This window comes from Rhodamnia argentea, chromosome 5 (genome assembly GCF_020921035.1).
Source record: "Rhodamnia argentea isolate NSW1041297 chromosome 5, ASM2092103v1, whole genome shotgun sequence".
Lineage (NCBI taxonomy): Eukaryota > Viridiplantae > Streptophyta > Magnoliopsida > Myrtales > Myrtaceae > Rhodamnia > Rhodamnia argentea.
Window position 1 is genome coordinate 13,912,713 of NC_063154.1, and position 144,179 is coordinate 14,056,891.

The window sequence follows — 144,179 nt, forward strand, 5'->3', positions numbered from 1 at the left end:
TCCCTCTACCGGTCGCGGGAGAAAAATGAAAGGAAAAAAAAAAAAAATACTTTTTAAAAAAACTAAAAAATATTTTTTAAAAAATTTAAAAACAATTAAAAAAAGAAAAAAAATTCACTAGATTTTTATTGCATGAAAGTATTTTAGTAATATCAATTTTATTTTAGTTACTAATTTTTTATTATTTAATTTGCTTTTTTTATTCGATGTGAAGTTTTTATCTAGTAATATATACATGTGAAGAATTTAAAATATGTTAAAAGAGTTATATAGGTTTTCTTAGAATATTAGTGTGATTTGGTAATATGGATGAAAACGAGTCGAGTCGGGTATTTGTCGGTTGCGAGTCTGATCGGGTATGAGTTATTGAATATGGGTAAAATGAGTTAGACATGTTAATATAGGTAGGACCATATTCAACCCTATTCAAATCCGATTCAACACACCCATTTGACACCTCATTCATACCCGGATACTTGAGGTTAGTGATGTGATCACAATAGCAACTCCAGTGATGCTCTCTACACTTAGTCATCTTTTTCACAAGATAAATTAAGAATTGCCACTTTATGCAGCAACAGGATTAGATCTTCCACACAAGACTTCATCATGATTATAAGTAGGATAAAAGCTTATAGAATTCACAAACATGGTTTTAAGGATCTGTAGGAGGCGGACTTGCTCTTGCGTACCGGTCTCTTTGTGAATAACATGCCATGCGACCCCGTGAAGAAGTCTCATTGTTTAGCTCCATATCCATTATGCTACTGGGGCTGGCCCGATCCAAGCCGGACCGGCCCATGACCCGGCTTAAACCCTTCAACGAACCGATTCCCTCCTCCGTTCTCCGTCCTTTAAACCCCTCGTCTTTCTTTGGCTCTCCGCAGTTTCTTCGGCTAGAGTGACGCCAACAATGGCCGAAGAAGCGAAGTCGGGAGCTAAACACTCGCAAGGCAAGAAGAAGAGGAGACTCAAGCTCGCGGAAGAGAGTTCGTCGAGACCTGGCAAGTCGCGCCGCGTTGATTCCACGGATGAAGTCGAAGGACCGGCACAAGTCGAAGAAGCCATTCCGATGGTGCAGAAGGATCGTCCCTGGCGGAACCTGCAGTTGATTCTCTTGTTGCAGAACAAGGACGTCGACGTTGGAAAGTTAGTCTCTCTCTCTCTCTCTCTGAAGCGAGAGTTATGATTTCGTTTTGTCACGTGGGAGTCAGTATGCATACCGCGGAGTGAAATCCATTGAAAGTTCTTATCCCGGCCGAAGCAATTGGAGGCCGAACTATGCGAGTTGGTTTCCATGTCCAACCCATGCTGAGGTTGCTATTAGTATGATGAAGAAGAGCGGAGACAATGTGCTTACTATGAACTTAGTCGCAGTGATGTTTATTTATTACTGGGTCTCTAATGATCGGAATCTTCGTTATAGATGAAATTGAGGATTTCCGAGATTTTGTTTTGTGCTTCGAACTTAATCTGGAAATCAATCTACTGCCTTTGGAATATTGAAGATTTAGGAACAGACGTTGAGAGGGAAAACAGTAAGAAAGGAATAGCTCTCTTGGCACGAGTCTAGTAAACAAATTTGGAAGTTGTAAAAATTGTTGAATTGTTGCAAAACTCTAGGAATTATATCTTGATAACAAATATTAAATGCAGGAAGGTGGAGATTGCTCTAGATTATGTCAGAACGAGAAGCAAAGAAGAGTGTACTGGCCCTGAACAAGATTGTGATACGGTGAAACTGTCCCGTGTGATAGTCTTTCTTAGTGATTGGATCCAGTCATTATTGATTTCATCAGGAAAGAAAGTCAAAGTTCATGGAGAGCAGCATGACGTAGTTAAGGCATGTTTGGACGTGAGATGCTGGGAGATTTTCAAGTTCTGTCTGGATAAGTCATCTAGATTGCAAATTCCTCTAAATTTTTCCCGAAAGCTTTTGCAACCTATCCAGTTTATCGCAAGGCATGTGCTATTCAGGCTCAATGATTCACCCATGCATGCAGAAGAGTCCTTCCTTACTGATGAGTTTGAGTTGTTTAATCTTATGGTTGATTGCGTTTCTTTGTTATATGCTTCCGACAATGTCGCGTCAAATGAAAGCTTGGAGCAATGGATTTCAGCTGTTCATACGGTGATTGAGCTCGTCAACAGAATTTTTACAGGGAACCTTGACAGCAGGAAAGCAGGTGTTTTGGTTCTGCAGTTCTCCTGCTTTGTACTTGGTCCATTTGCTAAATTTTTGAGGATTCACCCAACTCGGAAAAGTGGTTTTAGTGAATTTGTACATGAACTTCTTGAGCCACTGTTGCAATTGTTTGGTCATCTTCGTGGTAACAGAAATAATCCTGGTCTCACTAGCAACCTTTTAAGGTCAGTTGATCAGGTTTTGTCGAATGGGGTGTTCCATCCAATTCATGTTGAGGGCTTCTTGACTTTGCATAGCTCTGACAAGTATCTCATTTCCAATGAAGGTAAGTCAAAAGACTCAAAGATCATCATCATGAGTTACCATAGACATTTATTTGAGGAACTGGAGAGAATAATGACTGCAAAGAAGGTGTTGGCGTTGAAAGGTGTGAGTAACCTGTTTCATTTGCTTGTTAAGCAAGTAAGAAAACTCAGGGGAGCTTCCGTGCCATTAAAAGTGAGTAGTGCACCATCAGTTGGTGATGGTTCAAAACAACCAGAAAATGGTTTATTTGATCACAGATCTAAAATGCTATCCATGGCTAGTGATATAAATTCTGAGAGAGATTATAGCTTGGTTAATCTGAGTCTAGAAGCACGCAAATCGCTGTTTGATTTTTTTGTGCAGATTATGGAGCCACTATTGATTAAGCTTAATAGCTATCTTCATGACAAAATGGAAGTTGAAGACTTGCTGAATGTTCAATACATACTCGGTTCTGTAAATTGGCTACTTCGGAGCATTATCGATGAAAAGGTCTATGTTAAGACCGAGGACATCTCTGGAGGAGCTTTTTTGGGTTTTCTTAAGGAAGTTTACCATACAATGATCTCACTATCTGCTAACTTCAACGTATTTTGGCAGTCCAAGAACCATGCAGATATCGGAATGCATGAGGGACTATTTTCTTCTGTGGTCAAGGAGCTGGTTACTGCTATAGGTTGTCTTCTAGATATAGAATACGAGGTTATTGGGGAAGACCTAGAAAGTTTGTGGCATTTGTTGCTAGTACACTTGGCTACGGGGCTTTCTGTAAATGATTTATCTGACGGAAGCTCATTAATAAGCAAGATACTCGACCTAGGATGCCAGCTTGTCAGTCTCTTCGGTGAACTTCGCCAGGTTTGTTAATCATAACTATCAAAGGCTCGAAACATCTGTTTAATGTATGCATCGATCTTGTTCATATGAAGCTGTGCTCAACTGTTCGGAAAAGTGCTTGTTTTATGTCTGATTGTTGTTTGGATCTTTTCAATCATTGGCTTCTTATTCTTTATGTGATATCCATTGCGTGATGCAGGTGAGCAATGTCATTTTTTCTCTTAGCAAAGCTGCGAGACTCTTAGCAAATTGGGAGGTTAATGGTGAGATCAATCCTAAAATGGTTGTTGGTACTCATGCCTCATATGAGGCTTATGTTAAATCAGTGGGTACGTTACTTTGCTCGCAAGAATTTAAGGTGGCTGTTCATAAAGCTATTTCATCCATACCAGAGGGGCAAGCAAGTGGATGCATTCAGCAGTTGGCAGAAGATGTATCAGAATCTCTGATATGGATGAAACTTTGTTGCTCCAAGAATGTTGGAGAAGGATTTGGCTGCGGGAATTTACGAAGATGTGCTATAATTAGCTTCAACCTGCACTGTGAATTGTTGGGCAAAGGTTTGTCTGAGATATACAGTTGTTTACTAGATTCCATCACTGTGACAACCAGCAACAGTGTGGCAGTTGGATCTTCTATAAATAACTTGATGGCAGTAATACGTCCTAGCTTGAGTAGTTTGGTTGAACCACAGTCGGGAAGCTTAAGTGAGTTCCTTTTGTCATTATCAGGAAGTATTTTTGATAAGAAAATGATTAATAAAATTATGTCAATGAAGTTTGGCTTGTCCAGCCATTGGGCTTTTGTGTTCTTCTTTCGATTGTACTTGTCATGTCGAAGCCTATATAGACAAGCAATGAGCCTTATGCCCCCTAATTCATCAATAAAGATGTCAGATTTTATGGGCGATTCATTTACAGCATGCTCCGGAAAAGATTGGATTGAGAGAGATGATTTGCCAGATGATGGCTATTTCTCATGGGTTGTCAAACCTTCAGCTTCTGTTCTGACTGTTATTAAATCTGTATCAGATATTTATCTTCAAAATAGCGTTGCAGATTGCTGTTGTCTGGTTTACATATTGTATGCCGTTGCACTTCAGAGACTGGTTGATCTGAACAGTCAGATAAAATCTGCCAGGTATCTACTACAGAGCAAGAAGGAATTGCTGCGTAACGTTTCCCTTGATGGTGCTGACCATTCAGCTCTGAGTGAAAAATGTCAAAAGTGGGAAGAGAATGTTGTAAACTTGAGACAAGAAGCACAAGGCCTTACTGATTTCATAATGAGATACCTGACTTCTCTGGTGAATGATCCTGTACTTTCCAGTTATTCTGAGGCAAGCACTAATACATGTGCCCAGTCTCCGCATGTAAGTAATCAGTGGGATTTTGGTATAGGCTCTATAGATGAAAAAACCTTGCTCACTGCAATTTGGTGGATCATATGCCAGAGCACAGATATCTGGTGTATTCATGCTTCTAAAAAGAATGTGAAGATGTTCCTCTACTTTTTGATCCAATCTTCTCTTCCTGCTATAACTGGAAGTCCTTTCAAGTGCAAAACTCCCAGTGAGATGGTCCACAAGTCAGTGCACCAAATCTCATATGAAGTTCTACACGACTCTACTTTTCATGAGCATAGAGTAAGAAATTGCCCATGATCTTCCTATGACAAATTTACTCATTTTATGTTCGATTGCAAAAGCATGTCGAATAGAGGATTTTTTTGTTGTGTTTTTATGTATCTTTGTCTGCTGAGATGTCCTTTTGCCCACTATTTACACTCCTTTATTTATCCTTATTTTGTGTTGGTATCAATGATTGTCTAGGGATTTTAATTGTCTTTTGCATTAGTTTGTTCACAGGCACTTGGCATCAAGGCTTTGTCGTGTGATGGAGAAGTTAGCAGGGTCTCTATTTTGCAGTGATTCATCTGGCAAAGTTGATCTCCGCTCATCACCTAATTGGTCTCATTGTCTAATGGAACTTCAGAAGTCATTGTCAGTTGTTTCAGGTAGCAACCACACCTATTATTTGAAGCGGACTGCTTCCTCGTCCAATGAAGAGCCTATTGATGATTGCACTGAAATAAGAACATCTCGAAGCATGAATTTTGCTGCTTGCATGGATTTGCTTAATCTTTTTAGTCGGATGCCAAAAGACTACTTAAGTTCAAGATCATTCAAGGACTATGCAACTCACATTATTAATGTTGAAAGGTAAATTTGGTTTCTGTCAATCTATCATTGTTCAGCACAACTTCTGGCAGAGATTCATTGTTGGTTTAAAAATTTTTAACAATGATGATGGATGTCAAGGGTTCTGAAACTTTTAAGGCAGTCCCTCCCACACTGTCAGTCTGTGAGAACTCTAATGGAAAACTGAAGAGTGCCTGGAGAAGATTTTGGATGATTGATATCTTGCTCTGTCTCTTTCTCTTTCTGTTGGTCTTTAGATTTTTATCTTAGCTTTGTTTCGCGTATATTAGTTGCTCAATACAATACTCAAATGTTGAGTCGTTTGTTATTCTGTCTTGTTTTCAAATGGAATTCATACAAGTTCTGATCGAGATCTTTTGGTAATCACAAGTTTTGAGAGTAGAAGCCCTGAAACATATACATGTGTTGGCTTAACCTATGTATGTATATCAGTTGTGGAATAATGAATGGCATTGGTGGGCAGTAAAAAGAAACAAAAATATAAAAAGAAAAGAATTGGCATTCACAACACATCAGAGACAATTGCAGCTATAGTCCTCTTAGTTTCACTTGTCACCTGTTTTCTCTCCCGCCAAAATGCCTCTCTTGACCTGAGTCAGACATAAATTTGATGGAAGAAACCATTGAAGATGCATCAGGGGAAATTCATAGTTTAGGCCCATAAGGCTATGTTTCTTGTTGAAAAGTGTTCGCGATGCAACATGTTTTGTAGTACAGTGGTATCTTGAAACAATTCATAAGCTTTGAGATTTAAGTTAGGCAAAATCTGGACTGAGCTTACTTGATAATTTCCCCTTTAAAAAGTTTCAGTCTTACTTTTTCTTGCTCTAAGTTAATTTTCTGAACATATCAAAAGCTTGTTTTTTTGTTATTTAGTATGCCTTTCAGCTTTTCTTTGAGGATTAACTAGCATTTTTCTTTCCCAGACTTGCAGCTAGCAGCTTACTGGACTTTCAAGGTGCCTCATTCTCATCTAAGCATGATAAATACTTCAAGTTGTTCTTATATTGTCGGAAGGCTTTAAAACATTTAGTTGAAGCATCTTTCACCAATAATATAGAAACAACTGAACATCCGCTGTGTGCCCTTATATCTGAAGGATTATTTTCTCTTGTATGGCTTTTCAAATCAGTAGTTGTTGTGAGTGGGCTTCAAGATGAATGGGGAGAGTATAATTCTTGCAAAGTGAATCTGTCTTTAATGGACCACACATCATATATATTCCTAATGTTCAGCAAGTATTACTTTTGTCGAACACTTTCCCCAATTGTAAAGTCAAAGCGGCACTGTAAACGGCGAGAAAGTTCTGGCATTGGCCTGGGGGAGACAAATTTAGTCAAACCAGGTTCATTCTGGGATTCTTCTAAACATTCTGAAGCTTGGAAAAGCATCTGCCTTGTTGCGCAGAGTATGAAAGAAGAGATGCAACGCTTATTTTGCTCTCTAGAAGACTCTTTTCATGATAGAAAAGCAGATGTTGGTCAGAACTCCTCAGATGTGGCTAAATTATCTATCATTATATCTTGCCTGAGTGGTTTCTTTTGGGGCTTAGCATCAGCTGTTGACCACACTGATGCAAAAGATCGGGTTCACAAAGTTATATCGTCTCATTGGAAGCATGAACCCCTTTGCAAGCTTAGCCTCTTTATTGACATATTTGCAGATGTAGTTAGTATCTTTCTGCGGATTATGTTTGGTCAGAATGATCAGCAGCTGGGATATATAGGTCATGAGCAAAGTAGTAAAATATCAAACTACAGCCGGGATATATTGGCAAGGGATGGTTTGTCACATAGTGACTCTCAATCTGTTCCTAATATATCGAGCAGCAGTGAACATGAGGAGGTTGTGACAGCCTTCTTAGAGTCATTTGGCTTTACTGATCAGTCAGTGGGTACTGATGTTGGCCCTCAGTTGTCACATGTGGAAGGTGATGATTGTGTTGCGAGCACTTCAAATGAAGTCAATTTGTTTGACCTGCAATATTTAAATAAGCCTTTCTTACAGCAGTTACTAAAGGATGATAGTCCTGATGGGGCATTTCTGCTCAGGCACTTATTTTTTGGTTATTCAGCTATTTTAAAGCTGAATTTGAAAGACCGGACTCTTCTCTCGACAACTTTGTTGCAAACTTTTATGTCAATGGCGCAGTTCCTGATCTTGGAGTTGGTTAATGGTTTTGAGCTGTCACAGCCATCATCATTTGTTTGCTTAGATGGTGTTCTGAAGTATCTGGAAGAATTAGGGAGTCATTTTCCCTACACTAATCCCACATTATCCAGAAATGTGTATGCCAGACTGATAGAATTGCAGTTGGTGGCTCTAGGCAAATGCATTGTGTTACAAGGGAAAAGTTATACTTTAATGACTCATGAGACTCAGTCAAGCGCCGATACAATTCCTGGTCATGCGAAACTAAATGGACCAAAAGCTTTTCCTCTGGAGTGTTGCCTGGATAACATCAAAGCAAGGTTGAGAACGTCATTTACCATTTATATTAAGAAGCCTGCAGAGTTGCATCTCTTATCTGCTATCCAAGCAATAGAGAGAGCATTAGTTGGAGTGCAAGAATGCTGCATGGCTAAGTATGGCTTTACTTTTGGAAGGGTAGGAGGAACTGTCCCAGCCGTTGTTGCAGCTGGCATTGACTTGTTGGATATGCTCCTAGAAAATGTTTCAGGTAATAATGTGTACATATGTTAAAGGTGTAGTTGAGGGGAAGAAGTTAAGTATTCTCAGGCATTTAAAATACGTTGTCATTGAGTAACAAGTATAGGAATAAACTCTCCTGAATTGTTGCTTAACTAATATTCACTTTCTGTCGATAGACCAAGTATTAGACTTTAATAACTTGATAACTCTCTTTGCCTTTGTTGATGAAAGGAAGAATTTGATGCTTCATGGTTGTTTTACAAAATACTGTATAAAATGGAAATAAAATCTATGAACAATTATTGTGTCCCTATCTCTTTTCCTGTTCTAACAATTTATGATCTAGAAACACAAGATTGCATGAAACAATGCTCTGATAATGGATACTTTGCTTTGCATGTCCAAAAGGGTCATTTAAAGAAACAGAAGAATAAGCCATGCCTTCCTGTAGTTATACGTCTGTATTAGGTGGCTATAGTGTATCTTTACTTTCAGATAATGTATGACTCAACCCTTGAATTCCTTTTGTAGGTCGCAAACGTTTGAGTGTGGTCAGGAGACACATTCAGAGCTTTATGGCTGCTTTGTTCAATATAATTCTGCATGTGCAAAGCCCACTAATTTTCTACGAGAGTTCACCTGGCAAAGGCTTCAGTGATCCTGACCCAGGATCAGTCACTCTTATGTGCATTGAGGTACTGATTAGGGTTTCAGGAAGACATGCTCTCTTTCAAATGGATCCTTGGCATGTTGCCCAGATGTTAGGCATTCCTGCAGCGCTATTCCAGGTTTTCTGTCAGTCTCAACTGAAAGATCCGATTTCTTCCGGCTCTTTATTTTCTTTGGAAAATCTTGACGTTGATCGGCCGTTTTCAGTGAAGCTATACGCTGCCTGTTGTCGATTGCTGTGTACTGTTCTTAAGCATCACAGAAGGTATGCTATGCTTTACAAATTCTTCAATCATGTTCCAAAAAGGTTGGTCAAGAAACTTATTAGTTAATTTAGGTGGCAAAACAGTCAGTTTTTTACTTATATATGCTACCGGTTGTCGATTGCTGTGTACTGTTCTTAAGCATCACAAAAGGTATGCTATGCTTCACAAATTCCTCAGTCATGTTCTCAGTAAGAAGTTGGTCAAGAAACTTGTTAGTTAGTTTATGTGGCGAAATAGTCAGTGTTTACCACTGGGAAAAATATAAGGGGGAATTGGGGGCATGCCCCCTAGAGGTGTCTTGTGGAATGGGCTGAGAAACAAGCACTAGAGAAAGGCTTTCGAATTAACAGTATTCGGTTATTTTAGTACTTTTTCGACAGCAGTGTACCTCACTTCTGTATCTTTCTCTCACAATCACACGCATGTGCTTACGCACGGACAAAAGCACGCACACAGAGAGATCATATGCTCGCATTGCAATCAAGTTTTTGGAGATATTGTCATCATCTTTCATCGCCCTTGCTTTCTTCCACCATCTAAGCGTTTCTTTGCTGAAAACATACTCTATGGTTGTGTTTTTCTAGTGAATGCGAAAGATACGTTGCTTTGCTTCAAGATTCTGCTTCTGTTCTTCTCAATTGTTTGGAGACTGTAAACATGGACCACCAGGTCAGGCGAGGCTATCTTTCATGGGATGTACAAGAAGGAGTCAAATGTGCATGTTCCCTCCGACGGATATATGAAGAGGTGACTTTGTAGTAAAACTGTTAGCTTTGTGTGGTATTGATATGCCACAATTCCTTGGTTTTAATGTTCATGGAATGCATATTTTTGGGGGCAAGTTGCTCTAGGTCTTTATAATGCTGGCAATGAGCATATGGGGATGCAGGCCAACTTGGCTGAGAGTTCTTTACTAGATTTTGTGAGGCTGGAGTGTTGTTTAATCATGGCAAATGTCATCATCAAAGTCTTTGTTACATTATTCTCGCTTTTTTCTTTTTGGCACAATCACTTATAATCTCATTGACATATTCACACCACTCTTTTGAGTCCCTCTAGCTACATGCTTATTGATTTCCTATAAAAAATAAGAAGATTAATTTTTCTTTAGTTGGAGAAACTTTTTTTCCCTGCTGTGTGTTCAATTGCTCCTAATGTCATTGATGAGTTCCTCATCATTTTACCTTTATATACGATTTCTTCAAGCAGAGTGGTTCATTCTAACCAATTGCCATGACCTCATATACCTTAGCACTGGGGAGAGATTTATAATGTTTGCGTCAAATCTTTATGCATTAGCGTTGAAGGAGCTAGTTTCTTGAAAATGGGTATTTGACCTACAAAATTCTGGGAAATTCACAAAACTGTGTGACTTGGGGATCTAAATTTGGTCTAATCATAGGAGGGTGAGAGGTAGTTGGAGAATTATGCTTTTCCTAGCAATAAGCTAATAACCCAGTGCAAGAAGTGCAAGACTGCATTCATCAATTGACCAATCATTGGATTGCTTTGTTTTGCATTTGTCTGTATCCGAGCCTCAAAACAGAAGGGGAGTTTGTGCTTGGCAGTAGATATTGAAATCTCAGTTTACAACTCTTTATGTCTTCTGTTTTTTTTTTCTTTCCTTATGTTTTAGTGTTTTCATCATCCTACAGTTGAGGCAGCAGAAAGATGTATATGGGCGTCATTGTTTTAAGTTCTTGTCTAGCTACGTATATACATATTCGGAATGCGGTCCCCTTAAGGCTAAATTCAGAAGGTACCTTCCTTTGGTGTTTCTCTTTACGTTTGATTAAGCAAGCCTAGTTACTATTGGGATGTGTTTTGATACTTATAGAATGTTTGTACTTTTTTACTCTGTCTCAGAGAAATAGATGAAGCTTTGAGACCCGGAGTGTATGCTTTAATTGATGCTTGCTCAGCAGATGATCTTCAATATCTTCACACAGTATTTGGAGGTATGCTGTCATAAGCTGATCTTGCCGTAGACTATTTCAATGGACAGCATTTCCTTTTTCGAGTTTCTTATGTTGCGATTTCCTATGCAGAGGGTCCTTGCAGAAACACTTTGGCATCTCTGCAGCATGACTACAAAGTTTACTTTCGATACGAAGGAAAAGTCTGATGTGAGCGTATTTCCTTTGTATTGGTCCATCGGTATAAATGGTCTTTCTCGGTTCTTCTACAGTGAAGACATTTTGGTGGGTATTGTTGCTGCTGCCTTCGGTGGGGGCTCAAATTCTACCAAATATGATCCTGGTAGGACAATGAAGAAGTGCTGTGAGGGCAGGAATGATCATAGTGATTTCCTTTGCTTGAAGACGAATGCCGTCAACATACAGGAGCTATTGAATGGGAAAGGTGACCTTTTCGAATGCTTATTTGAAGTTACTGAGAAACTTTAAAGGGAGGACGATCTGACACTCGGGGATGAACTAGGTTTATGGGGAGCTTGGATTATAGGCAAGTAGGTGATTCATGTACATTATTTTCACATAGAGTTTTAGGCTTATAGTGGAGTTAGATTAGTCCATAGCTGTACCATCCGATTTTGAGTCGCGTAAATGGCCCCTCACTAAGATTGTAACATTTGTAATTTTGTTAAGATTGTAACATTTGGAATTTTGTTACTGTAATTTTTGCTGGTCTGCGTTGTATTTATCGAAGTACAAGTTGTACACTGGTACAGAAGCAATGATAACGAGTATGATTTACTCTGCTTTATTCACGCTTTTCATCTTTTTTTTTTTTTTGGGTCCGACATAAATTCTGGTCTCGCGTGGGTTAACCCGCCGGCCTCGTATCTTCATATATTTCTCAAACAGGCGAGCAAGGAGGATCCTCTTATCTTATATGCCGTTTTGTATGGTATTTTCCCCATAGTAATTGTTGAGAAAAGTCCTAAATCTATTGCACTTTTATCAATTCAGTCGTAAATCTTTTAATTGTGTCAATTCTGTTTTAAATATTTTCATCTTGGCCAATTTTTGCCCGAAATTGCTCATGTACACTAGCTGTTTTACGTGGCACGATCGGCGCTAAAGTGAACAATTCTAAATAATATTGTAATATTTGTTGAAATATTTTTTTTATCAATGTTTTTTATTTTTTATTTGTACTTTTATTTATTTTTCCTACGTCGCTGGCCAACATTAAGGAACAAAAAAAAAAAAAAATTCAAATAATATTTAAAAAATAAAAAAAAATATCAAATCGGTCTTGGTCGTGTCACGCAAGGCAGGTGGCATCCAAATCGGCGATTTCTAACCAAAATTGAGTGATAGACTGACAAAACGTGAAAATGTTTAAGATTTAGATTGCCATAATTAAAAAATTTAAGACTAAATTTGTGAAAGTGCAATAGATTTGAGATTTTCTGGATAATTTTCCGGTAATTGTTTCCATTTTGCAGAGCCTCGTGAGCTGGTTCGGAGAGTTGCGACTCATCTTTACATGTGGCCGATTCATGCTTTGGGCCTCCCGTTTAAGTTATCTTCCACGGAGACTCTAAACCATTTAGAAGAAGGCCTTTCAGTGTCACAGCCCAACAAAGTCTGAGAGAGACACCATGTATATATATATGCTAGTTTTGCCCTGTCATTTTGACCTTTATAGACTGTCTGCCCTGCGAATTCTCGTCAAAATGGTTCACTATCCCTGCTACAAATGCAGACCTCCACCTCCAGTTCAAGGACCTCTGCCATACCCAGTTCTGCTGTTCCTGGCATTAGTCCTTCTCTTCATCGCCTTATCAAAATTGTTATCGTTCGACTCGCTCTTCGAAGCTCCTGAGATCCAGATCAATTGGCCACTCTTGATTGTTCCTGTGGCCATCTTAGCCTTGGTCCACTGGATCTCTGGCATGGAGAAACGTCGGCCGTGTTACCGTTGCTGGAAGACCCACCAATGCTATTGCCGTTAATGGCGCCGCCTCTGCTGGTCAGTGTTCGCCTCGATTCCCGAAAGCGTCTGCGTTCTGGTGCTTGCTTGTGCATGAATTACTTCTTATAGATGTGTAATTTATGTCTGTCAATAAGCTAAGAGCTGGAGAAAGCGGCTACGAGGTTCTTGTTTTGTCGTAGTCGCAAACAGTGAAAAGAAATGATCACAATCAATACTGATCTGTTGAATTGCTAAGGTAACTTGTGTATGCTCTTTCAACTGAATTCTGAATAGCAGTGTCCCTTTGGAGCGGATTCCTGCCACGGCGTTTGTTCCGCCTTCAGACGTCTCATTTTCCAGAGTGCCGAGAAACTTGAAAGATGAGTCGAATACTTATTCCATTTTTCATTAAGAGAAAAGCAAGATCAATTTCCCAATCAAGCCCGAAAAATCTCGACAGTCATTCCGGGAACTGAATCATCTTTATCTCAAGCTGTCATGAGAACTATCAAGCCATGGTGATTTTCTTCCTCTGTGTTCATGTGCTGCAGATTGTTTTTCCCTAAGTTTGCCACATGTTGATGTTCTTCCTTCAACTAAGGTAAAAACTGAACTGTAATGACGAGTAAGTTAAGTTCCATCGTAACGTAAGGTAAAGCTTTATTGGGTTGGATCAATCTGTCACAACAAGCAATTATATCTGTCAGTATCAAACCCTAATGGAAGGAATCGCATTGGGTTGGGACCATTCTCATCAAGGGGACGTCCTCCTTCACATGTTGACACGTGCCCTTTCTCTCATGAAAATAGCATTTTCCTTTGCTGTTTGCCTTCCTGGTGGATGTGAAGTATTCACTCAGAGCCACTGTTGCAGTGCCAACTGCCAAACTCTTGAATCCCATGTTTTTTCATTAGGTAATCACTCAATAGAGACGACGAGTATGCTTCACATCCACTCCTGACCCTTCAAAATCGTTTAAGAAGAGCTTTTAATCGAACTACGAATGCGACTGAACCAGTTCGAGTTTTTATCTATCATTAAACGGAATTATCAGAGGAAAAACTTCAATTTTCATGACGACCCAATAGGGTCGCAACGAGAATTTGGCCTTCGAAATCACAAAACGATGAGACGAACATCGATATACCCGCATGTTACTGGATGAACCCATAGATGAACCAGAAGTTTATAAATAATGTAATCAATGTGCGTGAAATATGGTTTTGTTGACCCTTCTTCTATTTGGGCAGGCTTAGCTGACTGTGCGTGACTTTGGCCTTTTGCCATTCCAAGTCTTTGCAGCATGCTGCAGAAAGCGAAAACCACCATAATGATGTAACGCGGTGGCTAACCAAAGAAAAAGTGTGATATTTCAAGATGAGGATGTGAACTGCTACCTAACACTAACCAATGAAGACAATCCACCATGTGCCCACTGAAAGGGATGTGGAATTCGATCATGTGATCGCTGAAAAACTAGCAAATTGTCTTTATCACCCTCTTTTCCAAGATTAAACGTATATCCGCCACCAAATGTGCAAGATTGTCGACAAGAACATATAGCACCAAATCGATGCCTCATATCATCGTTAAGCTCTCCTTTCGGCAAAGAGCCCGTTACGTGATTCATGGGTCTTATTTGAAAGTTCAGCCCAAGAACGTAAATTGATAAGTAAAGAAAGGCTACATGAATATTGGGTATATTGAAGCACTGTACACAAGCGACGTGAAATATCCTAACAACCGCTCTTATGTGTAACCCGATTTAGGAAGGTACATGGAATTGACGACGAGGGAGCCTTACAAGTGAAGTGAATCAGAGACGAACCCGGTTCTGATACTATTTAGGATCGTATACTCCGAAAAACTTAATATAATAGGTGGATGGAGATTACACGAATAGTACGTGTAGTGATACCCCATGTACAAGCGATGCCCGATACTTCAGTAGATTTAGAGGTCTCATTTTCAAATAAATTAAGATATTGGCTTAAGAAAATGGTAATTCCTATTTTTCCTATTTTTGTTTTTGTGAAATTAAATGCGATATGGAGGTGGGCTTATTAATTAGGAGATAATGTCTAATAAAAGAGCATTAAAAGCCCAATATACTATAGGGAGAAAATCAATTACAAAAATGTCTCTGTGACACAGAGTTGGACATATTCATTATAGTTGGAACGAAAACCCGCGTCTGATCTAATATCATGAAAATTAATTAGTTGGTAATTCGATTTTAGCCTTTCTGAAAAGGCTTTATTGATTACACAATAATATCGTAGCGATAGCATCGGGATAGTCCTACCCCGACTCTCCTAGACTATGTATTATGTGGGCACCTAAGCGCGTTGTGCACGGCCCATCCCATTAATGTGGTGGGTCGTGCCAGTCCATCCGTGTTGCGCACCACGCTTATCCTCGTGCTCTTGCCGTGCCAAAGCACATGTCCATGTTGCACTTTGGTTGTACCTCTATAAATGCACCTTGTGAGTCTGTCGTAAAGCTAAATCCCCCTTTTAAACGTCAATTATGTATTAAACTATGTGTAGCTTCTATTATCGTGCTGAGAACATAAAAGAGTAACCATGGACCCATCAAAAAGAAAAAATATTTAAACGGACTGCTACCGATATTTCACATCTATGTATTGATGTCAAACTTAGGAAGACATTTTTCAGAAGTTGATCAAGTTTGTAGAATTTCAGATATAAACCAAGCAAAAGATGCTGGGTGGTTTTTTTTTTCCTCTCTCTTTCAGAAAGAAAAAAGTTGTATTTGTTAAGACGGTCCTTTAAAACATTCCATACAATTAGAGTTCATAAATAGGTGAACAAATAGACTGCCAATGGAATCCTTATTGATGCACATCGGCCGAAAGATTGATGACTTTATTTGCCTGAGTTACCAATTTGCCTTCTTTGTGCCAAGGTGTTGTCGAGTACAGGAGCACGTTTGTTTTCTTAAGTTCCTCTTTTTAGTTTGACTTTTGGTGGCAATTATCGTCTACGTTTTGACTTAGTCAAATGACTAATTCGATTTTTTGGAAAAGGATATTATTCTAATGGAATATTACAGAAAAAAATAAACACTATTCATGATTTGAAGTAGTCGCATTAATACATAACGGTATTTATGTGTATATATCAAGGTCCTTTTATTTTGCTGAAATTTTGATTTTGCAAGTAATGTTTTGAGAGAAAAAAATCATTTTCTAAGAAAAAAATGATTTAATTTGGATTTCGAAAATTGAGCTAGAAACCGTTTTTTCATAATTTTTCATGAAAAAAAGGTTCAATTTTTTTTTTGTGTGGATATTAATGGGTTCGAGTATCAAAAGTCCTAAGTCCATTTCAATTTGGTATAAAGATGCTTTTATTTGTCTCATAAACTGGGCTTATGCAATTGCGAGGATCAAGGATAGAGATCCATATTAATATCATGCTTCGATTTTCGAGCTCGCAACATCCCTACCAAATCGCCACAGGTGATGAAGAATAGCATCCCAAATACACTATCGACCTACGAATCTACAGCGCATGCGAAATGTGCAACACTCCAAACAACAAGATTAGTAGGGATAGAAAGAAGGCATAAACACAACAGTTAATTAGACAAAAGACATTTCATTCGTATAAAGGAATAGATGATCCTTAACCTTACGGAGCTACCAACTACATATACAACCCCATGCTTCGGGGCAGCTCTTTAGGACTCACAAAAAAATATAAGAGTCGGGTAAGGTTAAACTCTCATCTACTCTCAAAAGACTACTCCACCACGGTCTTCCTCAACGACCACGCTCCACCCAAAAAGTCCATCTCGACCTACGACCACTAGTCATGGCCATTGTCATAAGAGGATGATGGGACAATCTACGATGGCTCGGAGGGCACGACCTCCATGTTGGACTTGGGATCCACTATCTCCTCGTTGGAAGTATCAAGGTCCATTAGGTCCTAGGCGGGAGCATAAACGGCCGAATTAGGTGGCCCTTCAAACCCATGGAGCGGGCCAAAGAGACTATCCTCGTCACGAAAATACCAAGCCTTGAAAAGATGTGCCACCGGGTGTGGCATCCCCTCATCTATCCAAATTGTCGTGACGTGATGCTCTCAAACATGCTCCGTGCCTACGACCGGATAAGATGTGATATTAATCGTCTGGTCGGACGGGACCCCGAATCTAATAGGCCTCTCCATCACTTGAGACCTACAAGGTTAAACAACGGGGTGAGAGTAATTTTAGTGAGTCAACACCTTAGTCCGGCTAGGGCGTTGATTCGCTCGAGTATTCTCGCCAAGCAACCACAAGGCATCAAGTATATAATTCAACTACATGCAACTTACCGGTCTTCAGCTATGCATAATGTAATGCTTGACTCAAATCAATAGTCACCATCGACAAACAACTAGCAAGGCATTACATCAATTTGCATGCACATGACACTACACAAAGTTCATTAATTAACAGAAACGGCCATATAACCCGGCATACTAGACAGTTGGTGCTCTCCTGACGGGACCAGATATAGCCCCATTACTTCGGTGACGGCGACTATTATGTCGGTGTAATTCTGATCGACACGGCACGACATAGCAGGCATTCCAAAAAGGAGTGTTGGTCCATCACAAACTGCGACAGGCATCCGAACAATCCAATGACACGGATTGATGTGCATTTGACAAGTCGTGTACTTCCGGTCGACACGGCAAGATCATGTCGGGAACAATCATTACGTGGCCACTCAAGCGCATCCCACAACAACCAGTCAAATTTTCATCTTTTCACTTAGCCGGATACTCATGCGGACATGATTAAAGACTCGACCCTAGGCTATTTTCATGCTAAAATATGTAGTTTGATTCCACACGAGTGGCATGAATGCATCAAAAATCCATTAGACTTTGCATCTAACAACGGGGATTGACACCCACAAATTTCATCCATAGCATTCAACACGCAAAACCAAGCATCCAGACAAATGAACAATCGGGATAACCAGCCAAATGTATTCCAATAATCTAACGATAAAAGCCGATCCAGATTTATAAAATCAACTATCGAAAATCCAATCCAATCAACAATCAATCGTCCACTCGGCTCTGCCCTATCGCTCGCTCTCGATTAAACAACGGTAGTCCATCGCCTGATCAAACAGTCCAATCTAATCACCAAATAGCCACGAACGACCCGACTAAGCGGACTAACCTAATTAATCGTGGCCATCTAACTTAAATCCAGTCTCTATCTAAACCAACCACGATTAAGCTACCTAAACACCATATTAGGCTAATTACACTAACTAATTACCACTAAGCGCAATTAGCGCCCTAATTGGGGTTTAGGGGTTTAACTTACAATTAATTTAGCTCGGACAATTAAATGATGACGGCGAAGGTAGTGGCGATCCTCGGCGGGCCTTCGGTGGAGCTCTCGGCCACTTTAGATCTTGGGGGCCTTCGGCTTGGCTTTGGGATCGGCTGGATAACGGTGGTCCTTAGCTGGGCGGCACGGCGACAGTGGAGGTTCACCGGTGATGGGGGTTGGTCGGGTGGTGAAAAGGGTCAATGGTGGCACGGCGGGCAAAGGTGGCGGCAAGAAGTGGAATCGCGGTTGTGCTGAGGATGAGGAGGTCGCGGTACTCATGTCCCGCGAGGCCAACGACAACGACGGTGATTGGAGGTGGACGGGCAGCGAGCGGGCAGCGGCAACGCAAGACGGAGCTGCAGTGGAGGCTAGTCGGCATTGGGCTACTTCAACCGAATGGAGGGGGTTTGTCGCAAGAATCAAAAGGAGAGGAGGGAGGTCGGGCGGGCGGGTGAGTGAGAGAGAAAGAGAAGAGGGAAAGAGAAGAGAGGGGGAGAAGAGAGAGAGAAGAATGTCACATGGGAGGAGAAGAGAGAGAATGAGTGATGTGAAGGTGCTGGGTAGGTGGGGGAAGTGACAAGTAGTGTCTTTTCCCCCATTAAAGCTTTTGTCATCTAGTGATTTAATATTGCAAGCAATTTGGACATTAGGTAATTTAGGATTGGTTGGACATTTAGCTCAATCGACGGAGGGTAATTTTGGTATGCACCTTTAACTCCTTTAACTCCGATTGAGCCATTCGGTAAGGAGCTTTGGAAATCGGCTCCATACCGGGGACTAGTTCAATCATGAATTCAATTTTCCTTTTCGGAGGTAGCCCTGGCAACTCCTTCGGAAAAAATATCGGGAAATTCCTTAACAATCGAGATGTCTTCTAGTTTAGGTTCTTCTTGTGACGTATCTTCTACGGTTGCCAAATACCCTTGGCATCCATCCCTAAGAAATTTCGCCGCTTCTACTGTCGAAATTATAAGTATCGAACATACACCACCATTTCCAACAAACTCATATCCAGATGATCCCGAAGGATTGAGGTAAATTATCCTTTGATAACAATCCACATTGGCCCGTTGTTGACGGAGCCAATTCATTCCTATTATGATATCAAAGTCATGGATATCCAAAACTACCAGGTTTATCCTTTCCTCATATCCACCTATGTCAATTCTACATGCCTCACACAACAACGTGGATATCATTTCCTTTTTAAGAGGTGTCGATACACTTAACGGCACCTCTAATGGCTTAACTTTTATTCCAAACAGATTCACAAAATGCCTAGCTATAAAAGAATGAGTAGCTCTGGTATCGAACAATGCATAAGCTAGGCAACCATTAGTAAGAACCATACCTATGACGACGGTCTTAAAATTTTCTGCTTCCTCTTTGTGACCGCATAAACTTGTCCTTGTGTTGGCGGTCGTTGCGCATTCCCTTGTTGACCGATCTACCGAGTTTGTTGTCTATTCCGTAGTTGGGTTGTTGTTGTGAATAATCCCTCATCCGATGGCCTTGTTGTCCACATCGAAAACATGCCCCAGTCATCATTCAACAATGAGCATTACCCCGCCATCTCCCACAATGTTGACATACTTCCGTTTGATTACCACCTAGCACTCTCCTTTTTTTATTTGGGACAAATGGTCTTTTACCCTTAAACCTTTTATCATGATTCATCGTCTGGGGAGGAGTACACTCCTGAATTGACTTAGATGATGAATGCTCCATAGCATACCGTTCTATTATCTAAGCCCTTGCATATAGCTCTTTGTAATCCCGAAGGTTTAACGGTACTAATTGATCTCGGATGATAGGTTGCAACCCTTTTAGGGACCGTTTGGTCTTGACTAGTGGTTCCTCTACCGGTTTGGGTGCGTAACTAGACAACTCAACAAATTTCACCTCGTATTGGTCTATCGTCTTATTATCCTATTGCAACCGCATAAACTCTATCATCCTCCTATTACGTACACTTTTCAAGAAATTATTTCTCATAAAAGGCCTTAACAAAGGCACCCCATGTTACTTCAGCACCCATGGGAAACATTGTTCCTTTTGTAGCCTTCCACCAATAATTAGCGTTACCCCGTAGGTGATATTCAGCCAAGGCTACACGATCATGCTCTGAGCATTCTAAGAATGCGAATATTTTCTCAAGCTCATCTATCCACCGTTGAGCTTTCTTTGGATTTCCTATACCAGCAAATTTGGGAGGCTTTAACTTTAAGAACTGTTCTATCAAATCCCGTATACGATGTCCTCCATTTCCTATTCCATTTCCAGACGTCGAAGCATTTATTGAGGCATTAGCAGCTTGCTGCTGCATCAAATCACCTATTATTGCTAAAGCTCACAGAATCCCATTCGGTTGGGTATCCCGAGTCGGTCTTGCATGACTACTCATATTATTCTACTCAAGTAAACTATAATCAATGAATTCACTATCAATACTATCCAAGACAACAGAAACACTAAACAATTGACCATAACAATGCAATCATCAACCAAATGCATATAATGATATATGTCTTATTGATATATGTCTTATTCATCTAACTTGTTTTCCCATCGCGCCTTATCACTCCAGGTGTTATAAACCTCGCTACGATACCAAATAGATCGTGAAGTCCCCAACCCGACCCTTTTGCCCATGATAGGAGACGTAAGCTCTCGTAGGGCTCTCGGCCTCGTGAATCCCTCCAAGAGCACTACGTTATATCGTCATTTATTAACCGAGGCCAGCTAAGGATCGTAGAATCAAGACATTGCGGGGGAGGATATGTGGTGTCCTAGGTACACCGTCCTCATAAACGTCCCCAATTTTTATTTTTAATCTAGTCAACGGGTTGCACACGGAAGCGATCGACTTAAATCTCTCAATAGGTTAGAAACCAATAAAGACATCCATTTCCTAAGAGCGTGCTTCGTTCTATTTATACTATTTATATACAAACTATTTTGCTTCTCAACACATAAGCATCGTTGGCTAAGGTGACTACTTCGGTGACAATGGAATGCCCCAAAAAGTTGTATACGGGCCTCCAAAAAATCCTCCAAGCAAATCGGTCGCCTAAGGTCGCTCGCTATCCATCTTCTACTACCCCTTGTCCCAACACAAGAGCTCCATCTTCATGTTGCCGCTCAATCCACACGAGGCCATTGGCCACCCACAAAAAACCTGTGGACTATTGGAGTCGGAAAAAGGTCCTATGTGGTCACCATCGAAGATAAGGTACCATGCAACATACTTGTGAGAAACATAGTTAGGCAAACCTTCCTTCACCCATACGGTAGTCAAGTATCGCCTATAAGTTATCTCAAGTTCCACATCAACTACATCTACCCTTGAAACCTCAAATGACAAAACCATACCAAATTGAAGTGATGGAGAATTAGCCATTACCTACAAGTCTGAAAAATAAAAAGTGAGATTCAATAATATCGGTAAGCATATATCTAAGCCAAACATAGGAGGTGAGCTAATAAAATAGTTCATAATGCAAGCAACTATAAGCATGTGTGAACCGTTTCCTGTTCCTTATCGTATTCGCATAGCATCTCCATTTTTCATATAGTATTGTGCACATTTTAAAGACCATCGCATCCTTGCGGATGAGGCATGTAACATATCATATCGCGTGGATCTACTTTTCATAACATATTGTGCAAGGCCCTCTCATCCTCGCGGATGAGGCATATAAACATATCGTATCATGTAAACTCACTACCCAAGGTAGCAAGTTCAAGGAGAGCATGCATCATATAACTTTTCGTGCAAGCATTAGAATAGCATCAGCTTAACACTCTAGCTAAAGATTATATATCACTTACTACGATAGATGAAAACATGAAAACAAGAAAGACGAGGCCGGTTGTACTTGAGTGGCGCGGCGGATCCGGGGAGGTTTCGGCGATCCTAGGCGACGGCGGGCTCGTGGCGGCTCCAAGGACCTATGGTGGTCCTACGATGGTGGTGATTTATGGTGGTGTTGGTGGTGGCGCAAGGGGCGGCCAGGAGAGAGAGAGAGAGAGAGAGAGAGAGAGAGAGAGAGAGAGAGAGAGAGAGAGAGAGAGAGGGCCAAATGAGAGGGGGAGGAAAAAGGGTGAGAATGAAGTAGGCTTGGGTCTATTTATAGCTTTCTCTTGACTTGCTCCTCAAGCCAACTTTGTCTTTTTGTGCTTTCCACGTGGCATTACCTAATTCTTTCTTGCTCTTTAACCAAATTTTGTCTTGTTCTATCTCAATTATTGGCCTCTCTCATTCTTTTCAAGAGCTAATGTTATTTTGCGACATTGACATTCTAGAGTCTTCTATTAGGACACTTGTCTTACTCCTAGCTTAGTTGATTTTATATTTTAATTAATCCAATAGTTATTATTTCATATGCCTTGCTCTTCAAGTTTCCACTAGCTACCCTATAGCGCTATAGTCTTAGACTTGATTATGTGGCATCCTAGACCTACATGCCTAAGAGGATTATTTTTCCTCCTTTATTTAATTTTTTTTGCCACATGTCTCTATTCATTAAATTTCTCATATGATTACCCTATATTAGACTAGGTACTAGACTTGCTTACTAAGCTTATTTATAGAATAATCTTTATGTTACATGTCTATTAGATAACTTGCTCCCCAAGTTCATGCCTCCCTAGGGTATTTTTCATTCTTTATTTTTTTTTTCTCATTTGTGTCCAATAATTAATAAGATATTAACTTCTTTTGTCTTTTCTAAATAAATCCTTGGCATAGAATATTCTATAGATGCCATTAGAAATTGCCACATGGCCAGCCTATATTAGACTATGATCCTTGGTTACCTTTTCTTGTTTCCCAAGTCAAAATTATACATTTTTATTTTATTTGTCCAATAATTGATGGGAGAGAAGATTCTAGATGCCACGTGTCTTTTCCTCAACTTGTCCAACTAGCTAGCCTAGGAATCCTATAATTCTTAGGCCTTAATGATGACAAGCTTTTATTTTTCCTTTTCTCTTGTAGAAGAAAAAAAGAAAAAAAATAAGATTTGTTCAAAGGAAAAAAATCAGATAAAGATACAAAAAAATATAATGATCATATTTGTAGAAGAAATAAAAATAAGAAAATTTAGATTTTTTAAAATTATAAAATATAAAAAAAATGTCCACAATGATTAGATAGGGAAGTATGAGTCGAGTCGGGTATAGGTTGGGCATGGGTGGAGTCGGGTATGGGTTGATAAATTTGCACTATGCATAAATGGGTCTTAAACTGGTTAATGAGTTAATTTGGATCGGACCATTTATGACCCGACTTAAATCCAACCCGACTCCCCTATTTGACAGATCTACTCCATTAATCACCTTTATATGCGAGTGACTTATAGTTTGTCAAAGCTTGGTACTCTTTTCACCAACACATTAAAAGGGGATACGCAATTGTTATGTTTAGAAAGTCCATATTTAGAATTTAAAAGTTTTGTTTCGTTGAGAATTCAAAATCTTTTCAATTTAATTTGAACTTTTTGTCCACACTAGTTGGCGAAATTTGTGAAAATTAATGTGAAAAAACATCCATCAACGTTAAATAAGTAGACATAACACCTTGAAAAGTCGCTTCCCGACGAGAAAATGGAGAATTAACAGGGTGGACCTCTTTTCCAACATAGTCAGACAAAACAAACTTGAAAAGTTTCGAAAGCTCAGGGGTTGAACTGAAATACTTCAAAGTTCAGGGACCAATGGGAAAAATGGCGGTTGGCGTCGTTGAAAAGAGGCGGTGACAGTTGAGCAAAATGCAAGTCCATCCTCAAACTCCGCAAACGGAGATCAACTTTCTGTTGCTCTCAGTCATTAGTCACTTCGTCTTCTCCAGGTCTTCTCTGTCCGTCCCACATTTTTGCTGCAAGCTCTTTGTTCTATTTGATCGCAGAAAGTGGTTTGCACACTAGAATCATGGCAGCCCCGGATCCAAACGCTCGGTCGACGGAAGGCAGAACATATCCTGAGAAGCAAGTTGACAGAGTGAGGCACCCGTTTTATTGTGTTTCGAATTGATTTCTCACACTGCATCGCATCAAGATCGCCGAGTTTCTTCAAATCACAAGGGTCTCTAATCGTGATGCTTGTTCTTTTTCCGTAGGCCCACCATTTGATACAGAAGTGCATTGATCAGTACATGGACCGCGACGAAACAGCCCGCAAGTTAGAAGTTCAATTCAGGATCAACCCCCACCTAACACGTATCGGTGAGAGATCATCCTCACCTTTTTTAGTCTAATCAATGAGTAATGCTAAGAACTAGTCCGTTTGAGTATTCTGAATGATTCGGTCCTGCTTACCTAGCGGTTCTTGTATGGGCTATATTTTGATACAAAGCTTCTGAACTTGTCCTTCGATTTCCAGTTTGGGACAGATTGGAAGAAGACAATCAGGAGTTTTTCCAGAATTACTACACAAGGCTAGCGTTGAAACGACTGATCGTCAAGATCAATGAATTGCTCGACCAACCGCCTCGAGCCATGGATTTTCCTCTGGTGCCTGGTAAGGCTCTCATAGTATAAACTTTGTCGGCTCAAACGCATAGCTTGTATCTTTCATAGCATATGGTATCATGTATACTCTGGTCAACTTCCCGAACAGGAGAAAAATGCAAAAGACAGTTGCGCTCTCAAGATTAGACGGGTCTTTGTCACCCTTTGAACACTTGGTTATACGAGGTTACAATTGTTCTTTGCCGTCCTTTCATGGTGCAGCGGAGCAACAAATGTCAATGGAATTGGCAGAGGCAGCTCCACAGGTTGATTCTCCAGTGAGCATAACGAACAATGAGAATGAGTAAGAAACTCAATTTTTGCGATGTTTGTGTATTTCTTCTCTCCGAGACAATTTTTTGGTACATCTTCTACAATTAATTTTAGCTTTTGTCTCTGCTGCATCGAACAGTCGGGTGATTAGCTTAAAATTCGTCTCAATCTGAAAGCCTTTTACCTAATTTATAGGATTCTTAACTCAAATTACCTGCTTGTGCACATTATTCAACTTTGCAAATTCTGTCATCTGCGCATGAATTGTTCGGGAGTGCAAGTGGCTATGTCAGCTTATGGCATGAAGTGTGGCATAAACATTCTTTTGATAGGAAACGTATGTTTAGATGATCATAAATGCTACCACTGTTAAAACACATTGGCAGAAACAACATGATGGTCACGGTGCACATTCTTGCCAAAGACTTTGATCTTCAAGTTTGGATGCTGATTCGTGCTCACGCTTGTGGTTGTCCCTTATCAGTGTCACTGTCCGGCGGGTTGTAGGGAAACTCATGCAGAGAGGGGACGCAATGTAAGACACCATCTCATGTCTCATCGTTCACAAGGCCAAAAACAACGGCGATTTCTTCACTATGCTGGAGCAAATATTGTTCCTTTCGTGCCTCCACGTCATGAAGAACAAATTCAGTAGTTGGAACATAATCCAGTTTCTTTATTTGACTAGCCAGTTGGTCCAGTTAGTGATAAATCTCCTGTGCCTTTTGGTGTGAAGTGCTGCCCACATAGACCTTGTGAACTATAATTTTCACTTGAATCCAGCAACAACTGGCTTCTTTTCTAAGATTTTTCAGTCTCATTTTCTTTCTGATGGCTGGCTGCATCTTCCCATAGACCTGCTAAGGCATACATATTTGCTAGAAAAATCTAAGCAGCCGAATCGTCCGGTTCCTGCCAAAAAATCACTGCTCTAGCATGTTTTTGCAAGTGCAGCATTACCATGAACTTGGCAAGCTCCAAGAAATGTATGCCAGATCAGTGTATCAGCCGTAATACACGTTGAATTTGTAAACTGGTAAGGGATCCAGGTTTGCCCAATAAGTCCATGCATGCATGGCGTTCGATTCTGGGTTAAATCTTTCTGGCACAGGCACACTCACCAGCATATCCAAAAACGAATCAACAGCTTTCTTTAGACAACCTAACTGAGTACATCCTGCCACCATCAAGTCAACTACATTCCTTTCGTGCATTTTCTCAAACACCTTACGAGCTGAAACCAAATCAGCACCACCCTTTGCAAACAGGTCAATCAATCCACGCCCAAAAGCACACATAAGAATCAGATAGCCACTTTTAATGATAAACCAGAGAACTGCATCCCCAATTGATGCATTCTCCGGATCTGAAGAAGCCCAAATAAACAAAGGGAAAAAATAATCCGTAGGAAAAACCATCTTCGAGCACATGAACGCAAGTATCAACCGCTTCAAACTCCATGTGATTATTAGCATAGCAAGAGTTTGTGGACCTCCATGAAACCAAGTCACTTTTCATGACCCTTTGCATTAGTAGAGACAGTTGAGCGAGCTGAGAATCACGGAGTCGGGCTTCATTTTGCACATTTCGTAATTCATTGCTATGCTGAAATTGGTATCCACCAGAATTTGTCGGAGCAAATATTGCTCCTCCAAACTAGTGATTGAGAAAGATAGATACAGAAAGAGAAAGAGGACATGCATGTCAGCGGCGAGTTTTTTCTCTTTCTTATCTTTCTTCTTTTGTTAGTGATTCAATATTAGCTTGGTATATTAATTTTGGTGTCATTGAGTATATGAGTCAAGTATATATATTTTTGATAGATTTATAGGAGAATAACAGTGTAAGTGCTAAAAATTGTATATGACGAGCACTTTAGTGTATTTTTCCCAGATTATTTAGGTGCCACATTGGAAAAAAAAATCACTTAAGTGCTCCAGGCAAGTGATGTAGTGGCCTATAAATGTTCGTATATGTATAATAACGTTGATGGACAAACCTAAAACCAAACGCAATGAGTAGTCTAAATATAGAGGAATGATCCGAGCCCCAACAAAATGACGTTGTGTCCTTAAGACAAATTTGTCCCCTCGGTCGGTACCCGAGGGTCTTGGACAATTGCCTCTCGGGATAGAACGGATCGTCTTTCCTCTAAAACGGTACTTCTTCAGAGTAAACCTTCGAACGCACTTGGTAAAATAATCGCACAAATGATGAATAATGAAATAAAAATGACAGTAGTCTCTAATGCGACGGTCAATGCTTTATTTATAAACAATGATGCGAAGAGTCACGAAAGAAGAGGTTAGGAACGAAGAGTCACTAATCCGAACAGTTCTCTTTCAAATGAACGAAGAGTTACAAAAGTGACGAAACCGTATGGTTTCGTCTATGAAGGATTACGAACCGAAACACCTCCTTTCGAACAACCATGTTCGTTCAAACAAAATAAATAAAAAAATTAATGGAACATGCAAGCCCGGCCCGAACCGAACCGAGTCGGCCGGCGGCCTGTTCGGGTCGACCTAGCTTAGCGTAGGTTCTCTTCCTTTCACAAAAGTGGGGTGCCCCTTGGAGCCCAAACCCATTTGTGAGTTTCCAATATTTAAACTCATCTCTCCACTTCTATTTTTCTTACGCAGAACTCTCCATCCTTCACTCTCATTCACTTCTTATGGAACTTAGAGTTCAAAGTTCCAACAAGTGACTCGAGCCAAAATTAATACGTGACATTTACAATTAAATTTCTATATGACATGGTATTTTTTAAAGAAAAATTCTGTCCACGTGCACTTCTAAACAAAAAAAAGAGAGCTAAAAACTAATCTTTTTGAAATACAAATTTCATTTAAAAACAAGTTTAGAAATTACGGAAAAAAAGAGTTATCGGTGGAAACCACCGGGCGGTGAGCTGCCCTACCATCGCCGACAATGGTTAGCTGCCCTTGTGGACGCAGGTGAAGGCCTGGAGATCATCGCAATCTTTTTTTAGCCTATTTTTAAACTTCTCTTAAATACAATTTGTATTAAAAAATGAAATTTGAACAAAAATGATGTTGTCTTAGCCATGTCACTATCGTGGAGGAGGGAGAAAATATTTAAAAAATGAGTATTTTTCGTTAGTCCAAATTGACAAAGTTAAAGGAAGGAATTGATTGCATCAATTTGACAAGTTTTAGAACTTGAATGCACTTTTTGTAAATTTTAGTACTCAATTGGATTTTCGTAACAAGTTTTAGCACCACTAGTGTGCATTTCCTTTTTTTTAGAATTTTTGGCTTTTTTTATTTTTTTAATATAATTAAGTTTGGATTTTTTTATTTTTTATTAAGTTTCTTCAACATTTAGCTTTTTTTTTTTAATTGTTGATTGGACTTCTAGTGAGCCACTCGACTTTGGACATCAATAAAAAATGTCACATCGAATTTTTGACTAAGCAAATTTGCAAAAAGATGCCAAAAATGTCAAAATTTGTGTATATCACTCACTTTACTGTCAAAACTTTTTTTTGGATCGCTCAAGTGCCAACTTTTTTAAAAAAACTATCACTTAAGTGCCAACTCCAATATGCTTGGTTGAAAATTTGACGTGATATTTTTTTATTAATATCTGAAGCCGACATGGCAAAAAACTAAAAGTTCAAAAGACAAATATCCAAAAATAAAAATGTAAAATTAATTATATTAATTAGAAAAAATTTAAGGATAAGCTAAAATTAAGCTAAAATTTTAAAAATATATTTTTTAATTTTTTCAAAAAAAAGAAAAGAGAAAGGGCCTACAATCGATGAGGGCTTGCATAACCTTTGCCACCGCCGCCCCATCATCGCCGATAATGGCCACCGAGATTAGGGGATGGCTAGTGAGGGTCATCAGCCTAGTCTGGGGACCCTCACTGTGTGCAAGCACCCCCCTCCACACCCCCCCTTCGTCCCTCAAATTTTTAGATTTTTTTTAAAATTTTTAAAATTTTTTTAAAATTTTTAGCTTATTTTTAGTTTAGAAGTCCATGTGGACTAAAATTTTAAAAAAATTGCCACATCTGATTGAAAGATTAGTTATAAATGCCACGTAATTAGTTTGATCATAATTTCTCCGATTTAGCACTTAAGTGATCGTTTTATCTCCGGTTTGGCACTCAAGTGAGTCGGCAAAAAGTATTGGTATTAAAGTGATCGCCATACAGAAATTTTGACACATATAGTGCCTTTTTGCCCAATAAAATTATGATAATTAACCATCAATATAACCGACACAAATCATTCTTTTACATTGTTGATGCTCTTAAGGTTATTAAAATTGCAAGGGAATTTGTAATATTAAAAACTTGAAGCTATTTCTAGGTGCATAAAATGCATATCCCCTCACCTATGAGCTTGGAATGAAACAAAGGAATGTTTGTTTCATAAAAAATAGACCTGGAAGGAAATGGTTTTCTAGGGCCCAAACATGCCCCCTTTTCATTTTATTCGACCTACCTTCACAGAGCTTTCACCACTCTTTTCAATTAAACCTGGATTTTTTATCCACATTGGTTGGTGTAAGTTGTGAAATTTAATTTGAAAAGAAATCCATCAATGTTAAAGAAAGTAAACAGTAAAAGGACACCTTAAGTGCCAATATTTACGTACGACGCTCACTTTGATGTCAAATTTTTTTTTATCACCTAAGTGACAATTTTTTTTAAAAACGATTATTTAAGTGCTAACTTCGGTGAGATCGCTGGCATTGGCACTAACATGATTGTTTTTTCAAATTTTCTCCGATTTGACACTAAAGTGATCTTCTTCTTTTTTTTTATTCACTTAAGTGCCAAATTGTTTTTAAAAACGATTATCTAAGTGTCAAAGCGGTGTGAAAGATTTTATGGGACCACAACCAACTGTTCTAAAAGTTTAAGCTTGTAGAAGAAGACGTGGTTTAATATTTATATATTTTAGCACTCCCCCTCACATTTAGTCTGGTTTTTTTGCCTAGTATTAAACATGGAAATATTCATTAGGGAGGCAAATAGGGGCTTGGAAAGGTTTGAACTCGGACCTCCTGCTCTAATACCATGAAAGATTTTATGGGACTACAGCCAATTACTCTAAAAGTTTAAACTTATAGAAGAAAGCACGATTTAATAAATATATTCCAATACGGTGAGATCGCCGGAATTTCTCGCCGTTGGCACTAAAGTAATCGTTCTTTTTTTTTTTCCGATTTGGCAATTAAGTGATCAAAAAAAAAATATTGGCATCAAAATTAGCGTTGTACACAAATATTGACACTTGGGGTGGCGTTATGCTGAAAGTAAACATAACAAATGAAAAGTGTCAAGTAAAGGTTCCCATCCCCACTAGAAAATGGAGAATAAACACGGAGGGCCTCTTGTCCACATTGGCCAACATTATCGATCATTAGAAGCTTTTCCGAATCTGCCATGAACATCCGTATCCATCGATCATTAATTACTAACAAACACCACCATAAGCATTGATCTAATCTTGTTCATCAAATTTATGGACTTCAGCCATATAAATATGAAATTTTGTGAGATTATTATTGGATCGGCTATTCAAAAAGTTCAAGCTGTTCGTTGATAACATTGCTTAATATTAAATAATTCTTTCAACAAATACATTTGTCAATATAAAACATTCCACCATTCTTATTCCTCTTATTCCTAATGTAGGAGTTGTCACCTATCTAATCTGTTTCCCGATATAAGACTGCCGGGCAGAACTGTTGCTGGGGTAGAACTGAAAAGTTTTGAAAGCTCAGGGTTGAACTGAAATACTTCAAATTTCGGGGAGCAATGGGCAAAAACGGTTGGCGTCGTTAAAAGGAGGCGGTGACAGTTGAGCAAAATGCAAGTCCATCTTCGAACTCCGCGAACGAAAATAAACTTTCGGTTACTCTCAGTCACTAGTCACTTCGCCTTCTCCAGGTCTTCTCTCTCCGTCCCACATTTTTGCTGCAAAAGTTCTTTGTTCTATTCGATTTCAGAAAGTGGTTTTCACAGTAGAATCATGGCGGCCCCAGATCAAAACGCTCGGTCGACGGAAGACAACGATGTTCACAAAGAGATTGACAGGGTGAGGCACAAGTTTTCTTATATTTCGAATCAATCTCTGACATCGCATTGCATTAAGATCGCCGAGTTTCTTCGAATCAAAAGGGTCTCTAATTGCATTGCTCTGATCTTTTTCCAAAGGCCAAAGATATGATAGAGCGGTGCCTTCAGCTGTACAGGAACCGTAATGAAACAGCCCATACGTTGGAAGTTCAGTTCGGAATCGACCCTCGTCTCACCCGTCTCAGTAAGAGATCATCTTTTTTGGTCTGATGAGTAATGCTGAGAACTAGTCCGATTTTAGTATCCCATATGATTCGGTCCTGTTTACCGGCCGCCGTTTCTTGTATGGGTTATATTCTGATACGGAGCTTCTAAACTTGTCCTTCGAATTCCAGCTTGGGACAAATTGGCAGAAGATAATCCTGAGTTTTTCCAAAATTACTACACAAGGCTAGTGTTGATAAAACAGATCAACAGGTTCAACGAATTGCTTGAGCAACAGCATCGAGCCATGAATATTCCTCTGGTGCCTGGTAAGGCTGTCATAGTATAGAATTCCTTCGGTTCAAATGCATAGCTTCTGTTCTTCATAGCATATGGTATCATAAAAGCAAAAGCTAGTTGTACTCGCAAGATGACTGTAGAAACCGGGTTCTTGTCGAGTGCTCTTCTAAGCGCGCCCATTTGTTTATGATTGTTTGGTTCTTGAAGACGTTTAGTGCAGACCTTGAAGTCCAGCCTATGAATTTTGAACATTTCGTATTGCGAGGTTTAATTGTTCTTGCCCTCCTTTCATGTTGCAGCAGAGCAACAAATGTCAACGGAATTGGCAGAGACAGCTCCACAGGCTGACTCTCCAGTGAGCATAACGAACAATGAGAATGAGTAAGAAATTCAAATCTTGCCATGTCTCTTGATCTCGTCTCTTCCGAGACAAATTTTTTGGTGCATTGTCTACGAATTCTTTGAATCTTTTCTCCAACTGCATCAAACAGTCTGTTGATTAGCTTAACTATTCATCTCAATATGAAAGCTTCTTTTACCTACTATATACGATTCATAACTCAAATTACCTGCTTGTGCAAATTATTTAACTTTGAAAGTTAAATACATGCGTCATTCGGGGCTGCAAGTGACTTTATCGGATTATGGCCTGAGGCATGGCATAATTTCATTTGCCTCAGTCAAATCTGTTATGTTTAGATGAATCGTAAATGCTTCAACTGATAAAACACGTCGGCAGAAACAACATGACAGTCACGGTGTGCATTCTAGTTAACACTTTGATCTTCAAGTTGTGATGCTAACTAGTGCTCGCGCTTGTGGCTGAAAAATGAGCAGAGCTCAATCTGATTTGAATCCTGTCAGCTCTGTTGGATCAGAAGTGGTGGTGGGGTTTGATCTGAATCTCGTGCCCGGCGATAGTCCTGCTCAGTCTCCATTGGAAGGAGAAGGAATGAAAACAAATGCTGCCTTGGACTCTGCACTTATGCAGATTTCACCAGTCCCAAACCTTATCACCGATGGCAGCCACACTGCAAACTTCAGGGGACCTGCTCAACCATCGTCTTCAATGGCTGGAAGCTCGAGCCACTTGGATTCAAACCCTGAAGGTATTCGTCAGATGTGACAAAAGCTAGTAATACAAAATTAATCTATGTATCAATCTGTACATCTCCTAGTACGTACAGACAGTTTGCCATTTACAGATTTGAGACATTCCCAAGTTAGCTTTCGGAAGAGATTTCATTCCATTTTGCATTCTATGTATTCGTAGTCCTGATGGACGGTATTTTGGCAGCTTCCGATCAGAAGGACCTTGCTAATTTGGCATCAGGTCAAGACTCTCCTGCTGCAGATCTCTGAGTGAAGCAGTATCACGCCGAGGGGACGATAGTGAGGACTATCACGCTTGGTTTGGAAGAATGTAAGACACCATCGTGTGTCCCATCATTGGTTCAACAACCATATTCTCATCACATTTAGGGATTGAGCTTTTGTAATTGCACATTACATGTTAAGTAGATAGGAGGATGATTGAATTTCTTAAGATGATACTTGTTGTCCTTTAGATCGAAGTGAAAGATCTGCAAATTTGATTCTTCTATGTCCTTAGATGCGGTTGTCAAACAAATATATGATGTTTAGGCTTTTCTGCTGTCAATCGGATATCTAGTATCCTGAAAACGGCATGATGCTCCAGGACAATCCCAAAGGCGAAAAGCGTAAAAGTGTTTTGGATTCCGTGACTCATATTGCTGAAATTCTGCGAGATCCATTTGAGGTCTTCAACTTGGTATTTTGACAGAAATCCATGAACCTTTCAGGACATGATATTTACATCGTTGGGCTTGCAAATAGCCCAACTAAATGAGATAATTTAAGGAGGATCGTCGCCGGTTGTCATTTCGTGTACTTGATACATACTGAAGGAGCTTCCAAGGCCAAAAACAACTGTGATTTTTTCGCTATGCTGGAGAAAATATTATTCCTTTTTTGCCTCCTCCACACCATGAAGAAGAACAAATTCAGTAGTCGGAACATAATCCAGTTTCTTTATTCCACTAGCCAATCGGTCCAGTTCATGATAGATCTTGTGAGCTACATTTCCCATAGCATATGCTAGCAAAATATAAGCAGCAGAACCGTCCGGTTCCAGCCAAAAAAATCATGAACTTGGCAGGCTCCAAGAAATGTATGCCAGATCAGAGTGTTGGCCCGGAAACACAAAGAAATTATAATGTGTATCAGGTGAGGAGGTCATCATTAATTTATGGGCGATGGAAACATATTATTCTCTTGCAATCTATGGTAAATAAATAATTACATGCAATTTAGATAGATAGATTTCTTCTTCCTTATTAAGTAGTCAAGAATGTAATGAAATGCTTTAGTCAAGTAACTGAGTAAAAACCAACATATATTCTTAACCGGCATGTGGATATCAACAATAAGTATAGTTAACATGTGAATATGATCAGAAGGTGATAACAAGTGAATATCATCAATACTCGAGAATACGTGGTAAGAGTCAGTTACGAAAATAATACTTTCACGTCCAATTTTGTCATTTTAACATACAATATGCTACCACACCTCATGAAAGAAACCAAAGACATCTTAACATATAAGAACTCATCCACACAAGTTGGATTATCACCACGTTTCAACACCCCACTATGGCTTACTCACTCTTACCTTCAAACTCAACTAAAGCTAAAATTAACAAACACCAACCAACCAAGTCAAGAGTACCATCTAACCAAAAATGAAAAAAAAAGTCAAGAGTACTAAGTAGATTAACCCAACTTAGCCTTTAGGCTTTTCACTTATCTCGAACAAAACTTGAAAAACCAAAAGCTTTAACCAACTTCAAAGATAAACAAGCAAGAACAAATTTAACAACCTCACCCCCGTAACAAAACTTCTTTAAGAAAAGAGAATAGAATCCACCAAATCACCTTGTAACTCTTGGATGATAGAACCTTGGCTTTGCTATTCAAGGATTGCAAAGTGAGAATAGGAGATGGAAGTTTCTTTGAAGTTTGAAGATGTGAAAAAAAGTTATGGCAGGTGTAAGGTTGCATGCAAATTAGAGGTAATATGTGGCATATTTACAAAGCTCCATCCAATACATGGCCAAGTGAAATGAATTCAAGACATAAGAGTGGATGACTCATATTAGAGGTGGTCATGATTTAGTCTTAGTTGTAAAGAATATGTAAGCGCTTCGAGTTATAAAAGACATGGGGCTTACATGTAAAATAGTTGAAGGGTATAATTTTGAGAGACAAAAACTCACCTCCTTCCTCCAAGTAGTGAATAAACAATCATTAGCATTAATTAACTTCGTTTAAAATCGATAATATAATGTGTGAAACCTATCAATTAAAGGAAGCCCAAAGGCTCATCCCAAAGTAATTTTCTTGTCAAGTCACCAAGGTATTTCAAAAAAATTAATATGTGAATAAGAAAATCGGTGTCCACTCTAAATACTGACAAGTCCAAAAAATACTTGAAACCCACTAAAATTGTGAACAATATCAAAGGCTAAGAAAATCTTAGTTTAGTAAATTTAAACTTGAAAATGGCCAAATAAGTAATTCGGAACATCTTAGCCATTTTCTACAATTATTGTGACGTTAAATTAATTAACGTCATCCTACACCATCACTATAGACATCAACATCTATCAATACAATTCTAGTGCATCGGACTTCAAGGCGACATCTGTCGTGGAAAATTGTCCTACACTTTTTTGCATTTCACAAAATTAACAAGTAAAATGCAATCCAAAATTCCAAAATAAATAATGCTTTAACTTTATATCCCAAGTGTCTTTATCGAACATAAAAAATGCAGCATGCCACATATTCGCTCTCCACTTTCATCTAGTAGTTGCTATGAATAAATTGTGTTCTTACAAAAATAATGCTTGAACAATCCTTGGGTAGCAACTTCACCTTGGCCTCCGATGCCATGCTTGACCACCTTGGCCACAAAAGAGTCTGATAGCTTCCTCATTCTTCAGATTGCACGTATCCTATGATTATAGCTGTCGAAGACCTCATGTTATGATCTTGCATCCGATCAAACAGATTTCTCGAATCATGTAGGAGCCTATTGAGAAAACCTTCTTTAAAAAATTTTGATGTTGACAAAACTATCATTATTCTTACTAAATTTGGCAATTACTTTCAGTATTTTATCTTAGTTGATGCACATGAATGAAGAAGCTTATATTGATCTTAATTGGTGTTAAGACTCAAGACAAGATTATCGAATATTTGCTTCTGAAGGAGTTGAATTATTTTATCTAGGTTTTGTGTAGTATCACTTATTTAGATTCAATTAAACCTTTGAATAAGAATTATTTGTGTTGACACTTGATTTTTAATCAGTTTATTTTTAGAAAATTATTAGAAAATCCATAAAAAGTGAAAAAAAAAAATACAAAATCAACTTTCAGAACCTTGGCCAAGCCTAAGGAACCATTTTGAACAATTTTTTTTTATATATTTTTTGCATCTTTTGATATTTTTTGAAAATAGAAAAATACTTGAAAAATTGGGAAAAATAGCATTTGAGGCCGCAAAAATTCACAAAAATAGTTTATGTTGTTCTTTTAATTCCCTTTTCATTTGGCATCTTAAAGTTTGCAAAATTTAATTTGGAACTATATGTCTCTTCATTGACCATAGTCCTGAATTGGCCTAGAAATTACATTTTAAATCATTTTAGCCAAACTTTTCTACTTTTTAGAGTAATGACATTTGTCTTTTAATACCTTGCATTTCATTTTGGCCCAAAAGTTTAAATAATTGCACAATTTGGACTAAAAGGACTTAAATGCACAAATATTTTTCAGTTTAGTCCATGGGTTTCACCTAAATTGGAATTAAAGAAAATTTAGTGATCAACATACTAAAGCAGGACCACTAACCCTAGTTTTCAACCTCCAGAATCAATTGATGTGGGTGGCTTGAATCGATTTGGCCATTTATGGTTTGAATTAATCAATTTTCATTCTTGGGTCAAATCGAGAATTTGGGGCTTTTGCATAATTCATAGCATATTTTCCACAAAAATCATATTTTCTAATGAAATCCACACCCCTAAGTTCAATTTTGTGGTTTAATTTGATAAATTCTAAAGTTGAGAGGGTCAATTTAAGGATTTTTGGTCTATCGAGTCCGCCACCTCAACCCAAATCTGAATCGGCAGCCCGAGCGAGCACCTCCTCCTTCCCCTGCCATTCCCCCGCCATTTCAAACATTTGCAACTCAAATTTTGATCACAAAATTGAGGATCACTTCATTAACAATTGGAGGGGAAATGGGAGGTGTTTTATTCACCACTCTCTTCTGCTTTGATTAGGACCACCCTTGCCGCCTGGGGCCACTGGAGCAGGGCTGGGCAACTCGGTCGATGTTGTGGAGGTACAAAAGTCACCCAAGCACTAACCGATCAAGTTGGGCGTCAATTTATGCACGCCAGAGGCTCTAATGGAGTTGGACAGAATCCTCAACCTTCCCGGCACCGTTTGGACACAAACCCATGTGCGAACCGAGTTGACGATACCCCCTATCCACGCGCAAACTTGTTTGAATTGGATAAGTATCAATTCACGTGTTTTTTGGATAGGAGGAGGTTCATTCTGCTCGTAGATGACAACAAAATAGAGAGAGAAAGTGAGAGAGAAACTCTCTGTACCACCATTGACAAAGCTCCAGGCCAAAGCTTCTCATATTCAGCCCCGACAATCCAAAGCAAATCGAGACCCTAGACCACTTCTGGAAGCTTGCTCAAACTCCGAGGAAGCGATCATTACCAATTTGGCAGCTGAACTCTCCCTAAAACAATAAGTCTCGCTCTCGAGCTTCTCACTGTGCTCACATGGCGGAGCTCATCTCTGACCATGATTTGTGAAATTAGTTGAGGCATTTACTCCTCAAGCTCGTCTAAGCATGATCGCATCTCATTTTTGCATTGATGTCGTATGAAAACCCCGAGCCGAGACTTCCTCCATAACTAGAATTATCACAACTTGGCCAGCAAAATCTGGCAAACTAGAGCTCGATCAAAGCTTCGAGTAATTCTTCTAAACTCATTGTGATGCTATCCTGTGAATGAATCGCATAGATATACTCTAGTTTGCTAGAATAGAATTGCCATAGTCGTATTGGTTCGAGTTTGATTACTCGTGCTCTAGTCAATGAATAGGTCTAGATTTTGGATATGTTGTTTTCGAGAGTGAGACGAGTTGATTGTGCCCAGTTTCAGTCAATTTAGTCCAGGTTTAGCTATCGATCGGTGCCGGGAATCTCTCGGCCATCCGTTCGTCGTCTTTGCGAAGAATATGATGTCCAATCAACCAAGATTGACTCGGTCAATGGCTGAGGTGGCGCCGACATGGCGCCACGTAGCTTGACACGTGGCGATCATGTCAACCAGGTACAATATCTAAAAATAATTTTCGTTAATAAAAATAAAACCTAGATTAGACAATTGGTATTAGCCCACATGTCGCGATCTAAAAATTTTTCAAAAATAAAAATCATTTTTCATTTTATAAAACCATTCTCATAATTAAAAATATATATTGGATTGAACGGTCGAAAATTAGTCTTGCCGTGTGATCGTGGTTGTAGGATCTAGTATGCGGATCAAACGGTCGAGAGTTAGTCTTCTTGTTTGATCTCGACCATTGATTCTAGTAATCGGATCTTACGAAGAAGATGATAGTCTCCATTTAATCTGGGCCATAGGTTTTAGTAATCGGATCCATGGATGGTGGTTCAGCCATGTGGGCAAACTTGAACTGTAGGATTAGTAAATAGAAAAAAAAAATCCTCATAAATTCTAAAAAAAAATCAGAAAAATTAGAAAAGAAATAAAAAAAAAATCCAAAAACGGCACCGTTTAGGCCAACATGGGATCAATAGGATCTAGGTCGGATATCCCGTATTCGTGGGTCGGATCAACCCGGTCCAAAAAATATTAAAAATTTCATAAAAAATAAAAAAAATCAATAAAAATTCATAAAAAAAATTAGAAAAATAGAACAAATTCAGAAAAATTCATAAAAATCACGAAAAATGGAAAATAGCCACGTTCAACTGGCTTGACCCAATTTTTTCGATTTTCTATTCCCGGGCCTTCCCAAATGACCGTTTTACCCATCCGGACACTTCGTCCGAAATTTTTCTAGAACACCTCCGAAATTAAATAGACCATTTTAAGCCTTCGGGGCTCTACTAGGCATAATATGTGGCCAATTGATTGATGATTTGACGCATTTTATCTGCATGTTATTGATTTCTTGATATGCGCACTTTCTATTATTGAATCTGATTGATAGCATAGATGATTCTTATTTGTATGACACCCTTTACATCATTAGAACCTACCTTACCTTTCGATGCATTAGCATGTAAATCTTAGGTTAGAAATTCACTAAACTTAGGTACCAAAAAGGCGTCGATGACAATCTCAACGTAACTAAGTCCCCGAATCCATTTCTTTGATTTTTATAGGGTCGAACAAACTCTTCCGACCGCTCGATAGGGTTTCCAATCATATCTTCAAAAAAATGATTGGTCGCAACTCCGTTGACATGCACAATACGCACATGTCACTCACAACCATGGGTTCGATCTCGCACTGCGAAAGGGATTGACCCTTGTTTTCATAAAAATGACCTCGCTATCGTGACTTGAGTAATGGGCCTTGGGAGGGGCCTACATCCGAAATACATCCATCATGAGTTGAACTACGACGACCCATTAACCCCTTTGAAAACCCTAAAAATTTCGACAGAGTCGCAACAATATGCGAGCATCAAGAAGGACTTTAATGAGTTTAAATTTAGTGTTCAAACTCTAGAGATCGCCTCTGGTTCTAAAGGCTATGCAAGACCAGCGATTTATCAAATCCAGATTTTATAAAAAGATCCATGTATGAAGAATTTCAATATGGCTAAGAATTTCTCTTATGGAAGTTTGTAATCTTCAATTTATGAGATAATTCTACGACAGATAGTATAATATCTTCGATTGGAAATTACCCTCTAAGAGACAACACAGCTTCCATATTTGAAGGATCGCACTTATGGAAACCAAAGATTGAGTTGTATGGGCGACTGAATTGAGGAGTTCATATTCAACACCAACGGTCATCAAGTCTCCCAAAATACTATATCATTCAATCAAGATTGATGTCAGAGCAATCCTTGGAAGACCTATCCAACGACTAGTTTGGAGGTAAAGGAGTATAAAAGGAGATCCATAGTATCGCTATGGGTGGCAGATCGGAATCATCAACTTCAAAGCGCTAAAGTGCACAGAATCTATATACTTTCCTCGTGATCTATATACTAAAATCCTTGAGAGGTTATGTAAGAGTGCGAAAGTGCTATCACTTGTAACCTTCATTGATTCATCTAGTGAAATCCAGCATATCGACCGTCAGCGTGAGAGAGTGTACGTAGGCTAGATCTAAGCCAAACCATCATAATCAACTTGTGCAAATTTCTCTATCTCTAAACTCCTCTTACTATGATTGATAAAATTTTGCATACTCGTGTTCGAATCACATATTGCATATCTTCGGATTGTGAGTTTGTGATTAATTTGACTTGATTCTTTTAATTTCGTGATTTCAAGACAAATTCGTTTAAAATCACCTATCCACCCTCTCTAAGTGATATTACAAGATACAATGATCGGTATCAAAGCCTGGTGCTCCTTATTACGAGGTGTTTTATTTCTCATTTAACGATTTGTCATTTCTAGCAACAATTCTTCAGGACAAATAATGCATAGCTCACAAGAAGCTTCCTTATTTCGATGGAAAGGATTACAATGTTTGGTGCAATAAGATGAAGTGGTTTTTCAAGGCATCAGATAATTTGATGTGGGATGTTGTGATTAAAGGAGTAAGTTCAACCATAACTCCAATTTCAACTTCTGGAAATAAGAATAATACTCATACATCTACCCCGTCGGATACTAAACGCTCAAAAAGAGAAGGACTTGAGTATAAAATCTTATAGTAGAAGTTTTTCCGAATCTGCCACGAACTTCCATATCCATCAATAATTAATGAATAACAAAACACCACCATAAGCATTGATCTAATCTTGTTCATCAAATTTATAGACTTCAAACATATAAGTGTGAGATTTTGAGACATCATTATCGGCTATTCTAAAATTTTAAGCTATTTGCTGAAGACGTTGCTTAATGTTAAATAATTCTATCAATAAATACATTTGTCAATAAAAAACGTTTTATCTTTTCTTGTTCCTCTTATTCCTAATGTAGGAGTTGTCACCTATCTAATCTGTTTCCCGATATAAAACTGCCGGGCAGAACTGTTGCTGGGGTAGAACTGAGAAGTTTTGAAAGCTAAGGGTTGAACTGAAATACTTCAAAGTTCGGGGAGCAATGGGAAAAAACGGTTGACGTCGTTAAAAAGAGGCGGTGACAGTTGAGCAAAATGCAAGTGCCATCTTCAAACTCCGCAAACGAAAATCAACTTTCGGTTACTCTCAGTCATTAGTCACTTCGTCTTCTTCGGGTCTTCTCTCTGTGTCCCATATTTTTGCTGCAAGTTCTTTTTGTTCTATTCCATTGCAGAAAGTGGTTTTCACAGTAGAATCATGGCGGCTCCGGAACCAAACGCTGGGAATATTGACGATGAGATTGACAAGGTGAGGCACCAGTTTTCTTATATTTCAAATCAATCTCTCACACTGCATTCATTAAGATTGCCGAGTTTCTTCGAATCAAAAGGGTCTCTAATCGCATTGCATGATCTTTTTCCGTAGGTCAAAATTTTGATAGGGAGGTGCATTCAGCTGTACATGAACCGTCACGAAACAGCCCATTCTTTAGAAGTTCATTTCGGGATCGACCCCCATTTCACACGTCTTAGTAAGAGATCATCTTTTTTGGTCTGATGAGTAATGCTGAGAACTAGTCCGGTTTGAGTATTCCGAATGATTCGGTCCCATTTACCCGCCGCCATCTCTTGTATGCATTATATTTTGATACGGAGCTTCTGAACTTGTCCTTCGAATTCCAGCTTGGGACAAATTGCAAGAAGGTAATCCGGAGTTTTTCCAAAATTACTACACAAGGCTAGTGTTGATAAAACAGATCAAAAGGTTCAACAAATTGCTCGAGCAACAGCATCGAGCCATGAATATTCCTCTGGTACCTGGTAAGGTTCTCATAGTATAGAACTTCTTCGGTTGAAATGAATAGCTTCTGTCCTTCATAGCATATGGTATCATGTATACACTCAAGCAAAAGCTAGTTGTACCCGCAAGATGATTGTAGAAACTGGGGTCTTGTTTATGATTGTTTTGTTCTTGACGACGTTTAGTGCAGACCTTGAAGTCCAGCCTATGAATTTTGAACACTTCGTTATGCGAGGTTTTAATTGTTCTTGCCCTCCTTTCATGGTGCAGTGGGGCAACAAATGTCAATGGGATTGGCACAGAGAGCTCCACAGGCTGACTCACCAGGGAGCATAACGAACAATGAGAATGAGTAAGAAACTCAAATCTTGCCATGTTTCTGGATCTCTTTTCTTCCGAGACAATTTTTTTGTGGTGCATCATCTACGATTTCTTTGAAGTTTTTCTCCAACTGCATCCAACAATCTGGTGATTAGCTGAACTATTCATCTCAATCTCAAAGCTTTTTTTACCTACTTGATAGGATTCATAACTCAAATTACCTGCTTGTGCAAATTGTTTACCTTTGCAAGTTAAATACATGCGTCTTTCGGGCTGCAAGTGACTTTGTTGGCATATGGCCCGAGGCATGGGTTAATTTCATTTGCCTCGGTCAAATCTTTTATGTTTAGATGAAACGTAACTGCTTTTGCCGATAAAACACGTCGGTAGAAACAGCATGACAGTCAAGGTGTGCATTCTAGTTGAGACGCTAACTAGTGCTCCTGCTTGTGGCTGAAAATGGAGCAGAGCTCAATCTGGTCCGAATCCTGTCGGCTCTATCGGATCAGAAGATGTGGTGGGGTCTGATCCAAATCTGGTGCCCAGCATTAATCTTGCTCAGTCTCCATTGGAAGGACAAGGAATGAAGACAAATGCTACGTTGGACGCTGCACTTACGCAGATTTCGCAAGTCCAGAACCTTATCACTGGTGGCAACCATGCTGCAAACTTCAGGGGACATGCTCAACCATCGTCTTCAGTGGCTGGAAGCTCCAGCCACTTGGATTCAAAACCTGAAGGTATTCATATGATGTGACAAAAGCTAGTAATACGAAATTAATCTATGTATCAATCAGTACATCTCCTAGTACGTACAGACAGTCTGCCATTGACAGATTTAAGACATTCCCAAGTTAGCTTTCGGAAGAGATTTCATTCCATCTTGCATTCTATGTATTCCTAGTCCTGATGAACGATTTTTTGGCAGCTTCCGATCAGAAGGACCTTGCTAATTTGGCATCAGGTCAAGGCTCTCCGTCCGAGGATCTCTGAGGGAAGTGGTATCATGCCGAGGGGACTATAGCGAGGACTATGATGCTTGTTTGGAAGAATGTAAGACACCATTCTTGTGTCTCATCATTGGTTGAATAAAAATATTCCTCATCACATTTAGGGATTGAGCTCTTGTAGTTGTACATCACATGTGACGCTCTGCTATGATGTGCAAATTTGGGACATGTTAAGTAGAGAGGAGGATGATTGAATTTCTTAAGCTGATACACTTCTTGTCCTTTAGATCAAAGTGAAAGATTTGCGAATTTGATTGTCTATGTCCGTTGATGCGGCAGTTAAACAAATTTATGATGTTTGGACTCGTAAGTAATATAGCTTCATGGGAATAGTGTGTTTGGACTCGCGGAGATGAAGATATCCGCAAGATAAATGAACTTAACCTAAGGCTAAAAGCGTGATTGTTTTGCGAGATCCATCTGAGGCGTTCAACTTGGTATTTTCACAGTAGGAGTACCAAATACATAAACTTTTCAGGGCAAAGGTGTGAAGAGAGTTTCATGCACGCAACTAAATGAGATAATTTTTTAGAACATCGTTGCCGGTTATCATTTCGTAAGCATGTTCTGTAGGGAGACGGAGACAGTTTCAATAGTTTGGGAGCTATCGGTGCCGAATTTTAATTTGCTTCAAAAAAGGAAAACACTTGAATATTGGACACTCCCAAAATTCACTGGCGGTGCTTCTTGGAAAACACATTGTTCAACATGGACATGCAAACCCTCGCTCTCGTGGATTATTTATTTTGATTTGACTTGATTATAATTAGGGATTTGACTTGATTTACTTATATCAATTTGCGATTATATTCTTTAGGTAAAACCCACGTTGTACTATAAATAGGGTACTCATGCAATGTAATTTTAAAAAGAAAGTAATGCAAAAGAGCCTATTCCCTAAATTTCTCTCTTCACCTGCATTTTCTTTCATCGTATCGGAGCGAGATTCTTTTGGCCTAGTTTTCATAGACAATTCCTAAAATTGCCTCTGTTGTTCTTTTTTCTAAATTGTTGTTGCGGTCCCTTTTACGCAAAACAAAGTCAACAAGTCAGTAGGAATTCATGGAGCAAAATCAAAACACAGGTACGCGCGAACGGAGAAATCAAGCGCATGAAGAAGTAATTTGCCCACCTGAGTTTGGGATCCAGTCAGCAAGCCAGGGTTATCTATCTTCAATCCAACTTGATGGATCAACCCAGCCTTATGTCCAAGTCACTAATCCAGCCCAATGGCCAACATTCTAGTGGATTCCTTGGCCTAGTCGGTGGGCGGGTGGATCTAGCCAACCGTGGGCTTCGATCCATGCTTCCAGAGAAGAAGCAAATCCAAGTTATTTTGACAGATCCGGGCCAACACCCTTCCGGCCTCAAATTGCTCCACCGGGTCAGGGAGTAAATCCTTACCCGGTTTATGGACTCAGCAAACCTTGCTTTGCTCCGTGGGCCATACCGGGAAATGGGAGCCGTCTTGAATCTGGTGATGCCTTCTACACGTCACCAACCGATGGCCCCGAGCTTCGATTTATCGCCTTGCCACTTGCCGGAGTAGAAAACTATTTGGCCTAGGCACACGACTTTCGGCGAACGCTCATTACCAAGGACAAGGATGGGTTCGTACATGGAATAGTCCCCGTCCTAACCAATAAGCGGCTGTAGCATCACCACCACAAGTGTACTCAGCTCGGCCTTGCCTAGATTTGGAATTGTCTTAGTCCTAAAGTGGCGGCGGGTCTCCCTCCGACTAACAACCCAAAATCATTGTGGGAAACGATCAAAGAAATATATGGGAAGCTTAACCGCATCAAAAATTTTTCCCTAACACAGGCATTGTCTGAATTTAAGCAAGGGGACCTCTCGGTCGTTGCCTGTTTCAACCGGTTATTTGCCTTGTGGCACGAACTTGACGTGACCACAGTAAAGCTCGAAGGACTGGATTATACACTTCAATAGTACAGAAAAATCAAGGAAGAAGAGAAGGTAACTCGTTTCTTACGTACCTTGAATGACAACTTTATAAGGTTCTGATCACGGATCCTCGCCATGGATCTCCTTCAATCCCTTGGCTGGACCTACGAGCTCGATGTTCAAGAAGAGAGCCAGCGACTAGCGGGGTTAGGACACACCAAAACGACTGATAACATGGCATTTACCACTCTAGCGGGACCATCGCAACAAGCACCCGCCGCTCTCGAGCCGCCATGTCTAGAACTACCGCCGCTCAACTCTCCATTTCGATCCGCTCGAGTTAATGGGTCGAATCGGGCTTCAATATTTCTTTGGACGAGCTGGGTGACTCGACTTCAGCTCCTGTTTACAAGGTTGGAGGGTCAAATCCAATGGACAAGTTCAACATGGATAGCTCCAATATAGGTGCACCGAAGGCGGGAGGCTCAATTCAAGCGGGATTAATTCGTTTGTCCCATCCAAGGGTAATCATAAGGGAAAATCAAAATTATATTGTGAGTATAGCAAACTCCCTCATCATACCATGGACACATTGTCGCGACCTAAAAAAATTAATATTTCAGGTTAATGGATTATCGGGCTAATTTAATGACTAACCCGATACGGACCCTCCCAAGCCCTACCAACTCGCAACTTTGGTTAATTCGGATGATTTTGAATTCGGAGTCGCCACTAACCATTTTGAGTAGGTTGATTAGAAACCTAAATAAAAATAGCGGGAGGACTATTCTTATTTCTACGAACCAGAGATCGTGGATTCGGGGACTTGATTACATTAACTAATTAAAGCTAATGCCCTTTCGGTACCTTAAATTCCATGAAAATCCTAGGTTTGGCAACTTGATTGAGTTCACTTTAAAGTTCAAAATGATGGAATTAATTTTTTTTGGTGTGTTCGCTTATTTAAATGAATGCAATGAATGTATGCCTGCAATGACAATGAATTCTACCTAAATGGCAATACGATACGCTCATGCAAAAATGCAAGACAAACAATGATATGCAAAGTTTAAATGACTAATTAGTGCATGCAAAATGACGTAAGATAATCTATCCTAATGGCGTGCAAAAATCATGAAACTAGCTATCCTATGATGCCGACTACATTTGACGCGAAAACTATATTTAGCCTAAGTGACATGCAACTTTAGATTAAATGATTTAAACATATGAATTAATTTTAACCGACCTAGAATGCATGGATGATTTATGCTAATTTCCGAAAATATGGATGAAGGACTAAATGGTATACGAAAATATGATGCGATCAAAAGATAAAGCAATATCTCAAACGAGCAGATTTTTATTTTTGGAAACACAACTTAAAGATATGCAAGTGATATTTCGAAAATATGGAATGCAATATATGATACTTGAAAATATATGAAGTGAATTTGGCTAGATAAATGAAATAATGCAGAATAGATATGCATGGAACGTGAGATATGTGAAAAAATAACATGAAGATATGCATGGGATTTTTTTGCAATTTTTTCGTAAATAAGATGAGATATCCATGAAATCACACAAGATGACAATGAACTGATTTTTGTTCCTTTTCTTTGAATTTTCGACTAGATTAAGAATATTCTGATTTGATTCTCTTTACCTAAATTTTCAAGATAAACTTAATGAGATAAATTTTTTTAGGAAACCTTATCTTCCTAAAGATTTAATCAGACATGGTTTATAAGAAACCATATCTCACTAATTTTTAGGATTTTTTTTTTAAAGTTTATCGGGAAATTTAAATCAAACAAGATCCCAATCAATTGCAGAATATCAATCCAATCAGATAATTCAAGATAGCAATCCGGATAAGTCGAAACGAATCAAACCCCATCCTCTTGCATTTTTTCGAAAAAAGATATTCCTAAATCTAAATTCGGCGTTTTGAAGATAGCAAATCGGATCTAAACGGCGATAGATCAGATTAACTAAATTCCCATCTTTACTAAGTTGGAGGGTCGTATCCGAACGGCGACGGACAAGTTTATCCAACTGAACATAGATGTTGCCTATTAGGGAATAAAATTCCCTAATTTAGATTTAGGATTTTTTATTCTGAAAACATGTCCAGTGAGTCCAATTAAACCCGCTTTTCAAAATTTATGATAAAAATTAGGGTTTTGGTATGCAAAACTTGCTCCTTGAATTTTGCCGTAAAAATTTTCAGTGTTCACGTCGAAGAACGGAAAACAAACAGCGACTAATTCATGTAAAACAGTGACAACAATAGTCCAAAGTCTCACCTTTAGGTTCGCGAAAAATTCTGCATGTGTTAGTAGCACGAATAACACGAAAACAGCTTGGTTTGGATTAAAAAAAAACATGCGAACAGTGCAGAAACACAGAGACACAGCAGTAAAATAGCATGTTTATCGACGTCGATTCAACCCAAAAAAAGTGTAGCGAAGTTACCTTGTTTTGCTTTCAAAAAACCTTCGCGAACGAGCAACTTTGATGAAAGCCTTGCTCCTCGGTATAGTAGCCTTTTATGAAATCTGGACCGCGAGATGCGCGCCTTCGTTTTCACACTTGCGCCGAAGGTGAAGCCTTCGGTGGCTAACGAGACAAGGATGGGGCTACCGAAAACACGTTGGAGAGTTAAGAACTCTCTAAAAAGAAAATCTTCTTCGTATGAGCTGGCCTTGTATGGATGGTCCTTCAATGGGCACCCAACATCAAAGACACGAAGGTCCAGGAGGCGTGAACATGAGGGAGGACACGGGTTGGTCTTCAAAAGGTTGATTTGTCCCTCCAAGGTCTCACCTCACTAATCCTCCGTAGAACGTTGTCGGCGATGGTGATGCATGGATATGAACAAGAAACTCCACGGGGACTATCTCGTCGATAGAGAAACAGCAAGGTTGAAGGAAACGGAACCACGATCTCTCTCTCGTGTGTTCTCTCCGTGCGTTCTCCAATTCCCCTCTCTCAATGTGCCGTATGTGTATAATGAATGTCTCTCCCCCGTTCACCTAGGTTTAGGGTTCTATTTATAGAGAGCTCAAGTATTCTAAACCTAGTGGAGATAGGATTGAACGTTGACCGTTAGATTGGGAGTTCTAGTAGGACTTTGATTGAGTTTTTTAACCATTGGATTAAAAAATCTGCACTTTGAGGAGTCTCACTTGGTTTGCATTCCTTCAAATTTTCGGCCAAATGAATAAGGGGGGCGAAATGGGCTACTTTTCAATGTTTTATGGGCTCATTTTGTAATTCCGGACTCACTTGGACCTTAACTAATAAAATAGGTAATTAATTAAGGCCTTTTTGCAATTTTAAGAGCTCAAACGGGCTGTTTTGAGTCCAAAATTATAAAAAAAAATTCTGCACCCTCTCTACTGGCTTTCGAGTCGATTTTAACTTGGTCGTCCGTTGGAATCATGCTCAATTGACTCATCTCTGGCCCTAGCCGACATGACGTACACTTGACCGATGAAAATTAAATATGCAATGCATGAAAATTTATTTTTTGTGAGAATTATGAATAACTCTCATTTTATGCTTATACGAATGATTTGGTCGTTCGTTGGAATCATGCTCAATTAACTCATCTCCGGCCCTAGCCGACATGACGTACACTTGACCGATGAAAATTAAATATGCAATGCATGAAAATTTATTTTTTGTGAGAATTATGAATAACTCTCATTTTATGCTTATACGAATGATTTTTCTAAAAATCAAAATTTAGGTGTCAACACACATGCTAAAAGTTGCATGGGAAACCCGGAGACAAAGGCAAAAGAGTCAATCGCCCTTCAGGTGACTCGGGGCCATCATCCGACACGGGATCAATACTAACAAATTCTAAAAACATTGAAGCAATTAAACTCGTTCGACAAAAATGTTGGACTCTTAGGTACTTCATATTGCCTTAATACTATTTCTCATGACGCATGGATTATTGATTCGGTTGTCGGTGATCACATTATTTGTAGTGAGAGTTTCTTATTTCAATGTCTATATTAATCTTAATTCCCCAATATCCGTGCGGCTTCCGTATGGAACACCGTACCTATCACGAAAGTAGGAAAGTTACACTTAGCCCTACCATCACACTCCATAATGTCCTTTATCCTTAGTTTCAATTCAATCTCATATCGGTTTCCAAGGCTTGTGAACAAAATTATTGTCGTATTCTTTTCAATACGGATACTTGCTTATTTCAGGCCCTTTCGACCGGCAAATTGATGGGCTTGGGTAAACTCTTTGAATGGCTCTATTTTTGGACCAAATTTCCGGAAGATCTTGATTTATCTTGTTTTTCATTCCATAACGCATCATTATGCAATGCGTGTACCGATGATAATGTTATTTTATCACATCGACGATTGGGTCAATCTTCCATTTTTTCCTATCGCTCTTGTGATATTTGTCCTTTTGCCAAACAAACATGAGCTCCTTTTCCTTGTAGTTCATCTCGAGCTTCGGATATTCTTTCTCTCATTCATGTAGATATAAGGGGTCCTTATCATACCCCTCATCGTGATGGCTCTAGATATTTCCTCACCATCGTGGGCGATCATTCTCGTGCCACGTGGGTATTCCTTATGCAAACCAAAGGTCAAGCTCTCTTTCATTTAAAAGCCTTTATTACATTGTCTCAAAATTAGTTTGGCAAATCTATTCATTGCATTCGAACAGACAATGAAAAAGTATTCTTTAATAAAGAATGTCAATCCTTTCATATTTCTCATGACATATTACATGAAAGTACATGCACTTATACACCTCAACAACTTGGGATTGTTGAACGAAAACAGCGTCACCTTCGTAAAGTCGCACGAGTTCTTGTATTCCAAGCTGCCATCCCTAAAACTTTTTGGGGAGATTGTGTGATCATTGTTGCATACTAGATCAATCGCATGCCCATGAGAATTCTCGGCGGACGAACCCCTTTTGAGCTCTTATTCGGTAAGAAGCCTCAAATTGATCACTTAAGAGTATTTAGATCCTTATGTTATGCTCCCATATTGGGACCTCATGATAAAATGGGTCCTCGAGCCCGGCACTATACATTTATGGGGTATCTCACCCTTGAGAATGCAGATCAAGTCTTTGAACCCTTGACTAGGGAATTCTTTATCAGCAGGTATGTCATTTTTTGTGAAGATGTTTTCCCCTTCAAGGATGCCTCTTCGGCCTCGAATTCTCTTCCTGAAAATGACTCTCGACGGTTCTTACATGAGGATGACTTACCTTCTCCATCATATGTGTTGATTCCAACCTCTTCTCATCCGATTCCTCTCGATACTCTAAGGAACATACATCCTGAATCCCATGCGGCAGCTGAGACGGTTCCTATTGTTGCCGACTTACCATAATCTCCGGAACAAGACTCATTTTCTCCTGTGACTCCTCCAGTAGCTCCTCGATGTTCTAGGCATGTCTCTCGACCACTTGCTTGGATTAGATATTCTATAAATGGTTCAATTTAATCATCAGGCACACTGTATCCCGTCTCTTCTTACATCTCTTTTGGTCTATTGTTTCCCCAACACATGCATGAGTCATGTTTATGAATAGACAGAACCTGCATGCTATGATGAAGCTGCTTAGGATCTTAGATGGCAGAAGGCCATGGAAGCAAAAATCCAGGTTTTGACTGATAATCATACTTGGGACATTGTTCCCTTGCTAGCACATCGGCGACCCATTGGATGCAAATGGGTCTACAAAATTAAATACAGGGCTGATGGAACAATTCAACATTATGAGGCTCGGTTAATGGCCAAAGAATTCAAAGAACGTAATGGTTAGACTACCACGAGACCTTCTCTCCGGTTGCCAAGGAGGTAACTATTCGAGCATTCTTATCCGTGGCTACTTTCCGCAATTGTGATATTCACCAAATGGACGTAAAAAACGCTTTACTTCACGAAGATGTCTATGTTCTCAACCATAGGATTTATATACAAGTTTATGTCTTATTTTGTATTTTAATTTCCATTCAAAAAGGGAAAGAAATATTTTTGACATATCACCTTTTCTACAAGTGTATGCTATATTTTTTTCTCAATCAACAATATTTTTCTCAATTAATGATGACTTATTAAAATGTTCTATATTTCTCAAACAAAGTGTTTTATTTGCCAATTGTGATTCTTTGAAATGGACTAAATTAAACTAGTCCAGTGCATCAAATTATGCTTGAACTATCAAGCTTGAGTGTCCTGGCAATATTTGAGGATGCGTTCTAGAGAGGTACTTGTCTGTGTTTGTTTCGTTTATTTTTTGTATGGGAGATTATTTTTTTGCATTTTTGCAAGTCGGTTCATAATAGATAAGAATAATAAAAAGAAAGTTATAATTGTGGGAATTATATATATTTCAAAAAATCGATAAATAGTACATTAGTTTACTTATAGGCTTTAATGGAGAGCTATTTAAGGCCATAAGATAAACATAATATCAAATATAATAAATCGAGGATATGAACTATCGGGAGATATATGCATAATCGTGAAAGATATGGAAAATCAAGCAAAAGCCAGGATGGTGGGTGTGATGGCTCCAAGCTTCAGTTGACGAGTTTGGTAGTGGTGTTGCTCTAGTGCACAAGGGTTGTCTCAATTATCTAGATAACATATAAAAATTATCATAGGGAAATTCGTAATCATCTCTAACATTCAGCTCGATTTTGAAATCAAATAGTGCCACGAAAACTTGTTTATCCATGCAACCAAACGACTATCTAAAGAAAAGAGGTGGACCACTAATCAAGGTTATAAGATAAATATAATACTACATATAATCAATCGAATAAATATCCTAATATCACTAACAATACTCTTGCATGTCTTTTGTATTTCATGTAATGTTGTCTTCTTCCTCTTCTTCCAGCTTTCAAGAGTCAACAAACTGACAAGGGAGCCTCACTTTTGTTGAGGCTAACAATACAACCTAAAGGGGGATGAACAGGTTGTTTGAGAACTTTGAAAAACATATGCAGAGTAAAGCAAGTTCAATTTCAAGCACCGGGCCAAACATTTGTAGAGACATTACGGAGATCGGATTAGCGGATGTTTGAAATATCGTAAGAACATTGTATGCCGAAGTGTGTAGAGAATACGAGAAAAATATTATGTTATATTAAAAAGATGTGGTGAACAGATATTTGTCAAAACAATATTTGAACATGTGCAAGATTGAGTAAAAGATCAAGTAAAATGCAAGCACATAAAATATATAGTGGTTCGACTTTATCCCCAAGTCTACGTCCATTCTCAAGACTAACAACCATAACTTGGGCTGGAATCCATAAAAAAATCCTCAAGACAGGTTACAAACATCAAGTATCGCCTTTTCAATAAATCACACTATTAGGACTCACATTCTGCTGTCACTATTATACACTTGATCTTGCACACGATCACAATATAGAAAGATTGCCAGAGAAATTTTTTTGGGAGAACAAATAAACGGCGAGAGAAAAGTAGCTCATAGCAAGTATGCATTTTATATTGTGCTCTCTCTAACATTTTGGCCTAGATGGTCTTCCACTATATAGGCAACTTCATTCTTCCTGTTGGAGGGGTTTGAGAAGTGCAACTAGTCATTAGAGATTCGTTAGAACTACTGCAGCCACTGTTTCTGATACTATTATGAGATAAGCGATAGTTATATTTTGCCAAAATATTTCTTCTCCTTCATTTTATTTATGTCAATTATGCATGGAAGGCCATGTTAGTAATTTATAGGGATAGACCACAATAAATCTCTTTCTTTATTGGATAGCATGTACATGATTGATAATAGATATTCCTCTAGTGATCACTTCTAAGTAGCCTCAACATAATGTCCAAATAATGGCATCAAAGTTTCTTATAATTGACATAAATTATAAAATGCAAATCTTTCTCATCCTATGATAAGATGACTTTCTGAATATGATTTAATTTCTATTTGTCTAGGATTGAGTAGTGCCACCAAAAATTTTAAACTATTATCTAAATTTCAAAATCTTTGGAAAAATTTTGTTTGAGTTTACGTGTCAACATTTATATTTTATGAAAGTTTTGCACATTCCGAGTAAAAAATTCAAAGTACATCTGTTATAAATTCAAATTAACTGAAAATTAAAAGTATATTCAGGTATGCCCTTAATTTGAGAGTTTGAATGGTGGATGTTTGGCTCGAAATCATTTTTCACCGGTCATCATTTGAAAGATATGTTTTGGATGCTAAAAATTGTCATTTGAACGGTATGTTAAATAATTGACTCGTTGTTTGAATCATCATTCAATCTCATCAATCATCAAAAAGCTCATTTAATCGTTAATCAAGTCATGAACATTATAGGTAATTATTGTGAAAATGCATCATTTATGATCATTATACCGTGTTATAAAATTTTTTACATGTAACAGTAAAATTGAGAAAATGATGCCAGAAATGTCAAAATTTATGTACATCGCTCACTTTATTGTCAAAACTTTTTTTTGGATCACTTAACTGCCAATTTTTTTTTAAACGATTACTTAAGTGTTAACTCCAATTTGCTTGAACGAAAATTTGACGTGACCTTTTTAATTAATATCTAAAGCCAATGTGGCAGAAAGCTAAAAGTTCAAAAGAAAAATATTAAAAAATAAAAATATAAAATTAATTATATTAAATAGATAAAACAATTTAAAGATAAGCTAAAATTAAGCTAAAAATTTACAAAAATATATATATATATATATATATAGAAAGGGCTTACAATCGATGAGGGCTTGCACAAATCCCGCCACCGCCGCCCTGTCATTGCCGATAATGGCCCCCGAGGATGGGGAATGGTTGGCAGGGGTCACCGGCGCCGTCCGAGGGCCCTCGATAAGCCCCCCTCCTCTCTCTCTCTCTCTCTCTCTCTCTCTCTCTCTCTCTCTCTCTCTCTCTCTCTCTGTAAATGTTTAGCTTATTTTTAATTTTTTTATTTCTTTTAATTTTTTAGCTTATTTTTTTGTTTGGAAGTCCACATTGACTGAAAGTTCACGTTTCCCATGTTAGATTAAAAATTTAGTTATAAATGTCACACCATCGGTTTAGCCATGAATTTCTCCAATTTGGCACTTAAGTAATTGTCTTATCTCCGATTTGACACTTGAGTGAGTCGGCAAAATCTTTTGGCAAAGATGTCCTTTTTCCCAATAAAATTATGATAACTGACCATAAATATAACAAACACAAATCATTCTTCTACGTTGTTGATGCTCTTAAGGTTATTAAAATTGCTAGGCTATTTATAATATATGAAACTTGGAGCTATTTCTAGGTGCATAAAATGCATATTCCTTGACCCTCTCAATTAATATTTATTTATTTTTATCAAACTTGGGGTTGGAACGAAACAAAGGAATGCTTATTTCATCAAAAATAGACCGGGAATGAAATGATTTTCTAGGGACCAAACATGCCCATAACTTGTTCATCAAATTTATAGACTTCAAGTATATAAGTGAGATTTTGTCAGACCATTATCGGCTATTCTAAAAATTTAAGCTGTTAGCTGAAAATGTTACTTAATATTAAATAATTGTGTCAATAAATACATTTGGCAATATAAAACATTTTATCTTTTCTTATTCCTCTTATTCCTAATGTAGGAGTTGTCACCTATCTAATCTGTTTCCCGATATAACTGCCGGGCTGAAACGAAAAGTTTCGAAGTGCCAGGCCAGAACTGAAAAGTTTTGAAAGCTCAGGGTTGAACTGAAATACTTCAAAGTTCGGGGAGCAATGGGCAAAAACGGTTGGCGTCGTTAAAAAGAGGCGGTGACAGTTGAGCAAAATGCAAGTCCATCTTCGAACTCCGCAAACGAGAATCAACTTTCGGTTACTCTCAGTCATTAGTCACTTCGTCTTCTCCAGGCCTTCTCTCTCCGTCCCACATTTTTGGAGCAATTTCTTTGTTCTATTGGATTGCAGAAAGTGGTTTTCACAGTAGAATCATGGCGGCCCCGGATCAAAACGCTCGGTCGACGGAAGACGACGATGTTCACAAAGAGATTGACAGGGTGAGGCACAAGTTCTCTTATATTTCGAATCAATCTCTCACACTGCATTGCATTAAGATTGCCGAGTTTCTTCGAATTAAAAGGGTCTCTAATTACATTGCTTTGATCTTTTTCCGAAGGCCAAAGATATGATAGAGCGGTGCCTTCAGCTGTACATGAACCGTAACGAAACAGCCCATACGTTGGAAGTTCAGTTTGGAATCGACCCTCGTCTCACCCGTCTCAGTAAGAGATCAACTTTTTTGGTCTGATGAGTAATGCTGAGAACTAGTCCAATTTTAGTATCCCGAATGATTCAGTCCCGTTTACCCGCCACCGTTTCTTGTATGGGTTATATTCTGATACGGAGCTTCTAAACTTGTCCTTCGAATTCCAGCTTGGGACAAATTGGCAGAAGATAATCCTGAGTTTTTCCAAAATTACTACACAAGGCTAGTGTTGATAAAACAGATCAACAGGTTCAATGAATTGCTCGAGCAACAGCATCGAGCCATGAATATTCCTCTGGTGCCTGGTAAGGCTGTCATCGTATAGAATTCCTTCGGTTCAAATGCATAGCTTCTGTTCTTCATAGCATATGGTATCATAAAAGCAAAAGCTAGTTGTACTCGCAAGATGACTGTAGAAACTGGGTTCTTGTCGAGTTCTCTTCTAAGCGCGCCCATTTGTTTATGATTGTTTGGTTCTTGAAGACGTTTAGTGCAGACCTTGAAGTCCAGCCTATGAATTTTGAACACTTCGTTATGCGAGGTTTAATTGTTCTTGCCCTCCTTTCATGGTGCAGCAGAGCAACAAATGTCAACGGAATTGGCAGAGACAGCTAAACAGGCTGACTCTCCAGTGAGCATAACGAACAATGAGAATGAGTAAGAAATTTAAATCTTGCCATGTTTCTTGATCTCGTCTCTTCCGAGACAAATTTTTTTGTGCATCGTCTACTATTTCTTTGAATCTTTTCTCCAACTGCATCGAACAATCTGTTGATTAGCTTAACTATTCATCTCAATATGAAAGCTTCTTTTACCTACTTGATAGGATTCATAACTCAAATTACCTGCTTGTGCAAATTATTTAACTTTGCAAGTTAAATACATGCGTCGTTCGGGCTGCAAGTGACTTTATCGGATTATGGCCGGAGGCATGGCATAATTTCATTTGCCTCAGTCAAATCTTTTATGTTTAGATGAATCGTAAATGCTTTCCCCGATAAAACCCATCGGCAGAAACAACATGACAGTCAAGCTGTGCATTCTAGTTAACACTTTGATCTTCAAGTTGTGATGCTAACTAGTGCTCGCGCTTGTGGCTGAAAAATGAGCAGAGCTCAATCTGATTCGAATCCTGTCAGCTCTGTTGGATCAGAAGTGGTGGTGGGGTTTGATCTGAATCTCATGCCCAGCGATAGTCCTGCTCAGTCTCCATTGGAAGGACAAGGAATGAAAACAAATGCTGCCTTGGACTCTGCACTTATGCAGATTTCGCAAGTCCCAAACCTTATCACCGGTGGCAGCCACACTGCAAACTTCAGGGGACCTGCTCAACCATCGTCTTCAATGGCTGGAAGCTCGAGCCACTTGGATTCAAACCCTGAAGGTATTCATTAGATGTGACAAAAGCTAGTAATACAAAATTAATCTATGTATCAATTAGTACATCTCCTAGTACGTTCAGACACAGTTTGCCATTTACAGATTTGAGACATTCCCAAGTTAGCTTTCGGAAGAGATTTCATTCCATTTTGCATTCTATGTATTCGTAGTCCTGATGGACGACTTTTTGGCAGCTTCCGATCATAAGGACCTTGCTAATTTGGCATCAGGTCAAGGCTCTCCGGCTGCGGATGTCTGAGTGAAGTGGTATCATGCCGAGAGGACGATAGTGAGGACTATCATGCTTGGTTTGGAAGAATGTAAGACACCATCGAGTGTCCCATCATTGGTTGAACAACCATATTCTCATCACATTTAGGGATTGAGCTTTTGTAATTGCACATTACATGTTAAGTAGATAGGAGGATGATTGAATTTCTTAAGATGATACTTGTTGTCCTTTAGATCGAAGTGAAAGATTTGCAAATTTGATTCTTCTATGTCCGTCAATGCGGTTGTCAAACAAATTTATGATGTTTAGGCTTTTCTGCTGTCAATCGGATATCTAGTATCCTGAAAACGGCATGATGCTTCGGGACAATCCCAAAGGCGAAAAGCGTAGAAGTGTGTTAGATTGCGTGACTCATATTGCTGAAATTCTGCGAGATCCATTTGAGGTTTTCAACTTGATATTTTGACAGAATCCATGAACCTTTCAGGACATGATATTTACATCATTGGGTTTGCAAATAGCCCAACTAAATGAGATAATCTAAGAAGGATCGTCGCCGGTTGTCATTTCCTAAGCATGTTCTGTCCATGAAAGTTTGGAGATACACTTGATACAGACTGAAGGTGCTTCCAAGGCCAAAAACAACTGCGATTTTTTTCGCTATGCTGGAGAAAATATTATTCCTTTTGTGCCTCCTCCACACCATGAAGAAGAACAAATTCAGTAGTCGGAACATAATCCAGTTTCTTTATTCCACTAGCCAATCGGTCCAGTTCATGATAGATCTTGTGAGCTACATTTCCCATAGTATATGCTAGCAAAATATAAGCAGCAGAACCGTCCGGTTCCAGCCAAAAAAAATCATGAACTTGGCAAGCTCCAAGAAATGTACGCCAGATCAGAGTGTTGTCCCCGAAACACAATGAAATTATAATGTGTATCAGGTGAGGAGGTCACCATTAACTTATAATATGTATCAGGTGAGCAGGTTATCATTAATTTATGGGCGACGGAAACATATTATTCTCATCGCAATGAAATAATACTTTCACGTCCAATTTTGTCATTTTAACATACAATATGCTACCACACCTCATGAAAGAAACCAAAGACATCTTAACATGTAAGAACTCATCCACACAAGTTGGATTATCACCACGTTTCATCACCCCACCATGGCTTGCAAAACAAACCAAGTCAAGAGTACCATCTAACCAAAAAAAAAAAAAAGTCAAGAGTACTAAGTAGATTAACCCAACTTACCTTTAGGATTTTCACTTATCTCGAACAAAACTTGAAAAACCGAAAGCTTTAACCAACTTCAAAGATAAACAAGCAAGAACAAATTTAACAACCTCACCCCCGTAACAAAACTTCTTTAAGAAAAGAGAATAGAATCCACCAAATCACCTTGTAACTCTTGGATGATAGAACCTTGGCTTTGCGATTCAATGATTGCAAAGTGAGAATAGGAGATGGAAGTTTCTTTGAAGTTTGAAGATGTGAAAAAAAGTTATGGCAGGCGTAAGGTTGCATGCAAATTAGAGGTAATATGTGGCATATTTACAAAGCTCCATCTAATACATGGCCAAGTGAAATGAATTCAAGACATAAGAGTGGATGACTCGTGTTAGAGGTGGTCATGATTTAGTCTTAGGTGTAAAGAATATATAAGTGCTTAAAGTTATAAAAGACATGTGGCTTACATGGAAAATAGTTGAAGGGGATAATTTTGAGAGACAAAAACTCATCTCCCTCCTCCAAGTAGTGAATAAACAATCATTAGCATTAATTAACTTCGTTTAAAATCGATAATATAATGTGTGAAACCTATCAATTAAAGGAAGCCCAAAGGCTCATCCCAAAGTAATTTTCTTGTCAAGTCACCAAGATATTTCAAAAAAATTAATATGTGAATAAGAAAATCGGTGTCCACTCTAAATACTGACAAGTCCAAAAAATACTTGAAACCCACTAAAATTGTGAACAATATCAAAGGCTAAGAAAATCTCAATTTAGTAAATTTAAACTTGAAAATGGCCAAATAAGTAATTCGGAACATCTTAGCCATTTTCCACAATTATTGTGACGTTAAATTAATTAACGTCATCCTACACCATCACTATAGACATCAACATCTATCAATACAATTCTAGTGCATCGGACTTCAGGCGATTACTGTCGTGGAAAATTGTCCTACACTTTTTTGCATTTCACAAAATTAACAAGTAAAATGCAATCCAAAATTCCAAAATAAATAATGCTTTAACTTTATATCCCAAGTGTCTTTATCGAACATAAAAAATGCAGCATGCCACATATTCGCTCTCCACTTTCATCTAGTAGTTGCTATGAATAAATTGTGTTCTTACAAAAATAATGCTTGAACAATCCTTGGGTAGCAACTTCACCTTGGCCTCCGATGCCATGCTTGACCACCTTGGCCACAAAAGAGTCTGATAGCTTCCTCATTCTTCAGATTGCACGTATCCTATGATTATAGCTGTCGAAGACCTCATGTTATGATCTTGCATCCGATCAAACAGATTTCTCGAATCATGTAGGAGCCTATTGAGAAAACCTTCTTTAAGAAATTTTGATGTTGACGAAACTATCATTATTCTTACTAAATTTGGCAATTACTTTCAGTATTTTATCTTAGTTGATACACATGAATGAAGAAGCTTATATTGATCTTAATTGGTGTTAAGACTCAAGACAAGATTATCGAATATTTGCTTCTGAAGGAGTTGAATTATTTTATCTAGGTTTTGTGGAGTATCACTTATTTAGATTCAATTAAACCTTTGAATAAGAATTATTTGTGTTGACACTTGATTTTTAATCAGTTTATTTTTAGAAAATTATTAGAAAATCCATAAAAAGTGAAAAACAAATACAAAATCAACTTTCGGAACCTTGGCCAAGCCTAAGGAACCATTTTGAACAATTTTTTTTTATATTTTTTGCATCTTTGATATTTTTCGAAAATAGAAAAATACTTGAAAAATCGGGAAAAATAGCATTTGAGGCCGCAAAAATTCACAAAAATAGTTTATGTTGTTCTTTTAATTCCCTTTTCATTTGGCATCTTAAAGTTTGCAAAATTTAATTTGGAACTATATGTCTCTTCATTGACCATAGTCCTGAATTGGCCTAGAAATTACATTTTAAATCATTTTAGCCAAACTTTTCTACTTTTTAGAGTCATGACATTTGTCTTTTAATACCTTGCATTTCATTTTGGCCCAAAAGTTTAAATAATTGCACGATTTGGACTAAAAGGACTTAAATGCACAAATATTTTTCAGTTTAGTCCATGGGTTTCACCTAAATTGGAATTAAAGAAAATTTAGTGATCAACATACTAAAGCAGGACCACTAACCCTAGTTTTCAACCTCCAGAATCGATTGATGTGGGTGGCTTGAATCGATTTGGCCATTTATGGTTTGAATTAATCAATTTTCATTCTTGGGTCAAATCGAGAATTTGGGGCTTTTGCATAATTCATAGCATATTTTCCACAAAAATCATATTTTCTAATGAAATCCACACCCCTAAGTTCAATTTTGTGGTTTAATTTGATAAATTCTATAGTTGAGAGGGTCAATTTAAGGATTTTTGGTCTATCGAGTCTGCCACCTCAACCCAAATCTGAACCAGTAGCCCGGGCGAGCACCTCCTCCTTCCCCTGCCATTCCCCTGCCATTTCAAACATTTGCAATTCAAATTTTGATCACAAAATTGAGGATCACTTCATTAACAATCGGAGGGGTAATGGGAGGGGTTTTATTCACCACTCTCTTCCGCTTTGATTGGGATCACCCTTGCCGCTTGGGGCCACTAGAGTAGGGCTAGGCAGCTCGGTCGGTGTTGTGGAGGTACAAAAGTCACCCAAGCACTAACTGATCAAGTTGGGCGTCAATTTATGCACGCCGCAGGCTCTAATGGAGTTGGACAGAATCCTCAACCTTCCCGGCACCGTTTGGACACAAACTCATGTGCGAACCGAGTCGACGATACCCCCTATCCGCGCGCAAACTTGTTTGAATTGGATAAGTATCAATTCACCCGTTTTTTGGATAGGAGGACGTTCATTCCGCTCGTAGATGACAACAAAATAGAGAGAGAAAGTGAGAGAGAAACTCTCTGTACCACCATTGACAAAGCTCCAGGCCAAAGCTTCTCATATTCAGCCCCGACAATCCAAAGCAAATCAAGACCCTAGACCACTTCCGGAAGCTTGCTCAAACTCCGAGGAAGCGATCACCACCAGTTTGGCAGCTGAACTCTCCCTAAAACAATAAGTCTCGCTCTCGAGCTTCTCAATGTGCTCACATGGCGGAGCTCATCTCTGACCATGATTTGTGAAATTAGTTGAGGCGTTTACTCCTCAAGCTCATCTAAGCATGATCGCATCTCATTTTTGCATTGATGTCGTATGAAAACCCCGAGCCGAGACTTCCTCCATAACTAGAATTATCACAACTTGGCCAGCAAAATCTGGCAAACTAGAGCTCGATCAAAGCTTCGGGTAATTCTTCTAAACTCATTGTGATGCTATCCTGTGAATGAATCGCATAGATATGCTCTAGTTTGCTAGAATAGAATTGCCATAGTCGTATTGGTTCGAGCTTGACTACTCGTGCTCTAGTCAATGAATAGGTCTAGATTTTGGATATGTTGTTTTCGAGAGTGAGACGAGTTGATTGTGCCCAGTTTCAATCAATTTAGTCCAGGTTTAGCTATCGATCGGTGCCGGGAATCTCTCGGCCATCCGTTCGTCGTCTTTGCGAAGAATATGATGTCCAGTCAACCAAGGTTGACTCAATCAATGGCTGAGGTGGCGCCGACATGGCGCTACGTAGCTTGACATGTGGCAGTCATGTCAACCAAGTACAATATCTGAAAATAATTTTCGTTAATAAAAATAAAACCTAGATTAGACGATTGGTATTAGCCCACATGTCGCGATCTGAAAATTTTTCAAAAATAAAAATCATTTTTCATTTTATAAAACCATTCTCATAATTAAAAATATATATTGGATTGAACGGTCGAAAATTAGTCTTGCCGTGTGATCGTGGTCGTAGAATCCAGTATGCGGATCAAACGGTCGAGAGTTAGTCTTCTTGTTTGATCTCGACCATTGGTTCTAGTAATCGGATCTTACGAAGAAGATGATAGTCTCCATTCAATCTGGGCCATAGGTTTTAGTAATCGGATCCATGGATGGTGGTTTAGCCACCTGGGCAAACTTGAACCGTAGGATTAGTAAATAGAAAAAAAAATCCTCATAAATTCTAAAAAAAAATCAGAAAAATTAGAAAAGAAATAAAAAAATCCAAAAACGGCACCGTTTAGGCCAACATGGGATCAATAGGATCTAGGTCAGATATCCCGTATTCGTGGGTTGGATCAACCCGGTCCAAAAAATATTAAAAAAATCATAAAAAAATAAAAAAAAATCAATAAAAATTCATAAAAAAATTAGAAAAATAAAACAAATTCAGAAAAATTCCTAAAAATCACGAAAAATGGAAAATAGGCACGTTCAACTGGCTTGACCCAATTTTTTCAATTTTGTATTCCCGGGCCTTCCCAAATGACCGTTTTACCCATCTGGACACTTCGTCCGAAATTTTTCTAGAACACCTTTGAAATTAAATAGACCATTCTAAGCCTTCAGGGCTCTACTAGGCATAATATGTGGCCAATTAATTGATGATTTGACTCGTTTTATCTGCATGTTATTGATTTCTTGATATACGCACTTTCTATTATTGAATCTGATTGATAGCATAGATGATTCTTATTTGTATGACACCCTTTATATCATTAGAACCTACCTTACCTTTCGATGCATCAGCATGGAAATCTTAGGTTAGAAATTCACTAAACTTAGGTATCAAAAAGGCGTCGATGACAATCTCAACGTAACTAAGTCCCCGAATCCATTTCTTAGATTTTTACAGGGTCGAACAAACTCTCCCGACCGCTCGATAAGGTTTCCAATCATATCTTCAAAAAAATGATTTGTAGCAACTCCGTTGGCATGCACAATACGCACATGTCACTCACAACCATGGGTCCGATCTCGCATTGCGAAAGGGATCAACCCTTGTTTTCATAAAAATGACCTCGCTATCGTGACTTGAGTAATGGGCCTTGGGAGGGGCCTACATCCGAAATACATCCATCATGAGTTGAACTACGACGACCCATTAACCCCTTTGAAAACCCTAAAAATTTCGACAGAGTCGCAACAATATGCTAGCATCAAGAAGGACTTTAATGAGTTTAAATTTAGTGTTCAAACTCTAGAGACGCCTCTCGGTCCTAAAGGCTATGCAAGACCAGCGATTTATCAAATCCAGATTTTATAAAAAGATCCATGTATGACGAATTTCAATATGGCTAAGAATTTCTCTTATGGAAGTTTGTAATCTTCAATTTATGAGATAATTCTACAACGGATAGTATAATATCTTCGATTGGAAATTACCCTCTAAGAGACAACACAGCTTCCATATTTGAAGGACTGCACTTATGGAAACCAAATATTGAGTTGTATGGGCGATCGAATTGAGGAATTCATATTCAACACCAACGATCATCAAGTCTCCCAAAATACTATATCATTCAATCAAGATTGATGTAAGAGCAATCCTTGGAAGACCTATCCAACGACTAGTTTGGAGGTAAAGAAGTATAAAAGGAGATCCATAGTATCGCTACGGGTGGCGGATCAGAATCATCAACTTCAAAGCGCTAGAGTGTACAGAATCTATATACTTTCCTCGTGATCTATATACTAAAATCCTTCAGAGGTTATGTAAGAGTGCGAAAGTGCTATCACTTGTAACCTTCATTGATTCATCTAGTGAAATCCAGCATATCGATTGTCAGCGTGAGAGAGTGTATGTAGGCTAGATCTAAGCCGAACCATCATAATCAACTTGTGCAAATTTCTCTATCTCTAAACTCCTCTGACTATGATTGATAAAATTTTGCATACTCGTGTTCCAATCACATATTGCATATCTTCGGATTGTGAGTTTGTGATTAATTTGACTTGATTCTTTTAATTTCGTGATTTCAAGACAAATTTGTTTAAAATCACCTATCCACCCTCTCTAAGTGATATTACAAGATACAATGATCGGTATCAAAGCCTGGTGCTCCTTATTACGAGGTGTTTTATTTCTCATTTAACGATTTGTCATTTCTAGCAACAATTCTTCAGGACAAATAATGCATAGCTCACAAGAAGCTTCCTTATTTCGATGGAAAGGATTACAATGTTTGGTGCAATAAGATGAAGTGGTTTTTCAAGGCATCGGATAATCTGATGTGGGATGTCGTGACTAAAGGAGTAAGTTCAACCATTACTCCAATTTCAACTTCTGGAAATAAGAATAATACTCCTACATCTACCCTCTACCCCGTCAGATACTGAACGCTCAAAAAGAGAAGGACTTGAGTATAAAATCTTATAGTAGAAGTTTTTCCGAATCTGCCACGAACTTCCATATCCATCAATAATTAATTAATAACAAAACACCACCATAAGCATTGATCTAATCTTGTTCATCAAATTTATAGACTTCTAACATATAAGTGTGAGATTTTGAGACATCATTATCGGCTATTCTAAAAGTTTAAGCTATTTGCTGAAGACGTTGCTTAATGTTAAATAATTCTATCAATAAATACATTTGTCAATAAAAAACGTTTTATCTTTTCTTGTTCCTCTTATTCCTAATGTAGGAGTTGTCACCTATCTAATCTGTTTCCCGATATAAAACTGCCGGGCAGAACTGTTGCTGGGGTAGAACTGAGAAGTTTTGAAAGCTAAGGGTTGAACTGAAATACTTCAAAGTTCGGGGAGCAATGGGAAAAAACGGTTGACGTCGTTAAAAAGAGGCGGTGACAGTTGAGCAAAATGCAAGTCCCATCTTCAAACTCCGCAAACGAAAATCAACTTTCGGTTACTCTCAGTCATTAGTCACTTCGTCTTCTTCGGGTCTTCTCTCTGTGTCCCATATTTTTGCTGCAAGTTCTTTTTGTTCTATTCCATTGCAGAAAGTGGTTTTCACAGTAGAATCATGGCGGCTCCGGAACCAAACGCTGGGAATATTGACGATGAGATTGACAAGGTGAGGCACCAGTTTTCTTATATTTCAAATCAATCTCTCACACTGCATTCATTAAGATTGCCGAGTTTCTTCGAATCAAAAGGGTCTCTAATCGCATCGCATTGCATGATCTTTTTCCGTAGGTCAAAAATTTGATAGGGAGGTGCATTCAGCTGTACATGAACCGTCACGAAACAGCCCATTCTTTAGAAGTTCACTTCGGGATCGACCCCCATTTCACACGTCTTAGTAAGAGATCATCTTTTTTGGTCTGATGAGTAATGCTGAGAACTAGCCCGGTTTGAGTATTCCGAATGATTCGGTCCCATTTACCCGCCGCCATCTCTTATATGCGTTATATTTTGATACGGAGCTTCTGAACTTGTCCTTCGAATTCCAGCTTGGGACAAATTGCAAGAAGGTAATCCGGAGTTTTTCCAAAATTACTACACAAGGCTAGTGTTGATAAAACAGATCAAGAGGTTCAACAAATTGCTCGAGCAACAGCATCGAGCCATGAATATTCCTCTGGTACCTGGTAAGGCTCTCATAGTATAGAACTTCTTCGGTTGAAATGAATAGCTTCTGTCCTTCATAGCATATGGTATCATGTATGCACTCAAGCAAAAGCTAGTTGTACCCGCAAGATGACTGTAGAAACTGGGGTCTTGTTTATGATTGTTTTGTTCTTGACGACGTTTAGTGCAGACATTGAAGTCCAGCCTATGAATTTTGAACACTTCGTTATGCGAGGTTTTAATTGTTCTTGCCCTCCTTTCATGGTGCAGTGGAGCAACAAATGTCAATGGGATTGGCAGAGAGAGCTCCACAGGCTGACTCTCCAGGGAGCATAACGAACAATGAGAATGAGTAAGAAACTCAAATCTTGCCACGTTTCTGGATCTCTTTTCTTCCGAGACAATTTTTTTGTGGTGCATCATCTACGATTTCTTTGAATTTTTTCTCCAACTGCATCTGACAATCTGGTGATTAGCTTAACTATTCATCTCAATCTGAAAGCTTTTTTTACCTACTTGATAGGATTCATAACTCAAATTACCTGCTTGTGCAAATTATTTAACTTTGCAAGTTAAATACATGCGTCTTTCGGGCTGCAAGTGACTTTGTTAGCTTATGGCCTGAGGCATGGGTTAATTTCATTTGCCTCCGTCAAATCTTTTATGTTTAGATGAAACGTAACTGCTTTTGCCGATAAAACACGTCGGTAGAAACAGCATGACAGTCAAGGTGTGCATTCTAGTTGTGAGGCTAACTAGTGCTCCCGCTTGTGGCTGAAAAATGAGCAGAGCTCAATCTGGTCCGAATCCTGTTGGCCCTATCGGATCAGAAGAGGTGGTGGGGACTGATCCAAATCTCGTGCCTGGCGGTAGTCTTGCTCAGTCTCCATTGGAAGGACAAGGAATGAAAACAAATGCTACGTTGGATGCTGCACTTACGCAGATTTCGCATGTCCCGAGCCTTATCACTGGTGGCAACCACGCTGCAAACTTCAGGGGACATGCTCAACCATCATCTTCAGTGGCTGGAAGCTCGAGCCACTTGGGTTCAAAACCTGAAGGTATTCATATGATGTGACAAAAGCTAGTAATACGAAATTAATCTATGTATCAATCAGTACCTCTCCTAGCACGTACAGACGCAGTTTGCCATTTACAGATTTGAGACATTCCCAAGTTAGCTTTCGGAAGAGATTTCATTCCATCTTGCGTTCTTTGTATTCCTAGTCCCGATGAACGATCTTTTGGCAGCTTCTGATCAGAAGGACCTTGCTAATTTGGCATCAGGTCAAGGCTCTCCGTCTGCGGATCTCTGAGGGAAGTGGTATCATGCCGAAGGGCACTATAGCGAGGACTATGATGCTTGTTTGGAAGAATGTAAGACACCATCTTGTGTCTCATCATTGGTTAAGCAAAAATATTCTCATCACATTTAGGGATTGAGCTCTTGTAGTTGTACATCACATTTGACGCTCTGCTATGATGTGCAAACTTGGGACCTGTTAAGTAGAGAGGAGGATGATTGAATCTCTTAAGCTGATACACTTCTTGTCCTTTAGATCAAAGTGAAAGATTTGCCAATTTGATTGTCTATGTCCGTAGATGCGGTAGTTGAACAAATTTATGATGCTTGGACTCGTAAGTAATATAGCTTCATGGGAATAGTGTGTTTGGACTCGCCGAGATGAAGATATCCGCAAGATAAATGAACTTAACCTAAGGCTAAAAGCGTGATTGTTTTGCGGGATCCATCTGAGGTGTTCAACTTGGTATTTTCACAGTAGGAGTACCAAATACATAAACTTTTCAGGGCAAAGGTCTGAACAGAGTTTCGTGCACACAACTAAATGAGATAATTTTTTAGAACGTCGTTGCCGGTTATCATTTCGTGAGCATGTTCTCCAGGGAGACGGAGACAGTTTCAATAGTTTGGGAGCTATCGGTGCCGAATTTTAATTTGCTTCAAAAAAGGAAAACACTTGAATATTGGACACTACCAAAATTCACTGGCGGTGCTTCTTGAAAAACACATTGTTCAACATGGATATGCAAACCCTCGCTCTCGCAGATTATTTATTTTGATTTGACTTGATTATAATTAGGGATTTGACTTGATTTACTTATATCAATTTGCGATTATATTCTTTAGATAAAACCCACGTTGTACTATAAATAGGGTACTCATACAATATAATTTTAAAAAGAAAGTAATGCAAAAGAGCCTATTCCCTAAATTTCTCTCTTCACCTGCATTTTCTTTCATCGTATCAGACCGAGGTTCTTCTAGCCTAGTTTCCATAGACAATTCCTAAAATTGCCTATGTTGTTCTTTTTTCTAAATTGTTGTTGCGGTCCCTTTTACGCAAAACAAAGTCAACAAGTCAGTAGGAATTCATGGAGCAAAATCAAAACACAGGTACGCGCGAACAGAGAAATCAAGCGCATGAAGAAGTAATTTGCCCACCTGAGTTTGGGATCCAGTCAGCAAGCCAGGGTTATCTATCTTCAATCCAACTTGATGGATCAACCCAGCCTTATGTCCAAGTCACTAATCTAGCCCAATGGCCGACATTCTAGTGGATTCCTTGGCCTAGTCGGTGGGCGGGTGGATCTAGCCAACCGTGGGCTTCGATCCATGCTTCCAGAGAAGAAGCAAATCCAAGTTATTTTGATAGATCCGGGCCAACACCCTTCCGGCCTCAAATTGCTCCACCGGGTCGGGGAGTAAATCCTTACCCGGTTTATGGACTCGGCAAACCTTGCTTTGCTCCGTGGGCCATACCGGGAAATGGGAGCCGTCTTGAATCTGGTGATGCCTTCTACACGTCACCAACCGATGGCCCCGAGCTTCGATTTATCGCCTTGCCACTTGCCGGAGTAGAAAACTATTTGGCCTAGGCGCACGACTTTCGGCGAACGCTCATTACGAAGGACAAGGATGGGTTCGTACATGGAATAGTCCCCGTCCTAACCAATAAGCGGCTGTAGCATCACCACCACAAGTGTAGTCAGCTCGGCCTTGCCTAGATTTGGAATTGTCTTAGTCCTAAAGTGGCGGCGGGTCTCCCTCCGACTAACAACCCAAAATCATTGTGGGAAACGATCAATGAAATATATGGGAAGCTTGACCGCATCAAAATTTTCGCCCTAACACAGGCATTGTCCGAATTTAAGCAAGGGGACCTCTCGGCCGTTGCCTGCTTCGACCGGTTATTTGCCTTGTGGCACGAACTTGACGTGACCACGGTAAAGCTCGAAGGACTGGATTATACACTTCAATAGTACAGAAAAATCAAGGAAGAAGAGAAGGTAACTCGTTTCTTACGTACCTTGAATGACAACTTTATAAGGTTCTGATCACGGATCCTCGCCATGGATCTCCTTCAATCCCTTGGCTGGATCTACCAGCTCGATGTTCAAGAAGAGAGCCAGCGACTAGCAGGGTTAGGACACACCAAAACGACCGATAGCATGGCATTTGCCACTCCAGCGGGACCATCGCAACAAGCACCCGCCGCTCTCGAGCCGCCATGTCTAGAACTACTGCCGCTCAACTCTCCATTTCGATTTGCTCGAGTTAATGGGTCGAATCGGGCTTCAATATTTCTTTGGACGAGCTGGGTGACTCGACTTCAGCTCCTGTTTACAAGGTTGGAGGGTCAAATCCAATGGACAAGTTCAACATGGGCAGCTCCAATATAGGTGCACCGAAGGTAGGAGGCTCAATTCAAGCAAGATTAATTCGTTTGTCCCATCCAAGGGTAATCATAAGGGAAAATCAAAATTATATTGTGAGTACAACAAACTCCCTCATCATACCATGGACACATGCTAAAAGTTGCATGGGAAACCCGGAGACAAAGGCAAAAGAGTCCATCGCCCTTCAGGTGACTGGGGGCCATCATCCGACACGGGATCAATACTAACAAATTCTAAAAGCATTGAAGCAATTAAACTCGTCCGACAAAAATGTTGGACTCTTAGGTACTTCATATTGCCTTAATACTATTTCTCATGATGCATGGATTATTGATTCAGTTGTCGGTGATCACATTATTTGTAGTGAGAGTTTCTTATTTCAATGTCTATATTAATCTTAATTCCCCAATATCCGTGCGGCTTCCATATGGAACACCATACCTATCATGAAAGTAGGAAAGTTACACTCAGCCCTACCATCACACTCCATAATGTCCTTTATCCTTAGTTTCAATTCAATCTCATATAAGTTTCCAAGGCTTGGGAACAAAATTATTGTCGTATTCTTTTCAATACGGATACTTGCTTATTTCAGGCCCTTTCGATTGGCAAATTGATGGGCTTGGGTAAACTCTTTGAATGGCTCTATTTTTGGACCAAATTTCCGGAAGATCTTGATTTATCTTGTTTTTCATTCCATAACGCATCATTATGCAATGCGTGTACCGATGATAATGTTATTTTATCACAACGGTCAATCTGCCATTTTTTCCTATCGCTCCGGTGATATTTGTCCTCTTGCCAAACAAACACGAGCTCCTTTTCCTTGTAGTTTATCTCGAGCTTCGGATATTCTTTCTCTCATTCATGTAGATATATGGGGTCCTTATCATACCCCTCATCGCGATGGCTCTAGATATTTCCTCACCATTGTGGGCGATCATTCTCGTGCCACGTGGGTATTCCTTATGCAAACCAAAGGTGAAGCTCTCTTTCATTTAAAAGCCTTTATTACATTGTCTCAAAATTAGTTTGGCAAATCTATTCATTGCATTCGAACAGACAATGGAAAAGTATTCTTTAATAAAGAATGTCAATCCTTTCATATTTCTCATGACACATTACATGAAAGTACATGCACTTATACACCTCAACAACTTGGGATTGTTGAACGAAAACAACGTCACCTTCGTAAAGTCACACGAGTTCTTGTATTCCAAGCTGCCATCCCTATAACTTTTTGGGGAGATTGTGTGATCATTGTTGCATACTAGATCAATCGCATGCCCATGAGAATTCTCGGCGGCCGAACCCCTTTTGAGCTCTTATTCGGTAAGAAGCCTCAAATTGATCACTTAAGAGTATTTAGATCCTTATGTTATGCTCCCATATTAGGACCTCATGATAAAATGGGTCCTCGAGCCTAGCACTATACATTTATGGGGTATCTCACCCTTCATAATGCAGATCAAGTCTTTGAACCCTCGACTAGGGAATTCTTTATCAGCGGGTATGTCATTTTTCGTGAAGATGTTTTCCCCTTCAAGGATGCCTCTTTGGCCTCGAATTCTCTTCCTGAAAATGACTCTCGACGGTTCTTACATGAGGATGACTTACCTTCTCCATCATATGTGTTGATTCCAACCTCTTCTCATCTGATTCCTCTCGATACTCTAAGGAACATACATCCCGAATCCCATGCGGCAGCTGAGACGGTTCCTATTGTTGCCGACTTACCATAATCTCCGGAACAAGACTTATCTTCTCATGTGACTCCTCCAGTAGCTCCTCGATGTTCTAGGCATGTCTCTCGACCACTTGCTTGGATTAGATATTCTATAAGTGGTTCAATTTAATCATCAAGCACACTATATCCCGTCTCTTCTTACATCTCTTTTGGTCTACTGTTTCCCCAACACATGCATGAGTCATGTTTATGAATAGACAGAACCCGCATGCTATGATGAAGCTACTCGGGATCTTAGATGGCATAAGGCCATGGAAGAAAAAATCCAGGCTTTGACTGATAATCATACTTGGGACATTGTTCCCTTGCTAGCACATCGGCGACCCATTAGATGCAAATGGGTCTACAAAATTAAATACGGGGCTGATGGAATAGTTCAACATTATGAGGCTCGGTTAATGGCCAAAGAATTCAAAGAACATAATGGTTAGACTACCACGAGACCTTCTCTCCGGTTCCCAAGGAGGTAACTATTCGAGCATTCTTATCCGTGGTTGCTTTCCAAAATTGGGATCTTCACCAAATGGACGTAAAAAACGCTTTACTTCACGAAGATGTCTATGTTCTCAACCATAGGATTTATATACAAGATTATGTCTTATTTGTATTTTAATTTCCATCCAAAAAGGGAAAGAAATATTTTTGACATATCACGTTTTCTACAAGTGTATGCTATATTTTTTTTTCAATCAACAATATTTTTCTCAATTAATGATGACTTATTAAAATGTTCTATCTTTCTCAAACAAAGTGTTTTATTTGCCAATTGTGATTCTTTGAAATGGACTAAATTAAACTAGTCCAGTGCATCAAATTATGCTTGAACTATCAAGCTTGAGTGTCCTGGCAATATTTGAGGATGCGTTCTAGAGAGGTACTTGTCTGTGTTTGTTTCGTTTATTTTTTGTATGGGAGATTATTTTTTTGCAAGTCGGTTCATAATAGATAAGAATAATAAAAAGAAAGTTATAATTGTGGGAATTATATATATTTCAAAAAATCGATAAATAGTACATTAGTTTACTTATAGGCTTTAATGGAGAGCTATTTAAGGCCATAAGATAAACATAATATCAAATATAATAAATCGAGGATATGAACTATCGGGAGACATATGCATAATCGTGAAAGATATGGAAAATCAAGCAAAAGCCAGGATGGTGGGTGTGATGGCTCCAAGCTTCGGTTGACGAGTTTGGTAGTGGTGCTGCTCTAGTGCACAAGGGTTATCTCAATTATCTATAACATATAAAAATTATCATAGAGAAATTCCTAATCATCTCTAACATTCAGCTCAATTTTGAAATCAAATAGTGCCACGAAAACTTGTTTATCCATGCAACCAAACGACTATCTAAAGAAAAGAGGTGGACCACTAATCAAGGTAATAAGATAAATATAATACTACATATAATCAATCGAATAAATATCCTAATACCACTAACAATACTCTTGCATGTCTTTTGTATTTCATATAATGTTCTCTTCTTCCTCTTCTTCCAGCTTTCAAGAGTCAACGAACCGATAAGGGAGCCTCACTTTTGTTGAGGCTAACAATACAATCTAAAGGGGGATGAACAGGTTGTTTGAGAACTTTGAAAAACATATGCAGAGTAAAGCAAGTTCAATTTCAAGCACCGGGCCAAACATCTGCAGAGACATTACGGAGATCATATTAGCAGATGTTTGAAATATCGTAAGAACATTGTATGCCGAAGTGTGTAGAGAATACGAGAAAAATAGTATGTTATATTAAAAAGATGTGGTGAACAGATATTTGTCAAAACAATATCTGAACATGTGCAAGATTGAGTAAAAGATCAAGTAAAATGCAAGCACATAAAATATATAGTGGTTCGACTTTATCCCCAAGTCTACGTCCATTCTCAAGACTAACAGCCATAACTTGGGCTGGAATCCATAACAAAATCCTCAAGACAAGTTACAAACATCAAGTATCGCCTTTTCAATAAATCACACTATCGGGACTCACGTTTTGCTGTCACTATTATACACTTGATCTTGCACACGATCACAATACATAAAGATTGCAAGAGAAAATTTTTTGGGAGAACAAATAAACGGCAAGAGAAAAGTAGCTCATAGCAAGTATGCATTTTATATTGTGCTCTCTCTAACATTTTGGCCTGGATGGTCTTCCACTAGATAGGCAACTTCATTCTTCCCGTTGGAGGGGCTTGAGAAGTCCAACTAGTCATTTGAGATTCGTTAGAACTGCTGCAGCTACTATTTCTGATACTATTATGAGATAATTGATAGTTATATTTTGCCAAAATATTTCTTCTCCTTCATTTTATTTATGTCAATTATGCATGGAAGGCCATGTTAGTAATTTATAGGTATAGACCACAATAAATCTCTTTCTTTATTGGATAGCATGTACATGATTGATAATAGATATTCCTCTAGTGATCACTTCTAAGTAGTCTCAACATAATGTCCAAATAATGGCATCAAAGTTTCTTATAATTGACATAAATTATAAAATGCAAATCTTTCTCACCCTATGATAAGATGACTTTCTGAATATGATTTAATTTCTATTTGTCTAGGATTGAGTAGTGCCACCAAAAATTTTAAACTATTATCTAAATTTCAAAATCTTTGGAAAAATTTTGTTTGAGTTTACGTGTCAACATTTATATTTTATGAAAGTTTTGCACATTTCGAGCAAAAAATTCAAAGTACATCTGTTATAAATTCAAATTAACTGAAAATTAAAAGTATATTCAGGCATGCCCTTAATTTGAGAGTTTGAATGGTGGATGTTTGGCTCGAAATCATTTTTCACCGGTCATCATTTGAAAGATATGTTTTGGATGCTAAAAATTGTCATTTGAACGGTATGTTAAATAATTGACTCGTTGTTCGAATCATCATTCAATCTCATCAATCATCAAAAAGCTCATTTAGTTGTTAATCAAGTCATGAACATTATAGGTAATTATTGTGCAAATGCATCATTTATGATCATTATACCGTGTTATAAAATTTTTTACATGTAACAGTAAAATTGAGAAAATGATGCCAGAAATGTCAAAATTTATGTACATCGCTCACTTTATTGTCAAAAATTTTTTTTGCATCACTTAAGTGCCAATTTTTTTTAAACGATTACTTAAGCGTTAACTCCAATTTGCTTGGCCGAAAATTTGACGTGACCTTTTTAATTAATATCTAAAGCCAATGTGGCAGAAAGCTAAAAGTTCAAAAGAAAAATATTAAAATATAAAAATATAAAATTAATTATATTAAATAGATAAAACAATTTGAAGATAAGCTAAAATTAAGCTAAAAATTTACAAAAAATAAAAAATAGAAAGGGCTTGCAATCGACGAGGGCTTGCACAAATCCCGCCACCGCCGCCCTATCATTTCCGATAATGGCCCCCGAGGATGGGGAATGGTTGGCGGGGCTCACCGGCGCCGTCCGAGGGCCCTCGATAACCCCCCCTCCTCTCTCTCTCTCTCTCTCTCTCTCTCTCTCTCTATCTGTAAATTTTTAGCTTATTTTTAAATTTTTTATTTCTTTTAATTTTTTAGCTTATTTTTTTGTTTGGAAGTCCACATTGACTGAAAGTTCACGTTTCCCATGTTAGATTAAAAATTTAGTTATAAATGTCACACCATCGGTTTAGCCATGAATTTCTCCAATTTGGCACTTAACTAATTGTCTTATCTCCGATTTGACACTTGAGTGAGTTGGCAAAATCTTTTGGCAAAGATGTCCTTTTGCCCAATAAAATTATGATAAGTAACCATAAATATAACAAACACAAATCATTCTTCTACGTTGTTGATGCTCTTAAGGTTATTAAAATTGCTAGGCTATTTGTAATATATGAAACTTGGAGCTATTTCTAGGTGCATAAAATGCATATTCCTTGACCCTCTCAATTAATATTTATTTTTTTTTATCAAACTTGGGGTTGGAACGAAACAAAGGAATGCTTATTTCATCAAAAATAGACCGGGAATGAAATGATTTTCTAGGGACCAAACATGCCCATAACTTGTTCATCAAATTTATAGTCTTCAAGTATATAAGTGAGATTTTGTCGGACCATTATCGGCTATTCTAAAAATTTAAGCTGTTAGCTGAAAATGTTACTTAATATTAAATAATTGTGTCAATAAATACATTTGGCAATATAAAACATTCTATCTTTTCTTATTCCTCTTATTCCTAATGTAGGAGTTGCCACCTATCTAATCTGTTTCCCGATATAACTGCCGGGCTGAAACGAAAAGTTTCGAAGTGCCGGGGCAGAACTGAAAAGTTTTGAAAGCTCAGGGTTGAACTGAAATACTTCAAAGTTCGGGGAGCAATGGGCAAAAACGGTTGGCGTCGTTAAAAAGAGGCGGTGACAGTTGAGCAAAATGCAAGTCCATCTTCGAACTCCGCAAACGAGAATCAACTTTCGGTTACTCTCAGTCATTAGTCACTTCGTCTTCTCCAGGCCTTCTCTCTCCGTCCCACATTATTGGAGCAATTTCTTTGTTCTATTGGATTGCAGAAAGTGGTTTTCACAGTAGAATCATGGCGGCCCCGGATCAAAACGCTCGGTCGACGGAAGACGACGATGTTCACAAAGAGATTGACAGGGTGAGGCACAAGTTCTCTTATATTTCGAATCAATCTCTCACACTGCATTGCATTAAGATCGCCGAGTTTCTTCGAATTAAAAGGGTCTCTAATTAAATTGCTTTGATCTTTTTCCGAAGGCCAAAGATATGATAGAGCGGTGCCTTCAGCTGTACATGAACCGTAACGAAACAGCCCATACGTTGGAAGTTCAGTTCGGAATCGACCCTCGTCTCACCCGTCTCAGTAAGAGATCAACTTTTTTGGTCTGATGAGTAATGCTGAGAACTAGTCCAATTTTAGTATCCCGAATGATTCAGTCCCGTTTACCCGCCACCGTTTCTTGTATGGGTTATATTCTGATACGGAGCTTCTAAACTTGTCCTTCGAATTCCAGCTTGGGACAAATTGGCAGAAGATAATCCTGAGTTTTTCCAAAATTACTACACAAGGCTAGTGTTGATAAAACAGATCAACAGGTTCAACGAATTGCTCGGGCAACAGCATAGAGCCATGAATATTCCTCTGGTGCCTGGTAAGGCTGTCATCGTATAGAATTCCTTCGGTTCAAATGCATAGCTTCTGTTCTTCATAGCATATGGTATCATAAAAGCAAAAGCTAGTTGTACTCGCAAGATGACTGTAGAAACCGGGTTCTTGTCGAGTTCTCTTCTAAGCGCGCCCATTTGTTTATGATTGTTTGGTTCTTGAAGACGTTTAGTGCAGACCTTGAAGTCCAGCCTATGAATTTTGAACACTTCGTTATGCGAGGTTTAATTGTTCTTGCCCTCCTTTCATGGTGCAGCAGAGCAACAAATGTCAACGGAATTGGCAGAGACAGCTAAACAGGCTGACTCTCCAGTGAGCATAACGAACAATGAGAATGAGTAAGAAATTCAAATCTTGCCATGTTTCTTGATCTCGTCTCTTCCGAGACAAATTTTTTTGTGCATCGTCTACGATTTCTTTGAATCTTTTCTCCAACTGCATCGAACAATCTGTTGATTAGCTTAACTATTCATCTCAATATGAAAGCTTCTTTTACCTACTTTATAGGATTCATAACTCAAATTACCTGCTTGTGCAAATTATTTAACTTTGCAAGTTAAATACATGCGTCGTTCGGGCTGCAAGTGACTTTATCGGATTATGGCCTGAGGCATGGCATAATTTCATTTGCCTCAGTCAAATCTTTTATGTTTAGATGAATCGTAAATGCTTTCACCGATAAAACCCGTCGGCAGAAACAACATGACAGTCAAGCTGTGCATTCTAGTTAACACTTTGATCTTCAAGTTGTGATGCTAACTAGTGCTCGCGCTTGTGGCTGAAAAATGAGCAGAGCTCAATCTGATTCGAATCCTGCCAGCTCTGTTGGATCAAAAGTGGTGGTGGGGTTTGATCTGAATCTCATGCCCAGCGATAGTCCTGCTCAGTCTCCATTGGAAGGAGAAGGAATGAAAACAAATGCTGCCTTGGACTCTGCACTTATGCAGATTTCGCAAGTCCCAAACCTTATCACCGGTGGCAGCCACACTGCAAACTTCAGGGGACCTGCCCAACCATCGTCTTCAATGGCTGGAAGCTCGAGCCACTTGGATTCTAACCCTGAAGGTATTCATTAGATGTGACAAAAGCTAGTAATACAAAATTAATCTATTTATCAATCAGTACATCTCCTAGTACGTTCAGACACAGTTTGCCATTTACAGATTTGAGACATTCCCAAGTTAGGTTTCGGAAGAGATTTCATTCCATTTTGCATTCTATGTATTCGTAGTCCTGATGGACGACTTTTTGGCAGCTTCTGATCATAAGGACCTTGCTAATTTGGCATCAGGTCAAGGCTCTCCGGCTGCGGATGTCTGAGTGAAGTGGTATCATGCCGAGAGGACGATAGTGAGGACTATCATGCTTGGTTTGGAAGAATGTAAGACACCATCTTGTGTCCCATCATTGGTTGAACAACCATATTCTCATCACATTTAGGGATTGAGCTTTTGTAATTGCACATTACATGTTAAGTAGATAGGAGGATGATTGAATTTCTTAAGATGATACTTGTTGTCCTTTAGATCGAAGTGAAAGATTTGCAAATTTGATTCTTCTATGTCTGTCGATGCGGTTGTCAAACAAATTTATGATGTTTAGGCTTTTCTGCTGTCAATCGGATATCTAGTATCCTGAAAACGGCATGATGCTTCGGGACAATCACAAAGGCGAAAAGCGTAAAAGTGTTTTAGATTCCGTGACTCATATTGCTGAAATTCTGCGAGATCCATTTGAGGTTTTCAACTTGATATTTTGACAGAATCCATGAACCTTTCAGGACATGATATTTACATCATTGGGTTTGCAAATAGCCCAACTAAATGAGATAATCTAAGAAGGATCGTCGCCGGTTGTCATTTCCTAAGCATGTTCTGTCCATGAAAGTTTGGAGATACACTTGATACAGACTGAAGGTGCTTCCAAGGCCAAAAACAACTGCGATTTTTTTCGCTATGCTGGAGAAAATATTATTCCTTTTGTGCCTCCTCCACACCATGAAGAAGAACAAATTCAGTAGTCGGAACATAATCCAGTTTCTTTATTCCACTAGCCAATCGGTCCAGTTCATGATAGATCTTGTGAGCTACATTTCCCATAGTATATGCTAGCAAAATATAAGCAGCGGAACCGTCCGGTTCCAGCCAAAAAAAATCATGAACTTGGCAAGCTCCAAGAAATGTACGCCAGATCAGAGTGTTGTCCCGGAAACACAATGAAATTATAATGTGTATCAGGTGAGGAGGTCACCATTAACTTATAATATGTATCAGGTGAGCAGGTTATCATTAATTTATGGGCGACGGAAACATATTATTCTCATCGCAATGAAATAATACTTTCACGTCCAATTTTGTCATTTTAACATACAATATGCTACCACACCTCATGAAAGAAACCAAAGACATCTTAACATGTAAGAACTCATCCACACAAGTTGGATTATCACCACGTTTCATCACCCCACTATGGCTTGCAAAACAAACCAAGTCAAGAGTACCATCTAACCAAAAAAAAAATAGTCAAGAGTACTGAGTAGATTAGCCCAACTTACCTTTAGGATTTTCACTTATCTCGAACAAAACTTGAAAAACCGAAAGCTTTAACCAACTTCAAAGATAAACAAGCATGAACAAATTTAACAACCTCACCCCCGTAACAAAACTTCTTTAAGAAAAGAGAATAGAATCCACCAAATCACCTTGTAACTCTTGGATGATAGAACCTTGGCTTTGCGATTCAAGGATTGCAAAGTGAGAATAGGAGATGGAAGTTTCTTTGAAGTTTGAAGATGTGAAAAAAAGTTATGGCAGGTGTAAGGTTGCATGCAAATTAGAGGTAATATGTGGCATATTTACAAAGCTCCATCTAATACATGGCCAAGTGAAATGAATTCAAGACATAAGAGTGGATGACTCGTGTTAGAGGTGGTCATGATTTAGTCTTAGGTGTAAAGAATATATAAGTGCTTCAAGTTATAAAAGACATGTGGCTTACATGTAAAATAGTTGAAGGGGATAATTTTGAGAGACAAAAACTCATCTCCCTCCTCCAAGTAGTGAATAAACAATCATTAGCATTAATTAACTTCGTTTAAAATCGATAATATAATGTGTGAAACCTATCAATTAAAGGCAGCCCAAAGGCTCATCCCAAAGTAATTTTTTTGTCAAGTCACCAAGGTATTTCAAAAAAATTAATATGTGAATAAGAAAATCGGTGTCCACTCTAAATACTGACAAGTCCAAAAAATACTTGAAACCCACTAAAATTGTGAACAATATCAAAGGCTAAGAAAATCTCAGTTTAGTACATTTAAACTTGAAAATGGCCAAATAAGTAATTCGGAACATCTTAGCCATTTTCCACAATTATTGTGACGTTAAATTAATTAACGTCATCCTACACCATCACTATAGACATCAACATCTATCAATACAATTCTAGTGCATCGAACTTCAGGCGATGACTGTCGTGGAAAATTGTCCTACACCATTTTGCATTTCACAAAATTAACAAGTTAAATTCAATCCAAAATTCCAAAATAAATAATGTTTTAACTTTATATCCCAAGTGTCATTATCGAACATAAAAACTGCGGGATGTCACATATTCGCTGTCCACTTTCATCTAGTAGTTACTATGAATAAATTGTGTTCTTACAAAAATAACGCTTGAACAATCCTTGGGTAGCAACTTCACCTTGGCCTCCGATGCCACACTTGACCACCTTGGCCACAAAAGAGTCTGATAGCTTCCTCATCCTTTAGATTGCATGTATCCTATGATTATAGCTGTCGAAGACCTCATGTTATGATCTTGCATCCGATCAAACACATTTCTCGAATCATGTAGGAGCCTATTGAGAAAGCCTTCTTGAAGAAATTTTGATGTTGACAAAACTATCATTATTCTTACTAAATTTGGCAATTACATTCAATATTTTATCTTAGGTGATACGCATGAATGAAGAAGCTTGTATTGATCTTAATTGGTGTTAAGACTCAAGACAAGATTATCGAATATTTGCTTCTAAATGAGTTGAATTATTTTATCTAGGTTTTGTGGAGTATCACTTATTTAGATTCAATTAAACCTTTGAATAAGAATTATTTGTGTTGACACTTGATTTTTAATCAGTTTATTTTAAGAAAATTATTAGAAAATCCATAAAAAGTGACAAAAAAAAAAATTCAACTTTCTGAACCTTGGCCAAGCCTAAGGAACCATTTTGAACAATTTTTTTTTTATATTTTTTGCATCTTTTGATATTTTTCAAAAATAGAAAAATACTTGAAAAATCAGGAAAAATAGCATTTGAGGCCGCAAAAATTCACAAAAATAGTTTATGTTGTTCTTTCAATTCCCTTTTCATTTGGGTCAAATTAAGGATTTTTGGTCTACCGAGTCCGCCACGTCAAGCCAAATCTGAACCAGCAGCCCGGGCGATCACCTCCTCCTTCCCCTGCCATTCCCACGCATTTCAAACATTTGCAATTCGAATTTTGATCACAAAATTGAGGATCACTTCATTAACAATCGGAGGGGTAATGGGAGGGGTTTTGTTCACCACTCTCTTCTGCTTTGATCGGGACCACCCTCGTCGCCTTGGGCCACCGGAGCAGGGCTGGGCAACTCGATCAATGTTGTGGAGGTACAAAAGTCACCCAAGCACTAACAGATCAAGTTGGACGTCAATTTATGCACGCTAGAGGCTCTAATGGAGTTGGGCAGAATCCTCAACCTTCCCGGCACCGTTTGGACACAAACCCATGTGCGAACTGAGTCGACGATACCCCCTATCTGTGTGCAAACTTGTTTGAATTGGATAAGTATCAATTCACGTGTTTTGTGGATAGGAGGAGGTTCATTCTGCTCGTAGGCGACAACAAAATAGAGAGAGAAAGTGAGAGAGAAAAGAGAGAAGCTCACCGTATCGCCATTGACAAAGCTCCAAGCCAAAGCTTCTCAAATTCAGCCACGACAATCCAGAGCAAATCGAGACCCTAGACCACTTCCGGAAGCTTGCTCGAACTACGAGGAAGCGATCGCCACTAGTTTGGCAGCTGAACTACCCCTAAAAAAGTAAGTCTTGCTCTCGAGCTTCTCACTGTGCTCACATGGTGGAGCTCATCTCCGACCATGATTTGTGAAATTAGTTGAGGCATTTTACTCCTCAAGCTCATCTAAGCATGATCGCATCTCATTTTTGCATTGATGTCGTATGAAAACCCCGAGCCGAGACTTCCTCCATAACTAGAATTATTGCAACTTGGCCAGCAAAATCTGGCAAACTAGAGCTCGATCAAAGCTTCGGGTAATTCTTCTAAACTCATTGTGATGCTATCCTATGAATGAATCGCATAGATATGCTCTAGTTTGCTAGAATAGAACTGCCATAGTCGTATTGGTTCGAGCTTGATTACTCGTGTTCTAGTCAATGAATAGGTCTAGATTTTGGATATGTTGTTTTCGAGAGTGAGACAATTTGATTGGGCCCGGTTTCAGTCAATTTAGTCCAGGTTTGGTTGTCGATTAGTGCTGGGAATCTCTCGGTCATTCGTTCGTCGTCTTTGCGAAGAATATGATGTCCGATCAACCAAGGTTGACTCGGTCAATGGATGAGGTGGCGCCGACGTGGCGCTACGTAGCTTGACACATGGCGGTCACTTCAACCAGGTACAATATCTGAAAATAATTTTCGTTAATAAAAATAAAACCTACATTAGACAATTGGTATTAGCCCACATGTCACGATCTAAATTTTTTTCAAAAATAAAAATCATTTTTCATTTTATAAAACCATTCTCATAATTAAAAATATATATTGGATTGAACGGTCGAAAATTAGTCTCGTCGTGCAATCATGGTCGTAGGATCTAGTATGCGGATCAAACGGTCGAGAGTTAGTCTTCTTGTTTGATCTCGGCCATTGATTCTAGTAATCAGATCTTACGAAGAAGATGATAGTCTCCATTCAATCTGGGCCATAGGTTTTAGTAATCGGATCCATGGACAGTGGCTTAGCCACGTGGGCAAACTTGAGCCATAGGATTAGTAAATAGAAAAAAAAAAATCCTCATAAATTCTAAAAAAAAATCAGAAAAATTAGAAAATAAATAAATAAAATCCAAAAATGGCACCGTTTAGGCCAACATGGGATCAATAGGATCCGGGTCGGATATCCCGTATTCGTGGGTCGGGTCAACCCATTCCAAAAAATATTAAAAATTTCATAAAAAATTAAAAAAATCAATAAAAATTAAAAAAAAATTAAAAAAAATTAGAAAAATAAAACAAATTCAGAAAAATTCCCAAAAATCACGAAAAATGGAAAATGGCCATGTTCAACTGGCTTGACCCAATTTTTTCGATTTTCTATTCCTAGGCCTTCCCAAATGACCGTTTTATCCATTTGGACACTTCGTCCGAAATTTTTCCAGAACACCTCCGAAATTAAATAGACCATTCTAAGCCTTTAGGGCTCTACTAGGCATAATATGTGGCCAATTGATTGATGATTTGATGCGTTTTATCTACATGTTATTTATTCATTGATCTGCGCACTTTCTATTATTGAATCTGATTGATAGCATAGATTATTCTTATTTGTATGACACCCTTTACATCGTTAGAACCTATCTTACCTTTCGACGCATCAGCATGGAAATCTTAGGTTAGAAATTCACTAAACTTAGGTACCAAAAAGGCATCAATGACAATCTCAATGTAACTAAGTCCATGAATCCATTTCTCTGATTTTTACAGGGTCGAACAAACTCTCCCGACGGCTCGATAGGGTTTCCAATCATATCCTCAAAAAAATGATTGGTGACAACTCCGTTGGCATGCACAATACGCACATGTCACTCACAACCATGGGTCTGATCCCGCACTGCGAAAGGGATTGACCCTTGTTCTCATAAAAATGACCTCGCTATCATGACTTGAGTAACGGGCCTTGGGAGGGGCTTGCATCCGAAATACATCCATCATGAGTTGAACTATGACGACCCATTAACCCCTTTGAAAAGCCAAAAAATTTCGAGAGAGTCACAACAATATGCGAGCATCAAGAAGGACTTTAATGAGTTTAAATTTAGTGTTCAAACTCTAGAGATCGCCTTTGGTTCTAATGGCTATGCAAGACCAGCGATTTATCAAATCCAGATTTTATAAAAAGACCCATGTATGACGAATTTCAATATAGCTAAGAATTTCTCCTATGGAAGTTTGTAATCTTCGATTTATGAGATAATTCTACGACAGATAGTATAATATCTTCAATTGGAAATTACCCTCTAAGAGACAAGACGGCTTCCATATTTGAAGGACTGCACTTATGGAAACCAAAGATTGAGTTGTATGGGCGACTGAATTGAGGAGTTCATATTCAACACCAATGGTCATCAAGTCTCCCAAAATACTATATCATTCAATCAAGATTGATGTCAGTGCAATCCTTGAAAGACCTATTCAATGACTAGTTTGAAGGTAAAGGAGTATGAAAGGAGATCCATAGTGGCGCTACGGGTGGCGGATCAGAATCATCAACTTCAAAGCACTAGAGTGTTCGGAATCTATATACTTTCCTCATGAGCTATATACTAAAATCCTTGAGAGGTTATGTAAGAGTGCGAAAGTGCTATCACTTGTAACCTTCATTGATTCATCTAATGAAATCCAGCATATCGACCGTCGGCGTCGGAGAGTGTTCGTGGGCTAGATCTAAGCCGAACCATTATAATCAACACGTGCAAATTTCTCTATCTCTAAACTCCTCTTACTATGATTGATAAAATTTTGCATACTCGTGTTCGAATCACATATTGCATATCTTCAGATTGTGAGTTTGTGATTAATTTGACTTGATTCTTTTAATTTCATGATTTCAACACAAATTTGTTTAAAATCACATATCCACCCCCTCTAAGTGATATTGCAAGATACAATGATCGGTATCAGAGCCTAGTGCTCCTTATTACAAGGTGTTTTATTTCTCATTTAACGATTTGTCGGTTCTAGCAACAATTCTTCGGGATCAAATAATGCATAGCTCAACAAGAAGCTTCCTTATTTCGATGGAAAGGATTACAATGTTTGGTGCAATAAGATGAAGTGGTTTTTCAAGGTATCAGATAATCTGATGTGGGATGTTGTGACTAAAGGAGTAAGTTCAACCATTACACCAATTGCAACTTCTGGAAATAAGAATAATACTCCTACATCTACCCTGTCGGATACTAAATGCTCAAAAAGAGAAGGACTTGAGTATAAAATCTTATAGTAGAAGTTTTTCCGAATCTTCCACGAACTTCCATATCTGTTAATAATTAATTAATAACAAAACACCACCATAAGCATTGATCTAATCTTGTTCATCAAATTTATAGACCTCAAGCATGTAAGTGTGATATTTTGTGACATCATTATCGGCTATTCTAAAAGTTTAAGCTATTTGTTGAAGACGTTGCTTAATGTTAAATAATTCTATCAATAAATACATTTGTCAATATAAAACGTTTTATCTTTTCTTATTCCTCTTATTCCTAATGTTGGAGTTGTCACCTATCTAATCTGTTTCCCGATATAAAACCGCCGGGCAGAACTGTTGCTGGGGTAGAACTGAGAAGTTTTGAAAGCTAAGGGTTGAACTGAAGTACTTCAAAGTTCGGGGAGCAATGGGAAAAAAACGGTTGACGTCGTTAACAAGAGGCGGTGACAGTTGAGCAAAATGCAGGTCCCATCTTCAAACTCGGCAAACGAAAATCAACTTTCGGTTACTCTCAGTCATTAGTCACTTCGTCTTCTCCAGGTCTTCTCTCTGTGTCCCATATTTTTGCTGCAAGTTCTTTTTGTTCTATTCCATTGCAGAAAGTGGTTTTCACAGTAGAATCATGGCGGCCCCGGAACCAAACGCTGGGAATATTGACGATGAGATTGACAAGGTGAGGCACCAGTTTTCTTATATTTCAAATCAATCTCTCACACTGCATTCATTAAGATTGCCGAGTTTCTTCGAATCAAAAGGGTCGCTAATCGCATTGCATGATCTTTTTCCGTAGGTCAAAAATTTGATAGGGAGGTGCATTCAGCTGTACCTGAACCGTCACGAAACAGCCCATTCTTTAGAAGTTCATTTCGGGATCGACCCCCATTTCACACGTCTTAGTAAGAGATCATCTTTTTTGGTCTGATGAGTCATGCTGAGAACTAGTCCGGTTTGAGTATTCCGAATGATTCGGTCTCATTTACCCGTCGCCGTCTCTTGTATGCGTTATATTTTGATACGGAGCTTCTGAACTTGTGCTTCGAATTCCAGCATGGGACAAATTGCAAGAAGGTAATCCGGAGTTTTTCCAAAATTACTACACAAGGCTAGTGTTGATAAAACAGATCAAAAGGTTCAACAAATTGCTCGAGCAACAGCATCAAGCCATGAATATTCCACTGGTACCTGGTAAGGTTCTCATAGTATAGAACTTCTTCGGTTCAAATGAATAGCTTCTGTCCTTCATAGCATATGGTATCATGTATACACTCAAGCAAAAGCTAGTTGTACCCGCAAGATGACTGTAGAAACTGGGGTCTTGTTTATGATTGTTTTGTTCTTGACGACGTTTAGTGCAGACCTTGAAGTCCAGCCTATGAATTTTGAACACTTCGTCATGCGAGGTTTTAATTGTTCTTGCCCTCCTTTCATGGTGCAGTGGAGCAACAAATGTCAATGGGATTGGCAGAGAGAGCTCCACAGGCTGACTCTCCAGGGAGCATAACGAACAATGAGAATGAGTAAGAAACTCAAATCTTGCCATGTTTCTGGATCCTTTTCTTCCGAGACAATTTTTTTGTGGTGCATCATCTACGATTTCTTTGAATTTTTTCTCCAACTGCATCCGACAATCTGGTGATTAGCTTAACTATTCATCTCAATCTGAAAGCTTTTTTTACCTACTTGATAGGATTCATAACTCAAATTACCTGCTTGTGCAAATTATTTAACTTTGCAAGTTAAATACATGCGGCTTTCGGCCTGCAAGTGACTTTGTTAGCTTATGGCCTGAGGCATGGGTTAATTTCATTTGCCTCAGTCAAATCTTTTATGTTTAGATGAAACGTAACTGCTTTTGCCGATAAAACACGTCGGTAGAAACAGCATGACAGTCAAGGTGTGCATTCTAGTTGTGAGGCTAACTAGTGCTCCCGCTTGTGGCTGAAAAATGAGCAGAGCTCAATCTGGTCCGAATCCTGTTGGCCCTATCGGATCAGAAGAGGTGGTGGGGACTGATCCAAATCTCGTGCGTGGCGGTAGTCTTGCTCAGTCTCCATTGGAAGGACAAGGAATGAAAACAAATGCTACGTTGGATGCTGCACTTACGCAGATTTCGCATGTCCCGAGCCTTATCACTGGTGGCAACCACGCTGCAAACTTCAGGGGACATGCTCAACCATCATCTTCAGTGGCTGGAAGCTCGAGCCACTTGGATTCAAAACCTGAAGGTATTCATATGATGTGACAAAAGCTAGTAATACGAAATTAATCAGTACCTCTCCTAGCACGTACAGACGCAGTTTGCCATTTACAGATTTGAGACATTCCCAAGTTAGCTTTCGGAAGAGCCGTACCTCATCTTTTGTACAATTCTTTTCGAGATTACAGTTTTTAGCAAGTTTATTTTCTTTGTAATCTTTATTTTATAAAGATTACTATACAAATATTGGCTTGGTTGTTGTTATCACCTTCTACTTGTTATTGTTTTTTTTATTACAACAGACGGTATGACGTATTTCCCCCGATGCGTACGGTGCGTAGTTATTTCTAACAAGGTCCACCTCGCCGGCCTCATGGGAAGCTCGCCCTCCCGGCCACATTTTTTTTTTTTTTTTGTGGTCTTTATCCAAGGTTTCACGAACAAGTAAGACGACTCCTCTGGAGGCCGTAATTTCTATTTTTGTTTCATCCTAGAAAACCGCACAAGAAAAGGAATAGGTAATAAGGACGTCTTCAAGCGGCATATGAAGTTTTCTTCGGTAAACGCTCGGAGAAGTCTTCAAGTTGCATGGAGAGCTATGGATACGGTGGATCTATGCTATGAATTTTGTACGTAACTTATTAATTTTCTTGGTAAACACTGTATATTTTGGTATAATTTAGGGCTCAAAAATACTTTAGGCAATTGCAATTTTGTAGTTCTCCGATTTGATTGGCAAATTATTTGAGGCTGGCTTTCTTCGTGAAGTATATGTACTGACACTTGGTACAAACCACGTAAATATCTCAGGTTTTTAGTGGCCCTTACATAATTTTCTAGTACTTTTGAATTGATTTTTTTGGGTAAGGACTTTTGAATTGATTTAAGCTCCATTGTTTCGCCAAAAACATTTTCTAAAAAAGCATTTTCCTCATTTTCCAGCATTTGGATCCCTTTGAAAAATGCGTCAACGAAAAAAGTTTTCCTCATCAGGAAAATGATATCATTTTCAAAAAATTGAAAATTAGTTTTCAAAATATGATTAGGTATCGATACTTGGATCGGAAACTTTGAGCTTGGGCACGGGAACCCCTTGACAGTGAGGCCGGATACCCCGTGCCCATGCTCGAGATGCCAAGCCTGGTAATATCGAGGATGGGTGCAGGTCCTCAACGCCCATGCCCAAGTCCATTAAGGCCGGACCCCACAACCCATACTTGGGTCCGTCAAGGCCGGGATCCCTGCGCCTATGCCCTGGTCCATTGATCCGGGCTGAGAAGCGGGGCCTAGCCTCTATGGGCTCGAGTATGGGCACCAAGGTCTAGAGCCCAACCTCGATGTACCATGGTTTGGGTGCAGGGGATTGGGTGTCGGGTTCAAGGCCTGGCCTCAATTGACTCGAGAGTGGGTACCGGTATCAGAGTCCCGAGACCGGTCTCAATTGACCCAAGCTTGGGTGCCGAGTTCTCGATCCCTAGTGCTGGGGTTTCGGGCTTGGGTTCTACGTTGCTCGGGCGCCGAGGACCTTGACCCGACCTTTATAGACCTAGGTCGAGGCGCCGGGGAGCCAAAAATCGGCATCGAGTTCTAGGTCTCGGTTTAGATGGATCCAAAACCAGTGCCGGTGCTCGGGAGTCGGAGATTCGGGCTTGAGATCAAGGTGCCCGTGCCAAGTTCTTTGATTACCCATGTGCAAGATGCTAGCGCTCGAATATTGTATGTCTATTTAGAAAAATCTATTCCTTATAAAATGATGGAAAATATTTTCTGCTTTATTGTCAAGTCTCAGCCAAACATCATAAAATATAATCATTTTTTTCGTGAAACAAACGGTGCCCTAACTGCAACCTCCAATTAGCTCCCCCGTTGTTTTACAATAATTGTGATGTCTTGTCATCCCCACGTCGTCTTGTTGGTTTCTTTGCATTACATACATCCAATTGGGTCTTGAAAAAGTTATTCCTCTATGCATGAAGAAAAGATGGCTGATTTGATATTACTAAAAAATAAATGCTGAAAAATTAACTAGTGAACATTTAATACTAATTATTTAAAAAGTAAAGCTAGAAATACATTTTTTTAATAATAGATTAAAATTTAATAGGAAATTTCAATAGCTGTTTATCTTATATGGAATAGTGAATATTAGTGAAAGATATTGAAAATATGATTTAAAAGATTTTAACTTCCGTTGAATATTTTATCATCTCCATAGTTATTTCTTTAAGAGAGATTTACTTAAAACAAATAATTAAGTGCATGGTTAGAAGTTATCAAGCATTATTTTCATCGTTGTTTTGGTTATCATATACATCCGGAGAGTTTAATAGAACCATCAACTGCTAGGGCTTTTTCATATAATAAACCTTTTGCTTATGAAAAGAAAGGTCTTTCCCTTATAATTCAATGTTTACTTATAAAAGTAAACTTCTGGGGCCATTACCCTTAAGGACCCCCTTGCTATAAAACTAAACCTACCTAACCCCTCTACCACAAAACATTAAATAAGAAAGAAAGCAAGAAAAAGAACCCCCTCTCATCATGGCCTATGGGAGAAGAAGCACAAGCTCCTCAATCTCAGATGTCTTCACTCTCAATCCACTACCATATCCGGTCCTTGCGATCCTGGCAGTGATCTCCATCTTTCTAGGCATATCTTGGTACTTCAGCTATGAATCGGTGGTCGAAACCGCTGAAGAGCAGACGGGATGGATCCTCTTAGCGGTTCCTATCGTTCTGATACTGCTTGTGAGGCTCCTGTCATCCATGGATGATCCGCAGAGCTTGTTCACCGGATCACCATGGGGCCGGCGCAGGGCAACCTACGGCCCTCCGGCCGAGGGCAGCTCGCCATGGGGCGTGGCTGCTCTCATCGTGCTCCTCCTTGTTTTGCTCCAGTATCAGTCTAGCTTTCTCGAGAGCTGGTTTGTTTGAAGCTTTTGAAGATGATGATGTCAAAGTCCTAAACTTGAGGTGTTTATGTTAGTCTTTCCTTTTTCTTTTTCTTGGATGGAGTGATCAAGAAGTGGGGTTTCAGTAAAATGGATGATACTGATATAGAGAGTTCTATGATTCAGTGAAGCTGCAAGAAAAGTTATGTGTAGGTGTTGATTAGAGGTTTATGAGATGATGATCAATCATTTCTTTTTCTTTTTTTTTTCTATGTACCTGCAAAATATGAAGCTTGTAAGTTACCAATACCAGAGTTACATGATGAAGTTGGGGTTGATATATATGTTGATCTGAGCAGCTAAATAAAGTAAATAAAATAAAATCAATGAACATCCATGACTGTTGATTTTTGTAAACGAGGGTAAAAAAAAAAAGAGTTTGTTTGGGAGCTTAAAAAAGATGCAAGAAGATGGGGGCGGATGAATTCTGGCCATAAGTTAGAGAATGGTCAACATCAATTAACAGATTTTCTCCTTGCCTGTGGGTCAAAGCAATTAGTGCCCTTTTTTTTTTTTTTCCTTTTTTCTTTTGCTTAGCACCACAGCGCCTGCTAGTTAACAACTCTTTTCTCAAAAATAATTTCTAAATAGAAATAATTTTTTTCTAATTCTTCCGAAAATAGAAATGTAAATTTTACTTTTGCTTCTTATTTTTGTTTCAAATATGTTCCCTAACCATTAATCTGTTTTCGGAAACAGATAAATTAGCTGACGTTATGAAATAAATTTCTATTAGGAACAAAAGAACAGAAATTAAAGAAATAGGAACATTACCAAATTAGCCTTAGTCATTTCTTAAATGAAAAGTGAAATGGATTTCCACTAATTACAACCTTTCTTCTAAGTAATTTGATAACTACGCGACTCAAGACGGAGGAGGACCGAATCTCCATACGGTATTCTCGCGAATGTCTTGAGGATTTGCTTGTATTTATAAATCACTTCCTATTTGATGGTGTTACATCATGTAGGGGAAATTCAATGTTCAAATGCAGTGATTTACGGGGATCTTTCCTGTCATATGATGATAATTGCTCATTGATTGGGCCTTTAAATTTACAAAATCTGAAAGAATGTAAATATCATGGAGGTAAGTGGACAAGAATAGGGGAAAATAAATTGTGATAACTTTAGGTTGTTTACGATTTTACCATGAAAAGTTATGAATGTTAGGATATTCGATCTTACGAGACTTTGAGGTAAATTATTACATATAAAAAACAGTTAAAACATTGTTTAAACACAAGCCACCTCGTGATGATTTTCGGTTAATTATGACAGGTTTAAGAAAATTTTTGTTGATCCCCTTTTTCCCCCTTCGGGACATTAGAAGGACCCACATGGCTACCTCAACAATCCATTCTCGAATTCAATGGACAGGAGCATGCCCTTGATTTAGAAATATGGTCTAAAGGAATGACCTATTCTGAAATTTTTATACTATATGATGACATTTAGATCCTCCACTTAAAACCCAAAAGCGAGTAAAACAAAACAAGGGCGGAAAAGCAACAACATCAAATTCAATGATGGTTTTGCCGATGGTGCATAGTGATCGATCAACGCAATGAATTTTCTAAATTACTCGCCGTCCAATTTCAATTTCCGCCTTCGTTTCATACATTTCTTACGTATATATGACTGCACGGTGAGTACTATCGAGATATCTAAACAGAGTTACGCACGTAGCGTGAGGGTACTTACACCCCTATCATTGAACTCGATAAATTTCACGTGAGCTTCACTTCATAGTTCATTCCTCCTTCGCACAATGTAATTGATAGATACACGTGTCGCTTAACGAGTTACGGAGTAGCTGGGTTTGGTTATAGATCATCCGTATCGGTAATAAGGATATTAAACAAATTCAAGATGACATGAAGCTCCTCCCCAATTAAGCAAATCAATCTGAGCGTTTCCCTCTGGGTCTATCTCAATGCGCACACTCTTACTCCTTCCCTTCCTGCCTTCCTTTCCTTTTCCTGGAAATAAGGATCATGTTTTTTTTCTTTTTTTTTTGGTCGAATTGGTCTGTTCATTCAATAGCAAAGGTCACAAAGACTGATCGTGACATGATTTCGTTTATTATGATGTGCCGACCTCTGTGAATCGTGGAAGTCCCAATCACAAATTAAATTGCCATCGTGAAGTGGCCACGTTCTTGCTGATGCTTGGTCCACAAAGTTTCTTGGCTGTTCCTATTGTCAAATCATAGGGGTAAGTATTACATACGCGGCTCTATTCAAATCCAATCAATCGCGTTTGGACAGGTCATATAACTACAAAGGATCTCCCTAAATATCATAATTTTCTTTTCCCGTAATTCGCGTGCCGTGATTAATTCTGCCTGTGCAAAAACTTCTCCAAAATATATAATTTGGACTTAATTTTTCATTTATGCATATTCTTAATTGACTAAAATTTAAAAAAATTAACAAAAAAATCATAAACCTATTACACTTGTGTCATTTAAATCATAAACATTTTAATTGTAAGTCTTAAATATTTTCATATTTTACTAATTAAGTCTATCATAACAAGTTAGGCCGAAAATTGCTAACATGGATACCGATCGTCCTAAGTAGCACCGCCGATCGTCCTAAGTAGCACGACCGGATCTAACGTGGATATTTTAATAATATTTAATATTTTTTGGAACTTTTAAATATAATTGTTGACTTTTTGAACTTTTAGTTTTTTTTCTATTCCTTTTTTTTCTTTTTTTAACTTAGGACAGGTATGCCCTCGCCGGCACTAGGCAACGGCCGCAACAACCTCCCTCGATATGGGCGAAGCCGCAACGCCGTCACCCGGGGCCTGCGAGGGCGTTGCGACCTCGCCAATCCTAAGTAAAAAAAAAAAGAGTAAAGAAAAGAAAATCAAAAAAATCATAGCATAAAATATTATTGAAAAATATCCACGTCAGTGCTTATGTACCACATAAAACGACTAACTTTTATGTCAATGATTTCCTACAAAAATTGCCCCGATGACTCAATTGGCACAATTTAAAGACTTAGAACTGAATTGGCCCAAATGTAATATATTTAGGACTTTTTTTAATAATTCTCCCATTATTACTAAGATAAAGAATCATGAAGAATATCTTAAGTACCTCCAAAATCATCCTTAAATAATTCAGTTACTGCTACCTCTAAAATCATCCTTAAAGAATTCAATCATTATTAACCTCTTGTGCTTCCTTCCTTCCTTCCTCTCCTTCCATCTTGTGTTTACTTTTCTCTTAAGCTCCAACGGTGTATATTGCCAGTCATGAGCCTTTATATTAACCTTTGAGGTTAGGCAATTCAGTATACTATTTTCCTATAATATAAAAAGAAATGCTGGACTTATATAAACTGGTTCACGAAATTAATTCAAAATACAACATTTTGTTGCATTTTAAGTTTATGGATTCATTAAAAAAATGTAGTATTTAATATAAAAGTCATTTGTATTATGATCATTATGGTACTTTGTTTGCATCATTTGTGTTTTAAGCCCATCCCAGTGTAGCAAAGTTAGCCTTACAAATACTATTTATTGTACTGATTTCTTTTCATATGAGGACTCTTCTCAGGTGACCAAACTGAATTAATAACTCTAGTCGTTTATTTACCCATAAAGAATTCTATTTGTATGATTTCGTTTTATGAAGATTTCTTATAAAATCCCCTGACCAAATTAAGTTCTCACCAAAAAAAAAAACAAATTAAGTTCTCACGTGCTTTAACCAAAGAGTGTATGATTGAGAGCTTACAGTCAAATTGGGATAAGCCATTGGAGGGGAAAATTACATAAGAAGTTTTAAATCTTGTGTATAAAATACAGTTAGATCCTAAACTTTTCAATTGATTCAATTATGTTTTGAAATTTCTTTAAAAATGCGATCAAGTCCTTACATTGAACAGTATCTACAACTGCATACACATCACTCATACAGTATTTATGTGACATCCTCAAATTGCACTTTCTAGCATGGTTTTAGGAATTAATTAGATTTTTCAATAAATATTAAGGACTTAAATGAACCCATTACATGGTTTAGGAATTGCACTTTTGATAAATATGTAGGACTTGATTGAATCAATTGAAATGATTTATGACTCAATCACATTTCTTAAACAAGATTTAGGACTTTGGTGCCTTTTCCCGACTTCGGAGAGCTTTAATGCTTTGTTTGGAAAGGAAGGGAAGGAAAGGAAAAAACGAGGGGCAGGTGTGGGAAGTGATGGAAATCAAAAGAAAAAATTGTAGAAGAAAAGGTGCATTTGTTTCACGAAAATTGAGAATTGAAAAACATTTCTCTAAAATTAATTGTTCCTATCACTTAGAAAATTAATCGACGGAAAATATTTTTGTTATCGAAAACAATTTATGTCTAATTTTCGTGGGTGGTGAAAATATTTTTCATTCTTTTTTGTAAGCGATATAATTTTTCAAATCTTGAGTTTTTTGTAAAAGAAACGTATCTTGAATGAGAAAAAATTTGAAACTTTCGATCTATTTTTTTGTGGCCTAATATTCTAAAAAAATCTCCAACTCTAGCTCTTACCCTAATTTTACCTTTTATCTCACAAAAAAACACTAACCTTAGGTTCAATCTCATTTCTATCCTAAACCTTTTTCTATTCTATAGAAAACCCTCAACTTTAAGTCCTATCCCAGTTCTACCCTAAACTTTTTTTTTTTTTTTTTTGTTCTATGAAGAGCTCCCAACCTTAGGTTTTGTATCAATTTTACTGTCCAATCCCAACTTTTCCCTAAATTCTTTTGCTCTCATAAAAAATTATAAACTTTTGCTTGGGTAGCCTTAACCCAAAATTTTTTGTTGACAATTGAGAGATGAAAAACTTTAGGAAAATTTTAAAAAAAAAGTCCTAAACATTTTGCAGTTTTGCCAATTCAATCCTAAATCTTTTAATTTTGCTAATTCAGTCCTAAGCCTTTTCATTTTACGTCGATTCGGTCTTACTCAGCAGAAATCGCGGACGTGGATGCCGACTGTCCTATGTAGCACCGCCGGCGTTGACGTGGATAATTTTTAAATATTTTATTTGAAAAAAATCTATTTGTCTTTATTTTCTTCTGTGTGTTCCTTTGTTGGCTTCAAGGCTGGCGACCCACATTGGATTAGGGTTGGCGGGGATCGCTGGCCCCTAGGCGAGAGCCGGCGGGGGCCGACGACCCCGCAAGTCCTTGGGCAAGGGCTACGAACCCTTTGTGGCCAAAGGGGAAGGGTTGCGACCTCATCCTCACAAGACATGGCAAGGGTGTCGCGGCCCTCGCCTGCCCTCGCGATGGCCGGATCTGGGCCAGCAACCCCTGCCGCTCCTTGCCCAAGTGCCGACAACCCCCGCCAACCCTAATCCAGAGCGTTTCGTCGCTGGCCTTAAAGTTGGCAAACTAAAGAACAAAAATTAAAATCAACTTTTTTAAATAAAAATTTAAAATAATTATTAAAATTTGTTGCTAGCTATGCCACAAAGGACAGTCGGCATCTATGTCAGCAATTTTCAACGAATATGATTGAATCGGCACAAAGTAAAAATGTTTAGGATTGAATCAGCAAACTCAAAAGGTTTAGGACTGAATTGGCAAAAATGTGAAAGGTTTAGGACTTTTTTGACAATTTTCTCTGAAAACCCCTAAGCACGAGCTATTCGAGCTTCTCGAACACAAGCCCTCCAACCGCAGGAGATTCCCAAGCACAAGAGATTAAAGACCGAGTGCAAATTCACTAGGGGGTGATTTTCACGAAGGATTAATAAAGGCAGATTTAAGACTCAAGTAAAAGTTGTGATCTTTTATGAGACTAAAAGAAATTAGAATAAAATTGAAAATTGACCTAAAGTAGAGATTTTCTTATGAAGCAAAGAAAAATGTTTAGAGTAGAATTCATATCGGACCTAAAGTTGAGGGTCTTTTATAAAACCAAAAAAAAAATAGTTTAGGGTAGAATTGGGACTGGACATAAAGTTCGGCATTTTTTATGAGTAAAAACAAATTAGGGCAGTATTAAAATTGCAACTAAAGTCAGAATTTTTCATGAGACAAAAGGTATAACTGAAACAATAGCTAAAATTTGAGATTTTTTAGGGTGTTGGGCCATTTTGTTCGCCTCCTTACATCCCAAACTCAACCTTTGGTTTGTGGTGTCATACGCAAATAATCAAGTGAATATACATGTTTAGCTACGGATAGTATAAATGGAGCTTACTTTTTCTTACCATGCCAAAACAAATATTATGATCTAATTGAATGGAATTTAGACATGGCCACGGGCCGTGAACCGCTGGTTCCGATTCATGAACCGCCAGATTCGGTTCGTGGCCATGCTTGAACAGGAACTAGCCCTTGAAGGGGCGGTCCCCGTTCCGATTGGAAATTGCCGGTTCCGAGTCGGTTTTGGTTCCGAACTTTAAATTTTATTTTAAACAAAAAATTATGAAACAAAAAAATAATAAACTATCAATTATAAATTATAATCATATTTTACATTGTAATCAAATTTGGGGGGAAAAAAAGGGAGATGGAAGGGGCTTGAACTTAATGAATTATCATTAAACGCCTACATATCTCATTGGGGATAGAAGAATTAAAGCCATTGTAGCTCTTTTACATTTGATAATCTCAACTTACCTCATCGTCAATAGTCTCTACCCGTTGTAGTAGCCGTGGTGGTGGTATCTCCACTATCATCAATGAAGAATTCATCGTCTCGATCTAGCATTGTTGTCAAAATTTAGCCTTTGTCCAATCATCTACACAAGCCTGAGTTTTCATAGCATCACGATTTAATCTTGAATGGCGGTCGTCCAAAATTAATCCTCCATTGCTAACTGTTTGTTCAACTGCAATTGTTGAAGAATGGGTTGCTAACATCTGTCTTGTGATGAGAGTGAGGACTAGGAATTGGGTTGAACGAGTCTTCCACCACTTCAAAATTTTGAAATCTGTGCTTGTGTTGGAATCACGGAACTCAAAAGCAGTGGTTAAATAATTTTCTAATTCGAAAATATTACATATTGCTCCATTTTATCTTTTTTGCCTACGAATGAGCAGATTGTACCATCTACTAAGTCTATCACTCTCCTCCCTTTGTGAGGCACTAGGTTGAAAAGATCCACCATTATCTAAACCATATATACTATAAAATTCATTATATAATGCTAATATAGCGTCTTTAATCTCTCATTGTATAGTTTTAATACCTACTATTTCATTCAAATTTAAACAATCATAATAATAATCATTCAGATAATTATACAAACCATCTAATTTAGTACATGAATTGAAAATAATAGAAACCAAATAAACAAGAGGAATGCGGGCATAATAATGCAGTCATTTTGCTTTCATTGCTATAACAGTTGGAGCTAATTGAACATCTTTTCATATTCATAGAAAGCACAAGCATTGTTAATACACTCTATTAAAAATAAATACGTAGTACGATAATAAATGCCGGATAAAACATAAGTTGCATCATTAAAAACTTTCAAAAATCTAAAAAAAAAAATTGCAAACAACCTAATCTTGCCGAAAGAAAATAATTTCGGAAACATTATTCGAAATAAACGCACATAATAAATCTTTGTAAGCAAAAGATTGATGAAGCAACTCGTAGGTAGAATTCCAACAAATCGGATCATTTTAGGAAATCTTTTTTATTTTTATGCATGTTCTTTACAAAATCTGCCCCATTCTTTCATAACTTGGGGACGACTTCAAAAAAATTTAATTGCTCTCTTTACTAGGGTGAAAAAAGTCTCAAGAGTTTGTAAACCATCTTGTATACATAAATTTAAAATATGGCAAGCACATTTAATGTGAAAAAATTATCTGCCAAAAAAGAGTTTACAAATATTTTCTAACTTAGGAATGGAAGTGATATTTGACGCGTCATTATCAAAATCAACTGAAAAAACTTTATTAATTAAATTATATCCCTCTAAAACTTGTTTAATTATTCTATAAATATTATTGACCGTATGCCTTCCATCAAACACTCAAAATGCAAGTACTCTTTTTTTATTGTCTCAATCGTCACATATGCAATGACATTTGATACCCATATGAAAATGAATTTGCCAAAGATCACTCCAAATGTCGCTACTTATATGCACACGTCCATTGAAATCCGTAAAAAAAGTTTTGCAAAGCCTTTTTTTTTTTTTTTTTATAAATCCTAAAAAGTTCGTGTTTAAGAGTAATGCTCGGAGTAGGTTTTGCTTACAGAGTACATGTAGTGTTTATCATAAAATGTAAACCAATTTTCACCGGTAGTAAACGATAAATGTTCTATGGTAACATATTGAGCTAATGTTTCTTTATAAAATTCATCACTGTACCGAAATAAAAGAGGAGTGTTAGGATTGATGTACCCGGAAATTTGTTGTTTCTGGTATCGATCTCTGCTTGCGTTGCATGTTTTTGCGTCAAATGCCGACCATATGTTTCATAGCCATCTCCTTTATTCAAATTGTATGATTTCGTACAATATTTACAGTTTATCTTATATTTATCTCCGCCTACATGTACATTGTCGAAGTATTGTCATAAGTTGGATGTACTCTCCCGAGTCCGCCGTTCCGGCTCCTTTGCTGTCGACGTTTCTTCAACGCCGGTAGGAGGATGAATACTTTCTTGCTTTGGGACATGCTCGATGTTGGGAATATAGTTGATATTATCATCGGCGTCTACCCAACATGTAAACTCATAATGATCATGTTGATCATGAGGTTGAGAATAATCGGATTCCCCCATCCTCATCGGATTATTCTCTTGTCACCAACTCCGCTTCTACTTGCTATTTTTTTTTCAAAGAATTGAGCAGAAAACCAGTTCGGAAAATTGCGAGAATTGAGCGAATTGAGAGAAATTGTGAGAAAAAAATAAAAGGGAGAAGTTATATTTATAGAGAATTTATGATAAATTGGTTATTAAAAAAAAGGGAAGGGGAATTCGCAAGGGCCCAAAATTGGGCCGTTCCCACCCCCCCAAAACCTAGCCCAACAGCTATAAGGTAGGTGGCGGTTCTTGGCCGGTTCCAAATTTATTTCTAATCGTAACCGGCCCGCGAGGGGCCAGGCCGATTCCTGTTTGGAATTGGCGAGCCCGGTCAATGGGCTAGTTCTGAGCCCAAATCTACCCGTGGCCGTGTCCAGTGGAATTGATAAAAGCAAGGAATGCCTATGACATCATGATTTGATTAGAAAACAGTAGATAGAACGCTGACATGATTTTGCATGACAGTCTTGATTTGAGCAGTGTCTCTTCTTATCGTCAGTGTACAAGCGTAATTTTATGAAATTATAGAACGAAACGATCATCATAACAACGGATTGCATGATTACTATTTACAGCAAGCTATTTTCTCAACTCGTTGTGATGGTAACAATCCACTTTTAATCTGTGATTTTGTGTACTTTTTCCTCCAAGTAAGTTTTTGAATTTTTTAAGTCCTCTTACATTTGTCCAACTTCTCTAATCAAGTCATACTTGCTAGGTAATTGAAATTAACGCGTCCGTCAGAGTCAGTACGAGTCCGAGTGCAAAAGCTTTTAGCAGCCACGGGCTATCGGCTTATGGCTCGGACCGAAATTTTTTTGATAATGAAGACCATTATAAGACGTCTAGCAACGGGTTATGTCAAATTTCAAAATTCTAGCACTCAAAATGTTGTTCACGTCAAGATAACTCAATTTGAAAATTTTGTACAAGTCCATAGATCTAATTTTCAGAAACCTCAAGCAATAAGGACTTAACAGGAAAAAAAAAACCAACAAGCTCTATATTTGCATACATGCCCTGGCTGCCTATAAAATCAACTTCCCCGCTCGTCCGCTTTCCCTCGCAATCTGGACTCCAGATATTAACCCCCGCTCAGTCGGACCTACGCAGGGGCCCGAACCACATGGACTGAAACGACTGGTGGTACGACACCATCACCAGGAGCAGCACCACAAAGATGGCAACGCCCCAGGGCACGCCCATTCCCCCACCGCCATCGCCCCCTCCGCCGACCCCGCCGCCTGGGAGGTGGGGCTGCATGGGATGCCGCGGCTGCCGCCAGGAGAGGAGGTAGTTGAGCCGTGAAGCCCCGGAATAGAGGGACGCAAAGAGGAAGGCGAGGAGGGGCAGGAGGAAGAGGAGGAGCTGGAGGTTGAGCGTGGAGTGGCGGAGCTGGGCCTCGTACTTGGCGCGGCCGGAGAACCAGAGCAGGGAGACGGCGATGAAGAAGATGAAGAGCAGGTGGAGCGGCGGGGCGGACATCGAGGCCAAGGTCTGGTTGGTCCATCCCTGCTTCCACTCCGGGCCTCTCCTCCTCCTTGGTTGAAGCCAATCCATGCGAATGTGATCTCTCTCTCGCTCTGTCTCTCTCTCTGCGAAATGAATTGGATGTGAGGGAGATTGGGATTGTTTTTGCAAGTGTCAATGGCTGGGAAGTGTCTGGGATAAATGCTTGGAGTGTGGTTGGAGTTCACGACATGTGGAGTGAGTTGCACTCAAAGATGGTGCGACAGATACCATGCTTTTCTTCAACCATCCATCGTATCAGAAAAATAAAAAGGGAAGGTCAAAATAGAAGGGTGCACCAGCCGGGAATCGAACCCGGGTCTGTACCGTGGCAGGGTACTATTCTACCACTAGACCACTGGTGCTTTAATGTCCAGTGCCTTATTGGTTTTATCTTTGTTGGTAAGAAGAAGAAAAGCTTGCATTCCCTTCCTGCCTTGTTCTTTAACTAAGTCCACTTCCTTATTGAACACTGCTTGCCATGCTAATCTGTTCAGTTAAACATGTTTAATATGACTAGAATTGTGCTTTGGATGATATGTAAAATTAGGCGCGAGCAAGAAGAACCGATCAAATCCGAAACCGCTCGGACCGGACCGAATCTGCCTGTTCGATCCGGTTTCCTGGGTGCCCGATCTGGTTCTTAGTTTCATAAAATTGAAACAGGTCATTTTCGATCCGATTTCGAGTTATAAGAGAGAACCGGACGGGATCCATTGTTATTTATTTATATTTCTATAGTCTACGGGTTATTATTGTCATTGCCATGCCAAAAAACCCCAGAGTTTCTCGTTGAGGCACGTTGTAACATCCCCCGTTTCTATATATGTGATTGACCGCCCGGTAAGATGAGCCTAGGCCGCGGTAAGCCAGTTCAACTTCAACTACCTTTCCTTTCGTTTTAGCTCGAGATCTGAACAATCCTCCACTGGCACTTACCAATTGATGTGGCGGCTACTTGATCACGTTTGATGTACATGTTAACCACGAGAAGCGACGCAAACAATTGTAAATGGTAATCGGATTGGTAATGGTTGTAGAAGGGAGTAAAAACAGAATTTGAATTCGAAAGACAATCCATTTTACAAACCAGCGGCACCGACGCAAGCGAGTGCCGCACCAGTGCTAAACCAGCCAAGGGAGGATTGCATAGGCACAACATTTGCCTTTACCAAACAAGGTATAAACTTTCGGTAGTGTCCTTGACATGCAGGTCGGAAGCTTCTTCGCAAAACATGACGCTCGGATGGTGCTGGATCTCCATGCTTGCCTCTGAACAGCAAAAGTAGCGAGTCTTGTTTGTGTTGAACGCCATTCAGATTAGGAGGGCATGAAATTACATGCCACAAACAACAAAATGGGTGAAATTCCAAGGGAACTCTGCCGAGACAGCTGCATAAAGACTATACTTGAATTCCCACCATCACTTTGCCAGTCCGACATGAAGAGATAAACCCAGAATGCCTACATATACTATACAACGGAAGGCCGGGAAAAAGCACGTCCATCGGACCTGGCCACTAACCTTGCTTTCTTTTTACGTCGGCAGCTGAAGACTTAACCATTTGCCTTCGAGTTCGAACAACCAACTATGCTACTGGAAGAGCTGTCCTGTACACTACGAGGCGATGAACAATGACTAGAAGAACTCCTTTCTGCAGTGTTACCATCCTTCCTCGTAGATTTCATAGATGATCTACGTGGTGACGACGAGTCCTGCACAACAATAAATTAGAATTTTTTTTCCCCATAGTGGCAGGTTTTACAGAAAAGGTTCGACAAGGAAAAAAACTAACATTGTCTGTTGCAGACCCAGGTGTCTTCAGTTCCAAGTCCGTCGTGACATCGTTTGAACTACCAGACTTTTCATGCTTCCTCTCCTTGCTTTTGTCGTTTTTATTGCTCGAGACAAGGGACTGATTTCCCAGCTGCATAAGTGCAGGTGCATAATGGCCCGACAACTGCTCAACCTGCAAGTTAGGTGTTGCAAATGGAAGCAAAGTCGAGTGGGAGTTGGGGATGACACTGGGATTCGGAGTTGCATAGAAAGGGTAAGGTTGCATAGGTGGATGAACAGGAATGGGACCAGAAGGCACAGCTATGGGCACCGGATAGGGGTATGAAGGTGGGGCCATAACCATTGAGTGATCCATAACAGGCCATGGAAACATGGCCCTAGCTCTCTGTTGATACTGAGCATTAAGGCTCTCGATGTCGGATTTTAGAGAGGCCTTTTCTTCTCTGAGATCATTTTTCTCCTGCATCAACTATTTTAAGAAGGAAAAGAACACATTACAAGGTGCCCTTTGATTTTTAACCTTAAATAAAAAGAGACTAAGCATAAGATCACCTCACGAGATTCTTCACAGAGCGTACTATATTCAGCTTTGAGTTGGTTAACCTGAGCGGTCAGATCCTTCAGCAGTTGCATAGCATCTGATAAAATTGTTGCCTTGTCATTTTTTGGCCTGTCAGGATCTGCAAGTGGAAGTAGCTTTCTCTTAAGACACAATTATAGTGAAAGTTTTTCTTCCACCACTCCAAAGATGTGCACACAGGGTAAACCATCTTGAAAATCAAAAGCTAAATACATTTGCTTATGGGAAATCTCATTAAACTATCAGCATTCAGCTCATGATTCAGATTGTTAAATGGAGGAAAATTTATAACTTCAGTGCCAAGACAGCACCAGGAACAGGAATAATTTAACAAACTTATACTTCAACAGTTGACAAATTTTCTTAAAATACAGCCCGAGTAATTGCTATATGTTAAAAGCTATAGTATTATAATCTTAAACCAAAAGAGAAAACTGTGCTTCTAACTTCATAAGGTATGAAATCATACAACCTGGGACCTTACCAAAAAAAAAATCATACAACCTGGGAAGTTTTAAATTACAATAATTTCATGCCTTATCTACTAAAGATGGGGCCAAACCATTATGAAAGGTGCATTGAGCGTCCTACACACAATGATAAAACAGACTTTAGCTAAATAATTCGCCAAATTCTTTGCTTTAACAGACTTTAGCTAAATAATTCGCCAAATTCTTTGCTTTAACAGACTTTAGCTAAATAATTCGCCAAATTCTTTGCTTTAACTGTCTAACTTTTGGAAAACAATGAAGATACCGATGACAAAGTCTTCTCGTTTTCCTTTTTTCTTTATCAGAAAGTAAAAGCTTGTCAATGCAACTAGAGTTGAGTGTCTTTCCGTTTCTAGGTCAGTGCCTGAGTTAACTGTCTATGTTCATTGTATAAATGCAAAGAGCAATTTTAGAAAACAACATTGGCAGAGTAGAAAGCTGAAGTAGGACATAGCCAGCATACTAAACAAGGCTATATTTCCTACAATTTTCAGAAAAGAGTTGTGAGAACCAGGCACTTTCTCCAGGGAAGATACAAAAGGGACAAAGGCTGCATAAAGATAATTGACAAGTAAATGGTGAATGTGAGGTACTATGCACCGATGGGAAAGCCAACAAAAGACTGACCAGAGAGACTGAGGATAAAAGACAGAAGGCAGCACATCCTTTAAGTCTAGGTAGAGACTAACCAGCTAAGAAGAGCTAAATTGCTACAACACGCACACAAAGGGATTGAGTAAAAACATCTCAAAAGATGACACTATCAACTCGGGAATCTTAGATAGGAATTTAAAACCTCAATAGCCAAGATCAAAATATAAGAAGATTTATGCGCGACCTAAAAATAATTTTGTTGTCACTATGTTAGCCAATCAAGTAAAGCACTGAGAGCCAGTGCTTTCGAAATTCAGAGGAGACATCAAGAGATAAACTAATCCATCAGCAGAGTAAGATAAAGGTTTTTTTCACAAAGGAAGAGGGAAGTAGTCATCAATATCAATGGCCCTTCATCCTACAAGAGGTCTCGTCATGAAAAATTTGATGAGTCAAGGTTGAAGAAAGAGAAGAAGAAAATCTTACTTATTGCAAACTTTAACAAATGAAATGATGTACGATCAAAATAACACTATAAAGTAACTACAGACACAATACTTATACACCTAATGCAGTGAGAGCATAGGAAACAAGAAACACGTATCAACACTCCTTCACAATTTAATAGAGGGTACAAGCATCACCTAGTGTATTTCCCAACTCGATAAAATGCTCATTCAGTCTATCCCTCCTCAACTTCTCACGGTCCGCCTTCTGACTTTTCCGCACAACAACTTCATCTCTGCTGCATCAGGAAAAAAACGCAACGAATTAAAAACCAATGTCTCCATTTTAGTGGGGTGAGAAAGGAAGTCTCCTTTATGAAGCACCCTTTAGCTGACTTCTTCTGGTCTTTTGTTTTCTTTTTCCCTCTTTTTGCCCCCAGTCTTAGTAAAATTCAGATAGTTCCATAGCATTAACAGTTCTTCCAATTAAAAAAAATGCTTAATCAGCCTCGAGGTCAAATTCCTATTGACTTAGAACTCGTTACCAAAACAAAAACGATAAAGAAAGTTCCCAAAATTAGTGCGTGGACATTGCAACATTCTGACTTTGAAGTGAATGCTACACTCAGCAAAGCAATTCAACCATAACCACAGAGAGAGAGAGAGAGAGAGAGAGAGAGAGAGAGGGAACACCGAGCTGATTTCGAAAATAACCCAGGATCCTTTTCCTAATTATCGTCGTAATCGACAAAAGAGACCGAACAAGGAGCTGATATAGAAAAGAACCCAGGATTCTTTTCCCAAATTATCCTCGTAATCGACAAAGTTTCGGTCTTGAGTTCACAGACGTAAGCAAAGTCAAGAGCCGGATTGAAAGATTTGGATGGGGTTTGCGGGGCAGAACCTGGAAGTGGAGGGAACGCGAGGCTCCGGAGGCGCATTTGGGGTTCGCGTGGACTGGAGGAGAGAGAGCGAATCCGGTTCCAGCGGGCGATCCATCTGATGCAGACGGGCATGAGGATGGTGGTGAGATCGCGATAAAGCTCGAGTCTTTCCGAGCCTGCGTTATCCCAAGGGAACGATGAAGAAGAGCAGTGGCAGCAAAGAAGGAAAAAAAATTGGAGCTTTATCTTTCCGGATTGATCTCTCCTCGGCCAAAACCAAAATAAAACCTCGGTGTTCTCTTCCTTGGTTTTCTGTTTTTACCGGTTTAATATGGACAAAAACAAAAAAAGACAAGGAGGACGCACGACTCAATTTTCCTCTGTGTTTTCATTTTGTCATTACCTTTTATTTTTTATTTATTTTTTATTTTTTTTTGTATGGTTTCCACTCCGATTAGACCGAGGCAAAAATGAATCGAGCTACTTTTAGTACCATCTTGATAATTACTCGAGATCAACTCGCCTAGTTTCATATGGAAACGAAGCTTGAACTATTCGAGCATCTAACCGAGTCACAGTTCAAATTTGCCTATACTTGGCTCGACAAGCTCGCCAATCTAATAGAGCTTTTATTATCCTTTTCAAGAATATTCAAACAAAAAGAAGAAGGCGCATGAGTTTGGTGAATCATAAAGGAATCACATAAACGAACGGAAAATGTTTGAGTTTATCATACTTTAGCTCAAGCTCAAGTTCACATATAATACATACACACCCGGTCGAGTTTGAGTATTGCGATTTTCTATCCGAATCGAGCTCGAGCCAAAAATAAAACTCGATCGAGCTTGAGTCGAGTTCAAATTTCTAAGTATGCAAGTGAAGTTGAGTTCGAGCTTGACATTGATATAAAAAGAAAAAGAGCGGCGATAAGGAAATTTCTCGGGACAAAGGAAAATAAATTGATGTATAGAATTATTGTTGAACTTAAACCAAGGGAAAATTTCAATTAAGGACTCGAAGTGCCAACATGTTTCAAATAAAAGCTTGAAGTGCCAACATTGTTTCAAATAAAGGTCTAAAATGGATATTGTTTCAAATAAGAGTCCGAAGTGGCCATATCAATCTAAAAAAAGGGATTCTCATCGATTAATTAGGGGCATTTTTATTATTTACTTTTTTGAATTTTTTGAATTTCTTTCTTTGTTTGTTCCTCTTTTATTTTTCTAAATATTTTAAAAGAAAACTAAAAAAAAAAGCACATAGGCCGGAGGGGCCGCCTCCCGCTTGTGGATGCCGCCCCACCGCCGGTGGGGTTGTAACCACGGGCGGGAGGGCAGCCCTACCATCTGTGTTTCCTCTTCTTCTTCTTTTTTCCTTTTTTTGTATTTTAATTTTTAGTTTTTAATTGTTTAATTTAATTTAAGTAAAAATTGAATTAAAATAGTATTTTGATGAAAAAAATGCCCCCGATCGGCTTAAATATTTAGTTGACCGGCTGCCCGGCGAGGAGAGACCCTTATTTGAAACATGCATAATCACTTCATACCTTTATTTGAAACAAGGAGGGCACTTCAAGCCCTTATTTGAGAAAATGAAGGCACTTCGGCCCCTTAATTGAAAATTTCCCTCAAAACCAATCGGAAGTGGGCAAATGCCTTTTGCTGTTCTCTTTTGCACAAAATTACAAGCTCAAAGACAAATATAGTGATATTAGAATTGGAGAGAGAGAGAGAGAGAGAGAGATATGTAGTTTCGCTAAATTAATTTCTTTCCAAACAAAACAATTTCAAATCCCAACATTTTCGTCACCTTTATTTCCAACACAATCGAAACAACACCGATCCTCCTACTTCTATTTTTTGTGCTTCGTTTCTTTCAGCGTAACTTTTACACTCACCTATAATTTTTTTTCAAACAAGTTATAAAAGCTCGTGATAGAAAGTCATAAGTTTGACGACGACAAAAAAGAGTGTAGGATGACACAAGAGAGAACATGAAGGAATCTATTAGTATGGCTGGCGTTCACCTCACCGATTGCCAGGCAAAATTGGCCAAAAGAACTATATTGAAAAATCGTCAAAATGTCTAGAATTAAATTGGATAAATTAAAAAGTTTTATGACTGAATTAGTATTATTGTAATAAGTTTATGATTTTCTTTTTTTTTTTATAATTTTCCAAAACAAAAGAGGGGAACTACCCACGTCCGCGGGGTTGATATAGAAGTCACAATCAATCATGCAAAATGTAGAGAGAGAGAGAGAGAGAGAGGGCGGAGGCAAGAAACATTGTGGAAACCGCCTTCTTCCCACCCTTTTGACTACACCGATGCTTCGTACTTGCGGCCGAGGCAAATCAAAATGCTACTATTTTCCTTGTGGTCATTTCACTTTAATTTGTGACAATTTTTTCTTCTATATTTTTCCCTCACGATTAGACACTCACATATGGAATCCATCAAATTTTTATAATAATATGATAACTTTACTGATAAATAAATTGCAATTTTATCCTTTTTCATCTTATAAAAAGAGATGGTGGAACTAACAAAAAAAAAAAAAAAAGACAACTTTGTCTCAGGCAAATTACCCTTTTGACTTAAAATCTTCAACTGAGAAGGGTCCAAAATGACCTTGAAAATTAGGCTAATTAAAATAAATGATACTTGTTAAAAGAATATGGGCTTAAAACCCATATTTAGAATAGAGTAAAAATACTTGAAGGACTTTGTTAGTATAACAGTTTTTTTGGTTATGAAATAGAATGTTGTGGGTCACAAATTCTTAAAGAAGTGGACTCCACGATAATTTTTAATTATTTGTTATTTATTTTTTGTGGTTCATAACATGCTATAAATTTCACGGTAGAAAAAAAAATGGAACTTGCTAGCCTTACAGTATGACAAGACTATCGGTTATTTCTGACCACACGATATCCCAATTAATGAATGTTTTATGCAAAACACGCGGTAACGATGTGTGGATCTACGATTGAGATCGTTTCGATCCTGACAGTATTGCCATGAAAACACTAAAAAAAAAAAAATGAAAATCAAACGGTCATGTAAGCACATTCCATTCTTGAAACCGATTGATGTCTTCCAAAAGAAGTCCCCGCACTTAACTTAAATGTTCCATTCACGCAGATCCTCTGTCTTCTTGTCCTCTCTTTATCATTTCCCATTCCATATTTGTTACTTGAACAAGATCACAGTACTGATTTATCCATAAGTATGCATGTCTCATGATTTTCCTATGAGGGAAAAACAAAGCGCAAAAAAAAAAAAAATCATTCCAAAAGCATATTTGATAAATTAATATATTGTACAAGTACGGACTTCACTATTTGTGACGTGAGAAATTCCAAGCACATTCAACTTCACTCATGCAACACTTTGAAAATGAAAAATAGAACAGCGATCCACTGATCCCATTTTGTCGACTCCACCATGCCTTCCCACTCTTCCTCTTAATTCCACGTACTTCACTGATCGAAGTCGAAGGCATTATTACGGCACCCACAAATCTGAAGCAGACTCTTCGATACTTGGCAAAATCAAAAGACATCCTAGTTGCATCAGGAAATGAACTTTTTTTCCAAGAACCTAAGAAAGAGGTGGGAATTGAGGTAGAGCAGGTAACTTTCCGAGTTTAGGGTGTTCGAAGTACTTTGGAGGGATTGTGGGGATAGGAGGGAGCTTAGGAAGTGGTGGGCATGGAGGCTTAGTGAAAGGAGGGATCTTTGGGAATGGAGGTAGGGGTTTGATCGGAATAGGCGGCGGAAGCGGCTTCTTGAATATGGGGATTGGTGGCGGGAGCGGCTTCTTGAACACAGGAATCGGGGGTGGGAGGGGCTTCTTGAATATGGGGATTGGTGGCGGGAGCGGCTTCTTGAACACGGGGATCGGGGGTGGGAGCGGCTTCTTGAATGGCGGGGGAAGCGGCTTCTTGAACACGGGGACTGGGGGTGGTAGCGGCTTCTTGAATATGGGGACCGGGGGCGGGAGCGGCTTCTTGAATGGCGGGGGAAGCGGCTTCTTGAACACGGGGACTGGGGGTGGTAGCGGCTTCTTGAATATGGGGACCGGGGGGCGGAGCGGCTTCTTGAATGGCGGGGGAAGCGGCTTCTTGAACACGGGGACTGGGGGTGGTAGCGGCTTCTTGAATATGGGGACTGGGGGCGGGAGCAGCTTCTTGAATGGCGGTGGAAGCGGCTTCTTGAACTTTGGAATCGGAGGCGGGCATGGTTTCTTCACCTTGGGGATCGGTGGCGGAAGGGGCTTCTTGAATTTCGGCACTGGGGGAGGCAACGGCTTCTTAAACACCGGTACAGGTGGCGGGAGCGGTTTCTTGTACACCGGCACAGGTGGCGGAAGCGGCTTCTTGAACTTTGGAATCGGTGGTGGAAGGGGCTTCTTGAATTTCGGCACTGGGGGAGGCAACGGCTTCTTAAACACCGGTACAGGTGGCGGGAGCGGTTTCTTGTACACCGGCACAGGTGGTGGCAACGGCTTCTTGAACACGGGGATCGGTGGAGGGAGGGGCTTCTTGAAGAACGGCAACGGCGGAGGGAGGGGCTTCTTGAAGAACGGCAACGGCGGAGGGAGGGGCTTCTTGTAGATGGGAGGGAATGGAGGGAGTTCCTTCGGTGGGAATTGAGGGATTGGGTGGCCAAACCAAAGGAAGGCCGAGGCACAAGTGGAGGGTGAGATCTTGAGCTTCCCAGGGAGGCCAAAAGTGTGCTTGCCATTGGCTTTGGACTTGAGGACTATCTTTGAGGACTCCAGGCCATCTAGGGCAGGGCACGGCGTGGCTTGCGCGCTGTGAAGCTGTGCATAGCACTCTTCTTTGAGCTTGCCACCTTCCACCATCTCCTGCGGGAGCGAGACCTTGAACTTGCCTTCCCCATCCAGCTCCCCCGCCGCTCTGTGCTCAAACTTGCCTCGCACAGTCTTGCAGTCGATGCTCACTCGAATCCCTTCGATGTCAACATCAAGCGCGCACAAACAGACGGTCAGAACTTCGAATTTTTTGTCTAAAGTAAGTAAATTCTTGGTGAAGTGATACAATCTGCCCTAGACATAGAAGCAGACTGAGTGTAATGCATGCTAATTTAGGCAATCTTGCATGCATTGTTCGGACAAGCCAATGAGCCGTTCCTAGTATGGAACGAGAGGAGTAAACAAACGCAGTACCAGAAAATGCCTGGCTGGGCTTGACATTACGCTGCGCACAGTCGCTGCATTCCATGACACCAACAACCTCCACAGTCGTGTCCTCTCCATGGCAGATCGTGGCAGCCAACAGCAAGAACAGAGAAAGTACTCCCAGGATCCTCATCGGGATCCGTGCTCGGCTCCCCCCAAAAATAAAGGAAAAAAAAAAAAGAGAGAACCCAACTTTCACAGGCTTAAGAGAAAGCGTTGTGCTTTATGATATCACCCTCAGGCTTGTGTTATATAATGGTATTGAGGCTTGAGCAAGTTAGGGTTCAAGGCATTAATGGCTTCCTTCACCGACACTGCAGTAAAGGGCCTCACATGGAGTTTTTAGGGACCAATTTTGAGATGACCCCTTAATAATATGAGGCTCTGAAAAGGACCCTAAAACATGTGCTATGCGGCATTATCAAGACTCTGTATTGAAAGCCCTCAACTGTCCTCTCTATCTATCTATCCCTAACTAGTCGTCTGATTTTGCTGGGCTGTGTCGATCGTGTGAAAAACGTAACCAGTTTTCATCGACGTACACATGACGAATTGCCGATGGCGTAGGTAATCCCGAGCTTGATTGAGCCTGTTTTTTTTTTTTCCCTAAAAAAATAGTTTTAGTCGCTCTGACTGCTTGGTCATCGAAATAAGTCCATGCAAGATCGAGTTTAAGCCGAAACGATATGAAGGAAAAATCAATTGCATGGTATTGTTTATGCAGTGGTATGTTGGTGCTTATATGGGTTTGAACCATCCTAAAAACTTACCCAAGAAAGATTCAGCAGCACAAATTGCAAGTCTTCATTCACTTCCAATTATGTCTATCAAATTGCTGTCCTCAATACCATCTAGTCAAGTCGAATTACTACCAGAAATCTAAGCATCTCACGCAAAGCTCACTCATGCGATGCGAGTCGAGAATTACGAGCTCCGACGTGATTCGAAACTATACTTGACCTCCTCGACCTCCTCGACCCAAATTGACCTAAAGTCCAGCTGGAGAATGCGTGCACTGGGTGGGTAGATTTTGCATTTGCTCAGCTGCTCGAGAAGCAGGATTCAAGCCTGCTTACGAACTCTCATGAACACTTTCCATCCAAAATTTAGGAGGGGTTTTTTTTTTTGTCGAAAGAAAATTTTCATTCATTAATCAAAATAATATTCGAGAGGTACATAGAAGGTTTTCAAGCCTAGCAAATTCCAAATAAATGCATAACAAAGTACATATCAGAAAGCAAATAACAAAGCACAATTTGCAGCTGGAAGCACATTCTCATCCCTCGGTAATCCATAAACGATCGATGGCCGATCACCAAATTCAGTGATGATCACACGCCGAGATCTCTCATTCCATTTGCAACGGCTTGCGGTACGCGTATAGGCTCAACTTCTTCTTCACCATCAACTTGTAGAGATACCAACATTAATGTGTTGAAAGAATACATATCAAATACCTATAAGGAATTCCCAAATTTATATCTAGATTTTGTTTGGGAGAGTAAATTCCCATATCTTGACCTAAATCTAGATCGGAAGAGGAAAGCGGCCCAATCTCGAAGACATTGTGGAGTCGCATCACAAACATCCTCCTCGGTATTTGTCGACTAGTCGAATGGCCAAATCAGTCTCCACATTCATCCAAGATCAGCTGCAGAAATTTATTCTTACTCACAAACTCCCAATACAGATCGTGAGAAATAAAAGATAATAAAGCAAAGAAAATGAAAATCAGAGCCCACGGAGGGATTTTGGGAGATGAGAAGGTTTCCGGATAGAGAGAGAAGAATAGATTTGGTTTATTTGGTAGGAATTGATATGCCTTAAGTCTAGGAGTTTAACAAGTGTGTTGGAGGCAAATCTTCCCAATCTTTCTTTATCTAAGTATTCAATCGATATTTGAGAGCATATGCCAACAATATCTTTTTATTTGGTTCTACCCCATTCAAAGATGCGGATTTTGGGAATATGCCTTAAGCTTAGGAGTTTAACAAGTGTGTTGGAGGCTACTCTTCCCAATATTTCTTTATCTAAGTATTCAACCAAAATCAGATGGCACCTGTTAACAAGATCTTTTCATTTGGTGAACCGCCTGTATGAGCTTTGATACTACAACAAATTTGTGTTTGGGGAATAGGCCAGTCCTTACAAGCAGTATCAAGTTGATTCACTTTTCAAATTTTTTTTGTTTTACTTGTTTTGTATTTTATTGAATTCGCATATTTGTCTTGAAGTTATGTATTCCTCTTTTCGTATGAAATGAAGTTGTCCGTTCGCACCAAAAAGAAAAAAGAGGAGGATATGGGACAAAAACTAATCATTCGTTCTGCTGAGAACTGTCAGGATACGTACTTCCTCATTACATGTGCATTTATGATGTGTAGTTCACACAGAAACAGCTTGAAAGCACAACCAAAAGTCGTGCTTGGCGCATCTAAATGTCAACCCTATCATGTGAATGCACTTGTGTGTACAATTAAAAGCTTTCCCTTTGATACGTGTGGATCTCAAAAGATGTAATTCTTGAAAGTATTTTGTCCACGAATAACTCGAAGCAATGAAACAAAGAACTTTCCCTTTGAAACGTGTGGATTTCGAAAGATGTAATTCTTGAAAGTATTTTGGTCACAAATAACCCGACGCAACGAAACAAAGAACTTTCCCTTTGAAATGTGTGGACCTCGAAAGATGTAATTTTTGAAAGTATTTTGTAAACGAATGACCCGAATCAACAAAACAAAGAACGGTGATAGTTTGTCAATACAATGTTTCGAAAATTAAAATATAACTTATTAGGTGTGTTTAATAAATGTCTCGAGAGCGCTAGCTAACGAGACCCTTTTAAAAGGGGACAAGGAAATCGTTAGTTCACATGCAAGTGCCCCCTTGAGCTGAAATCTTGCACCTATTTCATGTACCCGCATGATTGAAATCACAGTTGGGAATAATGGAGAATGTAGTTAATGTAGAATAATAAGAAAAGCAAAGCTGAAAATGAAGGATGTGGCTTAGATTGTAGCCAGTGAAGCCACACTGGTCAAAAGTTCTAGCATTTAATTTTGCACAGGTATACTGTTAGATGGTCGATGTACATTATGTGCATCACTAGCAATATTATGCAACGACAAAAAAAATGATTTCACTGATGATAAACTATTGATGAGGCAGAGCACACCTTTCTCCATTCAGATTTAGTCAAATTGTACCACATGAATGCTAATAGTAGGAAATGTGTCCACTTAAGCAATTTAACCATTCCACGTGAAGAGAGTTCGCCATCAGCTCATCTCAAGAATTATCACAGCTTGGAAAAAAAAAATTAGTACAAGATGACACTAATAGAGGATAAAAGAGAATGTCCAGATTTTGTTCCGCTTTGTAATACATTTTGACATGTCCTGAGGAAAGATAAAAGAAAAAATTAATGGAACGCCTGACAATTATTTTGAAATTAAACTTTAGAAGGTGAGAGATTCATTGATTATCCGGCAATCGTCTTTATAGTCTCACTAATCACGAATTTGTCAATATATGATTATGCATGATCATAGGATATTTCGAACATATCATGGGTTTTTTCTATAATATTTTTCTAAAAATTTTGGGAAGAATTATAAAATAAAAAAAGAAGTCATAGACCTATTGCAATTGTGCCAATTCAGTACTAAATCTTTTTGTTTGCCAATACGGTCCTAAATCTTTTACTTTTCTGTCGGTTTAGTCCATCCGACCAATTTTGGTCGGCAGGTGCCGACGTAGCACTACCGACATTGATGTAGATTTATTTAAATAATATTTTAATTCGATAATACTATTTTTCTTTTTACTTTTCTTTACTTTGCTTTATCTTTATTTTTTTCCTGGACTGGGGGGGAAAAAAATTAAAACAAAGAAAAGAAAAAAGAAAAAATATATAAAAATTTTGAAGAATTAATTTAAAAGGTTCATGTCAAGATCATCGAGCCAAAATTGGCCGGATGAATTGAATTGGTACAAATACAAAAGGTTTAGGACTAAATTGACATAATTACAATAGGTTTATAATTTTTTTTTGATAATTCTCTCCAAGAATTTGAGCCTGAGCTGGTTTTTGGATTTGCTTAATTAATAGCATAGATACATAATCAAAAGAGATCAAGGCTCAAGCACATCGTGTCTTTAAATATGTTTGGGGACGTTCTGTTCATGCAAGGTGCAGCTCAAATACATAAAACTTTCAAGATGTGACATTGGACATTAAATGATTGAATTGACGTGGAAGTCCTTTGGCCCTCTATAACTTTTTATACGTTGATTTTTTCTTGATAGCTGCCATTTATATACATAAAAGCTAAATGCACGATAAGTTCTAAAACTTATAATTATAGTGCAATTAAGTCCAAAAACTTACAAAAACTGCAATCAAGTTCTAAAACTTGTCGAATTTTCTGTTAACTTCATCCAACTTGATTGATGAAAAATACTGATATGAATTTTTTTCATTAATTTCTCTATCCTAAATGGCGATGAGATGGCTAAAACGATGTTGTTTTAATCCAAATCCGACTTTTAATTCAATTTAAATTTAAATTAATTAAAAAATCTAAATGAGAGAGAGAGAGAGAGAGAGAGAGAGAGAGAGACACACACACGCACACGCACACGCACACGCACACGCACACGCACACGCACACGTTGTTGTTTTAGCCTTATTTTTCATGTTCTTGTCACGCCATCACTATATAGGAGAGACAAAATATTAAAAAGAACAACGTCAACATTATCTATTAGCCAAGTTGAACAGAGTTAACGGAAGGATTGAATTGCACAAATTTGATAAGTTTTAGAGTTTTTTAAGACTAATTGCACTTTCGTGACAAGTTTAAGACTTTCAGTTCAATTTATTCTTATACTTTAAAAAAATAATGAAAGGAACCCAACCGGAGAAGGCACAATCAAGAAGTTAAAAGCAATCACGCATCACCAAGATCCTTTCAACCAAAAGTCACGTTTAAGGTTGACAATATACATTAGCAGACCAAATCCAACTCCTAAATACTTTCTTTTTCCACATGCTTTGACATTTCAGATCAGCGACAGAAAAGCGACGGCACCAGCTAAGCCCCATGCCAGCAGAAAGCAACAAATGCCAACTCCGTGTTTGCCAAGGAAAATTAAGGGTTGGAAATTGGAATAAGTGCTCTCTCTTTATCAGTCCAACCTATATTATAAATGGAGCAACCAAAGTGGTTGAGTTAGATGTTGATTTTCTTTTTCATTTCTTAATGTGAATTTTGAAGATATGTTATTCAAAGAGTTGATGTGATGATAGGTGGGCATGTTGGAGCCGATCTTGAGATTGGGTGCGATCAAATTCATTGTAATGTCTGCACAGAATGTCAGTCTGGAAAAAGGAATAATATTACTGTTTTCACCAAGAATGCATACATATCTATGGGAAGAGCCTTGGATGAGCGATGGATTCTCCGCAGAGTGAGATTTGATGTACGGAGATCCAAAAGGAAATAAAGAAAAAGTTGGAGATTTATTGATTAAACGTGCAATACCATTTTTTTTGTCGAATGTGCAATACGGTTGACATATAATACTTTTAGTAAAAAAAAAATGGCATAAGGACATCTCAAGTGTCAATATTCATGTACGATGCTCATTTTGATGCTAATTTTTTTTTTTTGGATCACTTAAGTGCCAAATCGAATAAAAAATTATCATTTTAGTGCCAACGGTGAGAAATTCTGGCAACTTCACCGAAATTGGCACTTAAATAATCATTTAAAAAAATGGCACTTAAGTGATCCAAAAAAGGATCACTTTGGTGCTAAATCGGAAAAAAAAAAACGATCACTCTAGTGCTAATAACAAGAAATTTCGGTGACCTCATCGAAGTTATCACTTAAATAATCGTTCTTTAAAAAATTGACACTTGAGTGATCTAAAAAAAATATGAGCACCAAAGTAAGCCCCGTACACATATATTAGCACTTGATGTGTCCTTTTGCCAAAAAAAAAAAGTGTATGTAGAGTGGATTCTTATGGTACCAATCATGTCTTTTGAATTAGGCGAACCTCAATTTGTTTTTTGATGTGAAAAATTCAACTAATTCACCAGTAGTTTGATCAAATCCTCTTATAACTGTAGATCAAAGTTATGTAAAAACCTATTTTTGAAGCCCTAAGATGATAAACCACTGGGAAATTGCCCTAGTGTCCACTCTTTCCATTTAGGAAGAATGATATGGGTGTAACATCCCAAAAATTTAGGGCCGGATTAAGCTTAGGGTTCGGACTAATTATAGATAGTAGCCAAAGGATCAAGATGAGCCACCAAAGAAAAAAATCACCTTTGATATGGGTCATGGCTTAGTATAACAATCGACTATGCTATTGATTGAGAGTCGGCTGTGTGGCGACTATAAACCAAGTATGGATCGATGGTGAATGATCTTGTTTAGCTGCGAAACGCCCATAGGATCACCTTGAAGTCAACCGGGGATTGATCCGTGGAATGATGTGCAAGGCGACAAAGGTCGATAACCGAACTAGCCATGGATTTGACGAAGGTTGATTTGTACTAGACCATTGTACCAATCACTCGAGTTAAGGACTGATCACCCGAGACTACGTGACGTGTTATTGGAAAACTACGGGTCGAGACGAACCAATCTTGCATCAATTTGAATTAGTCATGAGAAATGAACTCGATAGTGTTCCGTTATACCTTGGTTTAGGAATGGGTGATTCCAACCCTAAGCTGAGAACAAATGGAGTGGCTCTTGACCTTATAGGCAACGAGACACGATCTTGAGTATGCCAAACATGGTTACACCCCTTGATGTGCTCGGCCATAAGCCGAATTGCTCGGCAAGAAGAGGTGGTCCAACCATTGGCTTGTTTAGACGCCTAAAATAGAGGAATCATTTAGATATTCTGATAGCTTGATAGATAGCACTTTTAGAGTCTTAGAGCAATGAATAAGAGGTCGATCGCTAGAGATCTTACCCAATTAAATAGAATGCTCAAATTGCCATTAGTGCTTGTCACATATGGCATCTATGGAATAAAAATGGAAATTTAGAAACGCTCTTGATTAAGCGACACCAAAGAGTACTAAAATTTATGGGTTAAATTTCTATTTTAAATGAAAAATAAAAAAAAATAGTCCTTTTATATATATAGTAGGCTTGTAAAGTGTAGAGAAAAGAAAAGAAATATTTGATTATGGAAATATGTCATTAAGACCTAAGTATTATAAGATTATAGAATAGCCAAATGGATTATTTAAGAATAAGACATGTGTTTCTCAATTATTAAGAAAAATTAAGTGTAAAAGATTTGCTTGAAGAACAAGTTGGCACATAAAGACAAAATAGGATTATAAAAAGATTGGCTTGGAGAACAAGCTACTAAATAAAGACAAAATTGGCTTAGGGAACAAGTCGAAACAAGAAAGCAACACGTGAAAAGAGCATAAGACAAATCTGACTTCGGGAACAAGTCGAAAATAAAGTAAGAAATATAATATAATTCGAGCTTGAGGAACAAGTCAAGCATAACTAGACAAAATTGCATTAGAAAAAGTAACCTAGGATATTAGAATACTCTAGATTAGTAATGTGACAATATCAAATACTATATCTAGAATATTCCATATCAATAATTTATTTAGAAAAGACCAAAAGAAATTAATATTGCTATAATTAATAGATTTAAATAAGAAAAATAAAAATAAAAATGATATAAAATACACTAGAGTAGGAGTGAACTAGGAGGCTTCTAGAGCCTAAATGGTCTTAAGTGGCTCAATAAAAAGAAGATACATAATAAAACTTGAGAAGCAAGACAAGGTTTAGAAACATGTAACAATTTAATAAAACTTGGATAGCAAGTCAAGTGTTCTAATAGAGAAATCTAGAGTGTCAATGTGGCACAATAAACTTAGCTCTTAGCCTAATGTGAGAGGTCAATAATTAGTAGAATAAGACACACCATAGCCACCTAAGCTTGTCCTGGGTAACAAGTAGCAAATAAATAAATAAAATAAATAGAAAATTGGTATTATAAAAGGAGCTCTAAGCCATTTTTCCCCCCAAAATTCGGCCATCCCCTCTCTTTGTCCTCTCACCTCACGCTAATCCTCTTTCTCACTCTCTTATTTTCGGCTACCAAGCACAACTACAAGCCGCCCTCAAGACCGCACATACAACCAACTGTTTCTTTTATTTGCTACGTTCATCTATGGGAAGTAAGTGATATCTAACCCTTATCTTGGCCCGTAAAGCTTTAGCTATTCTAATATTTGTTTGAAAAATGAATGATATGTTGGTCAATGACTAAGTGCCACACGATGACGCGCGTCTTGTGGAGGCCACCTCTTGAACATTGGACCATTGTGATGCATGCTTTCCTTGGTCTTGCTATATTTGGTGGTGAGATTATATGATATGATATGTTATATACCTCATTCGCAAGGATGAGAGGGCATCGTGCATATATGAAAATGGTGGATCCATATGACATGATATGATAAGATATGTGTACACGCCTCATCCGCGAGGGTGAAAGGGCCTTAAAAAGTGCGCAATATGATATAAAAATGGAGATATTATGCATATATGAAAAGGAATCGGAAACGATTCGTATATGATATGATTGCTTGCATTATGAATTATACCTCTAGCTTGCTTCCTATATTTGGTTTAGATATTACTACTGAGATAGTTGTATCTCACTCCTTATCTTTTCATATTTGTATGTAATGGTAAATCCCCCTCCTCGTTTCGGTATTATTATGTCCATAGAAGTTTATTGTATTGATGTCGTGGCTGTGAAATAATAAGTAACTCTTAGACGCTACGTGACTACCGTATGGGTGGACGAGGGTTACCACATGTACATTAAAAAGCAAAGCGAAGATGAAGCTCTTTTGATTGAGAAAAATTATAGCATGAAGATGGATGGCATGTACCCTAGGTGATCGATCTATATGGAGCAGTTTTTGGAAGCCAAAGGCAACTTTTTGGGACATTTTACCATCCTGAAGTAGAGAACCTAAATGGAGCCATGTTATGATGCATATATATGTTGTAGATCGATATAGTTTAGTGTAAATGATATGGACCGATGAAGCATATTATTACTCATATGTGTTTCCCCTAAATTTTTAACTAATCGAAAGCTTAAAATGAAATCGCTTACGTATGCGAATCATTGATAAGAGTGAAAACAATTAATGGTCGATTTTGAGGACAGTGTAATTGGGATACCACATGTCCTCTCCCGCAATGTCGCGACTTTACGATCCTCATACGATCTCGGTTTATAATCGGCGTTAAGCCGTAGTGCTTTTGGAGGGATTTAAGAGACCGAGAGCCCTAAAGGAGCCTTCGCCTCCTATCACGAGTACAAGGGTCGGGTCGGGGATGTCACGGTGGGGGTTCGATCCCCACCTTAGGGGGAGAGAAGGATGGAGACGCGTGAGGAGGGAAAATGGTTTCGCAATCTGCACATGACACTTAGCACACATAGTGTGGCTTGTGAAAACAGGATTTCGCAACCTACACACGACACGCAGCACATACGGTATGACTCAATCTGTCCGAATCGGAAAGTTGGGTCAGAATATATTGCCTTTTGGAGTAGAGATCAATCGATTGTGACATTCACTTGTAGTATGTTCTTTTTCTTTGGAGACTTTTTTTCCTAAAATAATCGTGATAGGATACAAATCACTCAATTTGGTCCAATTCTCGGGTTGAATCGAATCCGGTGCATACCTCTATTAAGACATTTTTGTAAAAGTTTCGAACTTTACCGTTTGTAGAAACTTTCAAAATTTGCATTTAGTAGAAAACTTATCGCTAGATATGATTTTCAATGCACTTATGGTTTTTGACAACTAAATTCTAGTCGAAGAATGGGACATACAGTTTAGTGAAACTAAACAATAGAAAAAGAACAAATAAATAGACAAATAATTAAGTAAAAGAGAAAATCAACAACAATAAAAATAATAATATAAATAAGAAAAAAGGTTTAATTCCGTGTCGGTCAAACAGCTAATGAGCTATGCATCGCTAGCTGTTTCCTCTTGTTTTGAAAGCATGGCTAAATTTCTTTTACAAGTTTTCACTGGAGCTGATGCGAATTGAAGCCTTTGGGTCATGCACCAATTGATTGGTGGCAACTAAACACGAGGATTGCGCTTAACAATTAACCCAAGAAGTTTTCTGGAAATAGATCCGTTTCTACACTATCGAATTGTCAATCCCGACTCGGGAAGCAAGGATCTCGTAGTTCGGGAAGCAACATTGGCAAATCAATGCACTCTCAAACCATGAGTAAATCAAAATTCTAGGTGAAAAACTCTTATTAATCTTTTGTCCGATGTCTTTCTAAAAAATGTGTATGGCATGACACGTGCAGGGCGCATGCACGACAATGCACAAAGAGTCGTCACTACCGACAGCCCCAAATCCTCGGTTCTCCACCCAAGCTCCCCGAGAGGTGGGTGAGCATATGGAGTGCTCCAGAGTGAGGTGTGAATTTCATAAGAGGCTGCACGCTCGATTGATTGACGCGATTGTCTACGGCGGCGTGTTCGTCTTATCTATGTACCTCATGCTTGTCCTCACCGTAACAAATGTACCATAAAAAAAAATCACAATGATGATAAATTTACCATAAATTAATATATTTGTGACAAATTTATCATAAATTGGTATACCCGCAACAAAATTATTTCAGATTAATTTTTGAGTCACAAAAAATCATAAACTGGTACGTGCGTGACAAATTTATCATCAATTAGATTCCGTCAATTGCTGAGTTGTATGACACATGGTACGAACCGAGTTGACTTGACAAGTCAATGTGAAAATTCGGGAAATGAACAGATAGACTTCCGAGCATATCCGAGCAGACCTTCTACCAGTGGTGGAGTAAGTTCATAGAACTAATTGAAAGAATGTTACCATTCCTTCGTTAAAAAGCACAGGTAAACAAATAAATTTACTCTTCTACTTGTGAGGTCAACTAAGTTAATGCCACGTATTATCGAGCTCAACAATTTCATGATAAAATTTGACAGAAACTAACAGAGAGTAAATGTGTATGTGTGTACTAGTTTTGGATTTTTGTGACCCATAAAATAATTTATGGTAAATTTGTCATAAATGTATTGATTTAAGGTTTTTCGTGATTTTAACTTTATAAAAAACACAACTCGGCAGAAGTGCTTTTCGGCCGAACAGAATACAAGCACATTGGCCCGAATCGAAAGTCAATGGGCCAAGGCTCGAAATGAGAGATATCATTGTGAATGTAGGGTGCACTGATTTGGATTACTAGTTTATTTTTGCCACAGTAAACGGGCCTCAAGCTTGTAGACTTAGAGCGACTTAACAATAGCTGGCCTAGTTACAATTTTTTGGTGGGAGAATTTCTTCACTGGAGTGATTTGGGAGTTATTATAGATGTCGATTATGTATAGGTTACTGGGACGAAGTCGACTACATAAATATATTATCAAATTTTCGAATTGTGTAACCAATTGCATTTCAGTAATTGCAAATGCGGACATACCAGCCTCTTGAAGGTGTCATCACCACAATGGGGCCACTAGCTGCTGCTATTGGTGTGAATTTCATTCTCACCGACTGCTAGCAGCCTCTACTTATTATTATAAGCTTCATAAACAAGTGATGTTGAATGCTTTAATATCTCCTCTCGTGCGCAAATCCGGATGAAGCCATATGGTGAATGCACTTTTGGAATAATATAGAGAAAATATCTTGCTCGAAATGAAGCGTTAAGTGGGTCATGAAAAATTGAAAGTTGGCTTTGATACCAAATTAAAAGTCCAATATGGAGGTTCAACTTATTAAGAGGATAACATTTTATGAGAGAAGAACAACATGAGTGTCATGACTTTCGTATGGCGCTCACTTAACTGTTATAACTTTTTTTTTCGCTTATTTAAGTGCTGCAAATTTGAAATATCGATCATTTAAGTTTCATTAGCGATTTGCCTGGCCGAGAATCCGACATGGACACCGGAAAATCTAACATGGCACTGCCAAGACAATATTTTTTTAATTTTTAATTTTGAAAATTTTAATTATTTGGTTTTTCTTTTCCATTTTTTTCTGTGTTGGCAAGAAAAAAAATGTATTGCTCACACTTTATACTTAGAGATCATGATATTATGAAATTGGGAGAATCCCAAATAAGGGCATGAAATGCTCTTATTTTCTTAAATAAGAGCCTAAAAAAGGCATTGTTTCAAATGATGGCCCGAAATGCTCTCTTTGTTTTAAAGAAAGACCTTATCAAAAGGTTTTTTCATCATTAAATTTTTTGAATTTTTTTTTCTTTTCTTTTTTATTTTTTCTATCCCCCTCCCCCAGCCACCGTTGAGCGAGGGTCGCCCTCGTTTGGGCGGGGAGGACGACCCTCGGGCGATGCCGGCGATCTCCGCCGATGGTCCGGCGATGGCTTGAGAAGGGGAGAGGGAAAAAAAAAAAGGAAACAAAAGAAAGATAAAAAGAAGAAAAAATATTTTAAAAAATTAAATGACGAAAATGCCTTTTGGCCAGGCCCTTCTTTGAAATGCTCTATTTGACAAACCGAGGGCATTTTAGGCCCTTAATTGAAATTTTCCTCATGAAATTTGATTTTTAGCAACAACAACAAAAAAAAAAAAGAATTTGTGTGAACAAAGAAAAAAAAAACAAATAAAATAAATAGAACAGAATAAATAAAGTAGCAGGGTTATATCAGAAAATTGTACTTTTTTCTATTTTTTTGTTTCGTTTTGATCACAAAACACGAGCAAGGGCCACCTTGTCGGTGGCCGGCAAGGCAGTGACAGCCCTCGCTCTTGATTGGTGGCAGCTGCAAAGGCCCTTGCTAGAGGCCGATGAGATCGCGATCGCCCTCACCCAGGCCGTTGCGGCCCCGCAGGCTAAGGACGAGGATTTCATGGCCGGCGATGGTCATCGGTGACCCTCGCCAGCCAAGGAAAAAAAAAAAAAAGCAAAAGAACCTTTCCTGCACAGCTTAGGTGGAAGGCCAAGAAGGCCTCCTCCTTCCTTGGAGGGGGTCAAGCCATTTTCCTAAGCCTAAGATCCATTCATAGCTAAACCATATGATTATGAATTATCGCTCTATTTAATAGATCAATAGAATATTACAAAACCCATTAATAAGTAAGAAGAGAAAATCTCAAATTCGCAATTTGCATAAACTTACTACTATTTTTTTTTATTCAATCATTACAAAATTCAAAATAAATGAAAAATAATAAAAATATCCATGTGTGACTGAATATTTAAATAAAAAATTCACGTAGGATGATTTGTTGGAAATGATACTCAAATAATCGATTTTACTCTGATGTGACACTTAAGTGAGTGAAAAAATAAAAGTTATGACACCTAAGTGAGCGTCATATAAAAATCATGGCACTCCGGCTATTCTTCCGCATTATATGTAGCTTGTTATTGTTGATTTATAGTCTTTCTGATTTTGCTCGTTGATGACTCACGCATTTGCCCCACTAACACTTGTCAAGTTGGAGTTGATTGCCAGCATCCTTAGCAGTGCTCTTTGGTACCAGACTTCTATTTGGCAGTGTCGGCAAGTGACTAATAATAACTGTGTGGTGTAGATCATCTAGTAATGGATGATGAGGAAGACATGAGCTCGTGACGGATCTAGAGTAGATTGAAGGTGTGACACAGCTAGAAGTGACGAGTTGACTGGTTGCATGGAATTATTTTAGTCTATATCGAGAGATCAGATAGATTCATTGGTTGCTCATCTTTTTCCATCGGTATGTTTGCAAGTTGAAGTATGTTGTCATACTTACCTGTTGTAAACCAGGACGAAGTGAAAGGGCTCAAAGGTGGGATCCATGGACGACACGAAGCGCCACATGTTGTCCAGTGATAGGCCGGCCCTACGGTGACCTGGAGGGGCCAGGCCAGTGAGCACAATATTTTCTCTATACCTTCCTGCAATATTTGGGACTGGATGTTTTCCTTGAATTGGAAAAGTAACACGTGCTAGGGCCAACTGGCAGATTAGCTAATTCACGTTTCAATTCCTGTTCAGATGAAGTCGCTTGGCGCTTGTTGTTGATCCAATTGACCCCAGTTACTCGTTTTGTCTAATATGCTGGTTTTGCATTTGAGCAGCACAAAGTATTCCGAAAGACGTAAGCAGAGAGCAGCCTCCTCCACCTGTGGTTTCATCTACGACCACCGGTAATTAGACCTATTGAAATGGTTGCTAAGAGTTGACCCGATCCATCCGTTTGATGAGTCTACTGGTAATGTCAACCCTTCTTCAACTTCTAAACTCAAAACGGTACCTAAAGTTGCTCCTCGGCTGGGGAAATTCTTATCTAATGAAGCTTAGTGCTGCAAATATTTTCGGTGAAGGTGGTTTTGGGTGTGTAGGTGAATTTACAAATGATACGAGCAGAAAGCAGCCTGCTCCTGCTGGGTTTATATTTTCACCTACTAGTACCGCGGGAGTTTTCGTTAATTTGATCTTAAGTTAGTTGCGAGAAACTTCACACCTGACCGACGCAGTCTCCTCGCTGAAGGCGGCTTCGGCCCTGTCTTTAAGGGTTGGATCGAAGAAAATGGGATGGCACTGGGCTGACTGTTGCCGTTAAGACTCTCAATCACAATGGGCCGAAGGGCGGCGAACAATGGCTGGTATCGTGCACCAAATGATCTTCTGCCCATTGTACTTGTGCCGGTTCAATTCTAAATTTTTTAATTTAGCAAGTTTAGCCCTAAATTTTTTGACAATTTTCCAATTTAGTTGTTTTGCTCAATTTTGACCGAAAATCTCAGACGTGGACCCCGATTATCCTACATGATACAGCGTGTGCCGACGTGGATAATTTTTTTTATTTTTTTTCCTTTTTTATCTTATAAGCCCCTCGAGGGTGGCGACTCTTGTTAGCCGTAGGCAATAGTGGTGGCCCTTGCCCAATGGACATCTAGGCGAGGGCCACGACCCTCTCTCGTTGCCGATGAGGGCTACGCTACCCTCGAAAGACCCGGACAAGGGCCAAGACCCTTGCTCGTGATCGACAAGGGCTTCGCGGCTTTCCGTCTGGCTTGATAATGAAAAGAAAAAAAAATTATAAAAAAAAATCAGAAATTTTAAAAATTATCCACTTCATCAACGACCATCTTATGTGGCACTACCGGTATCCACATCGGTGATTTTCGGCCAAAATTAATCAAGGGGATTACATCGCAAATCATCAAAATATTTATGACTAAGTTGGTGATAACATATCGTCATGAAATCAATTATGAGGATATTTTCCTCAATTTAAGATGTTTGTTTTTAGAATTCTTTCCTTGATTTTAGGAATTATTCTTTCCTTGATTTGAGTGATTTCCTCGATTTGAGGAATTATTTTTTACTTGATTTGAGAAATCACTTTCATCTTCATCTGTGATTATGTATCTATTTAAACTCATTATGTAGATCAATAGAAGAACAAGGAAAATCAAAATTCAAAAGTTTCTTTTACTTCTTTATGGTATTAGAGCTCTCTGTGTAATAGCATTTACGTGATCCTGCTTCTTCTTTGTCATGGCTCCTTCAACTAATCCTGAAGCTATTGGCAATGTTAATGCAGAAGCTACTAGCTCTGTTAATACCCCAATTCAATCCCCACCTATTGTGATTTCAAACATTTCCAGCCCCATCCCAATCAAACTGAATGCCTCCAATTATCTTCTTTCGAAATCTTTGTTCACGTTTATTTTGCGTGGTCATATGCATCATGTTGATGGCTCTATTCCTCCACCTTCACCTGATGATCCTACATATCCAACTTGGTTTGAAAAGGACCAGCTATTGTTATCCTGGATCAACGCTACATTAAGTGACTCCGCTCTTCCGTATATCGTCGGACTCACCTCCACTAGGCAAACATGGGAGCTGCTCAATAATAGATATGCCTCCACAACGCCTGCCCATGTGATGTCCCTCAAACAAGTGCTTAGTCGACTCAAGAAGGGCACTCAATCTATGGTTGATTATCTCCAGCAATTTAAGGTTATTTATGACTAACTGGCTGCTTGTGGTTCTCCCCTAAGCGAGGTAGATGGAGATGCAAAGGAATAATGATGCAGCCAAGGCAGCGAAAGGAGGGGCAAATAGCGAGGGTTCACCTATAATGCATGATGTACAGTTTGTCTAGGAATCTAACATCTCCTCACATGTAATGCACAATGTCGATTAATGCTATATTTAGGAATCTCACATCTCACTCTAGTTGATCTTCTGATTTGATAGGTTGGTTACTCAACTAGATTTTTTTTTTTTTTTTTGTCATTACTCAACTAGATTGAGTGAAGTTGTAATGACGTGTCAAATGGGTAGGTTGGGTCGGATTTGGGTCGGGTCATAAATGGTCCTACTCAAATTGACCCATTAACCTGTTTATGACATATTTATGCGTAGTGTAAATTTCTTAACACATACTCGACCCGACCCATACCCAATCCATATCGGACCTGACCCGACCCAATCCATATTACTAAAATATTTCTATATTTAATCCAATCTAAGAAAAATTACTTCTTATAAGTTTTTGAAAAAAATTATATTACTAAATCATTGTGGATAAATTTTTTTATTTTTTATAATTTTGAAAAACTATAATTTTTTATTTTTTATTTTTAATGACTTTGACCCGATTTAACCTGCTTTGCTCCCGTGCTTTATCGCGACATGATTGTTATCTCCATGTAAAAATTCTGTTTAAAAAGAAATAAAATAGTTTTTTTAATTAAAAAAGTGAAAATAATTGAAGAGCTGCACGTCCCTGTCTCCTCTATTATCCTTTCCATTGCTAAAACTCTCTCTCTCTCTCTCTCTCTATTACGCTCCCTCCTCCATCCTTCATCTTCATCTGCAACTTTTCTTCATTCCCTTTTTCTGTTTCTTCTTCCGCGTTGATGCACGTGCTTTGTGGCAGAGCTCTCGCGCCCATGGCCACTAAAACTGGGCTCCGCCATGGCCGAGTTCCACTGTGGAGCTCACGCGGCTGGTCGTGTGTTTTCCTCTGGCTAGTTCACCTTCTATTAGGTGGGAAGCTGCTCGAGGATGGCCCACCGGAGTGCCATCTCCTCATTGCTGCCGTCGTATCGGCCAGAAGAGGCGGAGCGGGCTAAGACGGTCTCATCCAAGTTCCACGTTCAAGCAAAAAAAAAAAAAAAGAAAAGTAAAAGAGAGAAAAAAGAAAGAAAAGTAAAAGAAAGGTAGAGGCATTAAGTGGATTGTCTTAAATGGGTTGTAAATGGGTTTATAATGGGCCCATTGATAATTCACTTATTTCGGTTTCTTAAATAGGTTGTTTCATATACTGGTTTGCTAAGTTTATTACGACTCATTTATGACCGATTTAAATACTTGTGAGTTATTAGATGAGTTTTGAACTCATTTTGACAGGTCTAGTAACCATGTATACAAGACAGCCCTTATGTTTCTGGTGCAACTACCAGGGAAGAATTCATTTTGATGTTGATCTCAATTGTGTGCTGGTGATGTGGTGAATGTGTCTTTTAAGGCCAAGGTTTTTATCATTACTTATACTTTATGTGACAGATCCGAGATTCAACACCCCACTTTTTAGTGTGTTGATTCTAAGGGACTAGTTAATCACGTGTATATCACGTACGGTTTTTGTACTTTGTATTAATCATCTATTCTGGATGACTATAAAAATACCCAATACTCCATTGTGTATCAATAGTCGAAACCAAAATGATATTTTAATTGTTTTGCACTATTTATGTTTTAGTAGGTTTACCTTGTATCAAATAAAATTGCCAACTTAGTGCTGGAGCTCACTCGCGACCTATTCATATCACGTGCATTTTTGGACTTTGCACTTAGTGCTCCGAGCTCACTTGTCGTCTGTGCATATCACAGGCATTTTTGTACTTCGTGTTGATCGTTTGTTTTGGATAAATATGAAAATCATCCAATAATTCACTTTAAATTAATCGTTGAAACCAAAATGGTATTCTCATTATTTTGTACTATTTATATATTAGTAAGTTTTATTTACAACGTCGTTTGTATTAATCCTCTGTTTTGGATGACTGTGAAAATCAACAAGTCTTTTAAATAATCGTGCTCCGTTAGAGTCCTTGCTAGTATTTATGGATTTTCTTCTACCCTTTTCCTCCCAGGGGACCACATATATAAGTGCAAGTTAATGGAAGTTACATATCTGCATTTATCTGCAGTTAGTAAATTTAATAATGTTACAGCCAAAACGCCAGCATGTAATATTTATTGTAGATGCCCATGACCCATACATTATTTTGAAAGTGCAAATATTACGTCGCGCAAACGAAAACAAAAAGTATTCTAGGTGTGCAATCTTACTAGCGCCTTACATGATCTATAAAATCAATGGAGTATTTCAAAGATTCCCGGTGACATATGTAAATTGAACTTTCTCGCCATCTAAATGAGTTAAGAAAAACAAAGATGTAAAAAAATTTGGGCTAAGTTGGAACCAACTCGAATCGAACCAAATTATTTGGTCGGGATCAATTTTCGGACCCAAAAAAAATGTGGGACCTATGGTAGGGTTGTTGGACACCAGATATGTCTCTCAGCCCAAACGGTTCGTATCTGGACTTTGCGTTCGTATCGTAGATAATCATCGTTAATAGCTGAATATGTATTAAAGCCATCTAGGTGAGAGGTAAATGTGATCATGAACATGGCGGCCTATTGAGGTCCAATCCAAAACCAATCAATCCCGGTTATTTAGAAGGCCGATACGATGGGTTTCGGCAAGCAATTCCCTTCTTAAGCTTAGCCCGCCGAGCTCAGCCAGGCCTAATAAATTTTACCTAACGATATGTAATAGAGTTATCCGCATCGATCGTATGCTTGAACTTCGAAATTGACTGGCGTCGAATAATAGATTTGTGGCTAGCTTTTGTCGGCCCTTGTCCTCTGGATTCAACTAATCTATCTTACCCACAATAAATCGCTCCGACCACACAATTGTCCGAGACAAATCTAGACTCTTGGACAAGAATATCTTTATGAGACCAAAAATAAAAATTAACAAGGAATCAGATTCGTGAGGCTTATGTCCATCGTTATTCTCACGGCCGCCACCATCCACGACTAGAGCCACAACGTCTTCAATTATAGCGCATTACTCATTGCCACGTTATAAGACTTGCCATTTTTTACGTTATACAAGTTACGCCTATCTAACTGTACTGTTTATCCCGAAATCACCGATGAAGGATCTGCTTCTTGCATACAAAAGGAGCACAATCGTATTAAGCTGCGTTTGGTTGTTAGATATAAGTTAAAATAGGATATGTTTTATTCTATCATGTATTTGATAGCTGTCTAAGATAGGATAAAGGGGGATATAGCATGGATGAAACTATTCTAGGAGTGGGCGTAGGATAGATCGGGATAGGATTTCTCAAGAAAGCAGAACCAGAACCAGATTTTTCTCACAACTATCGCCTCTCCTCCATGTTGGACCGCCTTCGCCGCTCCAAGCCGCATCTCCGCCATGCCAGGCCGCCTCTCGGGCGGTGACGACCGTCGAGTGTGACCACCTCTTCGATGACGCCAGGCTAGGGTCTTCCGCCACAAAGCAAAGTATCTCCACTACCTTATTCTTTAAAGGATTTTTTTAGCGTGATATGAGATCGTGTCCCTCATTCTTTAACCGTTTGAACCTTTCTAACATTCGAGAGGGGTTTCGACATATTATGAAAAACTCGAGATTGATCATCTTTCAAGATATCCCTTTTGGGTGACTTGTATGAGTGCATCTTCAACTTATAAAAAAAAAAAAGCTTAATAATTAAATTGTTCATCACTTGTTTACTCACTCAGCAAGACAACGAGTAAGGCTAACGGATCATTCTCAAAGGATTTGACTCCAAATCAAGATCCTCGCTTCTACGGGGTTTGCTCTGTTGATATTGTGCCCGAATTCAGATGACAAAAACCTATGTTCAACAATAATTCACTCATCGGAACTCATCATTGAATAATTTTTGAAGCATCCTAATGTTTCAGCAAAATATAGTCGATCTCATCAGCATCTTGCCTCTGCTTATCCGACTTTAAATCTTTAGTTCGCCAACCAGAATATAGGATATGGAAAAATCCTTGGATTTTTATCCTGTCCTGTCCGATCCTATCCCGACTAGAAATTTGGACGACCAAACGCAGCCTTAGAAGTTAAATTCGTTGCTTAAGGAGGAGTCTAGTAAAGGGAAAATTATCCAAAAAAATTATAAACTTATGGTATGGTGGCTAATTTAATCTTGATTTTTTTTCCAATTTAGTCATAAACCTTATGACAATTTATTAATTAAGTCCTCATGGCCAACTTTGGCCTAGAAATGCTTACGTGGATATCCAGTTAGCACCGGCCATCTTATATGTCATGGTCGACGTTGACCTAAATAGTTTTTTAATATTTTTGAAAATGTTTTGAATATTCTTTTCTTTTTTCCTTCTATCATATTTTCCACCAGCGGAGTAACTAAGATCCCGACGACCCTCGCTGATCATAGATAAGGGCATCACAACCCTCACTCAAATCCTGGTGAGGGTTCCAATGAGAGAGAGCACTATCGATTTCTTCACCTTCTTTCTTAGCCAGCCAAAAACTTCTGGAGCCAGCATACAGGCTTTGCAGAGCATAAAAGCACCTTGCTTTGTTTACGGAAAAGTTCAGTCTAAGCTCATTTACTCGCCCACAATCCTCCAAGGAAGTATCAATATGATTCTTCTAAAGAGGAAATCCATTTGATAACACAACTTTTGAAGCGAAAATCTGTTTGATTATGCAACTTCATTTTTCTACTTCTGGAGTTTTTTTTTTTATAGCTACAGAAGTACTTTTGGAGCCACTTAAAGAACTAAAAAAAAATTATTTCTCTATAAGTTAATTTCTAGAGCAGAAGTGTTGCCATGCACGCTCTAATATATTGCTTCGGAAATTTCTTCGGTTGCCATCAATGACAATAAGGAATAATTTTTTTCCCCCTTAGAACAGTTTTGTGGCCACTCTTTTCTCTCCAAATGCTTCATTACGTTAGAATGAGCTCATATTACAAATATACCACGTTGATATCATGCCCTTGAAGACAATGTCACTAATACTCAGCTTAATTCGCAAATTAGTTGACAATACTATGACAGCTGTAGGTAGACATTTGAAAGTTGATCGTACTTAATGCCCAGTAATATTCTTTAAAAGTTGATAGTACTGTAAGCAGAGATTTTGTAAAATTAATTTTGTAGACTTGCTATTATTCTGGCTTTGTTAAGAAGAAAAGCCAGTAAAACAGATGAAGAAAATAAAAATAAAAAATAAGCTACGACCAGAAAAATTGAAGAAAGGTCCACTATAAAGTAAGCCAAATAATTAACTAGAGAAAGCATTGGTAGGACCAGCAATGACTCACTCTCAACTTCCACGGGAAGTTCTCAAACTTCAGAAACAAGTCCAACAAATAAAATACAAAATAAAAAGACTATGGAAAGATGTGGAATCCACTAAAAAAGCCACAGACAGCCTAACTTCCCAAGTAAGGGTAAGGACAGTGCACCAGACAATGGACAGGTGGGACTCCAACTCAAGCAAGCCATGTATATAAATTCATCTCCTCACCCAGGTTGAAGATCAAAGTTATCCTTCGGATTTCGGGGATGAAGCCCGTGACCAAAGGGCTCGTCAATCATTACTTGAAGCTGAAAGAACGATCCACGTGTCGGTATCCCAATCAATCCTGGTTCCTGATCGGAACACACGGGCAAGGGACATGCACGAATATCACCTAAATAAAAGGCCAGGTATATACTTTTATCTCGTTCACTTGGTATCTATGCTCTGCTTGGCTTTGCAGACTAAGGTATAACTATCGATTTGACTCGTCCAATTGCTTTTGCCGAGTGTAAATGAGTATAACTGATGCAAGCCAGTTGGCATCTAATGATTAGGATGCTGCTCTGTACATCTCACTTCTATGAGGATATGTTGCTGCCTTTTGCTACTTTTTGGATATCATCTCAATTCATGTCGCATCCTTCTTTCAAATGTGTGCAGAGATATTGTTCTTGGCCTTTTGAAGGTGCGACAAGATGAGAAGGCTGATAATTCGGACATCCTAGTAGATTCAACTACCTCATCTGCAAGCAAGTTAAGAAGGCGATTCACTTATTTCTAATAAAATCAGCGCGATCCAAGTGACCGAAGACACTTTTGAAGCCGTGTTCAACTTAAGTTCCTACATGCTTATTGTGGATTCAAAATAAGCTTTGTGTTTTAGAAGTGAAATCTTCTTTCTTGGCGAGAAGTCTATTCATCTTATTGTAATTTTTTATTTCATTTCAATATGAGAACATCAATTGCTCGAAGATTGTTCAACCCAAATTACAGTACTTCTCCAACTCAGTAAATATGGATACATTCGCGTATCCTTGGCAGATTGATGATTTTCCTGCAGGACGTCTTATTTCCTACTTTGAGCGTATGGCAGCACTCAAGCATCTCAGAGTTCTCAACATCGGTAAATGAAGGCCCCGGTGCGAAGGAAGTACTAGACAAAATAATTGAGACTCAATCTTCTAGTTTTAAGATCACGGCGGTCCAAGGCCCCGGCCGTAAAACAATTATATCTGCTCTTCGATTGATAGTCTTTTGTGATTCTTTTTTTTTTCTACCTCTGCAATCTCCACAACAGAATCTGCCAGGTTGACATTCTAGTACAATCAGGAGAAAACAAACAGGAATTGTGATCCTAGTTGTGGTACATCTGTTCATAACATAATTAGAGACCCCAATGAGCATCTGTTGTTGCCTAAAAAATGCTGGATGGTGTCATGTTGTGGTCATCTTGAGTGAGGGACATCTAAGCTTTGCTGCATTTATCATTTTGGAGCTCGCAATGTGTCCAAATTTCATGTATGATGGCCTGAATTAAGGACTTATATCAGAAGAAAGGCTCGTACTAAGCATGATTAACTGGCTAAAAGTGCAAGCATTGGCAAGTAAAAAAGAGAGCGTGAACTCCTCCCATCATGAAAAAGGAGAAGATGATCACCAGAATCAGTGAGCACACAGGTTTTACCCAGAAAGAGGAAGCTGCGATAACACTGGCTTTTAACCCCCATGCTGGCTGTCTAAGAGTTAAGAAACAGAATTGTGTGTTGAGTAGGTCACACGATGCAGGCTTGATTCTCCAACACACCACGAGTTGCATACAATCCTATGTTTGTGTTACACACGAGGGCTTATGCACAAATCTCACTTGGTCCACGAGGTCAGAGTAATGTTTTCAGAGCCGCCCGGCGGGTTTATGCATCTAAGGCGGTGTTTCAAGTCATCTTAGAAAAATCCTGCTGTGTAGCGCTTTTCTTGAATCTGAACTTCCATCTATCATCATCTTATTACAGTGAAACTGCAATGACATGCACAAATACAGAAAAAAGCATTCATTTTCCTTTGCGGTTGAAAGTAAATGAGTTCTAGGAGTGATTGGCTGATCTAGCCACGCAGCACAAACATCAGCGGAAAAAGTTCTGATGCGTGCGTGGGCTAGTGATTCAGTCGAAAGGTATTTCTGTGGGTTAAGTGTTTACAAACGGTACCTATAGCACAAAGTGTATGGATGGTTTATGAGGATTTCAAAATGAAGTGTGTAAAACAGAATGAACCGATGAGAAACGAATTATATCAAGGTGTAAAGGACAAACCACTAGCCGATGATATAGAACGTAACGATAGGACGATCACTACCAATGAGTAATCCACCCTCCATGGATAAAGATGCTGAAGGGGTTTATAATTTAACTCACTTAGAAGAATTCTCATTCATTCAACAATCTGTCTTACAATGGAGAATCCTTCCTCTATTTATAGAGGGACTAAGACATGGGGACTAGACAAATATCAAAGACATAGGAACAACTACACGAATAAATGACATAGGAACCAGAAAGCATAATAAAGTCCTAGGAACCAAAAGAGCAATAAAGCCAACCAAAAACTAGAAAACAATAAAGACTTGGAGACTTGCACTTGGACTCTTTAATGTTGTCTTCCAATTTTTGTCCATAAGTTTAGTCCAACAAATAACCACCTTGGGATATCTTCAAACATGCAACGAAATGATTCGGAATAGTCATCTGTAGATACGTCATTGATCCACATCGAAATCATCAATTATTTTGGTGAAACAGAACATAATCACCAATGGAAGAATCGATACTTTTATGGACGTTAGATTACTCATCTACACCTTCAGTCCACCTTAGCAAGTTGTAACCATGATCTAACTTGACTTGAATGTACATAGGCACCGCTGGATTTGTCCTTGGAACTATGTTGGAACTCAAGGAATGTATGGGTACGTCAGAATGTATCGATGCAATGGATCCTCCTACATCATTCTCCCTGGGTTGTTTGAGATTTGACCTCAAATATGACAAGTCATCTTCTTCCAAATAAAGAGAAAGGTCTTCCACATTGAAAGTTGCTGAAATGCCAAACTTTCCAAGAAGTTCAATCTTATATGCATTGTCGCCAATTCTATGAAGAACTCTTAAATGGGCCATTGGCTCGCGGCATGAGCTTGTTCTTCCGGCAGGATGGAAATTTTTCCTTCCTCGAGTGAAGCCATACAAGATCACATGGTTCAATACAAGCCAGCTTCTTGTGTCGATTAGCTTTCTTCTTGTATGTCTCGTTGGCCTTCTCAATCGTTGAATGAATCTGCTCATAAAGCTTCTTCGTCGCTTGAGCTCTTTCTTTGCCATCAACATTGGCCGGATGATCTTCTCGCTTGCCTCCCTCGGAATGTGCCTCACCATCATCAACCACAGCCACGCAAAGCTCATGTGAGCGATGATAATGTGCATCGCCTTGGTGGTAACCTACCCAGCTTTCTTCTCCATCGGGATGGGGGCCGATTACATTAGTGTATAGCTCGGAGATCTTTCCATTGAGACTGCGTGCGCATCGGTGCACAATTGCCAGCACCATGAGCCAGGTGGTGAGTGGAGTATTATCAATGAAGTTCATGCTGTTATATAGGGGGATCTCCCCTGGCACGGCCGCCTTCTTGTTCACGGCAAACACAAACTTTGTGTAGGTGCTCTTCTACGCAATGATGCCAAAGACAAAGGGACAAACACCGGAGGAGATGGTGTAGTTTTTCTGTAAATACATCTAGTGGTAGTCCGCAATTAGCAAGATGGAGTTGCAAAGGAACAATGACACGACCGAGGCAGCGGCAAGGAGCAAATAATGAGGCTTCACCTATAATGCATGATGTATAGTTTGTCTAGGAATCTGACATCTCCTCACATGTAATGCACGATGTCGGTTAATACTATATTTAGGAATCTAACATCTCAGTCCAGTTCATCTTCTGATTTGTTAGGCTGGTTACTCAACTAGATGGAGTGAAGTTGTAACCATGTATAGAACGAACCAGGCCCTTATGTTTCTGGTGCAACTATCATGGAAGAATCCATTTTGATGATGCCTTTGACTGATGCTCTCAATTGTGTACTGGTGATGTAGTGAATGTGTCTTTTAATGCCAAGATTTTTATCATTACTTATACTTTATGTGACAGATCCGAGATTCAATACCCCACTTGTTAGTATGGTGATCCTAAGGGACTAGTTAATCACGTGCACATCACGTGCATTTTTGTACGTTGTATTAATCATCTACTCTGGATGACTATGAAAATACCCAATAATCCACTTTGTATCAATAGTCGAAACCAAAAAGATATTTTAATTATTTTGTATTATTTATGTTTTAGTAGGTTTACTTTGCCTCAGATAAATTTGCCAACTTAGTGCTGGAGCTCACTCGCAACCTGTTCATACCACGTGCACTTTTGGAAATTGTACTTAGTGCTCCGAGCTCTCTCGTCGTCTATACGTATCACATGTATATCACATGCATTTTTGTACTTTATAGTAATCGTCTATTTTGGATGATTATGCAAATCACCCAATAATTCACTTTAAATTAATCGTCGAAACCAAAATGGTATTATAATTGTTTGGTACTCTTTATATTTTAGTAGGTTTTATTTACAACGTCATTTATATTCATCCTCTGTTTTGGATGACTATGAAATCAATGGAGTATTTCAAAGATTCGCAGTGACCTATGTGAATTGAACTTCTCACCATCTAAATAAATTAAGAGAAACTAAGATATAAAAAATTTGGGCTAAATCGAAACCAACTCGAATCGAACCGAATTATTTGGTCGGGATTAGTTTTCAGGCCCCAAAAAAAAAAAATGTGGCGCCTATGCTTCAGTTGCTAGACACTAGATATGTCTCACGGCCCAAATTGTTCGTATCCGAACTTTGCGTCCATAGATAATCATCACAGCTTAAAAGTAGCGCAATATACATTAAAGTCATTTGGGCGAGAGGTAAATGTGATCATGAACATGGCGGCCTATTAAGGTCCAATCCAAAACCAATCAATCCTGATTATTTAGAAGGCCGATGCGATGGGTTTCAGCAAGCAATTCCCTTCTTAAGCTTAGCCCACCGAGCTCAGCCAGGCCTAATAAATTTTACCTAACGAAATGTAATAGAGTTATCCGCATCGATCGTATGCTTGAACTTCGAAATTGATTGGCGTCGAATAGATTTGTGGCTAGCTTTTGTTGGCCCTTGTCCTCTGGATTCAACTAATCTATCTTACCCACAATAAATCGCTCCGACCACACAATTCTCCGGGACAAATCTAGATTCTTGGACAAGAATCGGATTCGTGAGGTTATGTCCATCTTTCTTCTCACGGTCGCCACCATCCACGACTGGAGCCACAACATCTTCAATCATAGCAAATTACTTATTTCGACGTCATAATTCTGGCCATTTATTACGTCATACAAGTTACGCCTACCTAGGTGGACTATTTATCTCGAAATCGTCGATGAAGGATCTGCTTCTTGCGTACAAAAGGAGCACAATCCTATTAGAAGTCAAATTCCTTGCTTAAGGAGGAGTCTAGTGAACGGAAAATTATCCAAAAAAGAATTATATACCTATTGTATGGCGGCTATTTTTTTTTTATAAGCATTTCCAAGAAAAAAATCGGCTATAAGGACTTAATTGGTAAATTGTCATAAGATTTATGACTAAATTAAAAAAAAAATTGGGACTAAATTAGCTGCCACAAGTAAGGGCATTATTAACGTTGACGTAGATAATTTTTAAATTTTTTGAAAACTTTCTGAATATTTTTATTCCTTTGTATCATATTTTTGGCCAACGGAGTTAATGGGATCTCAACGACCCTCACCGATCATAGGTAAGGGTATCGCAGCCCTCACTCAAATCCCGGTGAGGGTTCCAACGAGAGAGAACGCTATCGATTTCTTCACCTTATTTCTTAGCCATTGAAAAAATTCTGGAGCGAGCATACGAGCCTTGCAAAGCATAGAAGCAACTTGCTTTGTTTATGGAAAAGTTCAGTCTAAGCTCATTTACTCGCCCACAATCCTCCAAGCAGGTACCAATCTGATTATTCTAGAGCAAAAATCTATTTGGTAACGCAACTTTTGAAGCAGAAATCCATTTAGTTACATAACTTCATTTTTCTACTTTTAGAGCTTTTTTTTTTTTTTTTTTTTTTTGCTACAAAGGCACTTTTAGAGCGACTTGATGAAGTAAAAAAAAAATTACTTCTCTCCAGAAGTTAATTTTTAGAGGAGAAGTGTTGCCATGCATGTCCTAATATATTGCTTCAGAAATTTCTTCAGTTGCCATCCATGGCAACAAGGAATTTTTTTTTTTTTTTAAAAGAGTCTTGCGGCCACTCTTTTCTCTTCCAATGCTTCATTACCTTAAAATGAGCTCATATTACATATTCACCACGTTGATATCATGCCCTTGAAGATAATGTTACTAATACTCAACTTAATTCACAAATTAGTTGACAATAATATGACAACTGTAGGTAGACAATTTGAAAGTGGATCATACTTAATGCCCAGTAATATTCTTTAAAAGTTGATAGTACTGTAACCAGACATTTTTGTAAAATTACTTTTGTACACTATAAAGTAAGCCAAATAATTGACTGGAGAAGGCATTGGTAGGACCAGTAATGACTCGCTCTCAACTTCCACAGGAAGTTCTCAGACTTGAGAAACAAGTCCATCAAATAAAATAAAAAAATAAAAAGACTACGGAAAGATGTGGAATCCACTCAAAAAGCGACAGACAACGTAACTTCCCAGGCAAGGTTAAGGAGAGTGCATCTGACAATGGACAGGTAGGACTCCAACTCCAGCAAGCCAAGTATATAAATTCATCTCATCACCCAGGTAGAAGATCAAAGATATCCCTCGGGTTTAAGAGATGAAGCCCGTGACCGGAGGGCTCGTCAATCATTACTTAAAGTTGAAAGAACAATCTAGGTGTCGGTGTCCCAATCAATCATGCTTCCTAATCAGAACACACGGACAAGGGACATGCACGAATATCACCAAAACAGGAGGCCAAGTACATATATTTATTTCATTCACTTGATATCTATGCTCTTTTTGGCTTTGCAGACTAAGGTGCGACTACCGATTTTGCTCGTCCATATGTTTTTGCCGAGTACATATGAGTGTACTTGATACACACCAGTTGGCATCTAATGATTAAGATACTGTTATACACACCTCAGTTATACTAGGATATTTTGCTGCCTTTTGCTACTTTTTACATCTTATCTCCATTCATGTCGCTTTCTTTTTTCAAATGTGTGCAGGAATATCGTTCTTGGCCTTTTGGAGGTATACAAAATGAGAAAGTTGATAATTCGGACATTTCTAGTGGATTCAGCCACCTCATTTGTAGGCTGGTTAAGAAGGCGATCCACTTATATCTGATAAAATCAACGCGATCCAAGTAACCGAAGACACTTGTGAAGCCGTATTCAACTTAAGTTCCTCCATGCTTATTATGGATTCACCATAAACTGTGTATTAGAAGTAAAATCTTCTTCCTTAGAGAGAAGTCTTTTCACTTTATTTTACTTTTTTATTTCATCTCATCATGAGAACATCGATTGCTCAAAGATTGTTAAACCCAAATTACAGTACTTGCCCGACTCAGTAAATATGGATACATTCGCATATCCTCGGCAGATTGATGATTTTCATACAGTACGTCTTATTTCCTACTATGAGCTTATGACTGCACACAAGCATCTCAGAGTTCTCAACATCGGTAAATGCAGGCCCCCGTGCAAAGGAAGTGCTGGACAAAATAATTGAGACTCGACTTCTAGTTTTTAGATCACGGCATTCCAAGGCCCCCGGTCGAGAAACTATTTTATCTGTCCTTCGATTGATAATCTTTTGTGATTCTTTATTTTTTTCTCCCTCTGGAATCTCCACGACAGAAATCTACCAGGTTCACATTCTAATACAATCATGAGAAAACAAACAGGAATTGTAATCCTAGTTGTGGTGCATCTGTTCATGACATGATTAGAGGTCCCAATGAGCATCTGTTATTACCTAAAAAATGCCGGATGGTGTCGTGGTGCGGTCATCTTGAGTGAGGGACATTCAAGCTTATATCAGAAGAGTGATTTGTGACTTATATCAGAAGAGTGGCTCGTACTGAACATGATTAACTGGCAAAAAGTGAAAGCATTGGTAAGTGAAAAAGGGGAAAAGTACACTAGAAGTGCCATAACTTGTGTACGGCGTTCACTTGAGTGCCATAACTTTCAAAACGTTCACTTAAGTGCCATAACTTTTAAAAATTGTTCACTCAAGTGCTACATCGGAGCAAAATCGTTCACTTGAGTGCTACAGTAACTTTTCCGGCGTGCCACGTCATCTTTCTTGCGTCTACAATAACTTTTCCGGCATGCTACAGTAATTTTTCCGGCGTCTACAGTAACTTTTCCGGCTGCCACATCAGCTTTTCCGGCTGCCACATCAACATGGCACTCAAGTGAACGATTTTTAAAAGTTATGGCACTTAAGTGAACGTTTTGAAAGTTATGGCACTCAAGTGAACGCCGTACACAAGTTATGGCACTTCTAGTGTACTTTTCCCGTGAAAAAGAATACATGAACTCCTCCCATCATGAAAAAGGAGAAGATGAGCACCAGAATCGGTGAGCACACGGGTTTTACCCAGGAAAAGGAAGCGGCAATAACACGGTCTTTTAAACGTTAAGAAACAGACGTGTGTGAATATCACACGACACGGGTTTGATTCTTCAACACCACAAGTTACATACAATGTTGTTTGTGTCACACACGAGGGCTCATGCTCAAATCTCACTTGGTCCACGAGGTCGGAGGGATGTTTTCAGAGCTCGGCGGGTTTATGCAACTAAGGCGGAGTTGCAAGTCATCTTGGTTAAGTCCTGCTGTTTAGCGCCCCCTTTTTTTTTTATATCTGAACTTTCATCTGTCATCATCTTATAACAGCGTGTTAACACCTAAGGTTACCCGCTAGGGGATGGACACGTGGTAAACGAGAGCTTCGATCATCTACGGATGAGAGCACCGAAAACAGCCTCGGAAGGACAGAGGAAATGCCGCGTGTCAAAGAAAATTTTGGCGGCATCTTTCTTGAAAGACAAAAGAAGAAGTGCGCGAAAAGAGCCACGATCGGAGCGGTTAATAAAGGATTGGCGGCAATCCCCACGAGGTGAAAAGAAAGAGCGCGAAAACCAAGGAACCACTAAGGAGTTACCCACATGGCATATCGAAAGAGAGCGAAACGTGGGGCCAAAGAAATAACCGCTCGACGATTACCAGACTTAATCTATAAATACCTACAGCCACAACAAGCGAGAGGACACCCAAAAAACACACACACAAACACTCGTCTCTATTTTTAACCTTTATTCTCTAGTTTAGTTATAGCTTCCAGATTCTCATCGTTGATTCAATTCCGGTGAGGTTTATACTCAGAGTTAGGTGTCGTCGATTAGATTCCGGCGTCTGCTCATTAGGTTCGGTGCCGTCAATTCAATTCCGGTGTTGTTCCCATCGCTCATCCTGTCCAATACCGTTGATTAAATTCCAGTATTGTGTCATACGTCCACCATCCAGTGTCGTCGATTAGATTCCGGCATTGTGTCCTACAATTTTGGTTTGGCCGCATCGATCGAATTACCGGAGCCAAATTCCAAGTCCTAGTGCGTTAAAGTTCACTTCACTGTCAAATGAGTGGTCCGTCGAATCGACAAGAGTTTGTATCACGACTCTCTTCTCAATATAAATATCCTTCGCATTTGACGTTCTTTGCCCAAAACTGACCCGAAGCTCCTTATTGGAAAACAAACGGATTAAGTTCGATAAAAGATTCCCGCGTGAATAATCCTTTTGGGCCTCAACCTCATCCGGGCCAAAGCCCGGGAACTCGTTTGGGCTTGGTCGAAGGATTTTAAACGCACAACACAACGAAACCGTAATGACATGCGCAAACAAAGAAAAAAAAAAGCATTCATTTTCCTTTGCTGTCGAAGGTAAACGAGTTCTAGGAGTAATCGGCTAATCTAGCCTCGCAGCACAAACATCAGGGGAAGAAGTTTCGATGCTTGCGTGGGTGAGTTATTCCGTCGGAAGGTATTTCGAAGTTAAGTGTTTGCAAACGGTATCGATAGCACGAAGTGTATGGAAGGTGTATGGGGGATTTTAGGATTAAGTGTGTAAAACAGAACCAAACCAATAGGAAACGAACTATATCGAGGTGTAAAAGACGAACCACTAGTCAATGATACAGAACATAACGATAGGATAATCACCACCAAGGCCTAAAGTGTTGAAATATAACGCGCGGAAACTAACCCGGATCTTGCAAATAAATCGGTGCGAAAAGCCCGGAGAAATAACGATAAACAATAAAGGACACCGGAGATTACGTGGTTCGGTCTGAATATCAATACCTACATCCACGGGAGAGCCAAGAAGAACAATCCACTATAATCGGAGAATCGGAATTACAATCGCTCAATACGCTCGTGTTTCCCGCACCTAGATTATACCCAAACCCAAAGTATTCACAAATAAATAACTTAATTGGATATAATAAAACTCACGATGCACAAACCGATCGGTGTTCAAGCCCAAGACAATAGGTGGCGCACGATCGAAATACCAGAACGTCCCTTACGTCCTTTTCTCTCTTCGTGCGTACGCTCCTTGCACAGCTTCTCGAACAAACGTCTCGTACGTTTGTTTCTTTCTCATATTCTTTCTCTGCGGCGCGCTTCTACTGTGCAGCTTTCTTTTCTTTTTAAAGAACAAGGTCAGAGTCAGAGAGTGGCCTTTTAAGTGGTCAACAAACCTAACTTTTGACTGGGACCCACATATTCAAGATAGAAGTGGACGAGCCTTCTGCCAAGATTTCTCATTCTTCCTCACAAATAGATAAGCATAAAATAAGTGATCCCCTTATTTTGTCTTGTAGCGCTAATAACAATTATGGAGTAGAAAGAAGATCTCCGTTGCACACGTACGCAAGGATTTGTTTTCCTTTAATGAACCGATTAAACAAATCGGTACTTATCCATAAATAATTTTAAACTCGAGACATATTTAACATAAAGAACGCACCACCAATCAAGGAAAACGATCGGGGTTGGATAGAAGCTCACCACCACGGTATAAAGGCTACACCAACAATCGAGGATAAATGGCTTTTGGCTCACCACCAATGAGTAATCCACTCTCCAAGAATAAAGATTCCAAAGGGTTTTATAATTCAACTTATGTAGAGGAATTATCATTCATTTAACAACTTGCCTTACAATGTAGAATCCTTCCTCTATTTATACGGGGACTAAGACATGGGGACTAGACAAATATTGAAGACATAGGAACAATTACCCAAATAAATGACATAGGAACCCGAAAGCATAATAAAGTCCTAGGAACTAAAAGAGCAATAAAAACAACCAGAAACTAAAAAACAATAAAGACTTGGAGACTTGCACTTGGACTCTTTAGCCTTGTCTTCCAATTTTCATCCATAAGTCTGGTCCGGCGAATAACCACCTCAAGATATCTCTAAACATGCAAGGAAATGATTCAGAATAGTCCCCCATCAATACATCATTGATCTGCGTTGAAATCAGCAATTATCTTGGTGAAACAGAACATAATCACCAATGGAAGAACCGAATACTTCTCTGGAAGTTAGATTACTCATCGGCACCTTCAGTCCACCTTAGCAAGTTGTAACCATAATCTAACTTGGCTTGAATATACATCAACACCGCTAGATTTGTCGTTGGAACTATGTTGGAACTCAAGGAATGTATCAATGCGATGGATGCTCTCGCATCATTGTCCCCAGGTTGTTTGAGATTTGACCTCAAATCTGATAGGTCCTCACCTTCCAAATAAGTAGAAAGGTCTCCCACATTGAAAGTTGTTGAAACATCAAACTCTCCAAGAAGTTCAATCTTATATGAATTGTCGTCAATTCTCTCGAGAACTCTGAAATGGGCCATCGGCTTGCGACATGAGCTTGTTCTTCCAGCGGGATGGAAATCTTTCATTCCTCAAGTGAAGCTATACAACATCACTAGGTTCAAAACAAGCCTGCTTCCTATGTCAATTAGCTTTCTTCTTATATGTCTCGTCGTCCTTTTTAAACTTTGAACGAATCTGCTCACAAAGCTTATTCATCGCTTGAGCTCTTTTTTTGCCATCAAAGTTCACTTGAGTGTTGGATGGAATTGGAATCAAATCGATCGGAGTGAGAGATGTAATACAGAGTCCAAGTGTGTATAGAGTGAGTTAGCTTTGAGTAGAAGCAGCACTCACTTCTGTTGAAGTGTTTGTATTCAAGTCATCACATCTTTCTGTGATATCCTATTTGATTTCTTAGTGGAATCCAAAGCCAAACCACTATAAACTGTTTGTCTTCTATACTCTTACTCGAATCTATTTCTTGTCTCATAGAAGCACTAAAAAATTTTGTTCTCTATATCCGTTCCTATCAAACGTGAAGTTTTTGTTTCCACATTATTTTACCAAGTCTGATTATGATCACCTATTCACCTCCACTAGATGATAGTGTTACCAAACAACACTATCTAAACTGAAGTTTCTCGCCAT

At 38.8% G+C, this 144,179-nt stretch overlaps 6 protein-coding genes, 3 long non-coding RNA genes and 1 other non-coding gene across 19 annotated transcripts; 4 read left to right on the forward strand and 6 right to left on the reverse strand.

Annotated features, from left to right (window-relative positions):
- Window positions 1-844: 844 nt before the first annotated feature.
- On the forward strand, window positions 845-11,651 carry LOC115741982. Of its 2 annotated transcripts, XM_030676046.2 has the most exons (11): window positions 845-1,149; window positions 1,657-3,310; window positions 3,489-4,934; window positions 5,146-5,510; window positions 6,437-7,206; window positions 7,237-8,190; window positions 8,694-9,096; window positions 9,682-9,844; window positions 10,753-10,856; window positions 10,964-11,055; window positions 11,146-11,651. In XM_030676046.2, exons 1-11 carry the CDS (start codon window positions 914-916, stop codon window positions 11,220-11,222), a joined length of 6,264 nt encoding a protein of 2,087 aa, XP_030531906.1. In that variant the 5' UTR covers window positions 845-913; the 3' UTR covers window positions 11,223-11,651. The 2 variants fall into 2 exon arrangements, with proteins under 2 accessions (XP_030531906.1, XP_030531905.1); XM_030676045.2 differs by having other exon boundaries at window positions 6,437-8,190.
- A 12,492-nt stretch (window positions 11,652-24,143) lies between these two features.
- Window positions 24,144-76,297, forward strand: LOC115733421. The gene is made up of 14 exons (XM_048278984.1): window positions 24,144-24,198; window positions 24,256-24,347; window positions 24,466-24,571; window positions 24,729-24,866; window positions 31,993-32,074; window positions 42,684-42,955; window positions 55,109-55,197; window positions 55,317-55,422; window positions 55,574-55,711; window positions 55,985-56,063; window positions 56,519-56,790; window positions 75,660-75,748; window positions 75,868-75,973; window positions 76,125-76,297. The coding sequence occupies exons 2-14, from the start codon at window positions 24,279-24,281 to the stop codon at window positions 76,280-76,282; spliced, it is 1,704 nt and encodes a 567-aa protein (XP_048134941.1). The 5' UTR covers window positions 24,144-24,198; window positions 24,256-24,278; the 3' UTR covers window positions 76,283-76,297.
- LOC125315064 lies at window positions 57,114-67,529 on the reverse strand. Its single transcript, XR_007198443.1, has 3 exons — window positions 67,517-67,529; window positions 61,011-61,015; window positions 57,114-57,359 (listed from the first exon to the last, which is right to left on the reverse strand). It is a non-coding gene; the product is annotated as an uncharacterized LOC125315064 (long non-coding RNA).
- A 12,866-nt stretch (window positions 76,298-89,163) lies between the features above and the next one.
- LOC115742059 lies at window positions 89,164-89,819 on the forward strand. The gene has a single exon (XM_030676147.2). It carries the CDS (start codon window positions 89,290-89,292, stop codon window positions 89,680-89,682), a length of 393 nt encoding a protein of 130 aa, XP_030532007.1. The 5' UTR covers window positions 89,164-89,289; the 3' UTR covers window positions 89,683-89,819.
- A 9,587-nt stretch (window positions 89,820-99,406) lies between these two features.
- LOC115742038 lies at window positions 99,407-100,150 on the reverse strand. Its single transcript, XM_030676118.2, has one exon. The coding sequence runs from the start codon at window positions 100,050-100,052 to the stop codon at window positions 99,588-99,590; it is 465 nt and encodes a 154-aa protein (XP_030531978.1). The 5' UTR covers window positions 100,053-100,150; the 3' UTR covers window positions 99,407-99,587.
- Window positions 100,151-100,295: 145 nt separating this feature from the next.
- TRNAG-GCC lies at window positions 100,296-100,366 on the reverse strand. The gene has a single exon. It is a non-coding gene; the product is annotated as a tRNA-Gly (tRNA).
- A 928-nt stretch (window positions 100,367-101,294) lies between these two features.
- LOC115742037 (transcription factor bHLH121-like) lies at window positions 101,295-105,087 on the reverse strand. 4 transcript variants are annotated; one of them, XM_030676114.2, is made up of 6 exons: window positions 104,815-105,087; window positions 104,109-104,209; window positions 102,352-102,479; window positions 101,798-102,268; window positions 101,527-101,717; window positions 101,295-101,393 (listed from the first exon to the last, which is right to left on the reverse strand). In XM_030676114.2, the coding sequence occupies exons 1-5, from the start codon at window positions 104,907-104,909 to the stop codon at window positions 101,559-101,561; spliced, it is 954 nt and encodes a 317-aa protein (XP_030531974.1). In that variant the 5' UTR covers window positions 104,910-105,087; the 3' UTR covers window positions 101,295-101,393; window positions 101,527-101,558. The 4 variants fall into 4 exon arrangements, with proteins under 4 accessions (XP_030531974.1, XP_030531973.1, XP_030531977.1 ...); XM_030676113.2 differs by having other exon boundaries at window positions 101,295-101,404; XM_030676117.1 differs by having other exon boundaries at window positions 101,295-101,717; window positions 104,109-104,206.
- On the reverse strand, window positions 102,486-104,102 carry LOC115742039. Its single transcript, XR_004015517.1, has 3 exons — window positions 103,066-104,102; window positions 102,884-102,988; window positions 102,486-102,851 (listed from the first exon to the last, which is right to left on the reverse strand). It is a non-coding gene; the product is annotated as an uncharacterized LOC115742039 (long non-coding RNA).
- A 3,008-nt stretch (window positions 105,088-108,095) lies between the features above and the next one.
- On the reverse strand, window positions 108,096-110,232 carry LOC115742054 (proline-rich protein 4-like). 6 transcript variants are annotated; one of them, XM_048278988.1, is made up of 3 exons: window positions 109,988-110,232; window positions 109,410-109,770; window positions 108,096-109,376 (listed from the first exon to the last, which is right to left on the reverse strand). In XM_048278988.1, the coding sequence occupies exons 1-3, from the start codon at window positions 110,130-110,132 to the stop codon at window positions 108,398-108,400; spliced, it is 1,485 nt and encodes a 494-aa protein (XP_048134945.1). In that variant the 5' UTR covers window positions 110,133-110,232; the 3' UTR covers window positions 108,096-108,397. The 6 variants fall into 6 exon arrangements, with proteins under 6 accessions (XP_048134945.1, XP_048134946.1, XP_048134943.1 ...); XM_048278989.1 differs by having other exon boundaries at window positions 108,096-108,925; window positions 108,992-109,770; XM_048278986.1 differs by having other exon boundaries at window positions 108,096-108,631; window positions 108,665-109,770.
- A 21,379-nt stretch (window positions 110,233-131,611) lies between these two features.
- On the forward strand, window positions 131,612-132,571 carry LOC115742025. Its single transcript, XR_004015515.2, has 2 exons — window positions 131,612-131,899; window positions 132,153-132,571. It is a non-coding gene; the product is annotated as an uncharacterized LOC115742025 (long non-coding RNA).
- Window positions 132,572-144,179: the final 11,608 nt, after the last annotated feature.

Coding starts and splice junctions, on each gene's coding strand:
- LOC115742059 (XM_030676147.2), top strand. CDS start 89,290: ATGGCCTATGGGAGAAGAAGCACAAGCTCCTCAATCTCAGATGTCTTC.
- LOC115742037 (XM_030676114.2), bottom strand. CDS start 104,909: ATGGATCGCCCGCTGGAACCGGATTCGCTCTCTCTCCTCCAGTCCACG. Junction 104,210..104,814: donor CGCGTTCCCTCCACTTCCAG/GTTCTGCCCCGC, acceptor TTCCTGATGCAG/CAGAGATGAAGTTGTTGTGC. Junction 102,269..102,351: donor TCTGTGAAGAATCTCGTGAG/GTGATCTTATGC, acceptor TTCTTAAAATAG/TTGATGCAGGAGAAAAATGA.
- LOC115741982 (XM_030676045.2), top strand. CDS start 914: ATGGCCGAAGAAGCGAAGTCGGGAGCTAAACACTCGCAAGGCAAGAAG. Junction 8,191..8,693: donor GCTCCTAGAAAATGTTTCAG/GTAATAATGTGT, acceptor TTCCTTTTGTAG/GTCGCAAACGTTTGAGTGTG. Junction 11,056..11,145: donor TCTTCACACAGTATTTGGAG/GTATGCTGTCAT, acceptor TTTCCTATGCAG/AGGGTCCTTGCAGAAACACT.
- LOC115742054 (XM_048278985.1), bottom strand. CDS start 110,132: ATGAGGATCCTGGGAGTACTTTCTCTGTTCTTGCTGTTGGCTGCCACG. Junction 109,771..109,987: donor GCCCAGCCAGGCATTTTCTG/GTACTGCGTTTG, acceptor TTGACATCGAAG/GGATTCGAGTGAGCATCGAC.
- LOC115733421 (XM_048278984.1), top strand. CDS start 24,279: ATGGCAGCCCCGGATCCAAACGCTCGGTCGACGGAAGGCAGAACATAT. Junction 24,348..24,465: donor CTGAGAAGCAAGTTGACAGA/GTGAGGCACCCG, acceptor CTTTTTCCGTAG/GCCCACCATTTGATACAGAA. Junction 42,956..55,108: donor CTTGGATTCAAAACCTGAAG/GTATTCATATGA, acceptor ATTGGATTGCAG/AAAGTGGTTTTCACAGTAGA.
- LOC115742038 (XM_030676118.2), bottom strand. CDS start 100,052: ATGGATTGGCTTCAACCAAGGAGGAGGAGAGGCCCGGAGTGGAAGCAG.